General features: G+C 34.2%; 4 protein-coding genes across 5 annotated transcripts; 2 read left to right on the top strand and 2 right to left on the bottom strand.

Moving 5' to 3' along the window:
* Positions 1 to 3,011: 3,011 nt before the first annotated feature.
* Positions 3,012 to 6,390, top strand: Polr2J (DNA-directed RNA polymerase II subunit RPB11). The gene is made up of 4 exons (XM_077441791.1): positions 3,012 to 3,133; positions 3,218 to 3,307; positions 5,777 to 5,951; positions 6,031 to 6,390. The coding sequence occupies exons 1-4, from the start codon at positions 3,081 to 3,083 to the stop codon at positions 6,064 to 6,066; spliced, it is 354 nt and encodes a 117-aa protein (XP_077297917.1). The 5' UTR covers positions 3,012 to 3,080; the 3' UTR covers positions 6,067 to 6,390.
* CLIP-190 (Cytoplasmic linker protein 190) lies at positions 6,082 to 92,487 on the bottom strand. Its single transcript, XM_077441761.1, has 20 exons — positions 92,273 to 92,487; positions 83,961 to 84,190; positions 31,682 to 31,744; positions 26,974 to 27,105; positions 24,874 to 24,963; positions 23,959 to 24,111; positions 23,600 to 23,881; positions 23,333 to 23,516; positions 20,949 to 21,138; positions 18,791 to 18,847; positions 14,617 to 14,757; positions 14,402 to 14,533; positions 14,286 to 14,306; positions 14,036 to 14,207; positions 13,598 to 13,954; positions 10,912 to 13,526; positions 10,505 to 10,641; positions 7,185 to 7,334; positions 6,933 to 7,108; positions 6,082 to 6,859 (listed from the first exon to the last, which is right to left on the bottom strand). The coding sequence occupies exons 2-20, from the start codon at positions 84,091 to 84,093 to the stop codon at positions 6,813 to 6,815; spliced, it is 5,232 nt and encodes a 1,743-aa protein (XP_077297887.1). The 5' UTR covers positions 84,094 to 84,190; positions 92,273 to 92,487; the 3' UTR covers positions 6,082 to 6,812.
* Positions 92,488 to 93,496: 1,009 nt separating this feature from the next.
* Positions 93,497 to 103,012, top strand: pelo (pelota mRNA surveillance and ribosome rescue factor). 2 transcript variants are annotated; one of them, XM_077441770.1, is made up of 7 exons: positions 93,497 to 93,726; positions 96,077 to 96,320; positions 96,406 to 96,660; positions 96,728 to 96,950; positions 100,739 to 100,931; positions 101,006 to 101,112; positions 102,201 to 103,012. In XM_077441770.1, exons 1-7 carry the CDS (start codon positions 93,686 to 93,688, stop codon positions 102,293 to 102,295), a joined length of 1,158 nt encoding a protein of 385 aa, XP_077297896.1. In that variant the 5' UTR covers positions 93,497 to 93,685; the 3' UTR covers positions 102,296 to 103,012. The 2 variants fall into 2 exon arrangements, 1 of the variants encoding a protein (XP_077297896.1); XR_013261247.1 differs by lacking the exon at positions 102,201 to 103,012 and adding an exon at positions 101,416 to 101,698 and having other exon boundaries at positions 93,533 to 93,726; positions 101,006 to 101,193.
* LOC143919449 (pescadillo homolog) lies at positions 102,811 to 105,750 on the bottom strand. Its single transcript, XM_077441768.1, has 6 exons — positions 105,584 to 105,750; positions 105,193 to 105,426; positions 104,670 to 105,041; positions 103,876 to 104,590; positions 103,389 to 103,588; positions 102,811 to 103,309 (listed from the first exon to the last, which is right to left on the bottom strand). Exons 1-6 carry the CDS (start codon positions 105,605 to 105,607, stop codon positions 103,037 to 103,039), a joined length of 1,818 nt encoding a protein of 605 aa, XP_077297894.1. The 5' UTR covers positions 105,608 to 105,750; the 3' UTR covers positions 102,811 to 103,036.
* Positions 105,751 to 111,464: the final 5,714 nt, after the last annotated feature.

Genomic DNA, 111,464 nt, shown 5'->3' with positions numbered 1-111,464 from the left:
ACGTCACTAAGATCTCGATCACGAAACATCTGGCACTCAAGTTCTCGTTAGTACAATATTGCACCTGGGTGGCTTTCGATTGATGGATTTTTTGGGTGCCAGATGTTCCGTGGTCGAGATTTTAGTGACCTGCGCGAGATCGCTTTTTGCGGAATAATCACCGAACCGTTGTAAGAGGCATCAAACTCCTTAACCAGATTTCTGTTAGCGTGGATTCGTTTAATCTAAGATATTCTGATCTGGTAGAGGGATTGTTTAGTTTGAGATCATAAATGTGTTATAATATTTTATTTGTCTTTTATATTATCTTTATCTTTATTTCTTACCACATTTTGTTTTGGTTGTGGCTATTTGCAGGTACTATATCTGCGAATTATTGGCTATTTGCAGGTACTATATCTGCGAATTATTGGCTATTTGCAGGTACTATATCTGCGAATTATTGGCTATTTGCAGGTACTATATCTGCGACAGGCGCAAAGCCTTCTGCGCATGCGCATCCGATTATAATTTCTTACATTTAATGTATGCTAAACTTGTTTAATCAATTCATTATACATATATGAGGCAAATCAATTTCGCACGTTATTATAATATTATAGATTTATATCATTTAGCTAGTTCGCGGCTTGTACTTGTATGTAGGTATTATACGTTGTACATATATGTTAATAATTTTCTAACAATTAATAATATTAACTAATTTGGATTATATTTCTTACACTACGTCACTTTACGAGTTCGAACTAAATTTTAAGAGGTTTAAAACAAAATTTTAACAGTTAACACGCTGACAGTGAATTTGCAGATATAGTACCTGCAAATAGCCACAACCTTTTGTTTTTGTATCTTACATATGTATATTTATTCTTGTATCCTTTTTTATGCTTAGCTATTGTGACGAATTGGGGCAATCCTGTAATGTCACTATGGCAAAATTGTAAATAAAATAAAATAAATATTTTTAATATTATTATTATTAAATTTTTTTAATAAATATGAAACACTTATACTTGTACATGTCAATTTATACTTCACAGAAATGAAAACGTATCACATATCTAGAGAGATACTGTATTTATTATTATATTATGATTTGCTATGTCTGTATATTACCGCCACCGGTATTATGTGCGTGGGGTTGTTCAAACATGTTATCTCCAAAATTTATAGTCGATACTTTCGGCATACATATGTACCTACATACATATATGTACTATGCAGTTTAAGAATCGTTTTGTTCATTTATCATAATTTTTAATTTATTTTTCTTTTGTATGCTAGATAAAAAATCTCGACTGGGCTATAATATGAAACCAATGCATGCATGATTGATTGTATGTACTATGTACACAAACATAATAGATACAGATAGTATTATTAACATGTGTTCAAAGGTGATATAATCACAAAACATTATTTCATTGATTGTAAACAGATATTTCATTGATTGTACGCTTACGCCACACTTTTTAGTGAAAGTATTTTATTACTATGTTGAATTAATTTTGAATCTTGCAATACTACTGATGAAAAAGCCATGACATTTTATTACCATGATTTTAATGGCGTTCTAAATACTCATCAAGTCAACAGCGTGCAATCATACATAATATGGTGTCTCATACACGCACCATTTTTAAGTTAATGCATTTTATTTTTCTATATATGTACAGTAAATTGATTTAACGTTTTTTTTTATATACTAAGAAGCTAAAATAATGAATAAAAATAATCTTTGTATTGATTTTTTTAATCGATTATACATAACCAGCGGCGTAGACTAGTAGTAAGCATATTATGCTGTCGAGCAGAGTGGGCACGAGTTCGAATCCCACTAGAGTCCCGCTGCTGGCCCGACCTTGGTTTGTGACTCCAGGTCGATCGTTTCTTATCAGATTTTGAAAATTTTTCTGATGTTCATTAAAACGGTTTCTATAAGAATTGGCATCTCCTTCCCTATCTATCTTGCTAATCTCAAGTTATTCAACGTCTTGAGGTTCGACAATTTGATCACAAAATGCTGCAAAAATATCTTCATAGATGTTACTGTGGATATTTGTATGAATTCTCATTGTATAAAATGCTTATTTATATTAATTGTATTCTTCTTCTTCTACTTCTTTATAAGTGCACTCGTCGCTTTGAAGCGATCTGTAAAGGCGAGTGTTCATGTTCTATAAAATAAAAGATTTAACGATTTTATTTACGTATCTGATATTAAGCCTCTATTAAGTTTGTACGAAAACTGTATAACAAAATATTGTATACAGTCTAAATAAATGCATGTAATTTTTTATATACATAAATATTCGGATAATTGGTTTGCATTGAAACAAACTATACGTAAGTACATATGTATATATTTGTACGTAAAATATAGTTTGATGCATATAATAGGAGTCTGGTACACGGCATCGAAAGTTGAAAGATCGAAAAGTAAATATCGGAAAGCAAAGATCGAAAATCGAAAGATCTTAAGTGGAAAGATCAAAAAGAATGTATGCATGGTAAACGGTACTATGTATATATAATATATATCAGTGGCATGCGGTGAAATTCTCTCTCTTTTTGTCGTACAGCTTTGCTTAATGTGCGCGGGCAGGATAATGGAATAGATACAAAATATAAGAGGAACAGGAAATGCCTGTTCCTCTTGTATCTTGCTCGCGCAAATTAATTGAGGCTGTACGTCGAGGGGAGAGAGAGTTTTACCGTACGTCACTGATATCTATACTAACCGCTCTTCATATGTATGTATGGTAAATGAAAATTTTCGATTTTTCGACTTTCGCTGCGGTGACGGTCACCGATATAATAGCTAGTTGAAGTTAAATAATACGCCAAAATATTCTGATCGTAAAATAATTTACTTATATTAAATATTTAATAATGAATAGAAACATTATCACAGACACAAATATTCTTAATTTCACAGGGTCCTCAGCTTTTAAAACACATTAAAATCAGAGTGAGAGATTTGGCCAAAGGTACGAAAGCGATCTGTTACGACCAAGACTGTCAGATCAGTTTCGGCGTTAGCGCGGTTTGACGCATCGCTTTTTGTATTTGTTGTCAATATGAACGCACCGCCAACATTCGAATCGTTTCTTCTCTATGAGGGTGAAAGCAAGTAAGTTCTTGTTAAAAACTCGTTCGACGATATAAAATAATACATGGGCTTTTGATGATTTTAATCAAATGATGCATTTTCCAGAATCCAAAAAGAGGAAGATACAAAAGTACCCAATGCTGCCGTGTTTACAGTTAACAAGGAGGATCACACTCTAGGAAATATGATCAGAAAGTATGACGCGTTTCGATTTATACCAACTTAACATAAGACTATTCTATAAATCTTTTGAGGTTATGTCGAGTATGGTAAATAATATCATTTTCTTTTGCTCTAACGTAAGAATTTATAGATGAATATAAATTTTGACTCGAATGTTGTAATATAATTGAATAAAAAATATTGGTTTAATTTTATTTTTTGACATTCATTTGTTTAAATAAATTTTAATACATATTTAAACAGATGGAAGTACTGTCGCCATTTTAAACTCAAATGGTTTTGAAAACAACATTGTAAAATATGTGCATATCAATTTTTTTGTCCATTTTGTCTTTTTTTTACTTTATACTTTTTTTACTTTTTGTACGTAGTAACAATAGATGAAGTTTTGTGATCATGAGAATATTCGAACTCGAAATTATATCTGTTTTGAACTCAGAAATTTAAGCTTAATACCAAGTTATGTATAAAATTTGGTGATCATCCGCCAACCGGAATGCCAGTGTACTCTTGTTCGATTTTTCTTCCACTATTTTTTTCGAACCCTTAAACATGTGTGCTCTTCACGATAAAATTCAACTATAATCCTTTTATCAATGCCACGAAAATGAAAAAAATCATTAAATTTAATTGACCAGAAGTAGAGGATTTTTTCCTCTTAGAAAAGTCAAAAATCTTGTGACAGTACGATTTTTTCCACACCCCTAAACTTATCAAGCTGAAAATTTTTATTTGTATTCTTTATGTACAACTTAGAGTTGATACGGTTTTGATCATAATTCGTAAACCAGAAGTAGTAATTTTTTTTTAAAACAATATTTCATTATTTTATCTTGATCTTTTAAATTATTTTTATCTTCTTGATATTTAATATGTATAATATTGTTGCGTAAGGTTGGGTGGAAGATCCAAGTAAAAGGCCAAAGTCGTTTCACAGCATTTATTGTTGATTAAGGATATACACGCACTGTCAGTGCTCCGTCCAGAATGTCTTGATATCGCCTAAGTACCGCCTTATAACGGATCGGTCGCTCAGGACATCTTCGACGTCTGGTTACTTCCCTATTGTTTAGGCATGTACCCGGATATGTATTCCCACGGTATCGGTCACTTCTGAGAAGGGACCAATAGCGGCCAATTCGGTGGCCATTGTTTAGCCTACTTGCACTTAGTCTAGAGATAATCCTTGAAACTAATTATAACGGTCACATAGTTTCTGGGATGCTACTCGGCCTAATCCGATTGCACTTACTCGGCGGTGTACGTAACAATATATATAATGATTTTAATTAATAAAAAAAATCCGATCAAAATCTAACAACCGGAAGTAGAACTTTGGTCTTGTATAAGTTTCAATACATTTGCGCTCAATTTGTATCGAAAATGGTCTCATAGCCAGTATGTGTGAATGTGTATGTATGTTTAAATATTGAATTTAGTTTTGTAACCTTATTATATTGCTAGGTTATTCTCCAACCCCTTGTATTCTCGCTTGCTTATCAACTCGCTTGTTAGAAGTAAGCTAGAGTATAATGCGATTGTGTGGAATCCGCATGAATCAAACTACTCTCTTATTATCGAAAAAGTGCAAAAAGCATTTCTTCGTTTTCTTTATAAGAAAGAGTATGGGTACTACCCATATCTCTACCCTACTCCTTTCCTTTTGGGCATGCTTGGGTATAATTCCCTTGAACTTTGGAGAAACTTCTCGTTAATTCGTTTCGTTCTCCAGCTACTGCGTGGTAATACGTCATGCCCGTTGTTGCTGGAACAGTTGGGACTTTATGTCCCTAATAATTATGTGCGCGGTAGACATCATCATTTGATGGTTGTACCTCCTGCTCGCACAGTTCTTTTTCGAATGGCTCCTATACCAAGAGCTATTCGACTTCTCAATGAAATCGTTGCTGCCGTTCCTGAATGTGACATTTTCCACCTTGGTGAGCGTAGATTATCGGATATTATTTTAATATATTTATCTGGTAACCTGCGCTCATCATTATTTTCTTAATTATATGATGTATGTATGAGTGGAATCTTGATCTACTCTCTTCCATTTGGGCCTCGCCATGATTTTATTTTTATGTATATATTGTTTTATTTTATGTTACTTTTTCTTTTTATTTCTCCTTATGTACATTTTTATGTACTATATTTCTTTTGTTAATATGAAACTAAGAATATGATTTTTGGATTTCATTTTTGATTTTTACACTCTTGTACACTTATTCTTTTTATTTTATTTTTTTTTATTTTATCATGTTTTTTCTGCTTTTGCATTTTTGCTTTTTATTTTTTATTTTTCTGTTTTTCTTAATCAAATGTAGGCCATTGTGGCGCATTAGTTTCTTCCTGTAAAGCCACAATGGTCCAAAACTACTATAATTAATAAATATTACTCAAATACATAAAGTCGTGAGTTGGTCACATCCGAATTTTTTTTAATATATCACTGCATTTATAATTCATTTTCTGTTGCAGTCAACTATTGAAAGACCCTAAAGTTCTCTTCGCCGGATACAAAGTACCTCACCCTCTCGAACACAAATTCGTGATTAGAATACAGACCACATCAGACTATACTCCACAAGACGCCTTAACGAATGCAATCACCGATTTAATATCTGAATTATCTTTATTCGAGGAACGGTTTAAGGTATAAACTATTAACCGTGGAATAAATAAACAATTTCTGTAATATGTTGTGAATTAAAATATACAAATTTTGGTTTCAGGAAGCGGTCAAGGAAAAGAAGGACGGATTAGATTAAAATTGTAGTCTCTTTAAAAAAATAAATTATTATTTCATTGTAATTATAAACGTAATTAGAGTAATAGTATTTCATTGATATAAAACATACAAAACAGATGTATTAATGCTATAACTGTATGTAGTCCACCGATGTTCAAATTGGTACTTTAAGTATGCAGTCAAATAAACTAGTATCATATCATTTTTAACGCATTTGAAACAACATTAAACATAACATTAGGATTATCATAGAATGCTTGCTATAATAGCACTCTAATACATATAAATTGTATTATTATTATTTTTATAATGCAACAATAAAAAATATTTTTCCTAAAGCGTTTTCAAATTCAAAATTATTCATTAACAATTTAGAACAATTAACATTTCAATGTAACAATTACATAAATAATTACACTACACAAACAAGAACAATTGGTAATAGTTAAAAATTACGCAACAAGATTATAACTTGAATCATAATATTATAGAAACATCAACTGGAAAATGCACATAATAATTTGTTTACATCAAAATAGTAAAAAATGAGCGAACATAAAATTGAATACATAATTTGTATATTAATAATGGTTCCAACGTAAAATTTCAATTAACTGTGCTTAACATACAGATTTTATTAACATACATAACACTTGTTCATCACTAAAATTGCATCACAGCATAGCAATTATCAGACTTTTACAAAGGCTAGTTAAATACAAATAAATTTTCTAAACTAAATTGCCTATCAGAAATTGGAGAGCTTCAATATGTTTCTTCTTCGTCGCAATCTTCCGTCGCATGACCAAAAACTAAAAAGAAAAAACAATACAATATAGTTTGAAAACAAGTGGTACACAATGATACAATAACAATGTATACAACCTTCACAAATATTACAATACGCTCTAGGTGGTGGTGGTGACTTCTTTTTATCTCCTTGGCGGGGATCTACATCGTCATTCGTTTGTCTGGGACAATCTTCAGTCTCGTGGGCATCGAATATGTCGCATATATCGCAGAACATGCGAGGTGCTACCATCTTCGGCTTTAGACCGTTGCTGAAATCATAACACAGATTGAATGAGTGAATGCATATTATAAATTGAATACGTAACAATGACAATATGTACATACAAACTGAATTCTTCTACTTCTTGTGGAGAGACGCCCATCTCTAAAATTTCAACCCTCGCTTTGAGTTCCTCGTTCTTTCGTTGCATGTCGATGATGACGGAATTTAAAAAGTTAACCTGTCCTTCAACTTCCTCTTTTTCTTCCAGCAATCTGATTGAAATAATATATTTTATTTTAAAATTTTAGCCACAGTGACATTACAGAGTACTCTAACGCGTCATTGTGGCCAGATAAACAATCATAACACAAATAAAGGCAGTGATGTCGTATATTAGATAATTTACGACAATATAGTAATTACAGTTATTGTGTCACCCCAATTTCGGAACAAAGGGTTTCCAAAAATATAATGAAATATACATGTGTATATTATAACAAGATTAAAAAAAAAGTACCACTAGAATTTTTTCATCAAGACATGCCAATGTTAATAGAATTTATATTTATTTATTTATTTTTTTAAATATATACCAGGAAGGCCTTACAGGTAAACCCCAGTGCGCCTTCCTGGCCAATTACAAATTACAATTACAATGCAGCATTTTTTTTTTTTTTATATAAGTCACTGAATTACGAGACACTGAAAAACTCGCAAATCAATGAGACATCTATCAATTTGTACACAAACTTATTTATTGCACAATTAATTACAAATTATAGGTGACATATTGTATAGGAGGGGTTTTAGCCAATTTTTTCCGGGAACCGTTTCAACAATGAAATCAGAGAAAATTGGCAAACTCTGATAGGAAACGATCAACCTGAAGTCACAAATCCAGGTCTAACCAACAGCATTTTTCATTCGAGGCCCGGCCCTGGGATCGAACCCGGCGCTAAGCAGAAGCTTAACGACCGAGCTATGCTGCTGGCTATGAAATATGTAGATGAAAAATACCAAAAAATATGGATAAGTCAAAATAGAACAATATATTTTTATGGAATAAGCACATTAAGGGAATTTTTTCCCAGAAATATACTGATATTAATGTATTTTTCGTTTATTATTACCGAAATTTACTGAAAAGTGTTGCTCGGGGCGCCTGCTTTCAAGTTATATATTCATTGATTTTTAATATTTCTAAATTGAAGCATTTTTAATAAAAATTCCGGAAATTTTATAATCGGAAAAACGGGTTTCCGAAAACCCGTTTTTTAACAACGGGTTTCTGGAAACCCTCGGAAACCTACTGGGTGACCATACTGAATAAAGGTATATAAAACATCCGTGCTTGACGATATTTATCTAATCTTCTATCTAATCTATAATTTGGAAAGAGACTTTGTATGTATCCTTGGTCATCGTCGTCGTCGTCGTCGTCCGTAGATCGGTGACGTCATCGAACACGTGATTCGATTTTTTTTTTTTTTTCGATCCATGGGCGCCGATTTGTTTTTTTCGATTCAATGGATTCACCCCCGCGGGGGCGCAAGGCGAGTAGCTTCATGGGGTCCCGCCAGGGGCGCCACAAGGGGCGCAGCCCCGTGGGGCCCCAGCCTCATGGGGCGCAGCCCCATGGGGCTCAAAAGGGGGCGCCACAAGGGACGCAGCCCCGTGGGGCCCCGAAGGGGGCCCGGGGGGCCCAGCCTCATGGGGCGCAAGCCCTAATAGGCATTAACTAAGGGGGGCGAAGCCCTAGACGGCAATTAATCATGGGGGCGCGGAGGGGCGAAGCCCTAAAAGGCAACTGATCATGGGGGCGAAGCCTTAGACGGCATTTAATCATGGGGGCGCGGAGGGGCGAAGCCCTAAAAGGCATTAACTAAGGGGGGCGAAGCCCTAAACGGCAATTAATCTTGGGGGCGCGGGGGGCGAAGCCCTAAAAGGCATTAACTAGGGGGGGCGAAGCCCTAAAAGGCATTAACTAGGGGGGGCGAAGCCCTAGACGGCATTTAATCATGGGGGTGCGGAGGGGCGAAGCCCTAAAAGGCATTAACTAAGGGGGGCGAAGCCCTAGACGGCAATTAACCATGGGGACGTGGAGGGGCGAAGCCCTTATCGGCAACTGATCATGGGGGCGAAGCCCTAGACGGCATTTAATCATGGGGCGCGGAGGGGCGAAGCCCTAAAAGGCAACTGATCATGGGGGCGAAGCCCTAGACGGCAATTAACCATGGGGACCTGGAGGGGCGAAGCCCTTATTGGCAACTGATCATGGGGGCGAAGCCCTAGATGGCATTTAATCATGGGGGCGCGGAGGGGCGAAGCCCTAATAGGCATTTACTTAGGGGGGCGAAGCCCTAGACGGCATTAAATCATGGGGGCGCGGAGGGGCGAAGCCCTAAAAGGCATAAACTAAGGGGGGGCGAAGCCCTAGACGGCAATTAATCATGGAGGCGCGGAGGGGCGAAGCCCTTAAAGGCAACTTATCATGGGGGCGAAGCCCTAGACGGCATTTAATCATGGGGGCGCGGAGGGGCGAAGCCTTAATAGGCATTAACTAAGGGGGGCGAAGCCCTAGACGGCATTTAATCATGGGGGCGCGGAGGGGCGAAGCCCTAAAAGGCATTAACTAAGGGGGGCGAAGCCCTAAACGGCAATTAATCTTGGGGGCGCGGGGGGCGAAGCCCTAAAAGGCATTAACTAAGGGGGGGCGAAGCCCTAGACGGCATTTAATCATGGGGGCGCGGAGGGGCGAAGCCCTAAAAGGCAACTGATCATGGGGGCGAAGCCCTAAACGGCAATTGCTCATGGGGGCGTGGAGGGGCGAAGCCCTAGAAGGCAAAGGCTCAGGGGGGCGCTGAGGGCGAAGCCCTAGAAGGCAAAAAAAAATTTTGATTTTTATTTTTTTTGATTTTTTAAATTTTTTTTTTGATTTTTTTTTTGATTTTTTTTTTTTATTATTTTTTTTTAATTTTTTTTTTGATTTTTTTTTTAATTTTTAAATTTTTTTTTTTTAATTAAATGTTTACTATTAGCTTAGTCATGTTTAAGCGGTTTATTTTATAAACACTGAGCGAAGCCGGGTAATACAGCTAGTATATATATAATTTCGAACGATACTTTGTATGTAAGGTTTGGTTGGGAGCATCGAAAACAAATCAAAGTTACTATGACGATCGTTGAATATATATTTTTTTCGATTCAAATAAATTTAATAAAAAAAGCAAATGAATGTTTACTATTAGATTAACCATGTTTAAGCGGTTTATATTACAAATACCGAGCAAAGCCGGGTAAAACCACTAGTAATTGATAAAATCAACCACGGGCGTTGCTCCACAACCACTCAATAGGTGCTGTTTAATGCCACTCAATACATGCTATTTAATCATACGGATCGTATCAAGCGAAATTAAAACGTAAATGCATTTCCACTTACTTCTTTGCATCGACCCCAGATTTGTTATTGGCGATATCGGCGACTGGAGTTTTCTCCAGAGCAGGTTTTGATATGTGATTGTTGTTTTCAAAGACTTGTAATTTACTTTTTAGTAAAATCATGTCTTGTTTGTATTTCTGAAATTATATTGTTATAAAATATTAATGACAGTTAAACGTTTACAATGGTAAATGGATTATTCCGCAAATTGCAGTCGTTGCCACAAAAATCGCAAATTCGAAATATCTGGCACCCGAGTTCTCGTTAGTACAATATTTCGCGTGGTGTAGCTTTCGATTGATGTAGTTTTTGGGTGCCAGATGTTTTGAGATAGAGATTTTAGTGACGTGCGCGAGATCACTTTATGCAGAATAATCACGTGTATTTTACATTGCAAATATTCTTACTTCTAGTTCCTGAGTCAGTGCTAAAACTTGAAGATTATAATTGGTAGAATCACTGTTCTTTGATAGTAATTGTTCATTTAATTTATTAATTTCAGTTTTGAACGACTGCACTTCTTTTTCGTGTGACTTTTGTAGATTTTGAGTATCGAGGGTGTTTTTTTGTAATTCAGATTTTTCCTTATTACTATTTTCATCTAACGACACTTCCAAATGTTGCATTTGGTTTTGAAGTGTTTTTATTGTATTTTCATACGTTTCTGATTTAGATTCTATGTCTTTTCGTCTGTTCCTTTCTAATTCTATTTCTTTATTCTTAGTAGAGATTTGTGATTCAACGGTTTGCAGTTGTGTTTTCAAATGTTCATTTTCTTTTACACTGTTGGTTCTGAAGTTGTCGAATTCAGCCTGCAATTTTTTATTCAACTCTTCAAATTTCTTTTTCTCTTCATCACTCGTCGATTTTATCTTTTTCATATCAGCTTCGGATGCTTCTACAATAGACTTCAACTTTTCAGATTTTTCATTATTATCTTTCAACTCACTTACAATCTTTTGCGATTCGGCAAATTTCTTTTCTAACGTTAAATTAGTACTTTTGAGTGTTTCGATTTCTGTACACGAATTTCCTTTTAATGTTTCCATTTCACTTTCCAAAGTTGAATACTTATCCTTGAAGGCAAACATTTTTTCAATAATATCACAAAGCTTTGGCAACTCTACGTCCAATTTTTTAATATCACTGGCAGTTTCGGTAGGGTTTGCATCATCAATTTTATTACCTCGTGCTTCTATACGTTTCTTCAGTTCGAAAAGAGCTGTCTGTTGACTTGACATGATGCTCTCTTTTGCGAGTCGATCTTCGTCAATGCAATTTATTTTATGTTGAAGTTCTTCACATTCCGATATCTTGGAATTCAAATTTTTATCGAGAGTGTGCTTTTCTTCTAATATTGTCTTCATTTCGTCAGCAAATACGTTAATTTGTCTGTCTTTTTCCGATATTATATCAATGTTAGATTTGATTTCTAAATTCAATTCAGTCAATTTAGACTGTACTTCTTTCAAAGATGTTTCTTTTTCTGTTATATTCTTTTGAGCTACAGTATAATTTTCTTGTAACTTCTTCAATTCATCACTGAGATATTTTTCTTTATCTTGATTACCTTGACTAAGGGATTCGAGGGTTTCTTTCAATTTTGAACATTCATCTGATAAAGTCTTATTTTTATTCTCCAATTCATTGTGTGTTGATTGCGAAAGTTCCAGTTTGTGTAATAAATCATTCTGGCTTTTCTGACTATCTTCTTCAACTTTTGTTAAATTACTCTTTGATTCCTCAAACTTATTTTCAATGTCGTTCAATTTTGTTGTAAAATCGTCATGTTCTTTTTTAGAGGTTTGGATTTGATTTTCTATCTGGTTTTTCAAATTTTGCAACTCATTTTCTTTTATTTGTATTTGTTTGAGTAAATCTGTCTTTTCGTTGCCTTGTTTAGCTTCTAATTCAACAATGCTACTTTGAACAATGGAACTATTTTCTTGAAGTTCTGTCAATTTGCTATTAAGTATTTTAATTTCTTCTTCTTGTCGACTTTTAATTTCATTCGTGGATATAATTTCTTGTTCTAACGTTTCTTTTTCTTTGGTTGCTTGACTTTTTAATTGCTCCAACTGTTGATTTAATTCTTGTTCGGATCGCTCAAATTTACCAGTATTTTCACGGAGCATATTTTTCATATTTGAAATTTCATTTTCGGCTTCTCTTAATTTATTCGATAAGCTACTTAATTGTTCATTGGAATTACTAGAATTGCTCATCAAATCACCGATTTCCTTCTCTAATTTACTTTTGTGTTGTTGAATTTCGCCACATTTTTCTACTTCCATTTTTATCTGTCTTTCAAGATCGCCATTTTGAAGTTTGAGATTTGATAGAGCATCATTCGTTTCATTATTATTTTTAACCAATTCTTCAATCTTTGTTTGGGATTGACTCATTTGTGCTGTAATTGACTTAATTTCTTCAGTAAGTTTATTCTTTTCTGTGGAAAGCGCATGCATTTGTTCGTCCAAATTTTTAACAGCTACTGTTTGCTCCTCGGCTTGCTTTGTAAGTGAAATAATTTTAGAATCACGTTCTGACAATTGCTTTGCATGATCTTCTTGTAAAGTCGTATTTGATTTTGAAACTTCTTCTTTATAATTTACTATTTGTGTTTGTAAATTCGCAATTTCTTTCAAATTTTCACTAACTTGCTGTTTGTGTTCTTCTATTTGTTTTTCTAAAGTTGCTTGTTGAATTTTATATTCATCAACAGTTTTATTCAGTTCTAATTCTTTGATAGATAATTTTTCTTTCAATTGATTCATTTCATCTTGAATCACGTTAAATTCTTTTGAGGAATTATTTGCTACCGATTCTAATTCTGTCACCTTATTTGATAATTCTAATTTGACACCATCTAATTCAGATCGCATTGAGGTTATATTATCTTCTAAAAGTTTACTGCTTTCAGTAATTGTTTCAAAATCTAAATTTTTGGAACTCAACTGCATTTTTACTTTCTCTATTTCTTTTTTATAATTTAATTCAGTTTCCTTTGAAGCAGCAGTTACTGAAATAAAAATTAATGACGTTAAAAAAAAATCACAAATTTGATCAAATTTAATAAAAAAATATACATACATTGATTATATTCTTGAATTTTATTATCGAGTGCAATTTGTTTTTGCTCCAACTGACTTCTGATATCCCTAATAGTGTTTGTATGCTCCAAAGTAGACTTTTCAAGTTTTTCATTCAATAAGGCCAGTTTCTTTTCAGATTCTCCTAAACTATCATTCGAAGAAGTTATTTGGGTAGACAATTCTAATTCCGTTTCCATTAATTTCGTTTTCAATTCGTTAATGGTTTTTTCAGATTCGACCTTAATTTTACTCATTTCATCAAAATGATTTTTATTCACATTTTCTTTTTCGGTGTCCTTTTCTCTCAATAACGTATGAGCTTCGTCCAACAAACTTTGAAGCTCGGTAGAGAGATCTAACAATAATATATCATGGATTAATAAAACAATACATCATGGATAATAGCATAATGAAGAAAATTAATAAAATGAAAAACCTTGGGCAGCTTGCACTTCATCTTTGTGTTGTGCTGTTATTATATCGATTTCAGCCTTATGTTGAGAAGACATTAGCTCACTTTGCAATTGAAGTTCTTCCAATTGAGACGATATTTTAGATAGTTCTGCATTTAGATTACTGATAGTAACTGCCTGTTTTTCTTTCTCGCTCTGAAAGTTTAAATAAGCTTGTGTTTGATGCTAAACAAGACAATTTTAAGTTTAAAAATAGCATAGTAAAATACTTACAGTTAATTCATCTTTTAATTTCTAAAAATAAAATAAAAAAAAAGATAAAATTAATTACAAAATATATGTAAATACAAATATGCATATTTATATACATAATTCAAATAAAAACTAACACCAAAATCTTCTTTGTGAATATTGTCCTCTTCAGCGCGGAACATTAAATCATCTACTTTCTGTTTCTCATCTTCTAACTGCCTAGTTACACGTTCTCGTTCTGTTTTTAACTTTTCCATCTCTTCTAAATGCTAGTTATAAATAAAATGAAAATAGTCAAAGGCATACATAAATATGCATACATATGTATATAAATAAAAGATTTATTTTATACCTTCTCAATTTCTAGTTTGAGAGTAGCTGATTCTTTTTCAAAATGGTCTACCTTCAAACACATATTAGCCAATTCACCTTTTTCTGTTTCTTGTTCTTTTATCAATCGTTCGATATGCTGCTGCTTTTCTCTCAACAATTCCTGAAAATAATTCCATCGAAAATAAATATGTACAAAAATAATACTTAATAATCATTCTAACAATATTTATAGTAACATAATCTGTAATTCACAAACAATAAGACGCAAAATGTACTAGGAAAATATAATAGAGGAATATTATTATAGTAGACATCTTTATCCAAGGTCAAAGCTTGATAAGTATAAAAAACGAGACTCATGCTTGCACACATTTATCATCCATTTCACAATTGTGCTTGAATTGATTGATATATTGATGTTTTCATTATGAAATATATACGTATATGTATAAAAAGAAGCAATATATTCTAACTAATTATATAATTAGCACTTTTATTAAGCAGTCGCAGGATTTTGGCCCTTGCTTTTACCTGATCAATTAGTGTACAGTTTCGAAAACTCATTTCTAACATGAGCCAAGAATATATTTGATATGATAATGATGACTATCTTAATAATATAAAAATTTCTTTATATAATTTAGCTGCATGAATAAGTAACCTGAAATTTGACCTAATCTAACCTATCATTTTCGACTACATAAAAAACTTGATCTGAGTGCAAAACTCAATCTTTATTTAAATTCAATTGCAATTGTTCAACACCAGACATTTCCTTTGTAATGAGAAGGCTATATGTAGTTTTATATAAGTTTACCTTGAGTATAATCATAGTTTGCTATGTAACAGGTAATTATAGTGCTGACTTTATCAATGTTCATAATGCAACCAATTAAATTCAATTTTCAATCCCTGAATACAATTTTGTCTTGCAATGAAAGTCTGAGACTTGAAACTTGTTCAATATTCCAATTACATATGTATGTAGGTCTACATGTATTTACAACTTAACCTAACATTACCTCTTTTTAAAAAGCTTCACAAGTTGAAAGAAAAATGTTTATTTTGTATTTACAACCTAACCTAACCTTACCTCTTTTTAAAAAGCTTCACAATTTGAAAGAAAAATGTTTCATTCTTATTTTTGATTTTTAAAGTTATATGAAATCAATCTGATTAGAGATATCTGAACCAAAAATAGCTTATCAGAGAAATCAGAACCAGTTTCACTTGAACATAATTTGAAATTAGTTTTCTTTTGTCATTTTAAAAACAAATATATTCATGAGTCGTATAAAATCGTAGTTTTTAGAATAAGATTTGATTTTTTTAAACACAAACACACATATGCACATCCACAAGATCTTATGTAAATTATTCAAGAAAAAATTTGAAAAATATGTCAATTTCTGACATTTTGCAGAGAGATGTAATAAGAATAGAGGGGCCCTTACGAATAAATAATTGCTGTCAATTTTACGCGGTACGTCTCTATAAATACGCTACAACGCACGGAATACAATTGGATCAATTTAATTATAAAAATGTATCCCATGTTGTTTATTGTGTGTTTTTGAATGGATTGTGCAATTTTTACCGATGCTTGCCCATCTTGCGAGTAATATAAACAAACAGAGAAGTTTTTATCGGACATACGTCGGGCACCAAGCGTCAAATACGACTGATGCTAAAATTATTTAGATCTGTCCGTGGACAGAATGTCACTTGACAACAAAAGAACACCTAAAGCCACTTCTATTAATATTACATTTCTTTGATATCTTGGGCTATTGTGACTATATCGCCATATCAAAGGGAGGGGGGAGGCAGAAGAGGTAGCTGCCATGGACCTCATAAATTTAGGGGCCTGGATTTCAGAAAAATACATAGCTTGTAGTTTATTCTTTAGGTATGTAGTATAGGCTTCAGCAAAGAGCAGCAAGATTTTCCTTCAGGAACGAAGTTATTATACTATACATTTATTTGATTGGGAATTTACTGTCAAAACAAACAAAAATCTACATATGTATATAATGCATTTGATATTATTAGATATTTATTATCGTTTTAATGATCTATTGAAATACAAAATCAAAAATAATAACCTAATCATTCTATTTGATTTTTTTGTACTAAGCTATATACTAAGGTGATCAATTTTTACAAATTGAAAACCAGGGCAATTTACCAACAAAAAAATATTGCTTTTCTAATTACTTCTATTATTAAAAACTAATATAAAGAATTATTTTTTTTTAATATACAGAACTATACAGAACTGGTTAAATTTTTTCTTATCGATTAGCAAACATTTTAAAGTTTTAACATTCAATATTGCGTTTTATCATTGGACCCATATTGTTCATCGAAGAAAAAAGTCCTTCGGCAGATGCATATGTAAGACAATATTTGACTAATTTGCCAATATTTTTGTAAGAGACATCATTTTCGCTGAAGGCTTTGTATATTTAAATTCATCTATTGGATAAAAAAAGTGTACTGGTTTTATCTCATCAAAATTACTCATAAAAAAGGGTACTTTTTTATCAGTGTATGGTTTATACTGGTTTATTACAGATACTTAAAAAACTAGTACTGTACTGGTAAAAACAGTACGAATGGTCACCTTACTATATGTATATACTGATATATTCACCTTACTATATACTGAGAAGACCTAGAAAATAATTCCGGGCCCTATGATGAACTAAAAATAAGATATTGTAGATATATTTTTAATGGGTGACCGTGAAAAAGTCGAAAATGTTCGTTTACCGTGCATACATATGAAAAACGGTTAGTATATATATCAGTGCCGTGCGGTAAAAGTCTCTCTCCCCCCGTCGTACATCCTCACTTAATTTGCGCGAGCAGGATACAAGAGGAACAGGCTTTTCCTCCCGTATCCTGCGCGCGCACATTAAACAAGGCTGTATGACAAAAAGAGAGATAATTTCACCGAGTGCCACTAATATATATTATATATACATAGTACCGTTTACCATGCATCCTTTTTTTTTGATCTTTCGATTTTCGATCTTTGCCTTCCGATATTTGCTTTTTCGACCATTTCACTTTCGGTCCCGTGAGATAGACCCATTTTTAATATGCGAAAAATCTATCAGAATTATTAACAAAATACATATTTGTTGATTGTTATTTTTAAAATAATTGAATAAGAATGTATGGTATAACCGGTACGATTTAACATGGACTCAAAGAATGTGCGGATCGAAAAATAATAAACAAAGCATTAAATAAATATATGTATTTTTATGTAGAATAATATGAAATATCAATATCGGTCAATCGAACGTCCCGATACGGGACCCCTCTAGTAGTCTGGGCCCCAGAACTTTTCCCCCAGCTTCCCCCCCCCCCTCTCTTCGGCCCTTGGATATATTTATTCATTTAATCGGCGTAATAGAAATTAGCAATATCAATTATATAGAAATCATTCGTTGAAAATAAACGAAATTTTTATAATAGTATGCAAATTATTAATGAAAATTTAGACTATGGATGTACGCCTACTTGAGAAAAAACTGAAAAAAAAAGGCTCAGAAAATATTTGGATATTCCAGGATAAATTAAGAAAGGCGACAGAAATCTTTTGACTTTCTCATTTTATGAAAATATTAATTTAGGCGAGTATTATACTAATTAAAAAATCAAATATCGACATTCTCTTCATACAATATTAATGTTTTTCAGAAATACTACTCAATTTTTATACGATTATTACGCTTGTTAATTAAAATTCAAATATGTTCTACAAATCATATTAATTCATGTGTTATTATTCATGCAAACAATATATTGTAGATACAGACAGGCACACACTCAAAAGTTGTTCATATACACATGTTATTATTCTGTATACTTTAAAGCTTTGACATTAGATAGGATGAAAGGAAGGGGATAGTAAATATAAATAAATATACATTATAAAGCATTTTTAAATTTATTTACAAAGTATAAATTAATAAAAATAACAATAACATACATAAGGCAAAATAATAGTATATATTATAGTATTATTAAAAAAAAAAACATCATACTGTTAAAAATTGTAAATTAATAATCGAGTTTGTGAATTACAGATTGTGTTTCGGTACCTTTATTTATTGATGATACAATATAATGATAATTGATTATAATAGTAAAAATACCGTGTTTCTTTTAACAATTACCTGTAATGTATTTTTGGCAGACATAGGCGTCGAACTCGCTCGAGGTCCAGACCCCCTCTATTTGAATATTGAAATATATTAATATAAATATTAATTTTGATTATGCTCTTATTTAATTTTCATATAATACACACAATCATATTAAATGCTTTTTTATAAGTTTCATTAATTCTTGGTTATTATCCAAATAAATTAAACGACAAAGTAAATCATACGACTAATATTATATTATGTAGTTAATTTTAATATATTTACGTATTATTTTATTGTAATTTTAAATTAAAAATATTTGATTGAATAATAATAATTTTACGGAGCCCAACTTTTTTATGTTAAAAATAGTTAACGAATAAAGGTCTGTTCATACCTATGCAGCACGACCCGAATCCTGCAAGTATCCTGCAAGTACGGACAGTATTCTTTAGTACATTCTATATGGACGCGCATGAATGCGTAAATGCGCATGCGCGAATGGTGTATGAATACGTCCATATAATGTACCAAAGAATACTATCCGCACTTGCATGACACCTGCAGGATACGGGTCGTGCTGGATAGGTATGAACAGACCTTAATAAGTAAATATTAAATGATGTTAATTTATATTTATGTTTAGTTTTTAAATTTTGAAACTACTTTTAATTATATATTGAAAAAAATGAAAGGAAACAGATTATACGTTATACGTTTAAAAATTATGTATGTTAAATAGTTATCATTTTATTTTATTATATAAACTATCATCATATAAAACTAATTATTCATTTTATTTCAGTTCAGTCTTACCACGACGCTAACGCCTCAACCGCCATGTTGGCCACCATGTTAATGTACTCAACGGTTCTACGCAAGTTACATTTTTTTGGATTCGTTTTCATTTTATAATACACCCACACGTAAATATGGCAAATAAAAATACAAACATTTACGCATGCATATTGTATTATATATGTATATAGGAATGTAAAAAGAGATCTCTAGCAGAATAATCATCAGACAAATCGTCCATTTAAAAAGCATGTGCATGCAGGGATTTAAAAGTGCACGAAATATATTTTTTTAAATAATAAATAAACGAAAAAATCCAAAGTCAATATGAAATATACATTATCAAATTGATAAGGCAAACTTCATACAAAGGTGTTATGATTAGTTAGAAAATGTTAAAAGTTATATATTCATATAGGTTATGATTAGCAAAGTGACAAACCTTTTTTACATTTGTGTAAATTAATACAGGTACCTTTGATTTTTAAGAGTCATCCATAAATAGATAAGAGTCCCTTTTGTCGAAACATGATTCCCCGAACTCGTACTATATCAGGGTTTATTTTAGTACAAAGTTACATATATACATATGAACTATCCTGTATATATTCTTTATACAGGTTATAATTAATGAACAGATACTCATTAGGGCGATCGTACAATACACGTTCCAACAATGATGAAAGCAAGATAGTCCTTTAGTTATCATATATAGTAAGTTTTTCTGCTACTCTGATACAGGGAGTCTCGGGGAAACACTATAGACCCCATAAATGACGTCACACGTCAATGGGAAGAAAGGTTTGATATAATATGATGATTTTTTGATGAAAGGGATAGGTGGAGGGGATTGAAAGTCATGTGACATAATTTATGGACGACCCTTAAGGGAGGATATAAATATAATATAATAATAAATAAATATAAAAAGTAAGATTTCAGCAGTTTTGTCAAACTGTTTCTTTATAAAGCTGTAATAGAAAGCAGCATTGATACAAATAAGGTAGTATACATGCAATCGGCACAAACCAAATAGGGAAATATCAAAACTTGCAGACTTTTTCATTTGTGATCATAATACACACACAAACATTACACAACAAAATGATAATGTTACAATTCCATCACAGAATGAATACAACCTTCAAATATTTACATTGATCAAAGTGAAAAAGTCGGCAATGTTGTACGACGGTTCGGCACGGTTGCCGGGCGCCGTTGTAAGAATCCAGAAAAACGTTTCGTGAAGCATTCAGTACATCGTGGTGATGATAATGGCCTTGTCGAACATGTCGGGAGAGACGTAGGCGGCGTGGTAGTGACGGGGTGGTGCCGCGAAAACCGCGGGGCACCAGGGGCTGGCGCGGACCGCCGGGACCGCCTAGCCTACCTGGCTACCCGCCAAAGCTGTCACGCCCAATCGTGGTCTTCCGATGCTGCTGCGGACTGAGGAAGCCAGTGAGTCCGGCGGGGATCCCCTTCCATGGACAGCGCACGTGCCGGGACGTCGGTTGGACGGGGAACGGGAGACTTTCGAAGCCGGCGCGAAGAGTCCGAACCTGGGTGCGCACTCGAAATACCTGTGGAAATTACTATTACCTTCAACTAATTGAAAATACAATACATATTCATATACTATTACAATTCATTTAATTTTGATACAAATTCAATCAGCTTTTATAATAGAAATGCCATGCATACATTTTCATACATATGTAGAGTTAAGATATTTATTTATATTTTAATATACAATGATGCCATTACAGGTTGTCCTTGAGCGACACGTATGGTTTTAAGCGTTTACATATATAAATATACAGATTATAAATTTTAAGCCTTTGAATGCTGACCAACGCCGTTCGGCGTTTTGCTGACAAGTCCATAGGTATAAAATACGCTGATAGGCGTTGTATTTTGAGCGTGTACAAAGTAAACAAGAATACTACCAGCTAAAAGCCTTTTCAGGTAGCATTGAAAACAAATGCATTGAACGTGGGTCGTGTAATCCGTGTCATTCATTTGTCAACACTTATAAAAATTCGTTTACACAGGAATTTCTGAACTTATAACCATAGCAGAATTACCCGATGGAAATCCCTAACTTCGGAGTATTTTAGATTGTGATTTGGCATTTAGATTGTGAGCATTGCATTTTAACAACAATGAAGAAGATGGAACTGGTTTTGGAAAAATGCATTCATTAATAGACTTCTTTTGTTTATTTTATATTGTGTAAAGATATATTAGAGAGTCAAAACCCGAAATGCTCGGCGGTAGTTATCTAGGGTTTGTTTGGATTACTTACAATATTTATACCTGCTTTCTATTGGATTTCTAAATAATTCTAGTTGGAAATGTTGGCGAAATTTTCAGCGTGGCGGGGTTTCAACATAAAAAACGTCAGCACTCAAAGGGTTAAATAGTGGGTAGGACGGTTTTGCCAATTTGACGAGGAACCGTTTCAACAATGAAATCAGATAAATTAGCAAACTCTGATGGGAAACGATTGACTTGAATACTCGGAATAAATTATTTTCAATCGAGGTCAACCCAGGTCTTGAGCCAGGGAACCTGGGTTAAGAAATAAACGAAAATCCTCATCGTTGAAAGATTCGAGTCTCTCATAAAGTTCAATGCTTTTGTAAGGGCTCTAAGACACGGTTGAGTTTGGGTCGCCTCCTGTGGGTTGGAACCGATTCGACCATGTTGGTGGCTGCCACTTTACTCCCTTCACATTTAACAGCCATGTTTACAATAATACCCGCCACACTTTAAAAGACTATGAGAAAGTCAAAGATTTTATTTAGCTAGGTATCTTGATCTCAAGAGAAGAAGGACGCCAATCAGAAATCTGCAGAAAAATAAGAATAGCGAAAACGGCGATGATCAGTTTGACAAAGATATGGAAAAACCGCTCTATAATGAGAAAATTAGACATCTGTCTGGTGCGATTTATGATAATCCCTATGGAATTGTATGGAGTCGAGACATGGAAGGTTAAAAAGAGAGAAAAGGACATGTTAGAAGCCATTGAAATGTGGTGTTGGAGGTGGACTGAACATTCCATGGACAGCAAGACGCATGAACATCTTCATCCTCAAAGAGCTGACAGTTTCAGAAAGACTAGAAAAGCTGTCAATCAACGGAACACTAGAGAGAAGGCAAGTGAGAAGACAGTCCCCCATAAGATGGTCGGATTAAATTAAATAACTGACGGGATCGTCTCTAAACGCTGCTTTCAACTTGGAACAGGACCGGGGATTAGTGGAAGCGGATTGTCCACCGGATTCCAGATGATATCAATGACCACGGTGATCAGCTTTGAGCAAATGAGGAAGAAGAAGAATAATTATATCGAAATATCCAAGGCAACCTGTTATTATATTAAAACCAAACTCATAAAAAATAATGATATGAAACAAAAATATTTAATTACCCATTGTTATTTAATTTATATAATAAGTTTGTTGTAAAGGATTCATTCAAATTGCATATGGACTATTGTAATGTAAAGTAGTTAGATTTTCGATGGATCAAAGAAATAAACAATGCATATGCAGATTTGAAATAGTGTTTTTTGCAACTGTATTATAAATGACTATAAATAAGTGGGCGGTTTTATGGCCTCCTAAACACATATGTATCTAAACTTGAAGTGCATATCATTTCGACGGCATTGATGTGAAAAAAACTGTATTATTAAATTAAATATCTGACATGGCAACTCTATCAAATTGCTATTATGAAACATTATGAACTAAATAACAAAATGACCTTTTGTTTTCGACGGATCCATCATTTTTACCAATCGGATCATCCAATTCAACTCCACACCACTGTCCGGGAGCGAATTCTGTTGTGCCCAAGTATTTCAATGTACCTGCTTTACTACCTTGACTACTAGATACGATAACTCGCTCTCCAATTTTCAATTCTCCCAGCGATATCGAAGAAGTACCTAAACAAGGAAAAATTTCCACATACAATAAGAGACTCAACGATATAATAAAATCCAATTTTCGCTCAGGTATTTGAATATACTCATTCTACTGCTGAAACTTTTCATGCTGCCATTAGGAGAGACAGAGCGTGGTAGTCTCGGCCGTGGCGTCGAAGCCACTGGTGCTGGTGACATCAGCTGTCGTGGTCCACCGTTGGCAATTGACGGTCTTTCGCTCAATATGCTTCCCTGATCGCTTGCCGGCGATGCGGGGGAAGGTAAGGATATGAGATCTCTCGTCAATCGTGTCAGACGAGAGAATACACCACGTTTGGGTTCGCATTGGAAGTATCTGATGCCGGCCACTGATCCGTCGTTCTTCCCTACAATGTTTCATGATTTCTTTCAGTTATATACAATACTGCGTGAATTTTTTTTTATTTGAATGTAACAAACTGACCGATCGGTTCGTCGAGTACGACTCCAGCCCATTCTCCTGGAGCGAATTGTGTGTCTCCTATATATGCGATCTGACCGGGTTTGCTTCCTCCGACATACACTCTATCGCCGATGATAAAACCATCAGTATCTTCCGTCAGCACAATGCTGTGGTCTGAATACCCAACACATTACAAAATTACTTTTTTTTTATGCAAATATTATATTAAGATACAAACAGACGCATGAAATTATAGATTGAAACTGCAATTAGACAGGTCTGTATCCACCTTAATACAAATTCGTATGGTAAAATCCCATTATAGTATGTAAGTAAGGTTATCTGTAACACATATGTATGTTACAGAATAATTACACTCACTCATAATAAGGGAATTTCACTCATTTTATTACAATGTATCATATTTTTTATTACATAGTATATTATAACATTATTAATACGATAATTGGATGTCATATTATTAAGTCAATTGGATAATGATGTGATGTTAATTATATTAATATTTAATTATAATATTATTTATATAAATAAATGAGACAAATGACTTTTCGATAAGGTGAGAATAAATGAATGAACTTAAAAATAAGTTTTTTTTTTTTAATATAAAGTTTACCTTACTTCGTTGATTATGCAGCAGACTTAATACGTCCAAACGGACAGCATTATAGCAAGATAATATAAAAATAATAAAGCCAAACCATATATGTATATGAAAATAAACAGCAAGCAAGCACACTAAGACAAAGCATTCCTCGAAACTATAGACTAAAGAAGAAGAAAAATTTGAATGTTATAAAAATTCAAATTGAAAGGCAGTATAAAACTGTTCGTATATATGTAGATAGAGAAAGGAAAAGTGGTGAATCGTGGGAAGCCAGTATACAAGGAAAGTATCGAGGGTGCAGCGGTGCTCACCTGAGGTTCTACGGAGGCCGGCCTCGCTCAAGCGACGGGGATGATGCTCCCAAAGTTGGTCCATGGAGGTGATACTGTACGTGCTGCAAGCTGCATGGGGCAACACAAAAAGCTCACACACACAAAAACCACAACGGTGCAGAGTAGCTTGCTACATATACCGAGCTGCACGGGTGGACTGAACGACTAATCCATATAGGAGTCGATGCAATAAATTACATATGTATTTTTTTTTTAAGTATATTTTAATCTGTCCACCCGAGCGGCTACCAGTCTACACGGGTGACATGTGAAACACAAACAAGTATAGGCGTATGGTTGACGCTTTTTGTGAAGAAAAGCGAACGTGTGGAATTACTAATGATATCATGGGGGCTCAGTTAATGCTGTGTTTCCTACGCTTTTGCATAATTCCGGATTTAACGGAGAATGTCAAGTCCACTTGTTGCAACATTGAGAAAACACCAGATGGACAGCTGAATCTAATCAATAGTATGTGTGGGTGATATGACCCTTTGCCTATGAGTTTTTTCACTTTCTTGATAGTACTTGTTGAATCAGTTAGACTACATACTCGTTGAACGTTGTTAGACTAAGGCCTGTAGCTTTAGAGCAGTAGATTTTTGTCTAGAGCTAGAGCAAAAGTAATGAAACGAAATATTTTACTCCATTGCTCCAACTCCTTCATTCAGTTTGGTTGGAATTCAAGTAAAAGCTTTTTTGGACTAAAGCCTGTAGCTCTAGGGCAGTAAATTTTTGTCTAGAGTTAGAGCAGAGTAATAAGATGAAAATTTTGACTTCATTGCTCCAACTTTGTTTGGAATTCAAGATTTTTTATGAGTTTTTTCACTTTCTTGGCAGTATTTATTGATTTATAATGTTGTGAGACTAAAGCTTGTAGCTCTAGAGTAGTAGATTTTTGTCTAGAGCAAGAGCAGAGTAATGAAATGGAAATTTTGACTACATTGCTCCAACTCCTTTCAGTTTCTTTCAGTAAAAGCTTTGTTATGAGTTTTTTTTTTACTTTCTCGATAGTCCTTGTTGAATCAGAGCATTTTTGGACTAAAGCCTGTAGCTTTAGAGCAGTGGGTTTTTGTCCTGAGCTAGAACAAAGTAATGAAAATTTTGACTCCATTACTCTTTCTTTCGGTTTGTTTGGAATTCGAATAAAAGCTTTGTTGTGATTTTAACAGTAATCATTGAATCAGAAGGTTGTTGGACTAAAACCTGTAGCTCTACATAGAGCAGTAGTTTTTGTCCAAAGCTAGAGCAGAGTAATAATATGAAATTTTTGACTCCAATGCTCCAACTACTTCATTCAATTTGTTTGGAATTCAAGTAAAAGATTTTGATACAAAATAATTTTTCGAATATAATGGTAGTCTGGCCTATTGATTAGAACTAAACATAAACTCATTACTATCTGTTAGTAAATATTTACCTGTGGAAATACAAGTATTCCACGAATGCTTAAAATTGGATGGAAAATAAAAAAATGAAGTATTATGAACTCAGTCGATTGCAGTAGTCTTTTCCTATGTATTAAATATTCTTATTTTAGTTCAAAATGATAAATTATCAAAAACAAATATCAAAAACAAAACTTGTATAATATGAATGAACTGCTTGAGCATTCTATGTATGGAATGCCTATTATTCCCCACCCAGATATAATGTGTATATTTAATCAAATATGATATGTAAAACAAATATGATGAGTGTAGATATCAATGAAACTTCCAATGCATTTAATCGATGACGATAGTGTATTTTAATAAATGATTGATTGAACACCGTGGGCTGAGCAGGTACGTAATGTTGTTGTATTGACTAACAACCGACTTTTCTATACAAATAACGTCATATATACGCAATGTTAAGTGACAAATATACACATAGCACATCTATAAAATGTAAATACAAAATTAATAAATAAATACACATGTATGTACATACAAAATTACCTTTGCTTACATTCACGAATAACCCACATGCATATATTACAATATTATAAAGCATTGACTAGTTTTCGCGAGGAAAACGCAATCAATGACGTTGTATTGATTTTCGTGAAAGAAGTAAAGTAAGTGATGAAATTACTTAAGCTGAGTTCGGATTTGGTCCGATCGTAAAGTGATGTGAACTCACTGGATGGCTTACGCTCTCTTGAGGGCGAAGTATCTGTGGAACTCTCTTGACCTCCATCGACCTCTTCATCAGCTTCTTGGACGTCTGGACGATCCACATGCAAATACCACAATAATGAAAAAAAGCCACACCAAAAAGAAAATTAATATACAAAAAACATGTACATAAAAGTGCATCGGTGCAAAGTCATTATGAAAATTTGTGCAATAGCAAAAATTTTAACGTGTATATACTTACAAAATTTTAGAGTGGGGCGAGGCAGGAAGATCTGATTTTCAAAATGAAAATTTTGTATCTTAAACTGCTATTTTATTGAGTGGAGGAACTTGCTTTTGCTTAAGAAATGTTTTTAAAGATGTTGTAATACAATATTTATGCTCACGTTGCTTGTTGGATCCATATTTTAAAAGTTCTCTGGCATTTTTACTGTTCACACATAACTGTATGGTTTTATCTTGTAACCACATCATGATTGAGTATCTAAGGTGTATGTTACAGTTTAAATGTTCACTCCGGTTCGATCATGTACTTACAAGTTTGTTCATACACGAACTAATTGGATTTAGTTAAAGTGCTAACAGTCACATGCTATCTTCAAACAGACTCACCAGGTGTCAAATGAAACTTTTAACTGTCAAAACGCCAGGTATTTAAAAGGAAAATCCTATGGAAGCACATTACAACGTTGCTATCATTTCCGTTTCCGCTAATATTGAAAATATTGGTGTAAGCATACATGCCTAGAGGATGGCAAAAACTATTGAGAATACTTAAACCTATGCCTAATAGTTTGTGCATGAACTAACTAGTATGTTCATGAACGAACTAAATGTACACTTGGACTGCAACATACATATATAAATTGAAGCGAGTATATAATAGAACTTAGTACAGCAAAAGCAAGATGCTTCACACTTAATATCAAAGGTAAATAAAGCTCCCATCTGTATGTAGATATTTATTACTGGTGGTAGTTATAACTTTTCTAATTGAAGCTACTGAATATGAAATAAAACAAGTAAAAAATTGATCGTTTTTCTGCGTGCAAGTACTTTAGGACCAAAGAATCTACATTATCTAATTGAAATGTTTTAATCTAAAGTTGATATGATTGAAACAGGGTGGTTTAATTTCATCTTTGAAAGAAAAAAACAAAAAAATTGTACAAACAAGCGTTTCAATATTGAAAATCTTAAGATTTTCCTACCTCGCCGTGTAATAGGCCGCTATTTAAATGCAAATTTATCAAATAAAGAAGGAAATTCCTTGGAAAAGTGTTGAAAATTGAGTGGGTGCAGCAATAATGATGATCTAATAACGACAAACGACACTCGGACACTGTCGAACCTCGAACGTAAAATGTAATGAATAGAGGCTTGGATCATCGCCAAGCTTTACAGTGATCATTTATCATGATAGACGTAGAAGAAGAAAAAAAAACAAATAAACGATCGGCACTTTTGAGACTTGAGACTTAATGAATACAAACAGCGTGCGATCAATCGCCGGTGCATAATTTAGACATATTGAAACAAATTTGGTCCATCCATCAAACGCGTCAGACAGTCCAAACAGAACGTCAACGCTTAGCCGAAGATATATTCGTCGGATTTGACCTCAGATGGCGTGACCTTTGCGGTCAAAGCCTTCTATGGTGGTAAAACTTCGGGTAAACACTAAGGACGAGATAGTTAGTCATTTGAAGAGATTGATATGCACACCGTTTTTCGTAAGTATGTATTATATTATAGACGATACCTTGACCGTACGTGCCACGGTCGTTAAGTGTTAATTTCGCGAGGTCAATAAGTGTACCTTACAATTATGCAAGGTGCGATAAAAATTGACAGTAATCAGTGTTAAAATTCGGATGCACGTTTAGATGGAGCGGTGGGTGGGGTAACTTTGATTGCAGACGAAGCTATATAAAGCATATCATATTTGAACGGGTTTGAAGAGTGAATTCCAAACAAATATGGTATTTTCAAATTAAAATTCTATATTAAGATAGTGTTTCTTTTATAGAAGAGTATCTTAGATAGTGTAAAAGTGCAGAGGTTTGAAATTATTAACTCCAGTTGAAGAAGTTGTTGTTGAAAAAACAAAATTTAGAAAGATATTGTAACGTGGAAACACGGGAGAGAGTATTCACTGCCTGTGCATTCGTGGGTGAATAATACATAGATAACTCATATTACGCTAACGGGACTCAATATGTACCCGAACAAAGGATACGCTGGGGTTCTCGTACAGAGCGGGGCGAGCGCGGGTAGACCCACGTGCCTAGACAATAGACACGCCAATGGATCGGGGATGCTATGCTGGGAAACTTGTTCTTTATAAGGAGGTACACACGGTGGATCAATTATTCTGGAGTGAGCGGTGGTTACGTGTGGACCTCCTGAATCGTTGAATAAATGGTGTAAAGCGACTTTGGTCTTTCATTTGGATCCTGAACAAACGCTTACGCACCAATATAAAGTTATACTGAATCATTTAGCTGTATCTTATTTTTGTTTTCTTTGAAGAGTTTTTCTAAGTAAAATAACGACGATTAATTATGTATCAAATTAAGAAAAATAACTGATTTCTGGGTCTTATCGAAAAATACTTGATCCTAGGATAGGGCTGCCATAATTGTCGAGATGCAGACCGGGAAATTTGGGAATTGAATGATAAATGGTAAAACTGAAACTCTGACCCATTGAAGATCTTAATAAACAAATTTGGATTATTTAAAGTTTACTGAATGATATATCAACTGATGCGGCGGTTATTGAAAAATTCTAAATACTGTCTACATCGTTTTTATAATTTGCTGTCAAATTAAATCTATCAATTTGCATTTACTATTTTACTTCAAAATTCGACATTTTGTCGAATTCATTTAGAAATTTTATTAAAAATTGAAATTTGTGATGAAGATTTTGGCACCCCTAGATTTTGAAGCCCGGGACCGTTGCTCTCTTTGTACGGCTCTGTGTATACGATTAAGTAATTGCAGGTCGCACGACGAAAAGGTCATACGGTGAAATGACCGTAAATCAAGCACAGGGGCGAGGTTAGCTCACGCTTGTCCTTAAACCTTCACTGCCCTTTCACCTTTCATTCTCACATTTACTTGTTTTTCTTTTGTAGTTTTTGTCTGACTAACCAGCTACATACATAGAATACCGGGACAGCTGATACGGATCTATAAACTGGGACATGTCCTAGTATACCGGGATATATGGCAGCCCTATCCTGGAATGTATTAATTGATTATATTAAGAATATATGCAAGTATATTATTTCCTCTCAAGAACATTACATACATATATGTAAATAGAAAGTGATGAACGATAATCATTGTAAAAAAATATTAAGAAAATGCTTAATGAGAGCACACATGGGTCAAACTAAGCGTAGCAGAACTTGACCTCTATCTCGATTATTTACCGAGTTAATCATCAGGATAAAAATACAATTCAGCACATTTATCATATGAGATAAAATTAAATATCAGCGCAGGAAAGTACATGCGGGTTATCGTTCCTCTCCGGAACGTTATAGAAAATGATAAACAATAGTGATTGTAAAAAAATGGAGGGCAAACAGGATATGGTTTAAAAGAGTTTCTATGTAAAAGAGCATCCCATTATTAAGAAAATGCTTAATGAGAACACACATGGGTCAAACAGAGCGTAGCAGAACTTGACCTCTATCTCGATCATTTACTAAGTTAATCAACAGGATGAAAATACAATTCAACAAATTAGCCATATGAGATAAAAACAAATTTAAAAGCAGGGGACTACGTGCGGGTTATCGTATAATGATGACCTCAAAATCGCACAAGAATACACAAAATCTTCCATAAGAAAAACAATGCTTTTAAAACTGATCTAAGGTACACTACGACACGGTCGAGTTTGGGTCGCTATCCTGTAAGTTGGGAACGATTCGACCATGTTGGTGACTACTACTTTACTTTCTTCCCGGCCGTTACCACACCGCAACGTCATAACGCAGCACCCCTAGCCCAGATACACGATTAACAGTCCCAAAAATCACCCCCTGGAGCGTTTTCGGTGATATTTTATCCTTACTTGACAGTGATCGATAAGGGTGAATCCCATATTTAAAGAAAAGTAAGAAATCCACGTGCAACTTTACCTGAATTCGGTTTAGGCAATACCCACTGTCACAGTGTGGAGCCTAGGGCGTGACGTTCCGTACTATTCAGTGTGTTTTCGCCCGTATTCGTGCCCTACATTGACGATCTTTACCATATAAAGTATGGAAATCACAACAGTATAAATCCAACTACCTCACTTTCGATAATAATAATTGATCAAATAATTCAATAGAGTGAAATCTGACAAGATAATCGCCGATAATCGTGAGAAGAAAGTGCGTGTTTAGATAGTAGGAGATAAAAGTGGACAGATTACAAATATCCGACAAGTCCAATGATTAATCAATCATCATTCAGGCCGAGATGCCGATCGCCTTTGAAGTTCGCATCCGACTGCATGCATAATTAAATGCATTTAATTACTACACCGGTGCAACAGAAGCTCAACCCACTCAACTACATATACCTGTGTTTGTATGTATGGATCTACGTGGTATATACAAAGTATGGTCTAAAATGAATAATAAATAAAACGATACAAACCTGCCAAGTGTTTTCTGGAATAATCGTCGCTGATCTTCCTCATCGTTTCTGACGTCGGATCGTCTGAAGTGAAAGCAAAGCAATGACAAAAACAACACCAAAAATGATTACACAAACACACGTAAGGAATAGCAGTCAAATCACAACACTTTTAAATAATCTTTTATAAACAATGATAGCGTTATGGCGTAATTTTTATTACAATACACGTTTCGTTTCACTATCTGTCGGAATGAAACCTTGAATGTTTTCAAATCGTTACTTTGTATGTAGGCCTATTATTTGTATGATCGGTTTTATTGCATCGATAATTTCCCACACATCTTTTGCTTATATCAATATTATTTTTGGGATGAATCATAAAAACAATAATAAATTTGTATGAGTAATATTTCACGTTTATAATAAATATTAAGCAATTCCAAGCGTACAGGTAAAGATAAAATATTTCTGGTTTAGAACATTATAAACATGGTTAAGTTTCTATAAGGAAAAATTGCAAGTATTTTATAAAAAAAATCTTGATTCAGTGAAGAATTGTAAAAGAAAATTATGTTCGAATGGCTGCTGACTAGCAATTTAAATGAGGATTATAAATACCTAATTAAGAAACATTTTCAAAGAATATCTGAATATAATAAACTGGAACAAAGTTTAATAGGGTGTGAAGCCAGTGGAGGAATAATAATAAATCGTTTCATTCTCCAAGCCATGAACTTTACGATTGACGGGCGCTATACCAGCCAGAATGCTGATTGATTGTAGTGCCAATAAGCAAGGAAAATCAAGCAGAAATGCAAATCAGTCAATTAATGTTTTACACACTGTTTGCACAACATAATGCGTCGAATGCGAAAAATTTATTATTTAAAAGGCCACGACATTTGGCAGACACACTACCTTAAAACGAAAAAGCCGCCCAATGATTAGAAACTAAATTACGGTTCAATAAAGATATAGGAAGTATGCGTCGAAGTCCAGTGTGTATGAGCGTATAATTCGACCGTTCGAATCAAATAAATTTTACATAATATATTACGAGTTGATTTATTACGATATTCTTCTAAATTTGAAGTGTGCTTCTTTTTTATGTGTTTTCGATAGAGGAAAATTTAGTAGTGGCGACTGTGGGCTTTTGCGCATCGCGCTTGACCTTCTTGGTGCAAAGTCGTGGGACTTCTTACGTTTTTGTCCGGCGACTAATGATGATCAAATAAGACACGAAAAAATCAGTGGAAACAATCAGCGAAACACCTCCGGATGTTCGAGAACAGGTGACACGAGGCGACATTAAAAAAAAGAAGCGCTTGAATTGTAATTGTAGAAACTACTTTTTGTGTGGAGTCAACAAAGCGTCACGAAACGGTTCTGGGAAGTAGTCACAATACTGTACATAGGAGAATCGAACCTGAAAATGCACTTTTTGTAATGGTTTTTTAAATGTAATATACAATTAAATGCAAATAAATAAACTGAGAATGGTTTACACGTTTTAGAAATTGACTCATCTTGAAAAACTAGCCCCATGTTCCACCAACTGAGCAAAAAGCGTAAGTTGCTAATTATAATGTAGACATTTTTACGTTTATTATTAACACTATGAGTGAAGTAAAAATATATATGAGAGATAATGAGAACCTATAATTTAAATTTTATAAGATATATTGTGAAAAAGAAAAAGTTATAGGCGTTTAAACAATTAAAATCTGACAAAACGAGAGGGTGGCAAAAATATATAAGTTTACTAACCATAAAACGTTAAGATATTCAAGATTTTAGTATTTTTTAAACGTGTCTATTACGATTATTTTTTACCATCGCATTGGCGGAATTGATTTGAATATTTATTGTTGACCAAACCGCGCAAAATAGTTTAAGTAAGTTTCAAAACGACCAGAAGAATGTATGTAAGATATAATATACTTATGTTGTCAGATCAATGAGGAAAGTTAAATATAGAAGAGGCTTGTAAAAATGGCAAAGTTTCAAAACGATCGTAAGAATGTAGGATATATTGTCAGAACAATGAGCGAAGTGAAATATATGTAGAAGAGCCTTGTAATAAAAATTAACTCAACTGAAGAGTTAAAGAAACGATTTACTTTTTACTTAACACGATAGTTTTACACATGTAAATAAAACGCTAGCACGTCTGATATATGCCAGATCAAAACAAGTACGTGGGCTCCAGCAGCTAGAGGCGTATCTTCATGCCATTATTAATTCGTAAGATCTTATTATTTCGACAAGTGTTTCCTACATTTATTCATATATAGGAGTAATCCGTTATCGATCACTGTTAATATGAGGAAAATATATCACCGAAAACACTCCAGAGGGTGAGTTTTGACCTGGAATAGATCAGGCGTGCTAGGTTTTTTACACGTGCAAAACTATGTAAGATAAACAAACACGTACCACTCTGTGTGTCTGCGCCCTAAAGTTATCATTTATCACATCTATCTTAAATACATATGTATGTTTGTATGTAAAAAACATAACTTTTCCAAATAAAAAGATTCAAAGATTCAAATGCAACTCTATTAAATATGAAAAGAGGTCATCATTATACAAACTACTGTCTTAATGATTCAAATTTAAAATTACAAAACCAAAAAAGGAAGTCTTATTAAATATGCAGTTATCGAAAATTACTTGCACACTCTACTCACTATGTATTAATATTATTATTATTGAAATCAATTTTATTTTTGCAAAATTATTAGATTAATATTTGAAATCATAGGTGGATAATATATCACACGCCACTATCTTATCATCAACTTTTTGAACAAAAACAAACAAATATTCGAGTATTAAACTTAAAAAAACAAAATCCAAAGCACACGGTACGAAGCTAAGCCCAGAACATAATCCGACACTTGCGAGATTAAATCTCAAGATAATAACAACCTTTCGAGCGAGACACAACAACAACGTCCGTTTACAATGATGCACTTTTCTGCACTACTGCAATGCCTCGACTCCCAACGATTGCACTCGACGATTGCGATTAGTGCAATCATCATTAAAAGCCAAGCCGACTCCACAACGCGAGACATCTTCACACAGAACGAATCGAAAACTGCCTACGACGAAAGAACGAGTCCCTCAAACCAAAACCCAACAACCAAAACAAGAAAAAAATAAATTAAAGCTGTGGGCAGTTTAACAACAGCCGGTGTTACAATGTCGATTTGATTGGTAAACCGTCGAAAACAATTTAATTGCACGTAGAACAATTGACAATGCAGAAAAATCGCAACTGGTACCATACATACATACATATGTAGGTTCGTGGAACACCCCCGCGGAAAAGGCGACTTTCCTCTATGGAAAACAATATAGGAAATGATTTACGAGCGTTATAATACGCATAATGTGTAAGTCTAGAAACATGATCGATCGACATTGTGATCGGTGTTATTTATCCAATGTTGAGTTATGTGATCTTCGTGGGAATGACAAATATCCGTATACGAGTATCTACATATATGCATATCGATGGAAATGGCGCATTGTATGCAACAGGGTTGTCCATAAGACACTTTTATATGTGTATGTATAATATTTCGGTCACCGAAGGGCGCAGATATACGCAGCACGTCTTTTTACAAGGCCTCTTCTTAGCTTCATTTTTTTTAAATAGTCCTGTACATGTAAAAAAAAACGATAGCACGCATAATCTATGCTACGGCACTCAGCCTTAAATTCTTGTATTGACATAGGTTTGACATAATTCCCATGTTCACTTGTCACAAAAATAGCCTATGCGGTTTTTTACAACGCGAAAGTACAAAAGTACTCATGCCGTTTGATTCAGTGTGTTTTCGCCCTAAGACGCGTTTCTTATTCCTCTCCTTGTATTTTTTTAGTTCCCTAGGTTTTTCAGTTTGTATGTATGTAGTAACAATAGATGAAGTTTTGAGATGCGAAAATTAATACATACATGCGAAAATTCGAACTCGAGATTTTGACGGATTCGAACTCAGATTCGACCACTGATCACGTTTTCATGATCTAGTTTTTTACTGCGATCGATTTATCATTATAGACATTTAAAGAGAGTGAGATTTCAGGTGACACAATGTCACGCCACTGATAATAAAAAAATATGCCGTTATATCTGCATTTCTCAACCGGGGTCTATTCGGTCCAAATGGAGCTCTATAGCATTTCAAGGGAGGCACAATTCTAAAATTTTTTTTAGGATTAACCAACTCTAGGGCAGAAGGAGAATAAAGTGATATATTGAAATAGATTTTAAATATGTATGTAAATAAAGAGGAGTACATTTCCACAGCATTGGGTGAGGGCATGTCTATATTTCATTCCATTTCCCACATCTTATATTGTCGAATATGGATTTATGCAAGTTATATGTACATATTATATATATGTGCATATGTATATCTCCTCTCAAAACCTCGTAACCATCGTGATATTGTCAGTAGAAGCAATTTTACTATCTATCACTGGCAACACCAGGCACACGAATCACACTATATGAAGTAAACTGTAAATTTATTACATATTTCGTTTTAAAAAAAGGGGGGGGGGGGAGGGTCACAGAAAAATAAGCTCAAAAGGCCCAAAAAGATTGAGAAACGCTGCTTTAGATTGTGGGTTTCCAACCTATGGGTCTCGACCCCAAATGTGGTCGCGAAGGTTTCAATGGGAACACTAAATGAATAAATTAACTAAAATATATATTGATAATGGTGCATCCGATGAGGATGACACTTATGAAAACGCATATGCTGTCCTCTTCACCACATTTCGACCAATGGCATTTCGCCTGTACAGTGTTCTACTGTCTGCACGAAATGTTATTGGTCGAGAGGCGGTGAGGGAGATAGCATGTACTTTTTTTCCTAAATCCCTTCCTTGAGTGAACCAAGTATAGTGTAATTTTCATTTCCAATCTATGTTTAGTTGTTTGAATAATATTTTATACATAAAATGTATTTTTCAAAAGTATTGAGGTTGCGGGGTTAGTTAAGTTGTAGCCAGAGACCTACCCTACCGGAGATAAATCAACCGACAAACTATACATGGTTTGAGAAATCAATGACTGGTCGTTGTTAAGACGGTTCTTTTATGTACCGGATACATGTATCTATGTACAATGTACCTAAAAAGATCACAATTTCCTTAATTATAAAGATATATTTGACAGGTGACCAATAAATGAAGATGTTAAAACCTCAACGCAATTTTAGTTTGAATATAGTATGCAATGATTGTGCCCGTTCGATGTTATCCTTAAGATTTGGCAGACAATTTAATCGATAGTGGACATCCCTGATGTACTGTACGCTTGACTAATACGAATTCCGATGCGAAAATGAATTTTCCGAATGGGGAATCTACGCCATTCAGATCGATCTGTCGACGATTTTAATTGACCAATTTAGAAATACTAGCGCTATTAGACGGCAATTTGAGTTATTCGAGTTGCGGCGAATTAGCCCTAGACAATAAATTGAGAAGATTAAAGAATTGGACACGTTAATTATAAATTGTACTGTTTTTTCCGAAGATCATAATCGAAATTATAGCGACAATATTTGTTATTCTGAGAAAAAAACCTGGTATGCGACATTTGAAATTGAATGGAGAATAAATTTACTCATTTTTTCCACGGAATAAATGATGCAGATAATTACATAAATAGCTCTACTAATTAGTACATACTAGGCTGATAACACTATTATTTTTTTATACAAAGCAGTATGAATACAAACGTGTTTTTTTTAAATCTCAACATACGGATGAATGTGTCGGAGGAAAAATTGATAACATCTAATCAAAAACCAAGCACATTGTTCAATAAAGTCGGCAACTGCACGTAAGTAGCAGTACGAAAAATATTATTTAGTACATTAATATGTTCCGTAATGTGCATGTGAGCGAAACAGCAGCAACCGACACGATCTATTCATATTATACAGCAATACATAATCACCGAAACATATCAAGCAGAATCTGTTTTCTTTGGAAATATTCACGCATGACATGACGTTATAGTGGCAAGTGCACCCGTACTAACGAAAGTGTTACTATATGCATATGAATATTTTCAGAAACGTCATATTGTGACAATTGACTCGACGATACGAGGCAAGCAATATTGCAGTATATCGTCGCGTCCTGTAATTCATATGTAGGTCGATTTTGCCTTATACTCGTCCAAAACAAGCACGGTGAAGTATAGTAGAGATTATACATATGTATGTATATACGGTGGAGTATAGTGGATGGATAAAATAAATCGTTGTACAGTAAAAACAGAACTAGTCTTTTTCGTGCAGTGATGTGCAGTGCTGGATAATAATTTGTTTTATTTCTTAGAACATGAACACTCGCCTTTACAGATCGCTACAAAACGACGAGTGCACTTAAACAGATATAATACGATCAATATATGTACAATGCGAATTCATACAAACATCCACAGTGACATCTATGGAAATCTTTGCAGCATTTTATAATCAAATTAGCGAACATCAAGACGCTAAATAGCTTGATATTAGCAAGAGAGATATAAAAGCAGATGCCAAGTTTACAGGAACCGATCAAACCGAGTCACAAACCAAGTTCTGGTCAGCAGCGGAACTCTAGTGGGACTCGAACCCGAGACAACTCTGCTCGAAAGCTTAATATGCTAACCACTAGTCTACGCCGATGGTTTAATGGTATAAGATTAAATATCGTTTAAAATGAGTGCATTCAAGATTCATTTTAGATTCATAAAGGCGAGAAAAATGTATTGTGCCATAGATAGTACGGAACAATACAAACAAAAACCGAGTCGCAAATATTTATCGTAGCAGTAAATTTCAGTCTGCATGGAAAATTTGCCTATTTTTTAAGGCAAGAGGAAGTTGACCTGGATTCGCTAATTACACGTTTACTTTATGAGACACAAAACACTCATTCAATCTCCTTTTACGTTTGCGAATCTCAGTACGGAAAACGCATTGAGAGTCATCGATCACGCAGGATAAACATCCAAGAGAAAAATGTGAGAACGTTCCATGTATAAATCAACGAAATAATTACATGTTATTGTACACATACTAGATGTAGTGCTAAACTTTACTAACCGTGTAGGCGTCTTTTCTATAATACACTAGATTGAAAAAAAAAAATGATTGGGTATGTTGACGTACGCCGAAAAAGCACTGACGATCACTCTTTCTCTCGAAGTACATAGTATGTATTGTATATATTCGTATTAAGTATTGGGAAATGGAACAATTTACGCACTATAGTGTAAAACTTCAATGCTCAAACGCAACGGAGAATAAATTACACGTCCCACACTCGAACGACTAATGACAAACTGTACAGTTTTAAACGGATACGATGCATTATCAAATCAGCACACATATGTACGTACCTATACACGAGCGTTCACACAAAATTGCAATATGCCGTTGATAATGAATGAATCAAAAGTATGAAAATTTAATGTTGCGATTGTCTGTTCAAACTACAAGAACAATGTACCTACTAAAAAAATATGAGATTTATAAATGCATTTATTCATGTCATGATCAGCTGGTCGTTTGAGTCCTATTGAAGATATGTGTTTGTGTTTGTATTTATTGTAAACTAGTGTTATATATAAAGGGCGGACCGGAAGCGTGCTTTTTCGAGGAATCAGGGCATTTTGGGTCTATTTACAAATCTAGAGTGCAAAAAAAAGGTTCTTCATAAAATTGAACAAAGCACAGCGAACAATTAACAATGAATGGCACGCTTCCGGTCCTACTTCTAATTATATCATCATAAATAGTGTTGTATCATATAATCGCATGGGTGTTGGCATATTAAGTTATTAAATAAAAAAAAAAAATTAAAAGAAATGTGTCGTCGGCCATGAGATCGATCCCCACGCGGTCGAATTTTTTTCGAATACCTTTTAAATATATTTACATTTAATTGTTTAATAAGAAAAAAAAGGTAAAAAGTACCTACATGTAAACAACATAATACACCAATAGAAAAATTAATTAATTAAATAAATTTTCAATAGACGGCGGTAAATTTTCAGCCAAGCGGAAATATTGGCATCGATTAGTATATATGGAAGTTTTTTTCTTTTGTTATTATATCTTCGTTTTCCGTTTTAGCAGTGACGTACATATGTATGTCGAATCGAAACGACTATTATAGTACGGCAAGCGTTATCTCAGACAGACAGACACACAAGACAGAATGGCGATATTATATATATTGTAAATTAGAATACCGTATGATTTTATAGGATTCATCCTTTCGTAGGTCATCATGATTTTGTTCGTTGTTTGACTATTACAAAAAAATGTTTTGATGATTTCATATACATATATATTATATTATACTATGACGACACCAATTTATTTATTTATAATATGACTTTGATTATTTTTTTATTAGATCTTTTGATTAATCGTGCGTAGGTATAATTATTATATACAAGCCAATTTTAGCCTAACATATGATAATAAAACTTATCATTAGATACGTCAATTGAATATCTAAATAAACAAAATTATATGAGATAGTGTGAACAAATGTTATTAAAATAAACTGTTATAATCTAGACTTAGGAGGCAAGGATGCTTTAACCCACAAAAAATAGTTCACTATTGTCAATTACTATTTTCAACCTTTTTTTGCTTTATTGCTTTGTAGGACAATAGTGAATAGTGTGTAGGCTAAAGCATCCTGGCCGTCTAAGTCTGGTTATAACCAGAGACCGACGGACAAGATGCTCGACAGTTAAAAATATGGTTCACTATTGTTAATTTCTATTGTCAACCATTTTTGTGCTCTCCTGCTTTTTTGGACAATGCAGAGGTCTATTGTTATTTTATGGCTGCAACTCAACCAAGTATGTAACGTGTGAAGGTGCGTGACAAGCCAGCTGTCATCACGTCGATCTAACGGACGAATCTGATGAAAATTTAATGATTATATTCCTTTAGCGTCATTTGCTTTCTCTATTAACAGTCAACCCCCGTATATATGTTGGTAAAATATCAAAGCGATCTGAAGAGTGGAAGTGGTTCAAAATCAGCTCACAAATATTGTCCAACGAACCAACATTTAATGAAACTAATAAAAATATGTAGAGACACGAATAAACAAAAATACTCTGATTTGAAAATATGTACGGTTGGTTTGTATAGAAAAAGGCCTACTTCTAAAATGTAGTAAAACACAGCGAACTACTTTCTTTTCATCATAAAATTTAGCGTAGGAGTTGACATACTAACTGTATTAAATCCACTTCCGTTTCATCACATAAATCAGTATGGTATTGGACACGTTAATTGATTGGCAACACGTCGAAAAGACAACCCGAGATTTAAGCCGTGTTAAAATTAATTAAGAAATACATACATGCCGTCGACTTGACAGCAATAATGCGAACGCACTATAGTTGCATAAGATATGCAACGAATGCAAGCAATTAATTCAGTCGCGTATGCAACACTCATGATGAATTAACTAAGCTAAGGATATCGAACAACCTATTCATTATTTCACGTGAATGGACGTGTTAACGTGTGAAATGTTTGGTCAATTACATGTAGATCCCATTGTATGTGTATTGAATTATTTTTTTGGAATCTAAATTATTGTGGTACATCTGTAGTAATACAATAATGACGTTGATGAAAATGATCGGAAAAAATATACAAGTGTCTGATTTTTCTTAATGTGTCATTATGAATCGGTGCAAAAAAAATGTAATGACAATCCTTTTGCAACTAAATTACTGTTAAATTGTCCATTACGAATCCTTAGAAACGTATTGATGATAAAAAATTGTTTTTGTAAGAATGTTGTTTCTCAGAATGTTCGATTCAAGGTGAAGAATTCTTGAAGTGTGTAAAAATATGTGGTTTAGTTTTTAGTTGAACATAAAAGGAACAATGATAAAATATCTACATATGTACATATGTATGTATGTTTAAAGGTATTTATGTACATATATACATATGTACATAGTTCTGAGAAAAAAGGTTAATAATTCGAATGGCGTTTTTATTCAAATGAGAAAATTCTGAAAATTATTTAATGAAGCGTCTTGCGTCTCCTCGTGTTTTCATTTCGAAAGGGATATAAAGAAACGGAGAAAACCAGTGATTTATTGTTTTTAATTTATGTAAAGTAGGAAGATTCTAATAACAACCATCACTAAAATAAATCTTACATGTAGTAGTCTTGGAAAAAGTTTTTTGGTTCAGAGGTTTTCCAATTCCATCTAGAGGGGGTGGAAATGAAGGGCCTGTTATTATTTGGTCAGTAAATAGATGATCAGTGAGTTATTATACCAGTCACTGACTGCTTGACTACTATTTGTCAATAAAAAAGGTAACGGTTATAGCCAGACTTAGGCGGGCAGGATGTTTTAACCCACAAAAAATGGTTCACTATTGTCAATTGTCAAATTTGCGAGAAACGGGAATGGGTTGCCAATTTGGCGGAACCGTTTCAAAAATAAAATCAGATAAATTGGCAAACTCTGATACGAATCGATCGACCTGGAGTCACATATATCTAAGGTCTGGCCAGCAACACCGGACCGGGGATTGAACCCAAGACTCCGTAGAAAGCATTACACACTAAGCACTGCGATATGTATATAAAAGTACACTATTATCACTAAAACTTACTGACCATTTATTTTAAGGTTTTTAATTCGTAAAAACTTTATTAAATGTATGTACGTACATGAATTCAATACCATTTAAACTACATATATACAAGTTTTTAAAAAGAAGATATATGTAAGTAACCTTGGATGATAAGAAAAAATGTTTTATCAATTTGCAAAAAACTTAGATTTATTGCATTCAAAACTTAGCAATTTCTGAATAATGTTGTGAACAATATTATACAAATATCTTGACATTTGAAATCGATTAAGTGTATGGAACCGAACCACATAAACATTTTAATTGCCGATAGTGAAGCGAACTTTTCGCAATTTCTATTCAAATTCAACAGAATAGCATTACAATATCCGGTGAAAGTGAGGAAAAAAGCTTCGAAAATCGACAACTATTCGAAAGTGGTCAAAAAAGGAAGAATTTTATAGCATTGACGCAACCCAAGTCACGAAGACGACCATAATTATGCACGGGCGGAAATAAAAGCGACCATAAAAGTAATAAAACGAATCGGGAATGTAATTCAGCGTAATGTGCTTAACATCCTCAGCTGAATATAGGAATACCTTTCAGTTGTGGAAATTATGCTTTCAAGACGCGAAGGCATCTTTTACCGGTCGAACGAAGCGTGTGTGTGTACTTTCTAACTAAGGAAGTGCAACGACGGTCAAAGCATCTGCATACAATCTATTTATAATACAACACAATAGACTTTCGCCAAATTTATTTTAAATTGGCAACGTTACTTTTGATTTCGTCAGAAGCAACCCGGCTGTTTTGAATGTGAGAATAATAATATTAAAAAAAATCCATGGGTCAAAACTACGCGGAGACGAGTATCGAAATTACGGTACGTTCGCGTAATTTGAATACCGGAATATATTAAATGCGACCTTCAAATATTTCAATGGATTTTCAAAAATATATTGGCATCGTTTTTGCGGATGTGAAAAACAAACACGATAGTACGTTTTCAAAGCCGTAATGTATGTATGGAGATGATGTTGCGTAACTAGTTGGTAGTTCTTCTCGAATCATTGATTGACTTAGACAAATATCTATTCGTAACAATGGCTTATAATATATCTTTCGTATAGAAATAATCGCACAAACAAGCATCTATCGACGTTATGTATAACTTTTTTAAATAGATCTGCGAACACATATGTACACAAGTCTTTCAACATCATTGGGCGTCGAATAGATTCGATGGCTTTCTGATGAGTTTTTCTTATATTTATATGATAATTCATGATTGTGTTGATAGGTAGATAGATGAAGATGATGAATATATATTTGCATTTACAAGTGCACTACGACGAACTAAAGGCGCGAACAGACTGTATCGAACGGCGCAGGCACGTTCTAGGCCTTCTGTGGTGAAAAATCGCATACTTATCTGTGTGTCTGCGCCCTAATCTCGATCAACCGCCTATGGCAACTTCACAGTTTAATTGGTGACACGTCACTTAATACTCAAAGCGTAGACACACTAAATCGTACGGCACGGTATACTTCGGTAGACACCATCTGTGAATGGGCGTGTATTATCATCATGTCATTGTTAATTCGTACGGTCTAAATATTTCAACAAGTTTTTCGGACATTTCTTCAAATGTGACAATCACCACTATCGATCACTGTCAAACCTATGTCAATAATGAAAATATATCACCGAAAACATTGCAGAGGATGAGTTTTGGCCTAGCATAGATCTAAAAGAAAGTGTGTGTCGGCATGTGTATGTGAGTCTGCGCCCTCACACGCATAGGCGCAAGAGAAAATTCTTTATTTAATTACGAAAAAATGAAAAGACAATTGTGCATTTAATAAGTATAACTACTCGACTGTTAATGGCGAATTTTGTCGACGAATTCGTCACCGCTGGGCAGACGGGAATTTGCAGGCTTCGCTTGCATCGCTTACCATTCGGACCAGGCCCTTGAAAGTAGCCGGCTCCCGAGAATTTTTACCATCTCCCCCCCCCCCCCCACCCACCTCTCCTCAATCCTGTTTATATGTATATATGTACATACATAAGGGCGAAAACACACTGGATAGTACGAGTTACGTATTTTTTAGATACTTTTAAACATGCGAAAAAAAGCAGCACCCCTAGCCCATATACATGGTAAACAGTCTCAAAAATCACCCCCTGGAGTGTTTTTGGTGATATTTTATCCTTGCTTGACACTAATCGATTACGGTGAATCCCATATTTGGAGAAATGTAGGAGAAACATTTGCACTCTGTAAGTGCAACTACACCCAAATTCGATTTGCGGAACATCCACTGTCACGGCTGGGAGCCACGGACATGACGTTCCGTACCACTCATTGTGTTTTCGCCCTGATTGTCTCAAGACACCCTCCATCATTCTTTCTTCACTGCCCATCCTCCTAAAACTATGCCATAATGATACTATGTACGAAGAATTTACTTATGTGTCCCATCTTCAAACTAGTGACATAAATCTAAACGAAACATTTCACGTCAAGGTAATTGCACCATAAAAAACCCATTGAAAAAAAATTGTATACATTAACTCGGCGGCACAGCAAGTTCAATGGGATATGTGTCGAATGGTTCGACACAGTAAGGCAGATTTACAGTGTGCTCCACGAACATTTCAAAGTCGCATACATATGTATGTATTTTATTTATTTAAATGCGTATTAAATAATCGATCACCTCTGGTTTCGACCATATTTGGTCGACCTCGTTTAGGTCCCCCCGACCCAAGGTTTCAAACGGTTCATATCTGTGTGTCTTGGGACAATGGCACTTGTATACACATATGTTTCAAATTAGCCACTTCTAAAACTGGACTAGTGAATATTCGAACGAAACTATATCCTTTTAGAGATGTGAAAGTTTGAGCTAATGATAATAGAGCACAATAGAGCAGAGATTATCATCGAAATGTAGTTTTAATACGATTTCGCGAAAGTTTGAAAGTCTCCTAATTGAATATGTATTTGTTTGGAAGTTTTATATAATATTTAAGAAAGATATAAACGAGCATTTGTAGCAAAATATTTTTTTTAATTTACTATGGTACCATTACGGATTTTGCCCCAAGTCGATACCTGTAGCCAAATTTGTACATGTGTACTTTATATAAATTTATAACATTATTATTTAAAGATAAGTTCAACCTGGAGTCACATATATCCAAGGTCTGGCTAGCAACGCCGGGCCAGGGATTGAACCCATGATTGCTCAGTTTATAAAATTATACGCTGACCATTGAGTTATGTTGCTAGTTACGAATGTGTCACCGAAATGAAGCGTCAAACAGTTACTTGCTCTACTTGTCTAGGTCTTTCTTAAGTGGCTCTTAAGTAGTCTTCAGCGTTAGCTGATTGCTCGTCAAATAACAATAGACCGCTACAAAGCAAGAGAGCAAAAAAGCATGGTTGACAATAGTGAACCAGTTTTTGTGCCAAAAGCATCATCCCACCGCCGATCTTTGCTACACACTTTGTATACACTCCTTCCTTAAGGTTTTTAGATAGTTTTGCACATGCATAAAAACGCTAGCACGCCTGATCTGTACTATGACACCCACGCCAAAAATCATCCCCTGGAATGTTTTCGGTGATATTTTATTATTGTATTGACATAAGTTTGACAGTGATCGATAATGGATATTCCAATATTTGAAGAAATGTAAAACAAGCTTGTAGAAATAAAAAGATCGTATGAATTAGCAATGCCCTAGGGAAACGCCCTTCATGACGGAAAACCACGAGCACGTGCATGGTGTACGATTCAGTGTGTTTGTGCTTTAAAATGTCGGTTATCAAAACTTCACACTTACATATATAAAATTTTTCAACCGCGGCGTATTTTTTTATCTACTCTTTTATGTTAACTTTTTGATAACATAGATATTATATATATATACAGGTACATATATATAGATTTCAAAACTTTATCTAATAAAATAATATTTCCAAAACCACTCAATAACATCGAATTCATAGTCGAATAGGTTCCACTGATGATCAAAAAGTATCATAATTTATTCATGTTGATGTTAAAATGACCAGGCGCCGTCTCATTGCCACTTTACTTTTGAAATTTACCGTTCAAAATTTATTAAGTTTAGGTTTGGAAGTTTGGTTTTACAGGAGTCCCTAATGCGCCACAATGGTCGAAAAAATACAGATAGATTAAATTAAAATATATACATAGAAAATAATACATTTATACATAATCCTAAAAAAGCAATAGCATTATAATAAGAGCCGATAAAGTAGAAATATAGTATTTGATTTCAGATTTGAATTTCGAATCTGATTTGAGCTTCAGATTTGAATCTCGAATGGAAAATTGATTCTAAAAAACAAATCATTACTAAATAGACCGTGAAATGTGGTTTATTAACAAAATATTTTCGACCTTCGAATACGTAGGAGCGATTCGAAATCAAACCACAACTTTTTCCCTGCGTTATAAAAGGTTGTAATCGTGACTAGAAGGTTCGGATTTCAAATTTCCAACCATTAAGTTCAAGATGATTATGACTTATGACACCACAGTGTTCCTTTCTCTTCAATTGTGCAATGAATATTATCCGAGTATTAATTTGATTTCCATAGCTATATTTTTCGTACGATTAACACCAACGTCATACAGGTGGAAATGATTAACGCTTTAGGACGTACATACATAATAAACACGCGATTTTCACAATGCAATGGTAACGAATGAACGCTAATGACAGTCATCAAGCCATGTCATAAGTCGGCACAGCAACGCCAAGTTAACTACACAGTTAAAACTGCGACATTCAAACGTCACAGAATCAACCAACCAGATATGTACTGACACAGAGCGCACAACAATAAAATGCAGTTATGTATAGTCGAGTAATAAACACGTGATGACATTTGCAAACGCACAATTTTTTTTTAGATAGTTATGCACATGCAGTTTTGCACCTTTGATTGAAAGATGAATCGAGAAAAAAAAAGATTAATCTAAATAGCATTACCATAAAGAGAACGACAACTATGACAGTACAGGTGAAATAACGTAGAACAATAGATCCCACGACAGATTTACTAATGTGCATAACTTATTTTAAGCATATAAAATGTTAAAAAAAAATACGGTTTTACCTTCAATATGTAATAAAAACTATTCATGAGCTTATTTATTTATCATATTTTTACCCAAACTATGTAAAAAATGAAATAGTAATAAGTTGAATTTTAATGAACAAGGATTAAAGCGTGAAATTGGAAAATTGTTATTTAAAAGTGTGCCAAATTTAACATTACGAAGCCCCTTTTTTAGTCAGTAATAATTCTAAATTAGTGGAGCACGAAAATAGTACACGTGACAAAAACCACAACAGCTCAAAGCCTTCTAAAAATAAAGTCTTATTTACATAATATGTACGTGTGCTTATATTATAGTATAAAAATAAAAATAATATTATTTTAACTAAACAAACACAATATATAGGAATTTAAATTATATGATCGTTTAGCGACTGGCGTTAAGCAGGTCACTTTAAAATGGCGTTTATATGCAAATATATTAAATGTACACATCGTCGATGAATGAATCTTTATGTAAATATTGACCGAGCGGATCTGCGACATTATAAATATGTAATATTATTTATGCGTACAGAATTCGCAATAAGGAATATTCGCGTGCGAAAACAATATGACCCACATCGACAGCTCGAAGTACCCACAACTTACCTATATGGAGGCGAAATGGTTTCTTACGTTACACGTGCAGAATTTTAATCTCAAACAGGCTTTGTCGGTCTCCGTTCACGTCCAGTTGTCAAAAAATGTAAAAAAAAGAAAGAGACAAGATGGCAGACGAGAAAAATTAAGATAAAGGAAAATAAGTTGTGGGTCGAAAAGACGGTGGCAGTGTGTCGCGATGATGCAACTAGATTTATGACCGCTTCACGATGCGCTTCAAATTTATTATGATGTCGCTGCCGGTGATGGTGATGATGATGATGATGATGACGTCCACATCTGGTTCAAGTTTATCCAAAGGCGATCGGAAAGACCAACTTTTTCACCGATCGAAAGCAGTGCATACATACGGAACGATCTTTATTGCGCATTGTTATGTTTTTTTAATACGAAAAGGTTACACAGTTCTGAAATAACAAGTGAGCGGACGTCGGAATGGTTGCATGTCGAGATTGAATTATCTCTCTCGGCAGAATTGTAAGAACGTGATCGTTACTACTTTTCGTTACTACTAGGTGTGACACACTTGTGTCAATACTTTAACCCAGAGTTCGGCACGAGTGGTTAAATGTAGGTACATATGTACATAGGTGAAGTCTTTAGAAATAGAAAATGGACGAGATAGATAGGTAATATATCATGAAAAAGTTGTGCAAGTATCAGTAAACCAACTCAGCTTATGTAGTAAACGCACGAAAATCAATAAGAAACTGTATAAAAACAATATTCCAAAGTTATATATATTTACATACTTGCATTAAATAATAAAGCATATCAAATTAATGGTAAAATACTATCATTTAGTTGAGACACTTCTTATATATATATATATATCAAAAGCAATCAATTTACGTTAAAGGCATAAACATATGTACATATATATAGAAGACGCATGAGAGAACTCCAATGGTAAGAATACATTCAAAAGTACGGCACAGGACGCTTAGGTAAACTTCAGCTGTGAGATGCGTGTCTTCATGTCATTATTAATTCGCACGATCTTATTATTTCGACAACTCTCTTACATTTCTTCAAATATAGCTCACTGGTTAAGACATTGTTTGATAGTAGAGTGGTAGTGGGTTTATATTCCAGCCGGTACGCTGCTGGTGAGATCTGGATTGCTATTTAATCCAAATCAGCCGTCTCCTGTTTGAGCTTACGATTTTTATCTAACTTAATTGTTGTGACGGATCCAATAAAAACAGCATCTCGCCCCCCCCCCTTCAGTTTCTCGCAAATTCGTTGCATCAAATTTTTTGATGTTTAAAGTATGTCTACATACATATGTAGGTATGTATGTTCATACAATTGTAGAATGTAAGATCATACATTCTGGAGTGAGCGATGGTTCTGTGTGGACCTCCTGAATCGTTGAATAAATATTGTGAAGCGACTATGACCTTTCATTTGGATCCTGAACTGACCTCTTACGCAGCAATACTTATGTTCAATATTTGACCATAGATGTCGTGTAAAATAAAATTGGGTATAGTATACCTGTATAAAAAAAATGGGAATCACCGTTATAGATCACCGTTATCAAACTTGTCAATACAGATAAAATATCGCTGAAAACAATCCAGGGGATGAGTTTTGCCAAGTATTGCGATGGGATGAGGGGATGAGTTTTGTCAGGTATTGCGTGTTGGCATTTTTTTTGCATGTGAAAAACTATCTAAAAAAAAACGTGCGACGTACCACTCTGTGTGTCTACACCTTAACTATGTAATCTTCACGTCATAGGTGGTCGACAGAATATGTAGATAAGGACACTATCCGAGTCGGTCAGAGTGCACACGTGTATGCAAAATATGGAACTAATGTTTAACCATCGATTTATTTAATGTAGACAAGCGAAGTCAATTTGAAAATGCTTATATCAAGAGTGAGCAAAGCCACAATATCAAAGAGGCAACAAAGGGTTATTTATAGAAATATGTAGTGGGTAAAATTGAAACAAATTCGCATGTAGGCATTTGGTTCTAATTAAAGTGATTGGGCATTGAATGATGCGGAAAGGCCTCAAATCACAGACAACAAAAGTTCGAAAAAAATAATCGAATCGAATCGATACAATGCCAAACAAAATTGAAACATCATCGTCATTAAAAAGAGGCAACAATCGCAAACTGAATGACATTCGAACGAATTGAATGCACATTGTAACGTACCGGGGAAAAAACCCAAATGAATCATCGATGATCCGAAGGTTGGATTAGATATTTTCGCAAAATCGAAACCGAAACAAAAATCTTCAAAACATTCATAATATAAAACGATGAATACAAACAGCCATGTAATAAAACAAAAGTTGAATAATTCATATGATTTGTACGATCTCTATAGTGGGACATGTTGTTGGGACGAAATGTGAGATCACGTATCTGTAAATAACACGATCGATCAGCCACCGAGAGAATAATCAAGTGAATAAATGAATTTTGATGAACTTGGCGAGTGTATCATCGTCATTGATTCGAACGGACAGTGTCGAATAATTACGAAGAAAAAATTGGGAAAATATAAAAATTTCCTACTCGAAAGACATAAAGGACCTCTACAAAGCGAGCGAATATGGTCACTGTTTAATTTCGTCTTTGTATATTTTTTTCAAATGTTGAAGATGGACAAGCCTACGTTTAAATTAACATACCCAAAGTGTGCTTGGGTAGGCTTCCTTTTAGATAAACAGATGCTTGCGTGAAAAGGAGGTGTGAAAATATAATATGACAGGTATTAGAGCTGCCTACACAGTGACGTCAAAGTTCGTTTCGACTTGCAATTAAAATTTTAAATTGTAAATGATGATACAACTCTGAGAAAGAGCACCATTGTGGTGTTGGTATGTATCGAGATGCGCTGAAACTGGAATGCAGACGAAGTGCATTCCTGTTGAAATAAATGCAACGTATCCCATCGGATCGAAACGATAAAAATTTCAACGGTACTCACCATTTTAAAAGTTTAATTTAAATTACTTTCTACCACAACACATTCGAAACTTCCAGAAGGTATAAGTAGTTATTTCATACAACAATGATTTATTGACAAAATAGGTTGATTCCAGGTTGTCGCAATAACTTAATATAAACGAATTCAATTTGTGACTGCTAATAGCTTAGGGCCGAGCCGCACCGTGCAACTTTGTCGGCCAACTAGTTGCGCGACACGAAAAAATGTATGGAAATGTGTGCGACAAACAAGTTGACGGGTGTAGCATGTCCCGTCTACCTGCATGCATTGGTCTGGTCGCCCTCAACCAAGTCGCTTGCAAATCCCATGGTGCGGCCTGGCCCTTAAAGACAAGAAATTTTACGAGAAAATACTATCGAGCCGAACCATATACGAAGAAGAACCATGACGAGACTTTTGGTACGAGCACGGAATGCAAAAAACGGTACGCCAAATTTCTACCGTAGCGTCCCTCACCCCTGGAGTGTTTTCTGTGATATTTTATCCTTGTATTGACAGTACATAATTGATAACAGCCATATTTTTTAAGAAATATAGGAGAAACTTGTCGTAATGACACGATTACACGCCTATTACACATGTTGTCTACGTACGAATCCCGTGCCGCACTTTTGAGTATAACTGTCATAGCAATGGTCTCAGTTCAGCGATCATTCAATCTTCTCAAGAGCTTGTAACTACTGAAGAGAACGATCCTAGAATTTCTTATATTTTTTATCGAAAAGCAGTGAAGCATTAATTTGACATAAATTATTCATTTTAAAAGAATGACATCAACCACATCCGAAACATTCACAAGAAATTGAAATAGTATGATGTGAGTTAAGTACTATTTCCGTTAATGCAATTTCCTTCAACGGGAGACACCTTTCTACATTATGAAAGTGTTCAATACAACATTACATCCTTTTTAATGTGATAATACACTTTTTATTATACCGGATATACATATCCGGATACATGAGAAAAAATGTCGAACTAATAATATGTGAGTTCTGTGAATACGTTTTGTTAAACATATCATCTATGTATGAATGTATATATGTATGTATTTATGATTATTCAAACACAATCGTATCGAATTTCAGGATTGTTTCCAGTTCGCAATTGATACTCGATATATAAGTTTTTGCAATAGGATATTATACCTATGGAAAGAAGCCTTGCAAAGTTAAATTAAACGATACTTAATCTTACATTTGTAAGGTTACCTACATACATACACCGGCAGTCACATAAAACGGAACGCTTGTGAATTTTACGACTTCGAGGCCATTAAAGGATTATCCCTTTATGTGTAGGGTTTTTAACGACCAAATATTCTAAATATGATTGTTTTCTAAGATTTGAGTTCAGTTTAGTGTGGGTTTTCAAGGAGAAAGCATCAAATTCGAATTTTAACACGTCAACATGAAAAAACGAGCTCAGTTATCATTGCAGAAGAGTGTAAAAATCGCGACATTGGCGAGTTCAGGATTTTCCTTTCGGTCAATTTCCAAGAAAATGGGATGTTCTATATCGACTGTTTCGAGATTACTGGAAAAAAAAAAGAGAATCTGGAAGTTTTGATCGTAAGAAGGGGACCGGACTGAAAAGATGCACATCGGAGAGGCAAGACCGTGTAATAACCAGATTATCTTTACAGCAGCGATTCAAAACTGCTGTAGAATTAAGAACAGATGCATCTTCACAATTTTCCATGGAAATCAGCGACTCAACAGTAAGAAGGCGACTCAGAGAAGCTGGACTGTACGGTCGGAAAGCTGCAAAAAACCCATTACTAACCAAGAGAATGAAAAACAATCGATTGGAATGGGCGAAAGCACATGAAAATTGGAGTCCATCAGATTGCCAACGAGTGATACTTTCCGACGAATCAAAGTTTAACCTCTATAGTCCTGATGGTTTTCCGTATGTCCGAAGGAAAGTTGGCGAAAGGTATAATGAAAATTGTACCCTTAAAACTGTTAAGGATCTTCCAAGTCAAATGGTCTGGGGATGCTTTTCGTACCATAACATTGGACAATTGGAGTTTCTACAAGGTGCCATCGATGGAAAAAAATATAAAAAAATTTTAGAAGAAAGCTTTGTCCCATCGATGGAAAACCACCTTTCATATTCCGATGATATAATTTTTCAAGATGACTCTGCCCCTTGTCATCGAGCTAAATTGGTGAGTATTCATTTTATTTGATAGCATTGAATATAAATTATAAAATTTCAATCAAAAAACTGAATTTTTTTTTTTACTTTTTTTTAAGTTCGGGACTATTTACAAGAAATGGGTGTAAAGACACTACCATGACCTGGCAATAGTCCCGATTTAAATCCAATCGAAAATTTATGGATGTGTATCAAGAACAGGATAAGGAAGAACAATGTTTCTACTCTTAAATCGTTGAAAGAAATAATAGAAAAGATATGGTACGAAGACCTCCCAATCGAAAATTTAAAAACTTTAGTAGATTCTATGCCAAACCGAATAAAATAAGTTATAAAATCGAAAGGAGCCGCTACAAAATATTAATTTCTTTTTTATAAGTTGTAAATAATAATATGTGACTGTAATAAAATTAAAAATGTATATGTATAGTGCTATTTTCATTTCAAATTTCATTTAACCGTGAAGTCAACGCACGGTCGTAAAATCTGCCCTCCATTAAATTTCTCCCCAACTCATCTTTATCACCTTTTATTTTCACGTTTGGTGTTACACGAATGCACTATGATACAACCTATCATTTAAATGACTTTCAGTTTTGGTTTTATATAAGATTACCGAAATTTCACGCAAAAACATGTTTCGCTTAAGCGTTCCGTTTTATGTGACTGCTGCTGTACATCAAATTTATCGTTGACAAATACGACTTATATCTGATTTGAAACAATGCATCAATATAACAGTTATAATATGTACCTATGCCTGCGATAACGATAAGTCTGTTTATCACGTGAATAACAATCCGATATGGAAATGGGCTTTATTGTTAGTAAGTAAGCATTCTTGATACTTTGTACTTTGTGCCAACGCCACTTTCTAATGTCTGTAATACTTTATTCAAGTACTATGGAATTAAGCTTAGACCACACTGAAGCAATACTTTTCGAAAATGATGATTGTCTAAATCAAATAAAAAATAATATTATATATGTATGTATAATATATTCAAAAATTTATACTATCCATTATTTATTTGATGAATATAAACAGCTGCATTATATTTGGATAAAATTATGCAATAAATAAAAGTATAGAAGTAAAAGATTCGTCTGATCTCTCGTAGAGATTCTGGCTACAACATTTTCCACAAATAGTTACGCTACGACAGAACCTTCAGATGACATTGAGAGGCTAACCTCTTGACTTAAATTCTTATCTAAACTTGGGCAAAAATTATTATAGGTACTTAACTATGTAGAATCATTCAAACGAATGTTTTGAATCTATACCACATTGTCCCTTCGCGAACCACACCCTCTGGAGTGGTTTCGGTAATATTTTATCTTGTATTGACATAGGTTTAGAAGAGATCGACAACGGTAATTTCCACATTCAAATAAATGTAGGACAAACTTGTCGAAATAATATCGTACGAATTAATAATGAGATGAAGATACGCCTCTCACCACTGGAGTTCGCGTACGCGTCCCGTGCCACACATTTGAGTGTGTTCTTACCATCATCATCATCATTTACCATCCACTGCATGATGAAGACCTCTCCAACACGCTTCCACTCATATATGTTTTGCGCAACTCTCATCCATCTCACCCCACACATTTTCCTCATTTCATCTACCCATCTTCTTTTTACCCCTTTACATTCTCTTATTCGAGCACTTCTTTTGTCAATCTGTCGTTAAGTCTTTTAGCTACGCGACCCGCCCATTTTTATTTCAATCTCTTTACTCTCTTCACTATATCCATTGCCATACTTCTCACTCACGTATTCCGCTGCCTGTCTTCCCTTATCATGCCAAGCATACAGCATTCCATTGAGTGCATTGCACTTTATGTAGAATCTTGGCGTTCAATGTCCAAGTTTAACATCCATACGTCATCACTGGCACAAAACACGTGGATCGAATATCTTTTTCTTCAGGCAAAGTGGCATTTTTGATTTAAAAACGGCATTCATTCATCCTAATAAAAAGTACATTTATATCTATACAGCAAATGTCTGCAATATATTTGGTGCATTGTCTATGGGAGTGTCTATATGTGTATATAATGAACCCATAGAAAAAGCACTAAAGATATTTAACCGTCATATTTACATGTGGATATAAATGGACCTTAAGATAGGAAATTAATACGAAACTAGTAATAAAATAAACTGCAACTAACCGTATGCGAGTGAGTGTTCCTGGATTGGCTAAGTATGGAAAGGTATGAACATTCTCAACGGCATGCATTGCCGGGTGCATCGTGAGAGACCAAAGTGCATCCACAGCAACCCATGTAATAATATATGGAATCGTCACGATGCACGTGAGCTACGAATACCAACAAAATCGCATCGCCATGAATCACGTGAGCAAAAATGAGACGCGGAAAACAATTGTTGAATTGGTCGCGTGGGCGATCCGTGGATAATAATTGACGACGACTTCGTAGTCGTTGTGCAATAATAAAAATGTAAGAGGAGTCCGCACAATTATTGTCGCGGGCAAGCATCCGCAGCTGCGGACGGAAGTCGCATTGGTTTGCGTAAATATCTACTAATATGCGGACCGGCGGAGAAATAGTCTCGATGAGGTAATAATGCTCACAAACGAGCGAAACAGTTCAAATTTGCACAGTTATTTAGCCGTTTGAGAATCCGGTCTGGGCGGGTAAATGCACTTTGTCTAAAATTTCTGTGAATAGAAATATCATCTGTCGTGTGACTGTCAAGTTTATTGTCAAGGATGAGAAGAAATAACCGTTGAATTTTGCACGCACATAAATATTAATAGTAATTCATAGCTATTTCAAAAAAAAAAAAATACCAATATATGTATGTACATATGTAGATAAAAACTGCATGTATGTATGTACATATGTACGTACAAGGTGTGTAAATTAAGTAATGAGATATGATTACACATTGTCCCCTTTTTTTCCAAGGGAATTACTTTGAAGGGGACAATGTTCAATTGTAATGTTATTGGAATAAAACAGGTAAAAACAAAACAGCCTCATTACTTAATTTAAACACCTCGTATACAGACAAAAAATGATCCAAAAATACATGCAGTACAAGTAGATGTATTTACATTTATTATTAAAACTGAGTAGACTCTTAACCCTATTTTCTAATTTGGGCCCACTGATAAAATTTGATAAATAAAAATACCCAAAAACTGTTTTTAAAATAAACACTAAAAGTTTGTGTGATATTTGATTATATCAAAACTGTGATATAATCTACTTATATAAAAACAAATTTTTGTATGTGCATATGTATAGGTATGTTTGTGTGGGTAAACGTATTATTTCGCACGTTGCGATCGCGCACACGACAAACGCGAATACGGAATATCTGGCACTCGAGTTCTTTTAAGTATGATAGTTCGCGTGGTAGCTCTCGAACGATAGAATTTTCGGGTGCCAGATGTTCCGTAAACGAGATTTTAGTGACGTGGGCAAATTCGCTTTGTGCGGAATAATCACGTACCGTTTTTGGGCTGTGAAAATCCACAGTTTTCAATTTAAGACCATCAAATTGATTATACATTATTCAAAGGCATCCATAACCTCAAGCCCATAGACGGGTTTTGGAAGATGTCCGAATCCTTTTCAATCCAAAAACGTTCAAAAACGGTTGGATCCATCTGTAGCCACAATGCGAGTAACATCCAAGCTACTTGAATGGTGTCAACCCGGTATAAAGGTGTTTTTCCGAGCAATACCAACTAATCTCATTACAAGATTTTTCTAAATTTTTAACATTATTCGACTATTTTACAAATTTACACCTGTCATTTGTATACAACATATTTTCCGAACAGACATCATACATATTTTAGTTTCGATGACTCCTATGTCGATTTATTTATTGTTTATTTATGGCGATAATAATGACATCCATTCGTATTTTTTTATTATTTAAAGTTAATTAAATATGCATAGATGCGTATTTATTGTTGTTTGGTTGGTTGCACGTGAATATCAGAGGCTAGTGTGTACTAATAAATAAACAAGTTTTGTATCGCTACCGTTTTCAGACACACACATGTATAGACATGCCTGGGTTTTTATAATATTGTTATTATAATTATGTAGCGGTACAAAAAGTCGAAACGAGGTGACGTCAGTCATTAAGTTAACTTTTAAAACAAACGTCATTTGCCACGCGTCTAACTAACAAACTAACTGCAAATAGAACACATTAAGCGCGTGGTACCGCAAGGAACGAAACAGTTAGATTAGAGAATCGTAAAATCAATAGCGGAAAATAAGAGTGAAGAAATGGATATCAAAGGAGCGAAGCCAACAAACTGCGACGGAGTGAAAATGTTGCGTAAAAGACGAGTTCAAATCGATTCAAGTTCAAGAACGAACCGAGTGACGAATCCGTCGATTGGCAAACACTTGGTTTGGCTGACAAATGTGGGATCAATTTTAAGTGCCCGGCTTCGACCGAGAAATTTTTCAGGATTATTTATCGGAATCTGAGGCTTTAAGGGGAAGTATAACTTTTTTAAGTAAATCAACAATAGTAATAATTTAAGGTAATAAAAAAAATAAAATAAAAATAAAATAAAAATAAATAAAATATAACACAACACAGCAGCTCACATAAACGACAGTTTCTGTTTATACTATATAGCAGTGCACGTTTCGGCACGTTCAAACAAATTTTGGCCGGAGCAAGACAAAATCGGCTTACATATACATTACAGAAGCAATATTGCTTGCGTCATATCGTCAATATTGTCACAATATGACGTTTCCGAAAATATTGCGCACTTTCGATAGTACGCGTACACTTGCTACTATGACATCACGTCATGTATGAATTTTCTAAATAAAATCGGTTTTGGTTGATACCTAACGGTGACATGTACTGCCGTATAGTATGAGTAGATTTTGTCGGTTACTGCTATTACTTGCTGTTATGTCTACGCCAAGTTCGACATGAACGTGTCCTAATAAAATGTACCAAATAATACATTTTGTACTGCTGGTTACGCGCAGTTTTGAGTAAGGGACGGATGTTAATTAGGGCAATGACAAATAAGAATACACTTTCCAACAATGCTGAAAGCAAGAGAGCAATAAAAATAAGAAAATAAATAAAGTAACGGAAAAAAGCATATTGCCCTCATCAATCTTTCCTCTCTACAAATGAATCCCAGTGGTGACCCCTTCCAGCTGTTTTGAAAAGTTTGACAGCTTGCGTTTGGTCTCCTTTTGGTCACCTTTGTTTACACTTTTGTCGACCGTCAACTTCTACACACTATAAAATCTGACATTTCAAGAAAAATTTGACTTTAATTAGTAATAAAAAGGACAGAAATATAGGTAACCCTAACATCAAAAATATATTACATATAAGTTTTTTAAAAAATAAATATGAGATGAAAAATGAATGCTAAATTAAAATCGAAATACTTGATTTATTGTCAGTTTATTTTTACAAAATACCAAACGCCATAGTAAAAATGTATTTAAAAAAACACAAGGTACATATAAACCTCGTTAATCCGATCACCCACGAAGTCAGAATAAAAAGTCGAAACACAAAAGATTTTAATTAAATCTTACTTATGTTATATTACTTTTTTACAATCATTTAAAATAAGTCACGTTTTGATGTTATAAAAAAAAGCAATAAACTTTTTTTAAGTTGAATAATATGAATGTAATACAGAAACGTTAATTTTTGATAGTACATACATATGTATTGTATATCAGGGCTTCTAATTGAAAAAAAATCAAATCACAACGCATAAAAACACTAAATAGATCAAGGAAATCTAATTATCATTAATTTGAAGTATCAAATAGAAGCATGTACCTATTTTTATATGTATAAGGATTTTCCTTCCTCTGTATTTGACGTCGTTTTACATAAAACATAAACAAACAGACTGACAATTAAATTTCGAACCTTCAATAAATCATATTTGTCTCGCTTTAATAACATATTGCATCGCAATTAAGGTCGAACAAACAACACCTACAACGGTGATCACATTAGGCACAAAACACACAAACCGATCAGATAAACGATAAGAAAATCCGCATAAAAACATACATAATATCTAATGTATTTTAATGATATTCGAGTTTCGTCCCAGTTGATAATTTCGCTCGTTTCGAACGTGAGAAGAATTTTCAGCGAATGAACGCTAACCAATTTAGCACGAACTCAATAATTTCACAGTTTACACACATACGAGTTATAATATTGTAAATATAAATAAAAAAATATATAAGACCGCCATTAAAATGAAAATCGCACAGGCGTAAGATTAAGCAATCGATCTGTATAAATCGATAAAATATTATTAGGCGCGTTTATATCAATTAGCAGATTCGTGTAAGGCTTTGCGGAGAGAGGATATAAACAAAATCGAAAATTAATAAACATAATTTAGACAAGGTGATTTAATGTGTGCGAATGTGTGGGTGGGGTTGTGCCTTATCTGTGTCAAACGATGGACCATTGGAATATCTAATAAAAATGTGAGCGTGGGTCGAACCCACTAACGATACATTGTACAAATTATACGGCAAATGGGAGATAAACAATAATATTATTTCTTTTTTTTTACGACCGCGAAATTATGACAGTCACGAACTGGGCAGCCATCTTTAGTGATTTTCCGGTAAAAATTTATTTTTTTAATCAGTCGTCTATTTTGTCATGTCAAACGTACATACAAATTTGTCATGCTGTTGCTGTGTAAATATTTATTTTATTATTGGTGATTTCTATGCGATAGTGAGAAGTGATATGATTTTAATGTGATATGTGGTTTTTGCACCGAACCGCGAAGCCATATTTATGGTAACACATTGGTTTTTATTAAATTTACGTATTTTATATTCGTTTAAATACAACTACCCGTTGAAATATCAACAGGCAAAATACTAGTCACTTATATTTAAACTATTTTGTTGAATTGTTTATTTACTCGATGTTTTTTATGAATTTAACTTAGTTTACTATACATCTAAGTGAAGCGTATTTGACAAAGATAAAATCAAAAGAAACAGTTTTTGTCAAATTATTTCAATTCATATATTATACATATTAAAGAACCTATCATTCTACATGTTTAGAAACAATCGTAACGCTTAATTATTATGTATACATACATAAGTATAAAAAAATGCAGAATTATAATTTTAAAATGAAATACTAAAATGAAGAGCTTCCAAAAATTAGACCGACAGTGTACAGTTTACAATTTTAGTCAAAACTAGACAGCGGAGGTTGATTAGGGCAATATGCTTTTGAGAAGTTATGGCTATTGTTAACTTCGTAGAAAGTCTTTTTTTGCTCTCTTGTATTTAGCACTGTTGGAACGTGTATTGTGATTTGCCACCCGCCCTATATTTATAACTAGACTGCGGATGGAGAGCGTGCTTTTTCCAGGAATCGGGGCGGTTTGGCTCTATTTACAAAGCTAGAGTGCAAAAAAAAAAGATTCGGCAAACCTTTAACAAAGCATTTACAACAAGTGAACAATGAACGGCGCGCTTTGGGTCCGCACTCTAGTTATAACTATACATCGAATTTCGACATGGGCATTATTCTTTTAGGGTTATTATGTTAATTTTATAAATTTTAATAATTCCCTGAAAAATATAAAGTAATTGCCCAATTCGGTCTGTGAAGTGACCATTTTTTTTAATCATCCCCTAATTAAAAAAAAAGTTTTTTCGAGAGATATTTACAAAGACAAAAGGTGATTAATTCATTTAATTCAAATAAAAATATACACACGTAATATATAAAACACTCAAAAACAGTAAGTCCTAATTAATTATGTATGTAAATTGAAGACATAAAATATTGTAATCAACCAAGTGTGAGTGCTCATTTAAATTTTCAACACGATTTCACAATACATTAATTTTACAAAATAACGGGTTCAATTCACTCAAAGTCATCAAAACCAATCGAACTGTTTATATTAGATATAACGGTTACAAATCGATCCGTATAACGAAGCGTGAAGATTCATTCATTCAAAAGTTATCACTCGCATAGAAACAAATTTAAAAATTCAAATAAAATATACATATGCATATCACTGTGAAAAAACACGTGTGTAACTTGGCAACACTTATTATTTACACTTAATATATTCAATGAAAGGCAATACCGTGCAAAATCATACTATTACGATGCATATGTATGTATATTGCTTACGAAATGGGGTTATAAAACTCACATATATACATATGTGTATGCATATAAATATTCAAAGGACTATGAGTGTTTGACTTGCACTGCTATCGTTATCGTATTTACGACCAATACTGTTAAAATAAATAAAAAAAAATCAGATCGGAAATGATTTGAAAAGTGACTGAAAACAACAAGGCGATAAAATCGCTACTTTACATTAGAAATGTTGAAGTACTTATGTCCAAAAAAAAATAAATAATCCAAAATTGTATCGATCGATGAAAAGACAATTGAAATTGTATCGAATTTCGCATTTTCATTCAAGCGAATACGAAAAATGGGAAAAAATCGCTAAAATTCGATTACAAGTAACGCTACATAATCGTCGATCTGTAAAAAAAGTGCGATTACCGATTGAAATCCATTAACTTTTATATAAATCGAATTTTACCGAATCGAATAACGAACGCTAACTGTTTATTGCAAATTTAGCGAATTCCGCTATATTCGCAGGTGTGAAAATTCTGCTAATTTGAAGTGATTTTTGTATAAGAATTCTGGTATGTTCGACAATTTTTCACGAAATGTCGAAATTTACACCTAAAACCTACTTATTTACTGCGCATAATGCGAAAATTTCAACAATGATTCACATACTGTTTAAATGAATCTACGTAGTTTTGCACAATAGAACCAAACCACACGATTAAGAGTTTAACAACTTAAACTTATTTGGACAAAGTATGTAAAAAGAAATTTATATATAGAAAGACAAAACGTAAAAGTGGTTTGGTTTCATTAAACAAAATTTAACTATAACCTTAAAAATATAATATAGACAATAAAAAAATAATATAATCCTATAATAATTACGTAGATTGTTTGGACTATTTTCAAACTTAAGTTCGAGTGTGTATTTTAAAATATATACATACACAGTCTATCGAATTCTCTTCACAGTATCTTTCATTATCTATCGAGTTTTAAACACAGTCTCTTTCATTATCTAATCTATAATTTGGAAAGAGACTTTGTATGTATCCTTGGTCGTCGTTTTCGTCGTTTTCGTCGTCGTCGTCGTCGTCGTCCGTAGATCGGTGACGTCATCGAACACGTGATTCGATTTTTTTTTTTTTTTCGATCCATGGGCGCCGATTTGTTTTTTTCGTTTCAATGGATTCACCCCCGCGGGGGCGCAAGGCGAGTAGCTTCATGGGGCCCCGCCAGGGGCGCCACAAGGGGCGCAGCCCCGTGGGGCCCCAGCCTCATGGGGCGCAGCCCCATGGGGCTCAAAAGGGGGCGCCACAAGGGGCGCAGCCCCGTGGGGCCCCGTGGGGCCCCGTGGGGCCCCGAAGGGGGCCCGGGGGGCCCAGCCTCATGGGGCGCAGCCCCATGGGGCTCAAAAGGGGGCGCCACAAGGGACGCAGCCCCGTGGGGCCCCGAAGGGGGCCCGGGGGGCCCAGCCTCATGGGGCGCAGCCCCATGGGGCTCAAAAGGGGGCGCCACAAGGGGCGCAGCCCCGTGGGGCCCCAGGGGGGCCCAGCCTCATGGGGCGCAGCCCCATGGGGCTCAAAAGGGGGCGCCACATGGGGCTCAAAAGGGGGCGCCACAAGGGGCGCAGCCCCGTGGGGCCCCGAAGAAGGCCCGGGGGGCCCAGCCTCATGGGGCGCAAGCCCTAATAGGCATTAACTAAGGGGGGCGAAGCCCTAGACGGCAATTAATCATGGGGGCGCGGAGGGGCGAAGCCCTAAAAGGCAACTGATCATGGGGGCGAAGCCTTAGACGGCATTTAATCATGGGGGCGCGGAGGGGCGAAGCCCTAAAAGGCATTAACTAAGGGGGGCGAAGCCCTAAACGGCAATTAATCTTGGGGGCGCGGGGGGCGAAGCCCTAAAAGGCATTAACTAGGGGGGGCGAAGCCCTAGACGGCATTTAATCATGGGGGTGCGGAGGGGCGAAGCCCTAAAAGGCATTAACTAAGGGGGGCGAAGCCCGAAACGGCAATTAATCTTGGGGGCGCGGGGGGCGAAGCCCTAAAAGGCATTAACTAAGGGGGGCGAAGCCCTAGACGGCTTTGAATCATGGGGGCGCGGAGGGGCGAAGCCCTAAAAGGCAACTGATCATGGGGGCGAAGCCCTAAACGGCAATTGCTCATGGGGCGTGGAGGGGCGAAGCCCTAGAAGGCAAAGGCTCAGGGGGGTGCCGAGGGCGAAGCCCTAGAAGGCAAAAAAAAAAATTTGATTTTTTTAAATTTTTTTTTGATTTTTTTTTTGATTTTTTTTTTATTTTTTTTTATTTTTTTTTTTATTTTTTTTTTAAATTTTTAAATTTTTTTTTTTTTTTTAATTAAATTAGCTTAGTCATGTTTAAGCGGTTTATATTATAAACACTGAGCGAAGCCGGGTATTACAGCTAGTGCATTATATATTGGAAATTCCTTATAGTAAAACCATGTAATTTTTTTGCAACAGATATTTTTTGAACTCGAATAATTACAAATGAAATCGAAAAAAATAAGCTCTTCCCAAAACCAAAACCCGAAATAATTAAACGCACAAAACGAAACTAAAAAAAAAATCCGACTCACTTTTCACGTATCCATCAAATTTGACCTAACGACACTTTTTTGCCTTATATACTACATATATTTTATAAAATCACCTGGATAAGATCCACGAGTTAGGGCTACGGCCGGCATGTTGAAGGGTTTTGTTGGCGTTTAAGCCTTTGTCGATTCGTGAAAGTCGTTCAGTGGGCCAACCCCTAGGTCGGCTTTCGTGTGGTCAAGGGTCAGACTACAGTCGAAGAGTTCAGGGGTGTCCGTGGTTCGACCAGTCTCGTTCGTGGACGGAACGCCACTGAACAACAACACTGGCCCAACGTGGCGCCTTGGAAAGAGGGGCATCACCGGTCTCGTGCCGGCAATCTGATAACAGTGGCGTACTGACACATTGATCCAATCGATGTAATTACACCACGTACCTTCACTGTCCTTTAACTGTCTAAAACTACATACATACATATGTATGTATCTCTGTCTACATGTTCGTGAAGGTACATATTAGCAGAAGTCAGATAGCAAATCCGAGATCATCTCTAGCATAACAGTGTATCCAGGACTATGGAATAGGAATTTCAAACATTACAAATACAATCATATTTATGCAACATAATAGAAACATCTATGAACAAATTAGATATACTACAGCAAATTTTTACGAGAAATACACACATTTTTACGGGGAAAGATTTTTAAATAGGTGGAACCATTTCAACAATGAAATCAGATGAATTGGCAAACTCTGATAGGAACCGATCGTCACATACATATATCCAATATATGGCCAGCAACAACGGGCCAGGGAATGAGTCCATTACGTCTCAGTTGAAAGCATTATACCACTAAGCTATGATACCGGTCAATATAATACAAATAATTAGTAGACCCGTTAACTTACAGGCAGTCCGCAGTATTGGTTTGAATTTATGCAAATGCTTACAAATTAATTTTTTTATATTTATTTATTTATTTTTTATCATATGTTGCCTCAAAGCGACACCTATAGCTAAACTTGTACACAAATACGAAACAATTTTCAAAACCAAACAATTAATTTAGATAAAATGGAAAACTCTAACAGGATACGGTCGATTTGGATTTAAAAACCATCTAGATCTTCTAAGCAGCGTATATTAATTCAATAATTAGGGCGAAAACACACTGAGTGGTACGTGGTGCGTGTTTTTTTTTTTGTTACTTTTAAACATGCGAAAAAAACGCAGCACCCCTAGCTGAACTATTCATGGTAAACAGTCCAAAAATCACCCCCTGTAGTGTTTTCAGTGATATTTTATCCTTGCTTGACAGTGATCGATAACGATGAATCCTATATTCGTTTAATTGTAGGAGAAAATTGTCGGTTGCATGTGGATATGCATACACGTGCGACCTCCCAAACATATGCATTCTGCACGTGCACAGCGGGAAGCCAAAGACACGTGGCGTCCCATACCAATCAGTGTGTTTTCGGGATTTGAACCCTCGGCCCTTTGACTTTTAAACAATGACTTAACCGGTGAGATGTGTTGTGGCCGTATTGTACAAGAAACGATGAAATGAACAAACCTTTGCAAAACAGCAACTTTGGTATTATAAACTTTGTGAGTTACGTAAGTCATACGTTTAAAGAAGACAATATGAAGTAAGTTATTTGAAACGCCATTCGTACGAAATTGAACGATTATGCGATATCCTTAAGGAATGTAACTATGTATGTATGTATAGTAACCGAAAAAAATGGACCGATGACGTGAGCTAATATCATTCTGTACAGTCATAGTTGCTTAGTTGAACCACTTTCATTAGTAGGTATAAGTATTTAAGAGTAGACCTTTTCATTTCTACATAGTTTACTTTAATAAAATACTCAATCTTAATTTAAACACTCATACCAAAAGCTGGACAGTAGCGTTCATGTTATATTACGTTACTACATAAGGTAGTATAACTGTTTCTGATCGTACGACATGTTTTTGCAGTGTTCATGATATAAGAATCGTATTCCAGAGGATGTTGCTCCAAAACGATGAAATTGTTAGAGAATCATTAATTGTATGCTATTGTTAAAATGCACATGTATACCGGTTTTAATACTAATGAATGAAAGTATTGTATGTACAATACATATGAAAGTTGTATGTATTACGATCAAATAAATTATTGATATATTCATGGAGTTGAAACAATACTAAATATTATATATTATATATTGTCACACATAATCGAGGCGTACGAAGATAATATGATGTGATTATATTTTCGTGGGAAAACACGAAAGTAAAACCGTGCGAACGAATTAAATCAGATGTGTGAATTGTGGTCGAACAAACGCAACTAATTTATGCATTGCAAATCCGACCGAAAAGAGGTGTTTCATGCACTCTTCAATGCACTTTCGAAACAATGCTATCAAAAATAACAATGAAAACAACTTACGCAATATTTAAATTCGACAACAGCAATTCTCGAGTCAACCCAGACTGCTGGGTCACACGTAATTGATTATTATTATACAAAAAAAATATATCAAGGAGTTGAATAGTCATTCAATCAAAATAATACGAGTTAATGCCATAAATTCTACCAACTACATAAGTATATAATCTTCTATGAACATAGTAACTAAAATAATATGTAACAGTACGCCGTCATTTCTGACAAGGAAAAACCCATTGAAAGTACAATAAGAGTATTACTCAACATATTTATTTTAGTTTTAGTTCATCATCTTCGTGAAAAAAATTACTTATTTATAAATATACATCATTCTAAAAATGGACAAATCCTTACTCAGATTATAATATTTCACGGTGTGAAAAAATAAAATAAATATAAACGCGTGACAGATCAAAGCATTCAGAAGAAAAATAATCCATATCTGGGGCGCAGCTCGGAGCTGTAGTAAAGTTGAATTTTCATGTCAAATGCTTTCAATGTAATACAATTTTTCTTTATTATTACTGTATAATTCAGGGTTTCCTAAACGATGTTCCGCGGAACACTAGTGTTCCGCTGAAACTGAATAGGTGTTTAATAGGGCAATTTGGAAAGGTTCTATATGTACATTGCAACACATTTAAAGATCTTCTACATCATATTGAAAGTAGAGTGATGATCAATCTGACGTTTGTGACGTCAAGTAGGTACATGGAAGAAATGGGGTATATTTTTTTACCTGACCGGCTAAGATTGTATTTTGCATAGGCAAGCACTGGTGACTAAAAATTTTCCACAAATTTAAAAAATGTTATGGATGAACCACTCCAATCCAAGTTATTTAAAGTTTTGTGCGATAAAATGGGTAGTGGACACAAAGCTCTTTTATTACCTATTGAAGTGAGATGGCTATCCAGAGGAAAAGCAGTATCAAGACTTTATGAACTTCGAAGTGAGAGTCTTTTTGAAGGCACAAAGTAATTCAGCACATTTTGTTGAAGTTTTAACGAATCCTTCATGGTTAATAAAACTTGCATATCTGGCAGATATTTTTACCAAGTGCAATGAAGTTAACTTATCAAGGAAAAAGTATTACAATTTTAATACAAGACATAAAATTGCATCTTTTGATAAAAAAAATACAATTATGCAACGAAGTCAAAGTGCAGGAACAGGCTCGACGCCACAACAGATATTAGAATGCAACTTACCAATATTGTGCCTGATATCAAAAAGAAATGCAATTCAAGGACTCAAAATCATCAAAGTCATTAAGTGCTGGATTTATTCATATTTTTATGTGTATATTATATTAAAGTTTCATATTAAAAAATAATTACTAAATAAATGTGTTTTAATAAAAAAACACATTTATTTAGTAATTATTAAAAAAATTATCCAACCTAAAAAATAATTGTTCCATTAAAATTTCTGGGTATGCGAAGTGTTCCATTGCAGAAAAAGTTTTGGAAAAAATAATATAATAAGGACAATCAACCCTTGGGTCGTAGCAAATAAAAAATATTATTTATTAAGATAGAATAATTACACGCTGCGAACAGATATATGAGAAACTTAACTTACATAAACTTACAGAAGAGAGTATTGAACTTACAACTTACAGAAAGAAGCATTGAACATATATACATATTCATAAAATACAAAATATTGTATTGAAAATAGATATTTGTATGATTTTATGATAATATCATAATTTAACGATCATAATATGTATAAATTAAAAAATATATCAAATGTACACATATGTATGTATGTAGCCAAAATCAAGACGATAAACTTCACGTGCAAAACATTGCAAAACGTGCAAAAATACGTACATACGCTTCCAAACTACCGCGACTAAATATCCACTTACGTCCTACACTCGCAATACAAAAAACAAGTTTAACGAATAATTTGACTATGTACACACACACGAGTAGCTAATATAATTAAAATATTCAATTATCGAACATCCATAAAAGTCATGCGGGACATATCGATGACCTACTGCCATTTTAAGTGCAAATATCATCAACGTTTTTTCCCTGCAGATGCGCGCGAATGTCGTTTCATGCACGATTTCAAAATAAAAATCTCCCCGGGGAAAAATTTAACCTTTTCACGCCCCGAGCGTGGAAATTGCCTTTCCACGGATCGCAGGCGATCGTAAATGGACCGTTCGAGGGTTGAATTTAAATCGGATTCATCGACTATTGAGGATGACCGGTTCACGGTCGGTTTGGCCTGTCACGTGCGATTTGCAAATGCAACGAAGGAAAAAAATCGCAAAAAAACATTTTGTTTTCAATGCGCGTTCGAGGCTTGTTAAATTGTGCATAATAGTCAAATACGATACATAAAAAAATAAAAAGAATAATACGTGCAAATTATTTAATGAGCGCCGTGTTACGAAATGAAGGTCAACCCATATTGAATCAATCGTAAGATTATAAATGTATTTATTTCTCAATTTTATAATACTATAGTAATTAAATGCGGTTTATACGACAAAATGGTCAACTTTGTGTCTTCGTTCTCGACTTGTTTGTTGTGTTTGCCTTGCGTCCGAGCTAATCGAACAGAGAGCTCGCAAACACGGCGAACACTGAGGAAAAAAGCGAACATGACGAACAAGGCGAACACGACGAACACGATGAACAAGGCAAACCCGACGAACAACATTGCATTGTTCGCCTAAGTGTGTTCGTTGTGTTCGCCTTATTCGTAATGCGTGTTCTCTAATTTAAACTGTGCTTAAGTGGTTATATACATACATTTAGTGCATAACTTTTTCATTCTGTTATTCTAGACAGTCATCTATCTGTCTCATATTATTTTTGATTAAAATAGTTAGGCAGAAAGCGTCACATACACATGTTCGTTATAATAAACATGAAACTAGCATAATCGAGGAATTCAAATCAAGTTGGAAGTTTTTTGATAGATCTGAGTAGGTCCTTCTAAAAACTTTGAAGATATTTTATTATATACATGCACACATATGTGCCATGATAGGAATTATTCCAAGGCGAAACATGATTACATTATTTTTGTACATCAGCATGTCGACCGGGTCGATCGTTTCTTATCAGACCAATTTTTCTGATTCCTGGAACCGGTTCCTGTAAAATTGGCTTCTTTCTATCTCTCTTGCAAATCTCAAGTTATTCAGCGTCTTGAGGTTCACCAATTTGATTTTAAAATGCTGCAAAAATTTCTCAGTAGATGTCACTGTGGATGTTTGCAATGAATTCGCATTGTACATATAAAAATTGTATTGATTGATTGTATTATATATGTTTAAGTGCACTCATCGCTGTGTTCATTTTCTATGAAATAAAATAAATCAAAAAAATTGTAAATAATATTTACTTTCTATTCTTTCCTTCTAAAAGGGGAAAACCAATGATGAAATATTTTTTCATATACATATGTATACTTTTATTACATACATACTATAATATGTAATATAAACCGCTTAAAAAACGCTAATCTAATAGTAAACCTTTTATTAAATTTATTTGAATAGTTTTATATTATTTAAATTTATTTGAATATTCTTTTTTTTATTAAATTTAATGTCGCGGATTCTACGAACTAAAGATAGTTACATAAAAAGTCTCTTTCGAAATTATATATTAGATGATTTCAATAATTACAATATTAATAATACATGCGACTAGAGAGTGCAAGTCATTTTCGATAACTGCATATTTAATAAGATTCACTTTTTTGGTTTTATAATTTTAAATTTGAATCATTAAGACAGTAATTTGCATAATGATGACCTCTTTTCATATTTAAAAGAGTTGCACTTGAATCTTTGAATCTTTATATTTGACTGGAAAAGTTATGTTTTTTACATACAAACATACATATGTATTTAAGATAGATGCGATAAATGATAACTTTAGGGTACAGATACACACGTGTGGTACTTGTTTTTTTTTATTAGATTAAATTAAATAGTAAACAAGTTTTCAAGGAAAAAGTTACCCTTCAAATGGAATATACATACATACATACATTAAATATTATGAGTTATTAGCGTCTTTAACAAATTTATGACTTCCATTATTGTATACTAGTGGTTTTACCCGGCTTCGCTCGGTATTTGTAATATAAACCGCTTAAACATGACTAATCTAATAGTAAACATTTTATTAAATTTATTTGAATAGTTTTATTTTATATAAATTTATTTGTTTTTTTTTTTTTATTAAATTGACTGTCACGAACAAACAAACATATGCATATACTAAATATATTTCGAAATCATATGTATACCAGAATACAGCGGCCCTCCCGGCGCCTTCGCCCCCGGGGACTTCGAACCCTTTGAATCGAAAAAAATCGAATCGCCGCCTATGAATCGAAAAAAAATAAATCGAATGTATTCTCTACGAACCAAAGAACGAAGGTTACATATATATGTATGTGCATACATACATGCAGTCTTTTTCGAAATTATATATTAGATAGAGAACAAATCAAACCATTGTACATATCTACAATATTGTATTCCATTCACAGCATACATATGGATGGAATTTTTAGATTAATAAAATCCCTATCCAAGAACTTCTATAGAAACTTTTTGAAATCAAATAAAGAATAAAAACCCCCAAGAGCATAAAACTGCTGCATATTTAGTTATTTCAATCTCGACCCAAAAAGCCCCATATATAACTGCAGCATACTAAACTTGTTGATATACAACCTATCAAAAAACCGGTATAAATCTTTTATTTTTCTTTGACAACGCCGTGCATATACAAAAATTTGACATTTGCGCCGTGACATCAAGGAAAATTTTTCGAGAAGAATCTTTTCCAACAAAAAAAACCATTACAATGTGGGCAGCCTGACACGTATGGACATTAGTGTCAGACAAGTATGATATCACTATCCACAGACGCGTACAAAAATCTCGAAAGATACTCTTCCGAATGGAATAAATAATACGATCCTGAATCCTTCCAAGCATTGATGATCGTGCGGGGGCGCTAATTACGCCACTTTTTATAGCCATACGTAATCCGAGATGTGATAATGTACATACCTATATAATACATATGTACATGTGTAACCACGAAGTAAACAAAAATTACAGGTGATTTTCAAAGTCAAAGTCACTTTGTTATTTCACGATACGCGCACACACACACACACACATCTATGTGATAATTACTGTCGAGAAATTTAGTTCTCGATACAATATGTTGTAGCAGTATTATAAATTGTTACGGATAAACGTCACCGTTCCGCTTCAGAACGTCTGTTTTTAGTGCGATGACGAGCAAAAAAATAATATTTGCACCGACAACAACGCCATCGAATGGTGAAAACGTGGAAAAAATATAGACAAAGCGTGTCAAACAGTCGCCGAAACATCGATGAAATCTTCGAACATCTCGTTTCAAAGTTCCACTGTGTGCATGTTTGCATACAAGTATCGGTGGTATAGTTGATGATTTTTTTAAAAATGATTTTCCTCTGTGAGCATCGGTTCGTATTGTTTTGATCTCACGGTGCTTAAATACATACATACATATGTATGTTAAACAATACCGAGGTTGCAAACATTGGGTGATATTTGCAGTTTGTTTCACATTGACTACTTTTATGTCAGCCAGCTGTATGACTCGGTGGTTGCGTTTATATTTAGCACCGAGAGGTTACCGGGTTCGATCCCGTGCTAATCTTTGATGCTGCAGGTCAGACTTAGTTATTTGTGACTCAAAGTCGATCGTTCCCTATCAGAGTTTGCCAATTTCTCTAATTTCACTGTTGAAACGGTTCCTCCATTAAATTGGCAAAAAACATCCTACTCGATATGTCACAAATATCTGAATTTGATTTATGTACAATTATGTAAAAATGTTTGTTCCAGTCTAAATCCGTAGATGTCTCTGTGGATCAATTCATTAATTAATTGTTAGTTTCGTGTACTTCACCCTCTCGAAATACAGTGATTTATGTAATAAAAAATGCTGCGATTTTTGTAATTATATAATTGTCTAGGAAGGCGCATTGGGGTTTACCGGTTAGGCATTCCTGGTATATACATATATAAGTAAAAATAAAATAAAATATATAGTAAAGATGAAGAAGCATAGGAATGCTGCCTGAGGACGGTAAAAAATCAACCGTGTATTTTAAACTAGACTATAGAAGTGAAACTTTCTTATGTATGTAAAATCACAACAGGTAAGAGAAGGGTTAGGGTTAAAGGGAGAAGGGACATTATGCAATCAGTTGTCAATTCCAGAGTTGAGGCATCATTCATATTCATACCTTAATACGTAAACAAAAGTAAACACTTTTGACAGTTGACAGTTGTCAACAGCGGAAGACTGCAACGTTGCGACTTTTTGTATCTATTCTAATGCTAAAATCTATTTTTTCGAATGATCGTTTCATATTTTTAATGGTCAATTTATAATGCCAAAATATTTTATTCGATGCACAGTACGAGATTGTTTAATGCACCGAAAATAATGCAAATTTTTAATGCACAAACATTTTTTTTAAGATGCTTAGTATTTTTTCTCAATGTACAGTGAAATCGCTCCCATTACAAATTACATAGTCATTTTACAAATTACAATCTGAAGATAATTTTTCTCTATCTACATTCGCTATCTACATTGTACGTATGTAGACAGCGGCATAATAAACATTCAAGTAAAATTACATATATCATATCAAATCGCAACTATTAATATAAACCATATCTGGCTCGAAATTGTTCAAATACACCGATAGTAAAACACAAATTACCGAGAAAACACTGATAAAATCTCAAACTTTATATACCAAACCGTTTTGGAAAATGTTAAGAACATAGAAATGTAATCTATGAAGATATTGATTTTCCTTTTAAAGCACTACATACATACATAAATATAACATAAAGTTTAACAAACAGGATGTATCGTTTGTACGCAGTGTCCTATGAATATGCAGCTCGCCTTGTAAACACATTCATATAAATTATTAAGTCACGAAACGTCAAAAAATAAATGCCTCACCATTCAAAAACCTTCGATTATATCAGAACACACCAGTCATAGATTCGGGATTAGCGACATACATACATACAAACCAAAAGAATTTTCACTAATGACACGCTCGCTTTTGACAGCACAATACAAACAGGCAATATTAAAATCCTATCTGCATACAAAACACACTCACTAATAGCGTATTGACGAATAATTGATTTACCACGGTTGAAAAAACTGTTTTTTGAACTACGACGAAAAAAAAACGGTCCGAATTTATGTAGGTATCGCTCTGCAATGATCCATTGTGTATTTTTTTTTTCCCATTTGGTATTATCGAACGATTATAATATGTATATTCGCGGACCACTGGTTAGGCGCCACACGTTTGTTGATGACGATTACAATCATAGTCGGCGACAAGGTCTAATGTCAAAACTGAATACAAAATGTATTTTTTTCAATGTCAATATCACTATTACGACAATCGATGCAAACGTATTTGCGAAAGTTTGCAGGATAATAGGCAGAATTAAATTATCACCAGTTCGCACAGTATTATTGATATTGCGTTTTGTCATAAATAAAAAAAATATGAAATATTTATGGAAGTCATCTGTAGGTATATATGTATTTATGAATAAATATGCATACAAAGAGGAATAATTGTCGGTATATTTATTTTTATATCTATGTAAAACGCGAATTATGGATTTTCATCGATGGACCTAGTGAAAAACTTGCATCGTATCGAGAAAACGTTAAATAAAAAGAATCATCGATTTTAAATAATGTCCTGTGCCTCCAATCAATCCATTTATCTCGACGAAAAAGTAAAAAAAGTGTTTGTTTTTTTGAAACTGTCTTTTTTGAGAATAGTTTTGATTTTACACCGCTGTGTGTACGTAACAATACTGTTCGTAACAGTATTGTTACGTACACCGCCGAGTAATTGCAATCGGATTAGGCCGAGTAGCATCCCAGAGACTGTGTGACCGTTATAATTGGTTTCAAGGATTATCTCTAGACTCTAAGTGCATGTAGGCTAAACAATGGCCACCGAAGTGGCCGCTATTTGGTCCCTTCGCAGAAGTGACCGATACCGTGGGACTGGGTGTCGTGGGAATACATATCCGGGTACATGCCTAAACAATAGGGAAGTAACCGGACGTTGAAGATGCCTTGAGCAACCGACCCGTTATAAGGCGGTACTTAGGCGATATCAAGACATTCTGGACGGAGCACTGCCAGTGTGTGTATCTCCTTAATCACCAATAAATGCTGTGAAACGACATTGGCCTTAGACTTGGATTCTCCACCAACCCCTACGCAACAGTATTTAAAAAAAATAGTTTCAGTTTAAATCAGTCATTCAAGAGTAAGTCATTTATTTCAGTTTAAATCAGTCATTCATGAGTACTCTAAGTCACCGTTTTACTAAAAACTCGCATACAAAGCACGCCAAGCTCAGAACGGTTATTTTATATGGCGGAAGCGTTCTTTTCAGAAAATCGTCATTTTTTTCATGTTCCCGTCATTATTTTGAAACTTAAAGGCGTTTAAGGCTTCCTTGGGTGCATACATACATACATACACCTTTAATTTGAACAGAAAAAATGTGGAAAAAAGTCATACTTTGACTCAAAATATCATGTTTTCCATCGATGGAAATCCAAAATTTGTGTTTTCGCTCCGGCCCAATATATAATATGGACATGTGTATATTAGTGTAAGCGAAAAATCTGCTTAGTAAACCTTTGTAGTATTAATTACATATTATATTTTCGGTATAATTTAAATCACACATTGAGCAACGAAACCCAATGAGAAATTGACTATACGTTCTGTCAAAAAGATGTCAACCTAGTATTTTTTATTTATTTATTATTTTAGAATTGGGTACTTTTAAGTATTCTCTATATATTATTTACATATAAGTATTCAATGCTATCAAATAAATCGTTTTGAAAAAACTACTCGAGGTTAATTTTTCCTATTACACTCTTGCTGAAGTAAGATATTTTGAAAATTAGCTAATACCAACTATATGCAGTGCATTTTTATATTTTCCGACGTAAATATACACATATATATATATATATATATATATATATATATATATATATATATATATATATATATATATATATATATATATATATATATATATATATATATATATATATATATATCTACTCACCAGACTTAAAACGTGAATCGACAAGGCAGCTGAAGATCCTGACTTCTTCCTTCTAAGGACTTCTAGAGATGTTTTGAACAATGAAAACGGATATGGGACAAGTGTATTGCTATTTTGAATGGGTGATGATAAATTTTGTAAAATAAAGTATTTACGAAAACAGTTCGCGTATTTTATTGGACGGACTACTTATGTAGATCCGATCAGTTTATAGAGAAAATCGATACTGATCAATTAACGCACCGAATCAACTATTGAATTATAAAATCCATAACTCACTAAACACACAAATAACAAATTGATCGTAAAAATACATTTGTATACATATTATATAGGTATGACCGTAACACTTGTGTTCACAGTTGGCGAGCTTGTCATGTCTTATTCGAAACGTCAATTTTTCTGACGTTTAATGCCATTTTAACACCTCAATACGTGCATAGCGGGCAATAAAAAGTATATGTATTATTATTTCCGAAGAAAAACAGTGTGTGGGCTGGTGACAGAAAGCGTCCTCCTAACATACATCCTCTCTGGACCGCTGCTTTGATTTGTAACGGAGAAATGCAGTGCGCAAAAGGTTATTTATCATATATGGTCAACAACTGAGTGCCATTAGTATCGCAAAAAAATCATTTTTCTTTCTTTTAATTGATTCGTACTTGTGAACATGTCAATACTTCTCAATGTCAATACATACATTATATGAATGTTGGAGAATGCAATTACATATACGATTTTTGAACGTTATGAGTAGAGTACGGACCCAAAGCGCGCCGCTCATTGTTCAATTGTTGTAAATGCTTTGTAAAAAAGGTTCGGCAAACCTTTAACAATGCATTTACAACATTTGAACAATGAACTGCACCCTGGTTATCCGGGCTATAGTTATGAGTGTGTGGCTAGCGAGAGTGCATAAAGAAGAGCGTGTATGGGCAGATTGTTTGGGAACTAGCTAACCGTGTATAGGGTACTTTGGCAGGACTTATAAATTATAAGTCTCAAATTTATAAGTTATAATAAACACTGTTAGGTCTAATTCACATGCATCTTTGAGAATATTTAGCATCATGATCCAACATATGTATGTATCTTGTATTTCAAGAACTACACAATGATCTTTTCCATAATAGCACACAGACGATTTGGACCTAGAGTACCATTGGAGGCACCTTATTTTACCTAATATGATGCGATTACGAGTTTTACGCCTGAGCGACATGGTATTAAACATGTACATTGGATGTATATAAATTTGAAATCATATTCAAATACCGGTGAAATATTGGTTTTTGCCAATTTGCAGAGGATCTGTTTCAACAATGAAATCAGATAAATTGGCAAACTTTGATTTGGAGTCACAAATATCCATGTCTGATCAGCAGCACTGCAGAAAAACTTCAAAAAATATATCTGGAGGTCAACCCAGAGTTTGAACTTGGGAGCCTCTCGGTGGTAAGCATTAAGGCAACCACCGAGCTATACTGCTGGCGAGCTGTTTATTAGTTGGAATATTTTTTAGTATCTACAATATTTATTGGACAGGATATGGTCCAATATATGAAGAAAAAAAACGGATGTTCAAAAAGGTCTTCTTCTGAAGCTTCGAGTGGAAAGGAATGACTAAAAAAAGAAAAGAAGAATATTTGAATTCTGTTTTATGTTATCCTTTTAAAACATATCCAGAACTTTACGAACTATATATGCATTTAGACGAATGAATGTTGTTTTTAAATAAAAAAACGCCACTTTGCCTGAAGTCAAAGATCTTCGATCGATATGTTATTCCGGTGATGACTAGAGACCGGAATCTGAAGGGGCTGTTTATTGTTCAAAGATTGTAAATGCATTGTTAAAGGTTTGCCGAACCTTTTTTACAAAGGATTTACAACAATGGAACAATAGGCGGCACGTTTCCGGCCCCTTCAGATTCCGACCTCTAGTGATGACGTATGGATGTGAAACTTGGACATTGAACGCTTAGTTGCTTCACAAAGTCCAATGTACTCAAAGCAGTATGGAACGCTGTATGATCAGCATAACGAGGAAAGGCAGGAAGCGGAGGACGTGGGTAAGAAGTATGACAAGGGTAATGGATATAGTGGATAGATTGAAGATATAGAAATGGCAATGGGCGCGACACGTGGCTAGAAGAATGGACGAAAGGTGGACAAAAGAAATGCTAGAATGGTACCCGAGAGAATTCAAAGGGATAATGTAAGAGGGTAGACGAAATTAGGAAAAACTTTGTGGTGACATGAGAGTTGCGCAAAACTCTCATGATGACGATATGTATGTAAGTATGTTACGGATAGCAAATTACTTCACAAGTTTTTGACACCTCTCTACTTCTCGAGACAATCGCAGAATGATGACAATCAGGTTTTTGAACATCGTCTAAAATTATCAATGGTCAATTCTAGTGGGTGTCCGTCTGCAACAACAACCGATTGTTCGAATTGCGTATTTTGCATTGAATAAAAAATTAGGTATAATCATTTCTAAATGCGCAACAGTGACACCTACGTGTAAATCGATCGAATTCAATGGAACAGTTGTTTCCACCGGTCGATGTTTACCTGTGAATTTTTTTCATTAATGAAATTCATACTTCGTATGGATTCACGCACGTGTACGTATTCTCGTGTTGAATACGGATGCATTTGAAATAACAACTTTTGGCGTGTGAAAATGATGGGGCTGTGTTGAAAAATGACATGCACGTGTAGATATCTTCGAGATATGAAAATATGCTTGTAAATCGAAACATTCTATATTTGCAGTTAACTTTGGAAAAGTCGTATCGTGACGGTGCATTTCAAAAAGAAAATAACGACCACGAACGTTCGTGTTTCGCATGCTAATTAATTATGTTGACGAATTAACATTCGCAACCGGGTCGACATAAGGATCACCAATAAGGAAAGCACGCTCGAGATCAACGAACGACATGTGAATACACCACGCCAAAAAGCGTGACTTTTATTACAGTGAAAGGTTAGTTTGAGAAGAACGTGGAAAACATCATACATATATAATAGATACATATATTCCAAACAGCATGAAAGATGCATAAGATTTGGGAAATACCAAAGTTCAACCCACTCAAAATGATCTTTCATTCCCATTTTGCAAGAATACAGCAGGAAATGAACGTCATAAAAAATAAACAGAACGTACTCATTATTAATAGATTGGAGGCAGCGATATGGTACTCTCAAAATTATTTCTAAAAAACTGCAGAATAGAAAAATGCTGCGTAAGATACAATGTAGCCAGAGATAAATGAAGCGTAGTACGCTTGGTATAAATAGATAAGCAGATAACGATTTGACAAAAATGCTTCGATGGACCCAGAAGGCAGCAAGACGTATGTTTAGATAATATCAGCATCTAACTCGCTTCCATTCGTCTCTATTTTTACTCATTCTCATCCATCTTATCTCACACATTTTATGATTTTATCCACTCCTATCTACCCTGCGGCCTTCCTGCACCTTTTTACATACATTCCCTCTAGTACTATTTGAGCAAAGAAATTATTTTTCTAAGAAATTAAAAACATTGAACCATTTTGTGGGCCAAAAGCAACTGCCCTTAGCCTAAGTCTGATCATAATTTATTGGTAAGACAAATTTATCCAAGATCTACTTCTTCAGTCAGTGGCATTTTATATTTGAAAACGGCATTCATTCGCCCAAATACACTCCATCCTATTTTCATACGACACTTTATAAAAGGACAGAAGTTCATGAGAATGAAGATCTGCGCCGGGAGCACTGACAAGAATACACATTTAAACATGCTCATTTATACTTTGACGGTCGGCAGAGTCATGGGAGTATATAATAATTCAGGAAATCGCTCCGTGATCACTGATAAAGAAACATAATCATACTCAATTGTACGTAGACGGCTGGATGAGCGTGCGGAGATGGACCGCAGGGGCTTTACATGCTGAAACCGCTAGCGACAATAGCCTAGGGTAATGGTCGCCACGCGAGCTATATTTGGGCGTCGTTCATTTTTCCAGATTTATCCTATTAGTCTATTTTTTTTCTATTGATGCACTTGACAGGGGTTTTCAATATAAAATATAATATTTATTTTAATAAAATAAATAAAAAGTACTTAATATTGTAAAAAAATAAATCAATAACAATGTAAATATTTTCGTGTTAAATATTTTAGATAGGATCTGTCGTTTTGTTTTTCTCTGCGCTGGGGAGTTTTACACCTAGATACTTTTGTATTAAGGCTTGCACTTACATACATACATTCAACGACATCCGTCTGTCAGTTCGCAATAAACATTATTTCCTGTTTTTAACCATTCAGCTCCTTTGAGGGAATTATTTTTAAATAGAATGAACATCCCTGCTGAAGATAAATAATTTCTCATTTGGAGAAAAAAGTATTTAGTTAATAATAAGCCTGAGGGGGCCGTGTATTGTTCAAAGGTTGTAAATGCATTGTTAAAGGTTTGCCGAACAATGGATAGCACTGTGACTATCCTACCTCTAATAATAAGTTAATACAAAAATAGCCTCAATAAACGGGCACAGCGGGTATTAAAATACCATAAGTATTCATTGCAGCTATTTCCTTTCAAAATATGCGAGAACAATATGAATTTCTTGATTAGTATTCGGCCTTTATTAGTTAGGTTAAAGCATCAATTGCTTTCCAAAATCATCCGTTGAAACGTCAATGAGCAGAATGCTAGTATGCAATGAGAACATATGCATTCTGCGCAGTACAAGAAAATATAATCGATTTTATATGTACAAGAACAACGAACAAACGAAACGGGATCTTAATCCAATACGTTTTCTTGCTGTTTGCAAAAGAAAATTGTCAATTTTCCAAGTGGCGTGACAAACCACACGGTCGAAAGCAAATATGTGCTACGCAGTTTATCACAACATTCAGCCTACACGAGTAAGGTCGTCAACCCAAATCTTGTATACAAAACACAATGATATATGTATAATATATCTAATAATAATACGTACGCGTGCAATTTGCCCACGTTTTAAATATAATTGTATCCTAACGATCGCTAAAAAACAAAACCAAACAGTTTTCCTGTCGACGCTAATTAAGCTGTGCCTATTTTAAATCACTTTCATTCATAACCGTGGAAAATTCTCCCAAAAATATCATCGTGCGAAAATCGACGCCAAGTTACAAAGCTTTTGCAACTCACTCAATAAAAAAAAATCCATAGTACTATGCTTTATATCGAGATTATTATGCAATCGAAACGTTCTCACGAATCAACATCTCGATGCTGTTTGCATTTAGTTACACTCCTCTCCGAGACTGAATTTGAAGGTGACACAATTCGCACAGGTATTGTACGAATGAATGATTTTCAATGCAATTAAATTGATGAAAAACTATATAGTTTGTCTACTTCGAATAGAGGCACTGCATGTTTGTATAGCAAAGACAGCTATGTAATTATTTCCAAACTAAACTGGAGAATAAATAACAATAAAATAATATTAAATAATGAAATATTTTTTAATATGCACTGTATTAGAGGTGAAAAAATATTTTAAAAAATGATTCGTCATATATGTACTTGTACATATTTATTCAACGACAAATAGTGGGCGTCTAGTTACAATATAAATTATTCAAACAGGTGAGTGAAGATGGACATGTAGAAAAACAAGGTTGTTGTCATACGTGTAGCGACATCTGAACAAGGCGTAGGATATCAATCTGTGACAACTTTTATTGACGATCTATAAAGAAAAACTTGATAAAATAGTACATTGTCGTATATATTTATTTAAATTTTATCAAATTGATTAAACAAACGCGAACTATTATCTTACAAAATATATGATGGAAATCAGGTCATCGTATGACGTATGTAAATCAACTACTCTAATAAGTTTTGTATTATTTTGAAGTATTCGGCCAGAAAAGAATGAAATGATATCAAATACTTTTGGAAACATACATATCATCATTTACAGCCATTCGACATCCACTGCAAGATGACGAACTCTCTAACACGTTTCCATTCATTTAATATTTCTAATTTCGTCCACACATCTTACTTGTGGTCTTCCTTGCACCCATTATCTGGGTATTATTATTAAAGGGCGGATTGGAAGAGTGCTTTTTCCAGGAATCAGGACATTTTGGGTCTATTTACAAAGCTAGAGTGCAAAAAAAAGGTTCTTCATAAAATTGAACAAAGCACAGCGAACAATTAACTATACTGAATTATACACTAGTTGTTTTACCCGGCTTCGCTCAGTATTTGTAATATAAACAGCGTAAATATGGCGAATCTAATAGTAAATATTCATTCGTTTTTTTATTAAATTTATTTGAATCGAAAAAAAAAATAGAATCATCGTCATAGAAATTTTGACTATTTTACGATTCCCAACCAAAGTTACTTATAAACATATATATTTACATACAAAGTCTCTTTCATATAAAGTCAACAGTATAACTTGGTGGTTGCGTTAATAATAACCACTAATAGGTTCCCGAGTTCAAGCTCTGGGTTGACCTCGATTGGTGACAATTCATTCCGAGTATTTCTGCAGTGCTGCTAGTCAGACTTTGATATTTGTGACTCCAAGTCGATCGTTTCCTATCAGAGTTTGCCAATGTATCTGATTTCATTGTTGAAACGGTTCCTCATCAAATTGACAAATTTATATACTCATGTACAAGTTTAATACCAAAGGTGTCGCTTAGTAAAACCCGTATAGCATAATGGTAAAATATATATACATAAATTTAAAAAATGCTCTTTTGAAAGTCTCTTAAATTCATTTTTGATTAAAAATTTTATGATACTTTTTAGAAATATTCGAAATCCACTTAATTATAAAATTTGTAATAATGAAGTCAAAGAGCTATAAAAATGATACAAAATAAAGGCCAATAACTGTTTTCGTTCTGCTTGAACCAAATATAAATTTGAATTTATGAGGCTAACATGTTAGTGTAACGATACATTTTACGCAATAATAATATTGTCCAGTTCTGTTATTTATAACATCATATTTACCTCAGCGTGACATCATATTACAAATTGCGCAATAGTTTATCTCAAAAAGTGGCAGTTCAGGGGCGTGCACTCCAATATATATTATATAAGATATTTACGAGAGCATATTACTTAGAATTAAACACTAATGCAAACAAACCGACCACCTGACGATGTCACACGGAAAATAAGCAATCTATGCATATGATTATTTTATTAATCAAGAATTATTTTTGTAACTTTTACTGTGGTGAATCAGCTCTCTTTACTTAATTTTAGTTTCGTATGAGTATTTGAGCTTAATTGTGGGGTTTTATGGAGACCTTACCATGTCCTAGGAAGCAGATTGCCCTACCCAAATTAAGCAATCAAACCAGGTTGCAGACGCGACGGAAGAGAGAAACAATCAACCTATATAAAAATAATTCACCGTTACGTTTGACGGGTACACTTGCACAACAAATTGGTAATAAATCGTGCGCCGCTGATCTTCAACTTATTTCTGGACGGATGCAGTAATTTAGATCTGATGATGCACAACACAGCAGCCGGTTTTGACGACGGGGAACTATTTTCGTTCGAAACACTGACCCACAATTCAAAATTAGTATATTATGTATATGCGTTTCATTCACGATGATTTGAATACATTCAAGGTATCCACGTTCCGAGTCGTTGTTTTCGACCGAACGCTTTTCCAATATGAAAAAAAAAGGGACACAAAATACAAACTTTGCTATTTCAGCGCTTAACTATTATCAAAAAAGCATGCTTTGCTATAAATATTCGTAATACAAACTTACCTTCGTGTGAGAAGCGTATCAAAGGATACGTAAAATCATACTAAATTATGTACATGTCTACTTCGAACTGAAGTGAATCAGACGTTGCGGTCTAAAACAGGGTCAAGTTCCCGGTAATCGACTTTCCAAACGATGACGATTTAATCTAGGGATCAAAAAGAGATCACAAAGGCGAAAAGAATCCGACTCGAAGAAAACCATCCGGAGACGGAAACGAGGTCGGGTCTTTCAAAAATTTTCAACGCGATACCGTTAAATCATTGTCTTCTAAAAAGTCGAGATTCGATTCGCTTCAATTAAAGCGATGTCATCCGATGTCGACATCGTCGCAACACCTATACGTTAAAAAAGACAAAGATGTGTCGGAGCGTTAAGTGTTAACGTTAATTGTTAAGTGTTAATACAATCGAGGCGGACTGGCACGAGAGATGCGCCGATCTCCCCGCGCCGAACGCGCATAGATGCGTCAAACATTAAAAATAGTAAGTAAATATGAAAAAAAACTCACTCGACTTCGGCGATAGGGGAATAGCTGGTTTGGGGGGTCCCGCTGAACATAATCTTCCGATTTTCGATGGTGGTTTTATTCCTGATGGCTTCGGCGGTGGCTTTTCGGCGACACTTGGGGCGTTTTCACTCATGATTAATAAATTATATATTTAACACTTTCACAAATTGATTTTAAACACAATTTATTATTTCACTGGTGTGCGAAGTGGTCTTCGCCCAAATACAAAACTGTGAACAAAAATAATATTTAAATAAATTAATAACTTTTTTTGTGCAGCAACAGAATTTAGCACGGCAGAGGAAACGTGAAACAATATAATTTTTTGTGTTCAATATACATACATATTATTAGAAACTTGTTTCACGTGAAACCCAAATACTACGATTAACAAGTTAAAATTTGATAACCAATACATACAAGCACAAATACTGTTAGGGCTTTTAAAGTGTCAACATTTTTTTTTAAATGTCAAAGTAAAATACATAAGGTCCATTCACATATATATATACATATGTTAATATACGAAATTAGGATAATGAACGGGGTGATATGAATGATATAGCGAAAAGTATATATGGTTAGTACATTGTCTATAACCGTGTTCACATATAACTTTTTATATGAATGCACTGCACCTATAGGAAATGTACTAACGATATTTCCACGAGGCCTGTTCTGCAAACATTTCCCTATAGACACATATAAATGGACCTTAAAACGTACAATATGATGGAAAAATTGAAAGTACATAAATCTGTATTTCACAGTGGGATGTTTTTTATCATATTTTTATTTCATAGGACATAAACACTCGCCTTTACAGATCGCTCCAAAGCGACGAGTGCACTTTAAACAGATACAATACTACTAATATAAGTATAAGCTTCTTTTTTCACAGTGACATCTATAGAGATATTTCTGCAGCATTTTATAATCAAATTGGCAAACCTCAATACGAGATTAGCAAGAGAGATAGATAAAGAGATGAAAGGAAATGCCAAGTTTATAGGAACCGTTTCAATGAAAATCAGAAAAATTGGCCAATTATGATAACAAACGATCGGCCTGGAGTCACAAACCAAGGTCTGGCCAACAGCGGGACACTCTGCTCGAAAGCATACTATGCTAACCACTAGTCCACGCCGCTTTTTTGATATTGACAGAAGACTTTTGAAACAATATGGTAGTTTTTATTTAAATATTTGATCATGTATGGACATGTGTATGTATTTCTACCTGAAATAAGTATGACATATGTATGTACATATGTAGTAAGTAAAACAGCAACATAATGCTTTATGATCATCATAAAAATTTTGAATCTATTTTTATGTCATACAAAATATTTTTTTGACGGGTATAAATTTCACTAAACTGACAGAGTGAAGCTAATAAAAAGCTAGTAAAAATAATTATGACATTGCTGAAGTCATAAAGTTCACATATGGGTAAGTTTCTCTATGCAACGCTACGTTAATTTTACAAACTTTATTTGTGACGACTGATATTAAGAAATAAAATATAAAAAAACTGCAATTTCGGTACAAATTCTAATTGAAAATTATAAAAAACCAACAATGTTTCAATAATAAAGTCGACAAAACATGAAAAAATCATACAGCGTCAAGAAATTCGAGGTCAATTGCTTCGAAAACTCGCCTCAATAAAATATTTTGAATTTTCCAGTGGTGGAGTAAAATTGATCGCAACTTATAAGTCAGTGTCTCATCCGGACAACAATACGGAACAATAATCGAAAATTCATTACTGGTAATTAATCGTTGCATGTTAAAATTACGGAATACACCAACGCTCGGTTATTATGATAATAACGAGATATTCAAAGACAATGGCAAAGTTAATAAATTACATAGTTGCATTTGTGATTATAAGGTTTGAAATCGATCACGCTCTATCCAAAATCAATTCGCACATAATTCAAGGCTTAAAAAAAATAGCGTTCACTTAAAAGTAAAATGAAAATAAAAAAAAATAGGAAATTTAATTAAATACGAAACGTTAAAATTTACCATTAATTAAGTTGTTGACATGCGTTCATATTTGTTTTCTTTTAATTTGATTTTTTTATTATATTTCCGATGTGAGCGAACCTTGAATGTGTTATTTATGACGTGGATTCAAAATGCCATTCCTACATAGAATTGGCGTTAACATCGTTTTAACTTTCAATGTTGCATTTTATCATTTAGTTTCCTGAATATGATCAAAATTAATCCCGGAAAATTGATTAGCAACCAATGTGCAAAATATTAAAATAATCCATGTATTTATAATTCACTTAACTTTGGTACAACACTTCTGCCGACTGCTTAGGACGATTAGCGTCATTTTAGTTTGCATATGTAACGTGGCAACATGAGAGAGAGTATCCACTGTCTAAGTACATTCGTGGGTGAACAATAGAGACCCCGGATTAAGCGAACGGGACTCAGTGAGTGCCCGAACAAAGGATACGCTGGAGTTCTCACAGAACAATAGACTCACCACGGTAGACCTTTACGTGCCTAGACAATAGATACATAAATGGACCGGGAAGCTGTAGTGGGAAACTTGTCCTTTATAAGGAGGGACACACAGTAGATCAGATTATTCTGGAGTGAGCAGTGGTTACGTTTGGATCTCTTGAATCGTTGAATAAGTCCTGTGAAGCAACTTTGGCCTTTCATTTGGAACCTGAACCCACCCCTACGCAACACATACGTATGTTAGTCCAAGTGTTCACTCCGGTTCGTATATGAACATACTAGTTTGTTCATACTCAAAATATTGGTTTTAGTTTAAATGCTAACAGTCATAAGCTATCTTCAAAAAGAGTCATCAGGTGTCGCATGAAACTTTTAGCTGTCAAAGCTTTTGATCTGTCAAAACCTTTGAGATGTCAAAACGCCAAGTATATAAAAAATAAATCCTATGAAAAAGACATCACAGCGTTGCTATAATTTATGTTTTCGCTTATATTTATAATATTGTATCCCAGGGTAAGCATACACACATAGACTATAGAGGATGGGACAAACGATTGAGAATACTAAAACCTAATAGTTTGTGCATGGACAAACTAAACTATTTCGTTTGTCAATTTATTCTTTTGTGTGAAATATAACTGTCCAGATTGATTCACGTATGAACAAACTAGTATGTTCATGAACGAACGAAATGTATACTTGGACTGTAAATCGGTATGCGATAAAACTACCGAATATTCGAACATCGAATAGTAAGCTTTAAAATATTTAGATAATGTTTTAGAAAGGGTCGAAATGTTATTGAAATTAAATTGAATCGATTACGGCAATAATAAGTTCGTCTAAAAAATATTCGAATCCATAAAGGCATTCCCAAAATTGAAAGGCTTGGTCGTCTTTGATATACGGAAATACTGTCGAAAGTTGACTATGAATATTCCATACTAGTTATAAATACTCGGAACACAGTGAAATGTCAAGGTAAGTTAGGTTAGTATTAGGATTATTAAAAAATGTTGAACAAAAGATTGAACTTTCCATATTTTGATCAAAAAGAAAACAAAATGTGTAGTCTCTACGAAGAACTATCAAAATTTATCTAAATGCTTTGAATAAAGAGAAGCGACAAAAAGAAACTTAGAAGCGATGACTACATCGATGACCAAGATAACGAACAAGTTGAATGGCAATGAGCAGGACATGCATCTAAACATCTAAGTTGAAAGTGGACTCAAATGGTAGCCTTAAGGTAGAAATTGCAAAAATTTGTAAGATATGTATGTATTGTATATAGATGAATAATAGCACATTGGAAAAATTTTCAACTATTAGCCACCAATTAATACGCCGCGGGCCAAATTTTTTAATGGGAAACGTAAGGACGCAGACAGTGTGGTACACGGCACGTGTTTTTTCCCCGATAGTTTTAACCTTGTATAATAACGCTAGCACGCCTGATCTATGACAGGACAAAACTCCAAACTTGGAAAACACATTTTCTTTTTATTGACATAGGTTTGACAGTGATGGATAACTGGGATTCCCATATTTAAAGAAATGTAGGGAAAATCGTCGAAATAATAAGATCGTTCGAATTGACAATGACATAAGATACGCCCATTCACAGTTGGAGGCTACCTAGGCACCCCGTGTCGTATGATTCTGTGTCTGCGCCTTAACTCTTTTTACTGTAATTTTCACTGTACTTTTTTAGCGAATTTTTAAATCTAGTTTTCGACCATTAATTTATTTTGTAATATTTATTCAAGTGATCAAATATGTGAATTGATCCCTGAAATATATTGTGACGTGGGAACATCAGAGAGAGTATCTACTATCTAAGTGCACTCGTGGGTGAACAATATATACCCCGGATTAAGCTAACAACGGAACAAAGGATACGCTGGAGTTTTCACAAAACACTAGATTCACCACGTGCGCACCTTTTCGTACCTAGACAATAGATACATAAATGGATCGGGGAAGCTGTGTTGTGCAACTTGTCCTTTATAAGGAGGTACACATGGTAGATCAAATTATTTCTGGAGTGAGCGGTGGATCCGCGTGGACCTTTTGAATCGTTGAATAAATGCTGTGAAGCGACTTTGACCTTTCATTTGGATCCTGAACCCACTCCTACGCAACAACATTTTTAAAATAGTCAATCACGCCTGAAGTTTTTTGTTTACACGGTGAATCACGCCACCCGCACTACTGCCAATTTATGCATGACGCCTATAGCGGTCATCGGCGAAGAAAGTATTGATCCTACAGATGATCGTAGATGCGCATCAAAATAGTTTGACCAATCTCTTATCAATACATTCAAGTGAATATTCTAAATTGTGACATTTCTATATTTTCTCCATTCTATGTATATATTGAAATTCGGTTTTTTGGATGCCTCCCAGTTGTATAGCACGACTCTTCCTCGTAACGTCTATCACCCCGATTACAAATTACATACATACGTACATGAACGATTGCGATGCAGCTCAGATGAGACTTCCGATTTAGAAGGGGCCAAGATTTAGATCACACTAGTTTACTATTCACCCGGCATACTGCAGTACGTACGTATGCACAATAATAATACCAAAGGCGAAACGGTACAGCGCGCGCACGCAATAACTTATCGGGGCAAATGTTGCGCATTTCCTACACGGTCATACGCTGCAACAACTTTGCATTTAAAATGCAATATGCACACATAACATACGCTCGTATATATAATATTATTTATAAATAAAAATAAAAGCGAGCGAGCGGTTCGTAGTGAGTCGCATTGACAACTGAAACGGTTTATTTTCAGTGAACGATCGGGCGAGCAAGTGCCCCAACTGGGAGCTGGCCAAATCGTTGCCGCGAACTTTCGCCGTTGTTGTAATCGCGTCACAACTTCAAATATTTCCCAATTTGCGTCTGAAACAGCTGTGGGTCGCGTTTTCAGCATACATCGATCGACATGTGTGAACTCGGTCGTATTCGTCAATCAAATTTACTATGTTGTATGTGGAGCTAGGTTCATTTATAAAGGCTCACCCCCACTCCTCGGAAAAGGTGTGCAGAAGAGGCGGCCAGTACACAATCGAAGCTTGCGCATCATTTCCGTGAAGTGGGAGTAGGTCTTTGTAAATGGAACAACCTCCAAGTGTGTACGAGATAACTGTACTGATCATTTACGACTGCTAAGTTCGATTTCGTCTGAATGTCTGCAGGGCCAGTACAAATGTGTGCAACTCACACAGGCGCCCAAAATATAAAGGCGACCGAAAGAAATGAGGGTCGAAAAAATCATGTTCCTTAAAAAACACGAAACACCAAATTGTACTTCTTAAAATGCATTGAGGTTGTCTTATTGTATACTTGTGGATTGCTGTTGCAAGTTACAATATGTAACACACCCGAGCTATAAGGGCCGGGCCGCACCGTGCAACTTTGTCGGCCGACTTGTTGCGCAACACGAAAAAATGTATGGAAATTTGAACGACAAGAAAAGTTGACGAGTGTGGCATGTCCCATCTACCTTCATGCTGGTCTGGTCGCCCTCAACCAAGTTGCTCGCCAGTTGAGCGGTGCTGCCCGGCCCTAATTCGGGGAAATAGCGCAATAGCAGGCATAGCTTCGGTCCGCATAGAGCTAGATATTTTATGTTCTATTATCTTTGCGATTGATCATCGAAAGAACAGTGTCCTAGATGTGGGATTTGGAGTAAAAACGCTATATTTTCATGAATGAACTTGAAAACGTTCAGTCTCTCTTGTCGTCTGGTCCTGTTCAGAAATAAACTTTTTGGTTTTCTGGCTGATTTTCTTTTTAATTTTTATTGTGACTAAAATTTTCAACACTATACCCCGAATTAATATGATTTATAGAAATAGCGGCCAATTTAATCAAAAAAAATCCACTTTGCCTAAAGAAAAAGATCTTCGATCAATGCGATTTGCCAGTGATGACGTATGGATGCGAAACTTGGACATTGAACGCCAAGATGCTACATAAAGTTCAATGCACTCAAAGAAGTATGGAACGCTGTATGCTCAGCATAACGAGGAAAGACAGGAAGCGGAACACGTCGGTAAGAAGTATGGCAAGGGTAGTGGACATAGTGGATAGAGTAAAGAGATTAAAATGGCAATGGGCGGGCCACGTGGCTAGAAGAATGGACGAAAGGTGTCAAAATAAGTGCTTGAATGATACCCAAGAAAATGCAAAATGGTAAAAGGAAGAACGCGGGGAAGATGGATAGACGAAATTAGGAAAATGTGTAGGGTGAGAGGGATGAGAGTTACGTAAAACAGAGACGACTGGAAGCGTGTTGGAGAGACTTTCATCCAGCAGTGGATGATTATATAGGTATGTGATGATGATTATATAGGTACATACACACATATATATATTAGTTTCACCTTACAAACAAAATTTTCGCGTACAAATTTGAATTTAAATACAACTAAAAAATATTTCTTAAATTTAGAAAAATAGGAGCCTGAAAATTTAGAAATCAATAGACATTTAATACGTTTGTGAATATTGAATATCGCTGAGATACGTTTTTGGTAAAATTGGCGCAGTTCCTACAGTTTCTAGTTTGGCTGGCAAATAACTATTAATTTTACGCAATTGGCACACTAGGACCCTTTTCCAGACACCTCTTCTAAATTTTTACAAAGAGCTAAGTTCAAATACCGATTTCAATGGAACCAAAGACGTTTGAGCACGCAAACTGTAAAATAAATTCCACTCGCTTAGGTTTTCAGGAAGCAATTATTATGAAGGAATGCTTCTGAAAAGATACGATACATGTAAACATATCGATATAATAAGTAATCAAATCATCGATTTAAATACTTAGTAAATATACCTATATATTACGAGTTGACTTTATTTGGATAAATTAATACATATTATCAGTTGAAACCAGATTTCCACTGCTCCACATTGATAAGGGGAACAAACATACACATTCGTTCGTTCACAGAAAAATAGGCTAACATTCACATATACGAAACTTTAATCGGGCTAATTGAGGAATTCGATCGAGGAAGAACATACCCGCGTATGGAATAAAAACGAGTTGCATAAATTATGCAATTTTTTATCACATAAACAAACGAAACCACGCCCATATATTGCGCAATCTGTTTTAAATTCGCCTGAGGGGAAATGTGGCATATCGGATCGTGACGACCTTTCAATACCGAAATTAAATACCCGGTGTAAAAAAATGTAAATGCAATAACTGGTGTCCTTGTCGTATAATGACGACAAATAGTTGTGCGTGGAGAATTGGCTCTCGAGGGTGGTTCAACGAGTTTATAGGTGAACTGTTGAGATTCTAAACCGGTTGCTTAAAAAATTGAACGTAGAAAAGTAGACGAATTTATATGTAAATGCGAATTATTCTACGGTGAATTAATGGATCGTCGCGAAATGCGATCGAAAGTACCGTTGTTCAGTTTACATCGCGGTCAAAATTTTCAGCTTAGAACGATTTAGGCCAAAATCGAGAGACCCTCGTTTTGCATCATTTGGGCCAAATATTCAAATTAACGCTTGCATTTCGTAACGAATAGTCGTGCAGTAAAATCACGATGATATCATCGAATGTTTACGATAACATTTATTTAAAAACGTGACACTATATAGTAAAAAAAATGCACTCTCTCGAACTTTCAAAATCATCAATAAAAATAAAGCAAAGAATTCAAAAATACAAGATGAAAAAATCCTCAATAATTCGTACATAATGATTCGTAATATAAAAAATAAAACAAATGAAGCAAGGTTGATCGATTTTGAATATATAAACAAATCGCTTACCAATGTGACATACGTCAAATGATGTTGATACGTTGACGTTTTAACGGAAACGTGTCGGTGGGGTCGAGGTGGTCCCCCGGGGGCGCAGCACCACCCCACAACGGAGAGAGGGACGGGGCGGGGGCCACGTAGGGCTTCGCCCTCTCGCGATATCCGTCGAGCGAGAGCCGCACCGCTCCGTGACCGCCACCACCGTTCAAAAACACACCAAATATGGCAGAAAGCAACGGCGACAGATTCGCGAACGCGCACGCGCTCCCGACCCTCGACACTCACAATTCTAATTTTCGCATTTCAGAACGAATGCTGCTATTCAAAAATACAATGTCATTTTTTAAATTGACAATATAGTCTTGTTTATTCATTCAGGATAGTTATTTTATAAAATTCGTAAAAGAAATGATGATTAATATAAAATGCCGGCTATCAGTATATTTTAAGCGCCGCATTAAAAATGAATTCAGTGAAAGTCCGTCTGATCTATTTATATGCACAAAGTTAACAATAGAAATATCAATCGGGTCAAATTCTTGTAAATTGGAACACACCATTTAATTATTAATAGCATTATATCAAGTATCAAAATTGTCCATCTGCTTTTCATAATCAGCTTATTAAACAGCCCGTAGAATAAACATTCAATAAATGTATCAACCTGACGCAAATATAAACTATGTCTAGCTATGAAATTTTATTATGCAGTCGTTCTCCCGATAAGTTTCTGCAACTTTTATTTTATTTCCTTCATCTTTAAAGTGACCAAATATTTTTCATTGGTCTAAAAAAACGAGATGCAACACAAATAGTTCCATCTTTTAAAGAGTTATATTATTCATAGCGCCATGCCATATATGTACATAAGAAAGGGGAATCAACAAATTTATGTTTCTGCATCATGTTGAAAAATTTACGCATCCAAATGCGGAACACTTTTCGGGACGATGTTTAATGCGGAACGAACAGCTCAAATATGGGACAGTCCCGCACAATCCAGCACGTCTGGTCACTTTATTTATGTTAGATGACTTTGCTTAAAATGTTCGTTTATGAAAAGTAAAATAAAATACCAACCACGAGGAAAAAATTGTATAACTCTTTACTATATTTTTTAATACATAAAATTAACTAAAATAGTTATTTTAATTCAAAAATTCAGCTCAAAATCGAAATTTTGTGTTCGGAAAATATTTGATAAGTGCAATGATGACACACGGTGCACATGTTGGAGAAACGGTTGTCTATGGCGTATATTGGTAAGATGTGTTTGTGCGTGTGTGCAGTATGGATTACACGTTGCGGCAGCTGTCAGATGCGAGACAGTGGCAGTGGCAGTGACAGTGGCAGCGGCTGTCAACGTAATCCGCATCTCACCATGTATTCCCTGCGCGCTCGTTGCTTTTGAGACTTCTTGACATGAAGCTGGTGCACCGCTATCTCGACAAAGATGGAGTCGGGTCCGTATCGTTCACGCTCCTTACTCCACAACCCTCACATAACCTTTTCACATAAGGATCTCATTACAATTTTGGGAAAACTTGCATCTATTCTTACGAGCTTCTTATTATTACGTTATGTAATGTTATTATATCCACTTGATCTTCCTCGTTAAGATTGTATAATAATATCTTGAGACATTGACCATGACACTATTCCATCCATTTTTAATGACTATCACGACACACTGATATTTCACAAACAGTTTTATATACGAACATTGGCGGACTAAACCTGTGTATGTACATTAGCACTGGATTAAATCATCTCAGTATGCTGTTTTTTTTAATAATCTATATAATAAGTATAGACACGTATTTTGGCCACTTTGCTATTAATGCTTAATTGATGCTAAAATTCGGAATAGATGCTAAATTCGTAAAATATGCGATTTTTTTTTTGATTTTTAAATGCTTTTTATTATTACGAAATTATGTTCACAATACATCTTATATCTATTTTAATAGCTACTGATCTACTGATCATTTTCTATTTTACAATTTAATTTAATTTGGTTATTAATCACAGTATTATATTATTCTAATGTTAATCTAAAGCATAATAGGAAAAAGAGCTCAAAAACCTATTTACAATCCTTATAAATGTTCATAATACATCTAATACATAATATTAATTAAAGACTCTCTAAAGTCGATGACCTAAAGCAGATTGTGTTTAGGTAATCTGTGTGTTATACCTGAAGGGTATAGACATTTTGTTGTAATCACCGAGACTCTTCACAAGTGTGTTAGTATGGTTATTAGTGATTCTGTCATAGAATCTACTGGTTAGTTTGTTAGTAATGTCTGTAACAAACGGAATATTATATATGGCATGCAGTTTTTTCAGGTTAGTATATATGGGTGTATTATAAATTATTTTTAGGGATTTATTTTGTATTACTTGGAGCTTGGAAAGGTTAGTATTCGAGGCGTTATTCCATACAGATGAAGCATAGGTTAATAATGGTAATATGAGCGCGCGATATAATTTTATTTTATTTAGCGTTGATAAAGAATAAATATGTGAATAGATGCTAAAATAACAAACAAAAGTGAAATATGCATAAAATTTATAAAATTAATAGACAATTTAGAAGGGTCTTCCTATCCCTTTGCCCATTTATTATGTGAAGAAATTGAGGGGATAAAACAGAGCTTGCAGTTTACCATAGACGGTGTTGTTCCTGTCGAAACCAAGCAGCCGCTTTTGTTTACTACTGTAAACAAAAGAAGACTGTTGGAACTGTGTATCCAAAAGGCTGCTCAAAAAAGCATCTTAAAACTAGACTCGCACTCAAGACTAAATGAGACAAATGAATTCCTCCAAACATTGAGTAAACTATTCAATCCATCTGTGGCGGGTACAAAATCTAATATTAATGTTAATGAAACTGTTTTGTTTTTTCGAAACCTGCCATTTTTTAATGTATTAACAGAGGCTCAATGCTTGGAAGGATATCAGCACTTTTTAGACAAGTAATAAAGAATATAAAAAGTGAATCCACGCCGTATATATTGCTATTATTGATGGCAACAAAAATTATATATGAAGAGTTTGATTGTGCTGCTCTGAAAACTATTTGGTGTCCCGTCAATAGTGTGGACGCTGAAAGGTATTTTAGTAAATACAATATATGTATTTGTTACCGATCGTCGCACAAATCTCAAAAAAGAATCTATAGAAATATGCTCCATGTTGAGTTTTAATAAATTTTAATTGGTATTATATTTTTGGGTCTACCTCACGGGCCGGAATGTAAAATTACCGAAAATGCAAATATCGGAAGGCAAAGATCTTAAGTCGAAAGATCAAAAAAAAAGGTGCAGGAACAAGAGGAACAGGCTTTTCCTCCCGTATTCTGCGCGCGCACATTAATACGGGAGGAAAAGCCTGTTCCTCTTGTTCCTGTTGTATCCTGCTCGCGCAAATTAAGTGAGTATGTACCGTTTACCATGCACCCTTTTTTTTTGATCTTTCAACTTAAGATCTTTCGATCTTTGCCTTCCGATATTTGCGTTTTCGGTAATTTCACATTCCGGCTCGTCACGGAGACCGAAATTTTATATACGTATGTATATAAATTTTATTAAAATTCATCAAAATTGTATTACTATTCAAAATTAAACTGTTCATAAAAATAGATGCTAAAATTGAACATTTTTAATGCCCTAAAACGCTAAAATTGACAAAAATAGATGCCCAAAATACGTGTCTCTAATAATAAGTTATCACAGTTTCTTGAAATAATGGCAGTGAGTTATGTATGTATAAGAATTGGAATTGTATCTAATTATTTCGAAATTTTAGGAGTATATCTCTCATTCCTGAAGAGTCGGAAGATATGTGGCATGCATATAACTTGATAGCCGAAGGAGACATTGTCACCAGTTCGACATTCAGAAAAGTCCAAAATGAGTCAGCCACTGGATCATCTACGAGTAGCCGAGTCCGAACGATTCTTACCATCAAAGTTGAAAACATCGATTTCGACACTCAAGCGTGCGCTCTCAGATTGAAAGGCAGAAACGTACAAGACAACCAGTACGTTAAAGTTAGTCACATTGCATTATGTTTAGTGTGTGTTTATAAAACTCTGATCAAATGAAATGTACATAATAATTTGTCTGGTTTTTCAGATGGGGGCGTATCACACGTTGCATTTAGAATTGAATCGCAAATTTACACTGCAAAAACAATTATGGGATTCGGTGTCTTTGGAACGTATCGATATGGCCGTCGACGTCGCTCAGAATGCTGATGTAGCCGCTGTGGTGATGCAGGAAGGCTTGGCTTTCGTCTGTTTGATAACGAATTCGATGACACTTGTTAGATCGAAAATCGACGTGACCATTCCGCGCAAACGAAAAGGACTCGTGCAAGATCATGAAAAGGTTTTTACACGTTGTTAAGGATTTTCATCCTCTTATATGTTTATTTATTTGATGTGTATTTTTGTAGGGACTGGGAAAATTTTACGAAGCTGTTATGCAGGCTATTTTGCGCCACATTAACTTCCAAGTTGTCAAGTGTATTTTGATCGCATCTCCTGGATTTGTCAAAGACCAATTTGTTGAATATATGTTTCAGCAGGCTGTAAAAACTGATAATAAACTATTGCTTGAAAATAAAAATAAATTTATGGTAATACATTCGTCCTCTGGTTTTAAACATGCGCTTAAAGGTTTGTAATTTTTTATAAAATTTTAAATGAGTCAACTTTTTACTTTATCTATGTATGTCATATGTAACAATAGATGAAGTTTTGTGACTATGCGCAAATTTGAACTCGAGATTTGGAGTGAATCGATCAGTGATTATGTTTTCATGATCTAGAAAAAATGTGTCTGTGTGTATGTTAGTATGTGTTTGTGTATTTTGGGGATTTTTTGAACACCGTTAGTCCTATCGAACTGAAACTTAGTATCGGTTACTGAAATTCTTATCGATATGATGTAAATTTTGTTCAAATTTTTAAGTTGACCAGAAATGGTACCTCCCTTTATAGGTGTCCTCTTTTTTAAGTTTTTAAATTCAATTACCTCCCAAAGAGCTAACCGAATCTGACTGAATTTTTTTTATATGTAATAGAAATTATAAATTTTATACCTTAATATTTTTTAAATATTTTCACCTCAACCGGAAGTAGTACTTTTACTCTAGAGGGTCAAGGTTTTTGATATTTTGCTTAGAAACCTTCCAGCGTATTGAACTGAGACTTGTTATCTAGAAGTTTAAGCTTAATATCAAGTTATATATATAATTTGGTGAGCACCCATCAATTGGAAGTGGCAGTTTACTCTTGTTCGATTTTTCTTCCACTATTTTTTTGTGTGCTCTTCACGCAAAAATTTAGATATAATCCTTGTATCAATGTGGTGAAAATACAAAAATAAATCATTAAATTCAATAAACCGGTAGTGGAATTTATTCCTCTTATGCTGCGTACGGACCAAACCAACGACGATTTTGGTCCAACGATTTAACCATCAGGATAAAACCAGTAGCGTACAAAATATCGAAATAAAAATTAAATTTAAAAATTGAAATTAAATATCAAAATTAAAAATATTATTATTATATTAAAATTAAATTCAAATATCAAAATAAAATTATAATCAATATATTAAAATTAAAATAAAATATTGAAATTTAAAACAGAACATGCCCAATTTAAATAAATTTTCGAGATTGACCTAAAATTAGATCATCAACAATCGCATACAGATAATCCTCGACTTTTGTTTGTCGAAGATGTTTTGACTTACGTAGATACGCACTAAGATCGAAAAAAAAATCAAAGAATTATTATTTTTACTTCCCCGTAATGCGCAGTTACTGAGCATATATCATGTGTAAGTATGGGTGACCGAGTGATGGCTTCAACCCGAGACGTTGTCGGTTTTATCAAAGGAAATTTTTTTGTCTTCAATTGTTTCTCTCGTCGAAATAAATCAATTAATTAAATCATTTCAGAGGTAAATTTTATCGGATAATGTCTTCAATTGTTTCTCTCGTCGAAATAAATCAAATAATTAAATCCATCTCAGAGGTAAAATTTATCGGATAATGTGTGATTATTAATTTTATTTCGACGAAAGAAAAAAAAACCCTTTGACAAATCACCGACATTTTTTTTGTTAAATATTTCATCGACGGCGAAACACATTGGTGTATCGTGACGACTTATAAGAAACAATAACAAGGTTTTTTTCGCTCGTAATTATAATATTTCTCTGGTTGTAATGCATAATATAAGCATTTTCTATCAAAATGTACGAGGCCTTAAATCTAAACTAGATGAATTAGGTTCTAACTCGGCTATTCAATGTGCTGACATCCTGGTACTAACGGAAACCTGGCTTGACGACTCTGTGCATGATTCTTTTTAATTTACATTAATGACATCTCAAAAATAATTAAGTATTCAGACTATCTTTTATTCGCCGATGACCTTAAGCTTTTTAAGACAGTTAAGTCTCATAGTGACGCAGCCCTTCTCCAATTGGACTTAGATGCGCTGTCAAGTTGGTCTGTCGATAATAAATTATTTTTTAGCATTCAAAAATGCTGTGTTCTCAATGTGACAAGATCTTCAAATCGCTTGATTTATCCATATCGCCTAAGTGGTGTTGAATTAAAGTTTGTAGATGAATATTGTGATTTGGGGGTCTTGTTCTCGAATAATTTTCAATTTAAACGACACATAGACAATATTTGTTTGCGTGCAACAAAAATGCTGGGATTCTTACTAAGAGTTAGCAAACCTTTCCAGAGTACGTTGGTGCTTAAAATTCTTTATGAATCTTTAGTACGTAGTATTCTAGAATTTTCTTCTATTATATGGAATCCTACCCATATAACTCATTCATTGAAGATTGAGAGAATCCAAAAACGGTTTCTCAGATATCTTTATTTGAAACAGTGTGGTTATTATCCTTGGCTATATCCTAGTGCATTCCTATTAGGGGCGTTAGGTTTCAACTCATTGGAGTCTCGTCGGAATATGTTACTGGGAAGACACTTTTTTAAGCTGTTGAATGGGATAATACACAATCGTCAGGTTCTAAAGGAATTTAGGTTTAATGCACCTTGTAAATTCAGGGACTTGAGAAATCGTGATTTGTTTGTTCCTCCTGTGGCTCGCACAAATATGTTGTCAACGGCTCCTATATCTAGAGCGATATATCTGCTTAACAGGATTTCTGGTGAAATTGACCTCTTCAATATAAAATATACTAATCTGGTTGAGTGGTTGTTGAGGAATGCCAGTGGTTGATTTTGCCTATTATAAATATTAATGATTGTTATTACTTTATCTATGTTTTTTCTTTTTTTTATGATTTTAATGATGTTGTGTTAATATTGTTATTATTATAAGTTATTATTACTGTTATCATGTTATTATTACTGAATGACCGGCCACAGCGACGCGTTGGAGATCTCTGTAATGTCACTGTGGCTAATATGTTAAATAAATAAATAAAAAATAAAAAAAATATCGTCGTAATTCAAAACATTGTTGTAATTCAAAACATCAACGATGATCTAATATTAGCTCAATCTCGCTCGTTAGCTTAATTTTGATATTTAATTTCAATTTTTTTATTTCATTTTTATTTCGATATTTTGTACGCTACTGGTTTTAAAAGTTGGCCCAAAATCTTCGTTGGTTAAATATTTCCGAAGGGGGGAAACACAGTAGTGTATCGTGACGACTTATAAGAAACAATAACAAGGTTTTTTTCGCACGTAATTATAATATTTCTCTGGTTGTAATGCGTTTTGTCGTAATTCAAAACATTGTTGTAATTCAAAACATCAACGATGATCTAATTTTAGCTCAATCTCGCTCGTTAGCTTAATTTTGATATTTAATTTCAATTTTTTTATTTCGATATTTTGTACGCTACTGGTTTTAAAAGTTGGCCCAAAATCGTCGTTGGTTTGGTGCGTACGGACCATTAGATAAGTCAAAAATGTTGTGACCAGACGATTTTTTTCACACCTCTGAACGTATCAAGCTGATAATTTACATTTGTATTCTTTATGTACTGCTTAGAGTTGATAAGGTTTTGATCGGAATTCGTAAACCGAAAATAGTAATTTTTTTAAAACACTTTCATTATTTTATTTTGACCTTTTAAATTATTTTTACATACCTCTTTTACGTTTTTATCTTGATTTTAATTTGTATAATATTTATATAGTGATTTTAATTAATAAAAAAATTTGCATAAAATCTGACAACCGGAAGTAGAACTGTTGTCTAGTGTAAGTTTCCCTGCATTTGTGCTCAATTTGTATCGAAAATACTCTTATAGCCGGTATATGTGAACGTGTATGTATGTTTAATTATCGAATTTGGTTTATTATCCTTTTTATATTCCTCAAATACAAAGATAAAGTCTTGAGTTGGTCACATACGAATTTTTATCATTTGTTTAATTGATTTTTATGTTTGAATTTTAGAAGTACTACAGGATCCTGCCGTAGTAGCTAGAATTTCAGATACAAAAGCTGCAGGAGAGGTTCGAGCTATAGAAGCGTTCTATACCATTCTGCAAACCGAACCTTCTAAAGCATTTTATGGAAAAAAACATGTCGAGAGTGCCAAGGAAGCACAAGCAATAGAAACACTTTTGATATCTGATAAATTATTCAGGTACTTATTATATTATAAAACATACTATATCGATTTATTTATTGAGTTTATATATTTTATATCGAATTTTATAGATGTCAAGATGTCGCCCTTAGAAAAGAATATGTCTCTTTAGTGGATTCTGTAAAAGAATATGGCGGAGAAGTGAAAATTTTTTCCAGTATGCACATATCAGGAGAACGTACGTCTTTTCAATTCTAAATCAACATTTACACATATATTACAGTCCAAGTGTACATTTCATTCGTTCATGAACATACTAGCCTTTATTCTTTACTTTTTAATTTGTTCATGCCTTTATTCTTTACTTTTTAATTTGTTTTCCTTATATTTATCTTTTTCATTTTTGTAAAAATCTATTATTGGACTCGGGTGTTACATATATTATTTATTTACTTTTTGTGTTTTTTATACCTATCTCTGTACATCCTGTCTGTTGATTTTTCAATTAATAAAATAAAATAAAATAAAAATAAAATACTAGTTTGTTCATATACGAACCAATCTGGCTAGTTTAAATGTTACATACATTAAAGAATAAATTGACAAACCAACTATATACATATGTAGATTACACAAACTACATATTAGGCATAAGTTTAAGTATTCTTTATGTATATATGTTTACCCTGGGTTGCAATATTTTTGATATTAGCAAAAACGGTAATTATGGCGACATTGTAATGTGATTCATCTTTTAAATACTTGCTGTTTTGACATATTAAAGATTTTGACAGCTGGTCAGTTTATCTTCTTGATATTTAATATGTATAATATTGTTGCGTAGGGGTGGGTGGAGGATCCAAGCAAAAGGCCAAAGTCGTTTCACAGCATTTATTGGTGATTAAGGAGATACATGCACTGGCAGTGCTCCGTCCAGAATATCTTGATATCGCCTATGTACCGCCTTATCTTCGACGTCCGGTTACTTCCCTATTGTTTAGGCATGTACCCGGATATGTATTCCCACGGTATTGGTCACTTCTGAGAAGGGACCAATAGCGGCCAATTCGGTGGCCATTGTTTAGCCTACATGCACTTAGTCTAGAGATAATCCTTGAAACCAATTATAACGGTCACACAGTCTCTGGGATGCTACTCGGCCTAATCCGATTGCACTTACTCGGCGGTGTACGTAACAATAGTTTTTGAACTAAAACCAATAATTCGTCTATGACCAAACTAGTATGTTCATGAACGAACTGGTGTAAGTACTTGGACTGTAAAATATCAAATATACGAATCTATATATGCTTCTCAAAATTTCAGAACTGGATCAATTGACCGGAGTCGCGGCAATATTAAGGTTTCCTATGCCAGAGTTGGAAGACAGCGATCAAGAAGACCAGGACGATTCCGACTGATATTGATTTAAACTAAATAACTGCATTATCAATTTTCTGTATTACAATTATATTTATCATCGATTAGAACAATTTGTACCACCGATTTTGGTGACATTTATATTAGCCAATGCTTGTGTTGTGGTAGATCTTTATTCTCTGCAATATAATATATGTATATATTATAGCTAAAATGTATTCCATTTTGTAATTACTTCGTAAAACCCTGGGACTAATTTTAAACACTTATGAATATACAATATGATAATGGATATAAATTATCAACACATGACAATTGTGAAGACTATTTTTGAACGTAATTGTAATAATTTTTTAAACGTAAATTTGCTATAAAGTGTCACGTATTTGCCTTTCTCATACATTATGAAAATATGTTTTATTTCATGGATAGTTTAGAAAACAAATTAGTTTCATTTTTGGTCCAAATGATTCAATCCAGTAATATTTCAGTTTTGGCCGCTGAGTGATCTGAACACCATGTAAAATTTATAATGCTCAAATATTTTAGACAAATTGGTTTTATAATTTATTATTGATATTGTTATTTATGATTTTGTGTAAAACATCACACTTTCATTGTAAATATTTCGATTAAAAAACTGGAATTTATCTGCAGTTTTCACTTACATATGTAATTGGTTGTGCGATAAAAAAAAAAACAAACTTGTTCACTATATTTTCTTTATTTATATACAAAAAAATACAGTGTTGACAATAATATGTTTTTAATTTAAATAACACTCAAGCGACTGGTACGGATTTCTTCCCCTTTAGCTTACTTTTGATTTCTTTCTTTTCTTCTTTTTCTTTTTCGTCATGAAGGCGACGTTTCTTCCTTAGTAACCAAATTTCTTTCATTCGTTTTTTACGACCTTCCATCATACTCTTGTATAAACGCTTGTGTTTTTTCTTTATCATTTTTTCTCTCAGTTGAAATTCGTGCTTTTCCTGCTTAGCCTTTTCATATGGGATCTCTTTTTCCAACTGTCCTTGTACTACCGCCATTCCCTTTTTCTGCAAAAACAATTCAAGAGTAAATATTTGATTCAGAGTATTTATATACGTGTTCTTTTTTAAATATTATATAACAAACCTTTTCTTTCTTTTGTTTCACATCGCCTTCATCCGAGTCTACATCAGATTCGCCGATGGAATCAGAATCACCTTCAATTTCCTCATTATAAGCCTTCTCCAATATTTCAGCTTCGTCCAGCTCTCTCGTCTCATTCAAGTCATTATCTTCTTCATCAGTAGCCAGTTCTACATCTTCTTCAGATTCATCATCCTTTTTATCTGTAAAATATTTAAAATAATATGCAGGGTGACTGGAAAAATGCACTCGAGATGTTTAAACTTTCAAAGATGCTCAAAAAGTAAAGCAATAGAATTCCACAAAAAAAGGCCAAGGGGTATTTGTATTTTATCCGAGGGTGCTCACCGTGTTTTGAGGAATTCTATTGCGTAAGTTCTTTTTGAACACATTTGAAAATAAGGACTTCTCGAAACTGCGCCACTATTCAGTGCATTTTATGGGAACCAATATGCAGGTGTATATAACAAAACAATCCAATTTTATTTACCTGTTTCCTCCACAACTCCTGCATTGATTGCCCTAGCTTCAGGTGGAATATATATTTGATCTTTTTCTTTATCTATAAACGGAGACAAATGAGGTGGCAGAGTAGCTCCCATCAAATATTTATTTATCGGTAAAAGTGTCCTCATATTGACGCTATCAAATATCCACTGAGGCTGTATGTAATATCTAGAGATATATTGCTTATCCATGCTCGGTCTGTCGACAATATGATGAGTAATTGTTTCGTCATTTTCATCATACGTCGCTCCGACGAACAACAATTTGTCCCAAGAAACTTCGCCACCGAATGATTTTATCAAGAAAACCATAGATTCTCTAGGCACTTCTCTATTTATGAAGAATTTCAAACCGTTGAACATCGTTTTTAAATGTTTAACTTTATCCGCTTCCTTTTTCGCCTCTTCTAATTTTTGCGGATCGTCGTCTGTCGGAAAATGATCTATCGACATCTCTTCTTCTGTTGCGGCACTATCGACGCTCATCAAAGGAATATTCATTGCGGCCACTCTTTCCGAAACGTAAATGCCCTCATCCATCAAAGTCTTATCGGAATCTGTAACACTTTCGTTCAACGCGGGAGGATATTGCAGATTCAAAGAATGATACAGCCTGAAGTTTACGAATCCCAACATGACAGTGTAAAATTCAATAAAGGTGGCCATCAGTTTGAAATCTACTTCTTCTTTTGTATGAGGCTGAAGATTAAAAGATAAAATTCAAATTAGGAAATCATCGGTTATAATATTACATTGTCAAATTATAAACAACAATTACTTGGAATGCGAAATGGTGAGGTACGATCCAGTTGATGATTTGACCTTTAATTTCAGCCTGGTAGTAGTAGCCTTTAATGGATACGAATACTTTTCGTATAGCTTTCGCTTGCATGACTGCATGCATAAATTCCACCGTCAATCGTCTACACATTGTTGAATGCTCACGTGGCACGTGTTTGATCGAAGGGAATGTGCTGAACAGGAAACACAATGTTAAGCAGTCATCTAAATCTCTAAGGGCGTCGATGAATGTGGGATATCTTTCTTTCACAATGTGATCAATCTTAATGGCGGGATAATTTTTCAGATAGTTCTTGACAGCTCTCTTATCTCTGATACCCCTGGCTCTTTGTATTTTCCTGAAATATACCTGCGGACCAAAAGCTCAATTATATAATCTAATTAAAAAGGTATTTCAGTCCCGACATCAATATGAAGGAGTAACCTGAATTGCATCAATAAGGTGAGAATCGAAACTAAATGCGTAGTAGGAAGATGCGTCAACCAAAATATGAACAAACCTTGACATCACGTAGCTTCCATATGATGGGCTCGTGCATGAGGAATTGGATATCCTTGGTGTGATACAGGGTCTTGATACCACCGGCTCCTTTTTGCGCCCTCTTTCGGTTCCTCGGTTCCCTGGGGTATATACCTTTTAGTATACATAATCGACGGAAGTCTTTAATGGAAAGTTGTAGACGTTTGAGGGCTGCTTTTCTTGACATAAACTGCGCTCCCTCCCCGGATGTATACTAACGGATTAAAATACATTACAAATTAAAGTATCAAATAATTGTAATTGTAATTTCACAGCAATGCATGGTTCCACACGTGTTTGACACATAACCTTAAAAACTTTCGGATGACCAAATTACAGAAATATGACAATATACTATTAAAACAACTCACCTTCTTCTTCCTTTTAGCCACCATTTTATATTAAATCAATTAAATCAATTGATAAATAAGAATAGTCAGTAAAACGAATAATTCATGGACCGGACAAAATGCATAAACAAGTTGTCAAAGCGGCCATGTGGAGAGAGATTTTGGCCGTAGGATGCTGATGAATTACCATGACATTTGTATTCAATATAAATTTATTGTATTTTGATATTTGGAATTCTTTCTTAGTAAAGTCATTATTGAAATTATATTTCATTTAACAAATTAAAAATATAAAATATACCGTTTTTATTTTACTTTGATTTGCAGTATATCAAATTTTCCCTTTGAGGGGTTTGTTCTCTATAAAAATCAAGACTTCATATGACTCAATTTTCGAAATAAAATTATCGCCATTTTTAAATCATCGAAAAAAAGGGTTCTAAGCCTTCGTAAGCCATTTTTTTATTTTATCCAAGCATATACGAAATACCGATTAAATATCGTCTTATTTTTCAAAGTGTTACTACTATAATCTTATAATAATAATCTGAATATATAAGATTTTAAAAATTAAAAGATAAATTTGTGATAACATAATAGTTTTGGGTTTATAAACAGAATGTTGTAAATTGTCGGAAATAAATTATTTGTGTGATTTTTTTTTATTATGAATACTAAAAATTTTATTAAAATATTTCATTTCGACTTTTTCAACAATTTTATTTTTTGAAAATGAATGTCTATGTATGTATGTATATATTTGTGTAGACCGCGCTGTAATATGTAAATACACTGATTTTATCTCACGAAGGTATATTTTTTTGTCATGATTCTAGTATATAAAATATAAATTCCAATTTCGATTCTGATTCCTGATTCCAATTTCAGTTCCAATTCCCGATTCAGATTTTAGATCTGATTCTAGATTCTTATTTCAGTTCCTATTCCCAGTTCTGATTTCTATTCCGATTTTCATTCCGGTTTCGGTTCCAAATTAAATTCCTATTCCGAGTCAGATCCTGATCCTGATTAATTTGATAAGTATCCTTCGTTTGTGAGCCATTCCAGTCACTCGGATTTTTATCGACGATATTACGACGTGTGACTGAACACGATTTTCCACAGCGTTGACCCGCGTAAGGGCGAAAACACACAGCAAGGAACGTGGCACGTGGAACGTTGACAAGCTCTCCTATATTTCTTCAAATATGGGATACACCGTTATCGATTACTGTCAAGCAAAGATAAATTTACAAGGATACAATTGTACCGAAAACGCTCCAGAGGGTAATTTTGGAACGGTGCGTGCTGGGTGTGCCACGAATCTGTGCAAGGCATGCCACATTTTTTTCGCGCGTTTAAAACTATCTAAAAAAAACCATGGGCCACGTTAATCGCTGTGTTTTCGTCGGGTTTGGTGCATCCGCTCTAAAATCGGCAGATTAACAGAATGGCAGCTTTAAACGTAATTCTCGTTTTCTCGAATGATAGATTGCACATCAGATGACGAGTAACCTTTCGGTAATTGGACTATTCGTCACATTGGGGTGGTCACAAAGACAATTTTTGCCATAAAAATCGCGAATACACAATATTTGGCAATCAAGTTCTCGTTACTATGATAGTTATCGTTAGTATGATGGACTTTTCGGCTGCCAGATGTTCCGTTATAGAGATTTTAGTGACTTTGTGACGAGTAATTTGTGACCAGTAATCACCGAACCTAACCTTTCGATGTGCACAGATGCAATTTTTAAAATTGAGTTGGATCTTTCTGGCGAGTTTAATAAGGCAAGATTCGGAACTTATCGAATCTTGCGTTATTAAACTCGCCTGAAAGATCCAACTCAATTTTAATAATTTGCATCTGTGAACATCGAAAGGTTACCCGTCATCTGATGTGCAATCTATCATTCGAGAAGACGAGAATTGCATTTAAAGCAGCCGTCCGTTAATTTGTCTGACGATTTTAGAGCGGATGCACCGCATCCGTTTTCGCCCTAATTCTTATTATGGATCCACGACGAAACATCCCTGGACATAATATACAACGTCGAACGATACAATGTCCTCAATAAAATGAAAACGCGACATAATATGACATTCACATGTTCAGCAACGAAATGTTTAACGAAAAAAACGTACAATAATTCAATAATATTTGTGATGACGAAGATCTATACACATTCTTTGACATATGAGATAAGTCAGTCTAATCGAAATTTAATCATAAATAATAAACTCTATCATAAGAACTTTCAAATTCTTCATACTAAAAAGCAAACAATGATTTTTTCACTTTCTTTATTGTTAACCTTTAGTGGGCTAATTTTCTTTCTTCTATTGAGTACACTAAATTAAAAGTGTTTTTCGTTATAATCATTGTTTTTTACACCGTCAATTGTAAATGCTTTTCATCGTCAACAGAATTACATAATATGAAACTGTTTTCAATGTACATTGTATTCATCATTTAAGACTTAGTTTTTTTTAATATAATTAGATTTTGAAATATGTAATCAACGTTACTGATAAGTAAATAAGATAATGAGTAAATTACCTTTAAATTTTATTATTAGACTCTCAAATTGTTACTCACACGCTATTTGAATAATGTACAATAATTATATGAAAATAAATGTTTTAATGGATTTTGATCGAATTTCAATCACGTGCAGGGAAACCACATTGTTTTTTCAAGGAATCCAATATGCTTTTATATTTATATTGACAGTTTCGAGAACTTTGAATTTTTATACCATATATTTTTTATATCATACATACATATAAGAGATTCCAATAATATCGACGCACTCCGCCAAAGTCCATATTTTTATTTTTTATTTTATACACATACATATGTATGTACCAGGAAGGCCTAACAGGTAAACCACATTGCGTTTTCCTGGGCAATTACAAAAATCGATAAACAATTATGTTTATACAGTATCATAGAAACATCTATGGACAAATTCAGTGATATTTATTTATATTTCGAGAAACACATACATACATTTTACAGAATGGATAGCATTTTATAATATCAGCAAATTGGAGATTCTATAAAATTAATTTTATACGAAAAAACAAATGACAATGATTAATCGTTTTTCCTCGTGAGTTTCCATCATATACATATGTATATGCATATGAATTTTTATTTAACCCTTTGAATGCTGAAAAATGCCGATCGGCGTTTAGCCAACAAGTGGCCTGAAAAACGCCGATAGGCCTTGTATTTTGAGCATGTACAAAGTAAAAAACGTGTCTATTACGATTATTGTTCACATGGTAATGGCGGACTTGATTTCCACATATATTGATGACCAAAAATATCCGAGCAAAATGGCAAAGTTTTAAAACGATCGAAAGAGTGTGGAAAGGAACCCAAATTTCTTCCGACTACAAATCGTAAGTGAAAGTAAGAAGAGGCTTGTAAAAAGAATACTACCCGCGAAGCCTTTCCAGGTAGCATCGAAAAATCCCCAAAATACACAGACACACACATTTTTTCTAGATCATGAAAACGTGATTAATGATCGATTCTGAGTTCGAATCAGTCAAAATCTCGAGTTCGAATTTTCGCATGATCACAAAACTTCATCTATTGTTACTACGTACATAGATAAAGTAAAAATTCATTAAACATGGGTCGTGTAATCCGTCTTATTCAATTATCAACGTTAATTAAGACTGGTTTACATCGGAATTTTTGAATTTATAGCCATAGCAGAATTTCTCGATGGCAATCTCTAACTGCTGATTATTTTAGATTGTGGCTTGGCATTTAAATTGTGAGCATTACATTTTAAAAACAACGAAGAAGATGGAACTAATTTTCGAAAAATACATAGACTTTTTTGTTTATTTTATATTGTTGCAAGATATATTAGAGAGTCTAAACACACCTTTACAAAGCTCAAAATCCTCGGCGTTAGTTATCTAGGGTTTGTTTGGATTAGCTATAAATTTAATACCTACTTTCTATCGGATTTCTAAATAATTCTAGTTGGAAATGTTGGCGAAATTTTCAACGTCTTTCAACAGAAAAGACGTCAGAACTCAAAGGGCTAATTAACTACCCTCGTACTTCGAGAGGAGTGCGTCGCCTTTTAATCATAAGAAATACGATTCATTTCAATTATTACACATCAATAGTTCAATTTATAATAAGCGAATGCTAACTATGTGACGTTTTGGATTCCATTATAATAGCAATATATGTACATATATATTTCCAAATCATCTCTCCCTGCCCTGTTTCAAATCCATGTGTGATTTAATATAAAATGCGACAACTTTGTAATATTATGAAAATTTCAAGAATAACCAGGGACATTATACAACAAATTATACATACATATTATATATGTACGTATATAGTTATGTCATAAGTTCTATTACACATATACATACCTATATTTTATCATGGAAAAAAAGCTAAAAGACACATTTACACGAAACTAATCTTATTTACAACATATACATATCATATTAAGCTTAAAATTGTTCTAAATGTCCACCTCTATTTTCCCTAGACCAACGAGCCGGTTAACAAATTATGGTATGGTATTAGAGCATGCTATTGAAATTTCAAATGTTCATGATTGAATAGGCTTGCGTTGAGGGGCTTTATAGCGTTTTAGCCGTTTTTTGCAAAAGTGCAGTCTTTTCATCCCTTCGAAGGACATCCCCCACCAAAGAGAGGTATGTCACTGCTGTAGATAGTTCGGTCGACTATCTGAGAATCTTCTAAGATAGTCGAAAAATAGTCGACCTTCTCAGATAGTCGAGAAAACTGTAAGATCAAAGATAATTATTTTTCGAAAGCCGGGTGCTTAAAAAAACTATTATAAATGTATATAGCGTTAATTTGTCAGTCAAAAGGTACACCAAATATATGTATGTACATACATATGCATACTAATCATATTTTATATGTTATGCAATACAAATATAAAAATGTCGTCTTTTAAATTTCATCAATTCGATAAATGACACACATAATATATTTTGATGATTTGACGATTGAATATGAAATGGAATTACTTATTGCGAATTAATCAAAATTTATATGTTATTCTTACTGCATGATTTAAAATGTTAAATAAATGTTCTATTATTGAGTTGGTAACAATATTTACTTATTGAAAATTACACTACGTATCAATAATAGTACATTTGGATTTAAAATGAGTTGCAAAATTTATATATTTATTTACACATATGTATATATGTACATTATATATGCATATACACAATTCTTTAAGTTGTATGTTTTGCAATTAAATTGTAAATAATTAGTTTGATCTTCTTCAAAGATCATGTTTTCGAACAAGTTTTATTACGATCAATAGTTCAATCTTATCAGCAATTTAAATCGTGGATGAGTCAAATAAAGAAAAACATCATACAATTAATTGATCTAATTAAATAAATGATAACCTCATTTATAGAAATAGTGATACACATTTGTCATAAAAATGCATTTCTCAAACAGGAAATTAAAAATAACACATCAACAACAACAAACAAATATTAGGAAGTAAATGTCACGGTTCAGATAAACATACACAAAAATACTATAAATAGTAAATGAGCATTATTTTTGGCATTCATTACGAGTCATATTCAGTACCATACAAGATTGAAGTTCAACATTGACAACATGAAAACTTGTTTAATATACATCGTTTTCTTCCTCGTCCAAGAGTCTATTTGCGGTGTGCGATTCTTCCAACGACTGCCAGATTTTCAAGTGTCGTTTGATCCAGAAATTGAGCTTCCACAAGATGGAGAAGCATCTCCGTCTAACCAATACATGCAGTTGAGTGATTTTTCTCATCAAAATATAGAAAACCCACTTAGCAATAATATAAAGAACCACTGGAATCAGAAGTCT

The sequence above is a fragment of the Arctopsyche grandis genome, chromosome 11, assembly GCF_051622035.1.
Source record: "Arctopsyche grandis isolate Sample6627 chromosome 11, ASM5162203v2, whole genome shotgun sequence".
NCBI lineage: Eukaryota > Metazoa > Arthropoda > Insecta > Trichoptera > Hydropsychidae > Arctopsyche > Arctopsyche grandis.
Note: the sequence above shows the minus strand (reverse complement) of the source record. Positions and strands in the feature narration are given on the sequence as shown.

What these genes read in the sequence shown, in the direction of transcription:
- Polr2J (XM_077441791.1), top strand. Translation starts at nt 3,081, where the DNA reads ATGAACGCACCGCCAACATTCGAATCGTTTCTTCTCTATGAGGGTGAA. An exon ending in CTAGGAAATATGATCAGAAA is followed by an intron (nt 3,308 to 5,776) that starts GTATGACGCGTT and finishes TTTCTGTTGCAG; the next exon opens with TCAACTATTGAAAGACCCTA. An exon ending in TATTCGAGGAACGGTTTAAG is followed by an intron (nt 5,952 to 6,030) that starts GTATAAACTATT and finishes TTTTGGTTTCAG; the next exon opens with GAAGCGGTCAAGGAAAAGAA.
- CLIP-190 (XM_077441761.1), bottom strand. Translation starts at nt 84,093, where the DNA reads ATGAGTGAAAACGCCCCAAGTGTCGCCGAAAAGCCACCGCCGAAGCCA. An exon ending in TTCCAGAAAACACTTGGCAG is followed by an intron (nt 27,106 to 31,681) that starts GTTTGTATCGTT and finishes TGGATCGTCCAG; the next exon opens with ACGTCCAAGAAGCTGATGAA. An exon ending in CTGCCAAAAATACATTACAG is followed by an intron (nt 14,758 to 18,790) that starts GTAATTGTTAAA and finishes AATTATTTTCAG; the next exon opens with GAATTGTTGAGAGAAAAGCA.
- pelo (XM_077441770.1), top strand. Translation starts at nt 93,686, where the DNA reads ATGAAGCTGGTGCACCGCTATCTCGACAAAGATGGAGTCGG. An exon ending in TCGTGCAAGATCATGAAAAG is followed by an intron (nt 96,661 to 96,727) that starts GTTTTTACACGT and finishes GTATTTTTGTAG; the next exon opens with GGACTGGGAAAATTTTACGA. An exon ending in TATGCACATATCAGGAGAAC is followed by an intron (nt 101,113 to 102,200) that starts GTACGTCTTTTC and finishes TCAAAATTTCAG; the next exon opens with AACTGGATCAATTGACCGGA.
- LOC143919449 (XM_077441768.1), bottom strand. Translation starts at nt 105,607, where the DNA reads ATGGTGGCTAAAAGGAAGAAGAAG. An exon ending in TGGCTAAAAGGAAGAAGAAG is followed by an intron (nt 105,427 to 105,583) that starts GTGAGTTGTTTT and finishes TTAATCCGTTAG; the next exon opens with TATACATCCGGGGAGGGAGC. An exon ending in GGAAGCTACGTGATGTCAAG is followed by an intron (nt 105,042 to 105,192) that starts GTTTGTTCATAT and finishes TTTGGTCCGCAG; the next exon opens with GTATATTTCAGGAAAATACA.